The sequence below is a fragment of the Oncorhynchus tshawytscha genome, linkage group LG01, assembly GCF_018296145.1.
Source record: "Oncorhynchus tshawytscha isolate Ot180627B linkage group LG01, Otsh_v2.0, whole genome shotgun sequence".
Taxonomy (NCBI): Eukaryota; Metazoa; Chordata; class Actinopteri; order Salmoniformes; family Salmonidae; genus Oncorhynchus; species Oncorhynchus tshawytscha.
In genome coordinates, this window is record NC_056429.1 from 49387001 (window position 1) to 49531179 (window position 144179).

At 42.8% G+C, this 144179-nt stretch overlaps 3 protein-coding genes across 11 annotated transcripts; 2 read left to right on the top strand and 1 right to left on the bottom strand.

Annotated features, from left to right (window-relative positions):
• Window positions 1-20913: 20913 nt before the first annotated feature.
• ldb1a (LIM domain binding 1a) lies at window positions 20914-54298 on the top strand. 6 transcript variants are annotated; one of them, XM_024423644.2, is made up of 12 exons: window positions 20914-21081; window positions 26262-26344; window positions 42466-42571; window positions 42684-42728; window positions 42856-42931; window positions 43050-43152; window positions 49248-49420; window positions 49722-49844; window positions 50025-50108; window positions 50259-50382; window positions 50537-50679; window positions 51820-54298. In XM_024423644.2, exons 2-12 carry the CDS (start codon window positions 26317-26319, stop codon window positions 52057-52059), a joined length of 1245 nt encoding a protein of 414 aa, XP_024279412.1. In that variant the 5' UTR covers window positions 20914-21081; window positions 26262-26316; the 3' UTR covers window positions 52060-54298. The 6 variants fall into 6 exon arrangements, with proteins under 6 accessions (XP_024279412.1, XP_024279429.1, XP_024279420.1 ...); XM_024423661.2 differs by having other exon boundaries at window positions 20916-21081; window positions 50537-50673; XM_024423652.2 differs by having other exon boundaries at window positions 20916-21081; window positions 50031-50108.
• A 4833-nt stretch (window positions 54299-59131) lies between these two features.
• LOC112252459 (prominin-1-A) lies at window positions 59132-96726 on the top strand. 4 transcript variants are annotated; one of them, XM_024423704.2, is made up of 25 exons: window positions 59144-59390; window positions 59611-59683; window positions 67309-67633; window positions 73296-73360; window positions 78211-78416; window positions 81955-82075; window positions 83863-83926; window positions 84778-84867; window positions 84983-85179; window positions 86690-86764; window positions 87026-87089; window positions 87335-87491; window positions 87580-87732; window positions 87839-87962; window positions 88038-88126; window positions 90027-90111; window positions 90344-90487; window positions 90663-90731; window positions 90888-90980; window positions 92680-92733; window positions 92865-92945; window positions 93293-93361; window positions 93578-93667; window positions 93765-93877; window positions 96235-96726. In XM_024423704.2, the coding sequence occupies exons 3-25, from the start codon at window positions 67390-67392 to the stop codon at window positions 96284-96286; spliced, it is 2499 nt and encodes an 832-aa protein (XP_024279472.1). In that variant the 5' UTR covers window positions 59144-59390; window positions 59611-59683; window positions 67309-67389; the 3' UTR covers window positions 96287-96726. The 4 variants fall into 4 exon arrangements, with proteins under 4 accessions (XP_042178427.1, XP_024279472.1, XP_024279466.1 ...); XM_024423698.2 differs by having other exon boundaries at window positions 59611-59679; XM_024423713.2 differs by lacking the exon at window positions 59611-59683.
• A 1767-nt stretch (window positions 96727-98493) lies between these two features.
• On the bottom strand, window positions 98494-105020 carry LOC112252476 (HPS6 biogenesis of lysosomal organelles complex 2 subunit 3). Its single transcript, XM_024423726.2, has one exon. It carries the CDS (start codon window positions 104696-104698, stop codon window positions 101840-101842), a length of 2859 nt encoding a protein of 952 aa, XP_024279494.1. The 5' UTR covers window positions 104699-105020; the 3' UTR covers window positions 98494-101839.
• Between the last annotated feature and the right edge of the window lie 39159 nt (window positions 105021-144179).

The window sequence follows — 144179 nt, forward strand, 5'->3', positions numbered from 1 at the left end:
AGTATTCTTTTTACCTTTTTTGGTCCAGACCTCCTCACTTTACCCCGTCTTTGACTAACTGAGTTTCTTTTAACCGTTAACCTCCGTTTTTTAGGTGCAAGCCTTCGCCTTATACCAGGAGGCCTCTTTTTCGGTCTTCGAGACAACATCATCAACCCCGAGCCTTCTTGACTCTCGACATCTGGTGACGCCCTTCTGGTGATCGCATTGGCTACAACCTCACTTACGATATTTTTTGCTGCTGATTTTAAATGAGGTTTGGCTATGCTGAAGCCTCTCTTCATAAACGGTAAAACCATCCTAAAGAGGTTACGAAATATACCTCCTATCCCCGAACCATACATGATGGGGGTCCCATAATAGCCGGGTAACCCATTACCCACTTGATCCACATAGTATGTGACATACCGGTTAGGGTCGAGATGTCGGTGTTCCATAATTTTAATTTAGATGTATTATGTATATAAAGTATATAAAATATATAATACTAATATTATATATGTAGAGAGGTTTTGGTGGGTCTAAAGTGGAGTTTTACAATCGTTTTACCATAAGTAAATTCAATGTTTTCGTTCTGATCCGTTTTAAGCTCAACAAGAATGTTTTCAATATATTTCTTGCTTACAGGTACGTAGTGTGGCTTGTCGTAGGTGACAGTGACTATGTCGCCATCCTTTCCGTCTATATGAACCGTTCTCAGCAGTGGCACACAGCTGTCTCCGACCCTTTGATAGGATATGATGTCGGTATACACAAATATGTTGTAAAATCCTGCATGTATATCCGCGGGGAATGGGAATAATTTATCTCTCACATACGTCCATTTATTGAGACTCATCCCCAACATGTATGCTAAATTACCGCCGGTCTTTATCCCCCCGGAAGCATCTCCAGAGATTTGTACCCTTTTATGTATAGGGTTGTACATCAGGAATATTTCCATACTGTTCTGCGATAGACGTTCATTCAGCTCGGAGACGAGCCTGTCGACGGTTCTATAGAACCCTTTTTTAACCTTAATAAATTTCGAAGGTTCCGATAACTTTTTGAAATAAAGTTTGCGGTCCTTATCTTTGATATTATACCAGCTATGGGGGTATGTAATCTCGCTGAGACCTACTTCCCAGGCCTCTGATAACTCTATAGGCTTTGGAAAATTGGTTGTGTAATTAGAACTCTGATTATTATGATATATATGTGCGGACGCATTACTGGGGAGAGTCAGGTAGAAGCCACTGTGTTCCATTATGCACTCCGTTGTACACACGAATGAGGATGTATTTTATCATGCATGGGGGTTTAAATTAACCCCAGATGCCTCCACCACATCCTTCTCTAATACCCAGCTGTTGAATTTTAGCGGCCAGTTTTTCCAGCGGACCAGCACCCATTTTTGACCCTTCTCTCTCTTTTGATCTAGAATCGCCTCTACGTGAAACACTTTGTCTTTACAAACCTTTACCTTCTGTAATTCCTGCTCATAAAAAGATCCCTCTATAAGGACCCCGTCATAATCTTTTAATATGTAGACCGGGGTATGCGCGGCAGACATTCTGTAACCGTGAAAAGCTCGTCACTGTATCCTTGTTCGTATTTTTTATCGAAAACACCCCTCAACATGGATATACGTACCAAGTCCCCCACAACGAATTTAAAAGGTATTTTTTTCTTACGGCGAAGGGGGAGCAAACCATACAGATTTTTAAAGACTTGAAAAGAGTTTGCCGAAGACCTCGGAGGGTTTCATCCTTATACTTTTATGATAACTATTGTTATACCCTATTACTAAATCTTGAACTATATCGATATATCTATGCGTGTTGTGAGCTGTAAAATAGCGCCACATCCGCTCCTTCAGAGTTCTGTTAAAGCGTTCAACAACTGAAGCTTTCAAATCCGAGCTTGTAGCAAAATGTACTATATTGTGTTTTTTCATGAGTTTCTGAAAAGGCTTATTAAAAAATTCTTTTCCGCCATCAGTCTGCACTTTCTTGGGGGCGCCTCCTTCCTTCAAGATAGAGGCAAATGCCCTGGTCACCTCAACACCCCGCTTATTTTTTAAGACCCGGACAAAAGCTATTTTAGAGAAAATATCTATAACCGTTAGCATGTAGCGATTTCCTTCATTTTTATCTGCAAGGGCCTGCATGTCACATAGATCAGCCTGAAATTGGGACATTGGGTGGGTAGAAAAAACTCTATTTCTCTGAAAATGTTTTCTTACGGGTTTATGTAGAGTGTGCGCATCCTGCTCTGATAGCCACTCATTCACTTTAGCACCGCTTAACCTGTGACCTGTTTCTTCGGCTATAGCTCTCTGTAAACGCTCCTTGCCCCCATAAGACCCCGGGTTAGAGGGATTATAATAAATGTTTTTCAAAATCTGCTCTGCCATCCTTCTTGCCTCTCTGAGGTACAATAACGTTAATGAGCCACTTTCAAATAACAACAACATTTCATTTTTTGGAATTTTTATTTTCAAGAAAACATTGTGTATTACGTATACAGACAATTCAGAATTCGTTGCAGGATACATGTCCACCCTTTCTCAATGATCGAATCATGCAAAACCTTGTATATTTGGTTTAGATTAACAGGTTTGTTTCGCTGAATTTTTACAACACACACATCCGCTATAAAAGTATATAAACAACAAATATTATACATGTTACAATTAAATGGTGTTTCAAACAAATAAAGTAAAATCTTAGACAAGGTTGTTTCTAGTTCTTCAGAATCACCACCAAGCCGGGTTACCATTTGTCTCCATTGTAGACACTCGCCAGCATGTCGTACATGATTCATGATTTGGTCCATTTTCAGCACACGCTCTACATTAGTCCCGGAATTGTGGGTTGTGTCGAACGATACATTGTTCACTTTATTTTCAATAATTTGATGCATAACACTTGTAAGTTCTCTCAAAAGAAAAAAGGTATTTATTCTCTCTAACATCGTATACACATAGTTACCCATTGCTCTACATCTAAATAACAAAAATATCACTCGTTCTCTTGGGGTTTATTGAGCCAGAAAGTCATCACATCAGCCACCACCGCCTCCCGGTATTTGTTGTCGTCCACCAGGGTGTGTCGGATTTCTTTGAGTTTCTCGTGTATGTGGATCGCTTCCTTTAGCTCCTGTAGGAATGCCTCGGTTACCCCGTAAACTCTGGGGATAGACGGCACAAGGCCCATAGCCTCCAGGGCTCTGACCAGCGATGGTATAAACCTGCAGGACCAAAGTCTTTTCACCAGAGCCTCAAAATTGTTGAAGAAGTAGTATCTTGGGGGCTCGTAAAGGTACGGATGCCTTCGCTGGCTGGGGTGGTTAATCTCACAACCGATGCATTTTTCTCGTATATATTCTCCAATCACCACGTCTAAAAGCGTGGCTACTGAGGCCTTGATTGTCTCCACAAAAATAGTACTGACCACCCCATCAAACACGTCCTCAGGCTGTGTACATGTAGGGGTGTCGAGGGTCTTGCCAGGGGTGAGTAGAATGTAGGGCTGCGAGGCATACAGTCCTTAGTTTCAGGCCCCCATGACGTTTCGGAGTTCTGGTATGCGTTAGGATTATCCATGGTTAATGCTTAGGTTAAGAACTGTAGGTTTTAATGACCCTCCTTTTATTGTTGAACCAGCCCTCGGGGTATCTGGGCGGGGTTAACAACGCCGCTTACCTCGTTTTCTTTGGGGGCTGTCTCTCCTGACGTTGTACCTTCTTGGGGGTGCTCTGCGTCGTAATCCGCAGGATTCGTATATATTATGCACTTCTTTAGCCGAACAATGCTCTGACGCTGTTGGCTCTGTACAAACAGAGCGTCCAACAACTGTAACATTTTCAATTCCATTAAATCCCAACTTTTAAAAGGAATAAGCATTCGAAGCCTAAAATCACCGACCAAAATGCCATCCCTGATGTTTTGGCTGCGGATTTCCTCTGTGCTGATGTAGAACTCCACGCGGCCACAGGGAAGTCCATTCTTTCTCTGTATTTTCACCCGGTGAAATACTCTTCCGGAGGTGTCCGGGGTACCTTCCCAACGGGTCTCGTAGCCTGTGAACAAGCTGTAACCCTTGGTGATACGGCTCAGTTCTGGACACAAAACCTGACGAAAAACTGTCCAGTCTTCAACCCCATAGGCCACTCCTAATGTCTGGTCGGTATATTCTTCTCCTTCGGCTAACGTATAGAGTTTCACTCTACAGGCCAAGTAATCAAACAGATACCCCCATTGCTGACCGTTAGACATCAGCACTTCATCTTTCAACGCAGTTGCGGGCGGTATCTGGGTTCTATACACATTTAGAAACCGCTTTTTTGGAGCATTGTATATTGCGGATGTATACTTTGCCCTTTCTCTATGTTTCAGACGCGGCCCTTCTTCAGTTGCTACAGTCATCACAGCTTTACCACTGATCGCAAAATCCATGTTTAAAAATAGTGTTTACTGTTCTGGTTTCACAAGCCTTGTTCTGGACATTTATAATGCAGATGCCCCCAGCCCTATAACCCCCAGGACATTCCTGCTTCATCAGATAACAAACTGTGGGGGTGGGGGACATACAGGTCCCCCAAAAGTTCAAACACTCAAACCATCCAGTTCCACCAGACCCCTACTCATCAATCACCTGGACTACTTCAAAGCCGGACATATAGAGATAAAATAACACACACCCTCTAACACATGACCACACGAACAGGGGGGACGGGGCGGGGGCCCATATTTAAACATGCACGCGTCATCATGACGTAGGGTCATCAATCAATCATTTTGACCCGTGCCGTCTACTGTATTCTCTCTTCCCTGTGTTTACGGATTTGGGTTTGTACCTAGTGGGTTCATTGATAATTTGTGTGTGATTGAGGGCATCTAGCTTAGATTGTAGGATGGCTGGGGTGTTAAGCACGTCATAGTTTAGGTCACCTCAGAAGATAGATGGGGGGCAATCAATTCACATATGGTGTCCAGGGCATAGCTGGGGGCAGAGGGTGGTCTATAGCAAGCGGAAACAGTGAGAGACTTGTTTCTGGAAAGATGGATTTTTAAAAGTAGAAGTTTGAATTGTTTGGGTACAGACCTGGATAATAAGACAGAACTCTGTAGGTTATATCTGCAATAGATTGCAACACCGCCCCGTTTGGCAGTTCTATCTTGTCAGAAAATGTTATAGTATGGGATGGAAATTTCAGGGGTTTTGGTGGATTTCCTAAGCCAGGATTCAGACACGGCTAGGACATCCGGCTAGGCAGAGCGTGCTAAAGCAGTGAATAAAACTAACTTAGGGAGGAGGCTTCTAATGTTAACATGCATGAAACCAAGGCTTTTACGATTACAGAAGTCAACAAATGAGAGCACCTGGGGAGTAGGAGTGGAGCTAAGCACTGCAGGGCCTGGATTAAAATACATCACCAGAGGAACAGAGGAGAAGTAGGATGAGGGTACGGCTAAAGTTTTCTGGGCGTGAGAGAATAGATTCAAGGCATAATGTACAGACAGAGGTATGGTAGGATGTGGGTACATTGGAGGTAAACCTAGGCATTGAGTAATGATGAGAGTGATATTGTCTCTAGAGACGTTTAAGCCAGGTGATGTCACCGCATATGTGGGAGGTGGAACTAAATGGTAGGTTAAGGCATATTGAGCAGGGCTAGAGGCTCTACAGTGAAATAAGACAATAATCACTAACCAGGACAGTAATGGACAAGGCATATTGATATTAGGGAGAGGCATGCGTAGCCGGGTGATCAATAGGGGTCCAGTGAGTGGTTGGGCTGGCTGGAGCCACGACGATTCAGACAGCTAGCAGGCCGGGGCTACAAGCTAGCAGACCGGGGCTACAAGCTAGCAGACCGGCAGACCGGCTGCAAGCTAGCAGAAGGGCCTTAGAGGGATGTCTCGACGGAGTAAAGTCTGTTTTGGCCTCCGCGTTGGTGACGTTGATAGACCAGTTATGATGGATTAGTATGGTTCTGAGTAGCAGAGGGGTCCAAGTCCAATTGGCAAAATAGGTATAGTTGCCCAAGAAATTGGCCGATGGAGCTCTACAGCTAACAGTCCAATATGCTCTAGACAGCTAGCGGGCGGCGGCTTGCAGATGGGCATTCATGGGTGGTTGCGATGTAGAGGCCAGTTGAGTACCCCTTCGAGCAGATTAAGTCGTAGTCCAGTCGTGAAGGATTGGCGGGGTTCCGTGCCCCCTACCGGCAGTAGAACGGGTCCGGGTATTGTATCCCAGGAGTGGCTGATGGGCCTCTTTAGCAAGCCGGGAGAAAGGGCCTAGCCGCTCCAGGCTAATTGGTGCTTGCTCCGGGACCGATGTTAGCCAGTACTCGGATAGCAGCTAGCTAGCTACGAAGATCCAGGTGAAAATGTCCAGAGCTTGCGGTAGGAATCCGGGGATATGGAGAGAAAATAGGTCCGGTATGCTCTGGTTTGACACGCGTTGTACAAACTGGCGAGAGCTTTCTGAGCTCAAGGTTAGCTGATGACCACTAGCAGTAATTAGCTGACTGCTAGCTAGTAGCTAGTGAGCTGGCTAGCTTCTGTTGGGGGATTCCGGATTCGAGGTGAATAATACTTTAGAAAAACCCCCAGATCCGCACCATATTGGGTGAGTCGGGTTGCAGGAGGGTGTTTTGAAGTTGAGTTTTAGAAAAAAAAATATTTTTCAAGATAGGCAAAGAAAAAATATATTAAAATATATAAAATATCTAAAAAGATGTACACGGGACACGACAAGGACAAAGGACGTCTGACTGCTACGCCATCTTGGAAACTTATATAGCGTTACTCCCAAGCACAACTGACCTTAGACGACATTTGACTGTCGATCGGGACACATGTAGAATATCTGCCATCTGAGGTACTGTAACGGTCATCGTTGGTGGAAGAAGGTGAGGACCAAGGTGCAGCGTGGTATGTGTCCATATTTATTAAATGAACACGGAAATAACAACACTAACAAAGAGAATGACCGAAAACAGTTCTGGCAGGTGCAGACACACAACAGAAAACAGAAAATAATCACCCACGAAACACAATAGAAAACAGGCTCCCTAAATATTGTTCTCAATCAGGGACAACATTACCTGGTTTGATTGCTCAACAGTAAGCCCAACCACACCCACTACAACACTGCTTACCTTGTTGTGCACGCCAACCAGAGGTACGAATCTCCTGAATGAAGATGAGATACTTGATGAAGCAACATTTATCAGCCTCCCACTAGCCCACTCAAGGCTCCTCTGCATGGTTTCCATTCTGCAAGACGACGGTTTTGTGACAATAGAGACCATTGGACTGAGATTCCTGTTCAAACAGTGACATAGTACTAACGTTAACATTCCTGGTTTATGTCTGAAGTTGTTAATTTCTACATCATAGGCTTAGATGTAATAGTAATATTTCAAAAGGTATTCAAAATAATATCTGTGCTGTTGGGAAGATATGTTGTAGATATTAGCAAAGTTTTTACAGGGTTGTTCTGGGTGAAATGAGCTTTGTAAGTGTTTTCATGCTAATTGCGAGCTAGTAGCAGTAGGTAGCACTGAAATTATAGCTAGCCAGTCAGCCTGCCTGAAGTTTTAGACCTTCAACTGTTGTTTTGCCTAAAAATACAAAAACATGTTTGATGTCAGTACTTCTCGATAATAAGTCACCTTTAAATAGCTAGTCTTAAAGCATAGCCATGCCATGTTTCAGTGGTTGTAAAAGTTAATTTACATGTTTTTTCATGCAGGCTATAAAAAAGTCACAAGACGGCGCCGTTTACTGCGGCTATATATACTAGCTACATATATAAAATACTCCCTTGGCCTAATCAGGCTTACAATATTAGCAACACATAGGCCTAAGTTACTTGCTGTCAAGGTGTGTAAGAATCCCTGGCACTGTGCTGCCGTACCATCATACTCCCTGGGAAGGGAGAGACGCACCCCCCGCACCCCCCCCCAGAATTCCCTCCGGATGGAAAGAGTGGAGACAACCCTGGTTGTGCTGGTCGAGGCACTGGAGAGACCTCCTGTCTCTCCCAGCGGTCCGTGGTCTGGACAACGCAACCATCATGGCACCAAGATGATGTAGCATGGCCGAATGTTCCTGGACGAGTTCTTCGACTCCTCTAACCGGGGTACCTGTTCCTGCTGACTCCATATTCTCTGTGTTTAATTCTGTCAAGGTGTGTCTTTAGGCGAAGTCAGGTGCAGGAGAGCAGAGTATGATAAATAAAGCACACTTTATTAAAGTTCCAAAACGGGAGCACAACAAACCAAACGCGCTCAAAAACATGGAACAATAAAGTAAAGCGCTAAAGAGCATCGTATGACATGGAAACAATTACACACAAAACATGATGGGAAACAGAGGGTTAAATACAATTAGATTGATTGGGGAAATGAAAACTAGGTGGGAATGAAAACCAGACAAGACAAATGGATATATGAAAAATGCCCGAACAAGGAGAGGAGCCGACTTCGGTGGAAGTCGTGACACTTGTACTGCTGTCTCAGTGTCTGAGCCTCCAACATAGCTGCAGAGCCATAAACAGATCCGTCCTCTGTGTTAGCTAGCTGATCAACTTTATAATTAAGTAATAATAGAATTTAAAAAGAATCAACCTTGTTAACGTGGACTGAAGGGCATCAACTCCAGGATTATCGGAGAGCAGAAGGAGAGTGCAGTCATTTAGGGTCTCTTTGCTGTGGATAAGGAAGTCTTTCTCGCCATTTTCAATTATGGTGTTGTTGCTTCAAACTGACTGTACACCGATTAATGAAATCTGGTTGAAAGGAGGAGCTAGGGAAATTGGCTTGTAAACTTAGCATATTAAAGAATGCATTAATTTAGCGTGTGTAGGTGTATATTTAGCAGCTGTAGGTGTTAATTTGATGCTTGCAGGACCGCTTGCAGCTGTTTATTTAGCAGTTGGACCACGTTGGACCGCCTGCAAGCACATTTGCGCACTCTTATTTGACTCAGCCTTCTGGCAACAATATGCTTCTGACTCCGGTAGGGCTAAAGAAATCAACGTAGCGATAGCAAAATTCATAGTGGCAGATATGAGACCCTTCTCTGTGGCAGAGAATGCGGGGTTCAGAAACCTGTGGTCGAGCCGTGCTTCACCATTCCTTCCCGTACACATTTTCCCCCAGACATTAATACCTGCCTTATACAAAAGAACACCTTGAGAGCGAGTTGTCAGAAACGCAGTCTGTTGCTCTAACAACAGACAGTTGGACGTCTAGAGCTACAAAGAGCTACCTTACTGTAACGGATAATTTCATTACGGCAGAGTGGGAGATAAAAAGCCATGTCCTTCAAACACGTCCCCTTGAGAGGAGTAAACTTGGGGGAAGAACTAAGGGAAGTAGTTGCAGTGTGGAAGTAGGAGAGGGATAATGTAACGATTCCTGTGACCACTGACAACACTAGAAATATTGTAAATGCAGTTGCACTAGCTGGATTGGGGCCACAGACAGGATGCTTTGCTCACGTTATTAATCTAGCATCTCAAAAAGCAATGTCAATTAATCCAATCTCTTGCCTCCCAGCGAAGATCAGGAAGGTGGTATTCTTCTTTCATAAAAGCACAACTGCTGCACATGTTTTCAAGACAAAACAGGAGATGCTGGAGCTGCCAAACCACAAACTAATCCAATATGTCCCTACAAGATGGAATTCAAGCCATGACATGTTTGAGAGATAGCTTGAGTAGAAAGTTGTGGTGTATTCTACACTGACTGATCAAGCTGTGAGGAAGAATATCAAAGATATTGTAACTTTGTCTGAAAATGACTTAAGACTAGCAGAGGACGTTATCAAAGTGTGCAAACCTCTCAAAACAGTCACAACACTAATATGCACTGAGAGCATCCCATCAGTTTCCATGATCCTGCCTATGAAATCAATGGTGGCATCTGATGAAGATGAACCCACAGTTGTCAAGGGATGTCAAGACTGCTATCAGAGTTAACCTGGAGCCTAGATATGCTGACCCTGGTGTCCAAGACTTCTTACACAAGAGCCCCGCTTTGAACCTCCGGTTCAAGTCCCTGCTGCACCTGGATGCTGCTGCTCGTCTGAGAGTCTACATTGAACTCACAGCAGAGATTGTGAACAATATACAACAGGTATTGTATTTATTTTGATAATGTGACATTTTTTATTTGATTATTTAGTGATTTAAGCCACAGATACCACAGGAGCCAACCCCTCTTCAGAGACGGCAGACAACAGGGGTTCTCCTCCAGAAAATAAGTCTGCCATGGCTGAGCTTTTTGGGGAGTTGTTCACGACCCAGGAGCAGGAAACCAAGTCAAAGGTCAAGGTCATAGAGGAGGAGGTGACCTCATACTGTTTTAAATGACTATTTTATTTCATGTTATATGGCAGGCACTGCTGTTTTTTTGTTGTCCCTTTGTTTCCATATGCTCCTGGGAATTCAAGCTAGTTTACTATTATAAGTTAAATGGAAAATCTAAATACAAATTACATATTTCTCAGGCTGTCACGTTCTGACCTTTATTTCCTTTGTTTTGTCATTATTTAGTATGGTCAGGGCGTGAGTTGGGGTGGGCAGTCTATGTTTGTTTTTCTATGATTTGGGTATTTCTATGTTTCGGCCTAGTATGGTTCTCAATCAGAGGCAGGTGTCATTAGTTGTCTCTGATTGAGAATCATACTTAGTTAGCCTGGGTTTCACTGTGTGTTTGTGGGTGATTGTTCCTGTCTCTGTGTTTGCACCAGATAGGACTGGTTTGGGTTTTCACGTTTTTTGTATTCAGTTGTTCATGTGTACCTTTACATATTAAAAGAACCATGGACACTTACCACGCCGCATATTGGTCCTCTGATCCTTTTCGCCTCTCCTCTTCGGAAGAGGAGGAGGAAATCCCTTACACAGGCATTTATTTTGTCGACGTATCGAAACCGTACTGAACCATGACATCACTGTACCGTATCGTACCGTGAGTTTTGTGAACTGTTTCACCCCTAGTGAATATGTATGTTATTGCCTCTGCAGTATATTATTCTTAGGGTTTTGTTAGTGTACTTTGTTTTCAAGACGAGATGAGTCCGTATCAAAAAATGTATCTATATGTATAAAGTATATTCTAACTTTATTTTACCCAGCACTTAATCTATTATTTTACACTATTTATGAATGTAACGTTTGTTTTTGTGCCATATACAGTACCAGTAAAAGGTTTATACACTCATGAAAGTTTAAAAAAAAAATATATTTATTTTTTTACTATTTTCTACATTGTAGTATAATAGTGAAGACATCAAAACTATGTAATAACACATGGAATCACGTAGTAATCAAAAAAGTGTTAAACAAATCAAAATATATTTTATTTGAGAAGGCCTAACAAACAGCAAAAGCACTAGCCTATGTCAATCTACTATCCCCCATAGTCCTAATATTAAAGAGAATCAATGTGCTTTATATTAGGAAGGTTGAGAAATATAATAGGTCTAGCTTATAGAAAGCTGATGGGATCTTTCTCTTTTTAATAGAGGCCATCACACTGTTTTCAAAACGCGATTGCATAGCCTAAAGAGATGTTGTGCAACATGAGCTCATGGACTCTCGAAGTGTTTGATTAGATTTTGGAATACATTTGCATTGATGTTAGAGTGATTAGAGGGGCAATAGAGTGCTGAGTACCAGACCAGCAGCTGCATCAGAGCTTGGAGAAGCCTAATTACCATGACTAAACGGTCACATGGAATTTGACTGCCATCATGACATACCACTGGTGTGGCGGTAACAGCCCTAGTTCACAACAGTGTAGCCTACTGTTGAGAGTGAATCAGAGCTACACTACGCAAACACCGCAGAGACGTTGCCTTGGTGGTTGAGTCAGAGAAAGTCATACATGGTGTGAAGGGCCCGCCTCCTTTACAGTTTCTCAATCGCTTTGGATTTTTTTTGAAACAGTCTTAACTTCTTAAACATTCTCTAAACTGTAAGTGCAATTGTCACAACTGTTGCATGTCTGCAAAATGTAGTAACTCAGACAAAACATTTAATTAATGCTTCAAAACCTAGTTATTGTGTCAGTAAATTGGCCAATGACATAAAAATGGAGAGAAAAAAATCATTTTGTGAGCCATACTGGTCAAAATGTTTTGATGTTTTTTTCACCATGGCAGTCAAACTGGAAATGTTTGTTTTATACAAATTTCTGTTTTGTTCTACTTTATTGACACTGACTGCTTACTGTACTATACAACAATGTCAGTTTGGTCTAGCTGAATGCTATTGTGTATCACACTGAGATTTTTAGATACCGATTTCAACAGTAGGTAAAAGTTTCCTAGGAAAAGTCATTACTGTAGTACACAGAAAAATGATATGCACATTTGTATGTACAGTTGAAGTCGGAAGTTTACATACACTTAGGTTGGAGTCATTAAAAGTTGTTTTTCAACCACTCCACAAATTTCTTGTTAACAACCTATAGTTTTGGCAAGTCAGTTAGGACATCTACTTTGTGCATGACACAATTCATTTATCCAACAATTGTTTACAGCCAGATTATTTCACTTATAATTCACCGTTTCACAATTCCAGTGGGTCAGAAGTTTACATACACTAAGTTGACTGTGCCTTCAAACAGCTTGAAAATTCCAGAAAATGATGTCATGGCTTTAGAAGCTTCTGATAGGCTAATTGACATCATTTGAGTCAATTGGAGGTGTACCTGTGGATGTATTTCAAGGCCTACCTTCAAACTCAGTGCCTCTTTACTTGACATCATGGGAAAATCAAATGAAATCAGCCAAGACCTCAGAAAAAAGTTGTAGACATCCACAAGTCTGATTCATCCTTGGAAGCAATTTCCAAACACCTGAAGGTACCACGTTCATTTGTACAACAATAGTACGCAAGTATAAACACCATGGAACCACGCAGCCGTCATACCTCTCAGGAAGGAGACGCGTTCTGTCTCCTAGAGATGAACATACTTTGCGAAAAGTTGCAGTCAATCCCAGAACAACAGCAAAGGACCTTGTGAAGATGCTGGAGGAAACAGGTACAAAAGTATCTATATCCACTGTAAAACGAGTCCTATATCGACATAACCTGAAAGGCCGCACAGCAAGGAAGAAGCCACTGCTCCAAACAGCAATAAAAAAAGCCAGACTACAGTTTGCAACTGCACATGGGGACAAAGATCATACTTTTTGTAGAAATGTCCTCTGGTCTGATGAAACAAAAATAGAACTTTTTGCCCATAATGACCATCGTTATGTTTGGAGGAAAAAGGGGGAGGCTTTGCAAGCCAAAGAACACCATCCCAACCATGAAGCATGGGGGTGGCAGCATCATGTTGTGGGGGTGCTTTGGAGGAGGAGGGAATGGTGCACCTCACAAAATAGATGGCATCATGAGGGAGGAAAATGATGAGGATATATTGAAGCAACATATCAAGACATCAGTCAGGAAGTTAAAGCTTGGTCGCAAATGGGTCTTCCAAATGGACAATGACCCCAAGCATACTTCCAAAGTTGTGGCAAAATGGCTTAAGAACAACAAAGTCAAGGTATTGATGTGGCCATCAAATCCCTGACCTCAATCCTATAGAACATTTGTGGGCAGAACTGAAAAAGCATGTGCGAGCAAGGAGGCCTACAAACCTGACTCAGTTATACCAGCTCTGTCAGGAGGAATGGGCCCAAATTCACCCAACTTATTATGGGAAGCTTGTGGAAGGCTACCCAAAACGTTTGACCCAAGTTAAACAAGCAATTTAAAAGCAACGCTACCAAATACTAATTGAGTGTATGTGAACTTTTGACCTACTGGGAATGTGATGAAAGAAATAAAAGCTGAAATAAATCATTCTCTGCAATTATTCTGACATTTCACATTCTTAAAATAAAGTGGTGATCCTACCTGACCTAAGACAGGGAATTCTTACTACGATTAAATGTCAGGAATTGTGAAAATGTAGTTTAAATGTATTTGGCTAAGTTGTATGTAACTTTCGACTTCAACTGTATACAGTACATTTATTTTTGTAACAACGTGTTACATGTAAACAGAATTCACATTTGCATGTCCATTTTTACATATAAAGTCATATAGTGAACAGAATTTGCCACAAAATAATATCCATGCAATTTAAAAAAATAAATAAACCTGCAACAATGAAAAAACCTGCGGTAGTTCTGTAAAAACAATCAATTGTACCTCCTCACAGTACGTAACACTACAAATTCCCATCTTCTTGGTGGACATCCTGTCGCTCTTGTTGGTCTGGCCAGAGATTTTCGACAACATCACATCTGATGTTTTCCCTTGTGATGCACCGGGGGGGAAATCTCCTTGCGTGGCACATCCATCCCCTGCAATAATTGCCTGTGATGTCCTCACAAGCAGCATTCATGGCATCTAACAGAGACTTCTGATCTTGTGCCTGATAGTCATATACTTTCCACCTCCATGCTGAAAAAAACTCTTCTTTCAGATTCAGGAATGGTGAGTGTGGTGGATGAACTCCATTGCTATCTTTTCATGTGGAGCAAACCATTCCCTAACAATGTTGATTCGGTGGAAGCTGACATTATCCCACACAATTACATTATTTGGCAAATCTGGTCTAACTTAATTTAACCTCTTTCATATTTTGGTATTAGTTCTCTGTAAAGTGCATTTAGGAAGGTCAGGAGAAGTTGGGTGTTATAGGGCCCAATGTGTGGAAAATGTGTGCTCACACCATTCTCAGAAATGGCAGCACACATTGTAGTACTGCCCACACGTTGGCCTGGTGTGCCCATTTTGATTCGGTGTCCAATGAGATTGCAGCCACGTCTCCTGCCTTTGGCCAGATTGAACCCAGCCTCGTCCACAAAAACAAGAATGTGGGTCATTTCATGTCCTTCCAGCTCCATTATTCTCTATATAGTAACACAGAAACAAAATATAGAGTTAGTTTTACATAGTCTATTCTAGAATCAGACAGTTAGTAAAGTAGAAATGCAAATTTCTTGTTGATGGCTGAATACTGCTGCTCTGCCACCAGCATGAGGTCGTTGTGCAGTCCTATATATATGACATGTAGAATTCACAATTAGATACTGTTGCAGATAGTATATTGTATTCAAATTGTGCAGTATTACTGTATATTCCTCATATGTGATTTTCAGACTTGTGTGTACCTTTACAATAGTTGCTGTATTGTTGTGAATTAAATGCTGTAACAAAAGTAAAGAACGAGTACATATTTATCTGTTTTCACTACGGAATGTTTGCACAATTGATGACACCGTGGACCTGTTTACATTAGGCTGTACTCTCCGACCAGCCTCTTCCATTGTAAGACCATGGTTTATGATATGGTCAACAATTGTGACTCTGATTTCTTCAGGGACTCTTATTCTTTGCCGCTACCTCTTCCTCTATTATGTCTTCCTCTGACACCACCACCACGCATTCTTACACATCTTTTTATTTCTCTTCCCTGAGCATGTAGCTGCTGTTCAGGGTTGTGATGTTCCGCCATGTTCAAAAATGGTAGTGATTGTGCTGTGGGCAAGCTCCATATATATGCTTCCAAACTTGATTGGTTGATTGGTAAGATTGTGATTCCTATTTCATTACTATGTCACCTGGCAGGTGCCAATTTAGCAGACATCACAAACATTCAATGTCATAGATATTTATGGAATATACATGTATGTCTGACAGATTTTGATAATTGAATGGATAATTTTGTGATGGCTCACACGATGAAAGAATGTTTAGAAATTGTGAAGAGAATGACAATTTCACTGAGAATCAACTCATCAGTTTTGATCAGCAAGCCATGTGCATGTAGTTATTGTGCAAATTGTAGACAATTGTACTTACTGTTTTGCCCACGTGCCGAAACATATGCAATTTACTTAAATCAATAAGAAATTCAAATCTGGTGTAAACAAGAAACAAATTGTTCAGAAATGTGAAATTTGAGAATTGAGCCAAAGCGATTTGAGAAAAACTGTAATACTTCTAACATTTTTCAACATGATTGCAGGGTTTGCATTTGATTACATGCCCTGTACCTTACTCTGCATATGTTGGCAAATGACCACACTATGGTTTGACTGAAAGTATTACCTGGTACACTGAGTCCTGGTACATGGGATGAGACATAGAACAAATCGACAAGAGGTTGCTTGCCATAAAACCACCAGTAAATGTCACAAGACCTCCACGCTCAATACGTTCGCGTAAATTCTGGAAAGCCTCAGACACTTCTTCTTGTTTTACAGTCTTCCTTGCTTAAAATGAATTATACCGTGGCAGTATCTAGAGCACTTACTGCTCCTTGTACAAGGAAGCTGCTGTTTCCTGATAGAGTTCCCCTCCTGCCATTGATGAAGCTGAAATGCTCCTCAAGATATTTATTTGTTGGTTGTTTTGAAAAATTGTATGGGAAGTGTCATGTTTCTTTCAACATCTACATACTTCTACACACTGCATCATCAGTAAGAAATTGGGATCCTTTATGGTGTCAGTGCCTTCATATTTGATAGCCACAATGGGAACTTTCTGAAACTCTTCCATGGCACAGATTGTTGAGATGTCCTGTCTTTACCAACATGCACCAAGGCTTGTCACAGTTGTTTATGCCAGTAGTTCCAACCAGCAAAGTAAAAGCTTTGTAGAAAGAATGCTGAGAGACTATAAGCTAACAACAAAGTGTGCAATGAAAAATTATGTGAGAATGCCAACACCAAGGGAGGCTTCTCTCCTTGGAGAATCAGGCTTAGTGAATGACCAGCCTTGCCGATTTCATCTAAGAGCAATAGTGCATGGCAATCACATTCATGCAAAATCTAGCACCACACTATCAAAACAGGTCAAACATGCAGTTGTCACAAACGAATGGTCAGTGGTTCTGATAAGGATGCTCAGACATCCGCACAACCTGTGTCTACATAAAAGACATCCCGGGTCTTGAGAGCAACTTGTTATGTATTCAGCCCAACAGATGGGAGGTAGATAAGGGTTGGGAATTTGAGGGTTATGCTACATTAAAGCCAGGTTAATAGAGGGGGGGGGGGATAGTGGCAGTTTTAGATGGCAGTTGTGTAAGCACAGCACAGCAAAGGGCCTCACGCTGCTGTCCACTCATTCTTTTTATAAACAGCTTTGTTACTGAGGGCTTGGCCTGACACTTCAAGACTTTCAAATACAAAATGGTTGAGACTCTTCACAAAAGTTGGTATAATAATGACATAGTATTTGCCTCTAGGGTCGATGGCCTCACCATGATGGATCATATGGCATTTTGGCCTGCTGAACCAATTTCCGTGAAACTTCAGCATCTATAGACCAGGATCTTATTAATACGTTCCAAAAACTAAGATGATATTAAATGTCATGGTCGCTGTGAGCCAATGAATTTGAGAGAATGCGTGGCCTGACACCTCAAGTCTTTCAAATACAAAATGGTTGAGAATGTTCACAAAACATGGTAAAACAATTATATAGGAGCCCAAATGTAAAAGTTCCTATGATGGTAATATTGGAGGCATATATTCTGCCGTTCATACATACATGTGTCATCGTCCATGGTTTTCAAACACGATATGTTCTATGAGGCATGCGTTGTGAATAAGGTTAGTGTCCTTTTCTGGTAATATATACTGAGTTCAAATCTGTTTTTTTTTCCTTCAGATTTTCACAAAACTTTTAATAACAATTACATAAAGGTCACAAATGAGCCCAAATGCTAAATATTAATAAGATGTCAATATAGGAAGTATATTCTGCAATTCATACATGCATGCTCTTCCATGGTTTTCGAGCCTCAGACTTGCCTGAGGCGCTCATCTAGCAATACATACAGACCCATGGTGGGCCAGGTTTGAATCATGTCACTGCTGCTTTCAGAAAGGGATCCCTTGACAGTGAGGGATTGTTGATGTTGTGCCTAAACCAAGTTTGATGACAAAATAATAAATGGCTTAAAATAAGGGTGTTATAAGAAAGCAAAAAGGGTAAAAGAACCCTGGGTCATCACTGCTTGTAGCTTTATTTATAGTTTTTTTTGTTGGATAATTTATTTGTTCACAAACACTTAATTGCCTACACATAAATACGGTCACTCACTTCACGGTGGTGGGCTTGGGACAGGGAGTTGAACTACGCAGTGACCCAGACCCTCCACTGTCGGAGACAACACACTCCTATTCATATGTTTTGTATATGTAATTTATTTAGAGTATTTGGAAAATATATACCATATATAATAATGTTGTTCTATAAATTGTAACGTTGTTAAAATAAAAAAATGAATGAACTGAAATTGCTATTCGTCTCCCGAGTGGCGCAGCGGTTGAAGGCACTACATCCCAGTGCTAGAGGCGTCACTACAGACCCTGGTTCAATCCCAGCTGTATCACAACTGGTTGTGATCAGGAGTCCCATGGGTGGTGCACAGCGTTGTCCGGGTTAGGGGAGGGTTTGGCCGGGGTAGGACGCCATTGTAAAATAAGAATGTGTTCTTAACTTACTTGCCTAGTTAAATAAAGGAAACATTTTTGAATGTTTTCATTTAAATAAAAAAAATCTGGTGTACAAGGTGTACAGTCCCTCACAAATGTCCAGTTTATGTGTGTGGACACAATACATGAGTCAAACATGCTTTTGAAAATAAAAAAGGATACACTGTACACCTGGCGACCGTGTCAGCATGCATTCACATTATACAGGATTATCAAAAATACTGCATGAATTTGCATCGTCTAGGTTTGGGGAGGGTTTGGCCAGCAGGGATGTTCTTGTCCCATCGTGCTCTAATGACTCCTGTGCCGGGCTGGGTGCAATGCATGCTGACACGGTCACCAGGTGTACGGTGTTTTCTCCAGCACATTGGTGTGGCTGGCTTCCGGGTTAAGTGGACATTGTGCCAAGAAGCAGTGTGGCTCAGATGGGTTGTGTTTCGGAGGATGCACGACTCTCGACCACCGCCTCTCCTGAGTCCGTACGGGAGTTGTAGCGATGGAACAGGACTGTAACTACCAATTGGATTTTTTTTAAATGCAAAATTACATTTGTACATTGGTTTCCTTACCCCGCAAGCAGTCGATGGACAAGGTTAAGACAGCAATCCATGCTTTAGTTCTGTGTAGCATTTACATTTTAGTCATTTAGCAGATGCTCTTATCGAGGACAATTAGGGTTAAGAAACACAAAACCAATGCAAGTGGATTTCCCTGATATATTATCACCTTCCATGTCCAAATCATCCCAAAGTGTCAAAATGTATTGTGTAGCTCAATAAAGTTTTGCTTACATTGTTTTTTTTGCTATACTGTAAATGCTAAAAAGCTGGAGACAGCTACCAGGTAAACAAAACCCAAGCATGGATTGCTGTCTTATCTTGTTCATAGACTGCTTACAGAGTAAGGAAACCAATATGTAATTCGTGTGAACTGTCCCTTTAAGTCCACATCCCAGGCCATTTATTGTGGAAATACACTGACATGCAAAACCCACAAATGAATGAAAAAGATAAGCACCAAATAAGATCTGGAAATGATGTGGTGTTCATCTTTTCCTGTTGGTGTTGAGGCATAGAGCTGTCTCTACACATGTAAATAGCATAGGGTGTGTATTCATCTTCCGAAAAAGCATCAGCTGGCGCACACCCCAATAAGTTAGTAGAGCTGCTTACTAAAACTGTAGGCTATAAAAATAATGAGAGTCGCAAACTCTATATATAATAATCTCCCAGTAATTTATTGGGTAAACCACCAATGTTTTGGCATCATCTTGTATTCATCTTGACAATTTATCTTAGATTATTCTGTGTAACGTCCTTTAACACAGTTTATATCAACCTTTGTCAGATGTTTTCAGACATCAAAAGTCGTGTAATGTCAAGAAGAGGCCACTTCACATGCCAACAATTATAACATTATGCTATATGCCTCAATCTGGAAATTATTTGATGCTCACTTTTGAATTCTGAAAACATCAGACAAGCTTTAGATTTTTAAATGTCATTTTTTTAGTGTTTTAGTCTTTTTTTTGTTGCAGTGGTGGGACGCAAAAGGGTCGTGGAGGTGGGGGGGTGTTACACCGCTGACCAAACAACAGTGCTATATCTGTTGTGTACATAGTGTGATGGAGTTACATTATTCATTACTGTAACTGACAACAATGTCATGGTAATGAGAAATGGGCATTATGTTAATGAGAAGCCCTTAGCAAATGTTGCTAACAATGGCAGAATGACTCAGCAAAGCAATTGACATGATCAATTCATGCTCTTTCTAATCTATTATACTGTAAAAGTTGAATTAATAATTTTGCTCAAACCTGAAGTATTACACAGTTACGTAATGAACATCTAAAATGGGTAATGTGACAAATAAAATTTGATTTGATTTGATTTAATGTGTACGAGGACAATTATCAAATTTAAACTTGTCATATATTTTGTCTAAGATATGACTCGTTTATGTGAATACCCAGAAATGTTAACTCTTTGCATATGTACCACTTTATACAATATTTCATTGGTTTTAATTAAATGTGTTAGTTATTTCTATAAATGAAATGCATCTAAAGTACATTTTATAAATAAGATTTAAGGCCAAAAAAAGTTAAAGAACCAGAAACCAAGCATAGTGAGCTTTAATGTAATAGTAAATTATTAAAACATTTTAGAGGCTATATAGCTGAATTTATCACAGACATGGTTTCATTTGGTTTCACGAGAATCACCCTGCTGTGCCCCAACATCTCAGTAACCACCACCTACTGCTGCTCGTTGTTGCCATGGATACAGTGCCCTCTCTCTGTGGGTATGGAGGGATGGGGTGGAGGAGAGGAGAGGAAATAAGTGACTCTGGCTGCTGCCTCTGCGTCATATTTATACCAGCAGAGAGCTAGCCGGCTCTCTTCCTCATCATCTGCGCGCTCCACTACATCTCTCTCTTTTTGTCTCTTTTTCTGACGATCTATTTTTCTCTGCAGTTGACTTGGTGGATGTTTTAGTGAACAGGCTCTGGTGTTTCCACAGCCACAGACAGAGGACAGGAGGAGATAAAAGGGGGGAAAGGTAAGCATGGATGGCGTGTGTGTGTGTCGTGAGGTGCCGAGTAGACAGACAGACAAAGAGGAGAGGTAAGCATTATTTTGTGACCTCACCTAAAATGGACTGGGACTGGGGGATTAGGCTAGCTATGCCAATGTCATTATTGTGTGTTTGTGTGTGTGTAAAATGTCATGTTAATAATGAGTGTTTGTTTACCTCCAGAGAACATGTTCTTCACAAGAGGTGAAGTGTGACGGTTCTCATTCAGGTGTGTGTGTGTGTGTTTGTGCAAGTACCTGACTCCTCCTGTGACATTGCTGTTGCTGCGTGCCTTCTGACAGGGAAAGATAGACCTACACCATCTTTGTTTTCGGGAAAAACTGCTTTAGAGAGTGAGCCCCAGTGCGAGAGACACTGGCTGTTTGTGCAGTCAGCGAAGTGTATATCTCTAGCCTCAATGCCTTTCTGGCATAGAAACAAAAGCCATTTCCCCAAAGCTGGAGTGGAGACAGACACACAGACATACACAAACAGAAACAAACACACACACTCCTCTCTCTCTCTCTGTGAAATGACTCATATCTGCCTTTGTTCTCAGTGCACCCTTTTAAAAGCAGAGTTCTACTGTCAGCTGAGATAATTCAGTTTTGTCCTGACTGGAGAGAGAGAGAGCGAGAGAGACTACAAATAGGAAAGGCCTTAGGGAGGGTGTTAATAGTTCCTCAGAAATGTGTCTAACAGTATGTATGACATTCAGCTCTGATGGCTCTGAAACAGCACGTAATAGCATTTAGGGAATGTCGTGTCCCACTTGTTATTTTTGTAAATTGGTTGTTTTGTTTCCTCAACGTATTGATCCTGACAGACGGATAAACAAAGAGGTTGTTAAGAGAAGGAGGTTGTTAAGAGAAGCCCCGCTCCTACTGTGTGTGGTCTGTCTGTCTGTCTGTCTGTCTGTCTGTCTGTCTGTCTGTCTGTCTGTCTGTCTGTCTGTCTGTCTGTCTGTCTGTCTGTCTGTCTGTCTGTCTGTCTGTCTGTCTGTCTGTCTGTCTGTCTGTCTGTCTGTCTGTCTGTCTGTCTGTCTGTCTGTCTGTCTGTCTGTCTTGGTTTTGATGTATTAGGATCCTCATTAGCCGATGCCAATGGTGACAACTAGTCTTACTGGGGTCTAACATAACGAAAAATAAATTACAGGCAAAAGATTTTACAGTTTACATACATGTAAAAACATGAACATGTAATGTGTGTCAGTTACACATACATGTCAGTACATACACACAACAAGTAGGTCACATAGGGGAGAGGCGTTGTACCGTGAGGTGTTGCTTTATTTGTCTTTTGAAACCAGGTTTGCTGTTCAGTTGCGCTATATAAGATGGAAGGGAGTTCCATGCACTCATGGCTCTGTATAATACTATACATTTCCTTGAATTTATTCTGGTGGCATGTCTGGTGGGGTAAGTGTGTGTCAGTGCTGTGTGTAAGTTCATTATGCAAACATGGTGTACAAACATAGTGATGAGGTGGACTGTAAGATTATTGAGTTTGAGAGAAGACGCTTGACGGAGAGAGGTGGAGAGGGGAAAAGAGGGGAGGAGAAAGAGAGAAGTGAGCTAGGGTGAGGGACAGCTAAGAAGGCTCATACTGGAGGGTGATGTGTGTGTGTGTGTGTGTGTGTGTGTGTGTGTGTGTGTGTGTGTGTGTGTGTGTGTGTGTGTTTCATGGGTCTCCAGTGTCCCAGCGCCCCAGGTGGGCTTTGCATTTTTAATCGATGCTGTCTGTAGTGATTAACACTGCTGTTATACACACAGATACAAAACAGAGGGAGGACAAGGGTGAGAGAGGGGGGGGGGTTGGGGTTTTGAGGTTATTTCTATTTTCACCATTTACAAAGTTGAACAAATGAGCTTTACAAAAGGATGCTCAAATCAATGAGCTGCACATTTAGCAGTGGAGGCTGCCCAGAGGAGGAAGGGGAGGTCCATCCTCCTCAGTGAAATTAATAAAGTTAAAAATAGTGAAACATTGAAAAGTTTTCCTTTTTAGATAAAACTAATACTAAATATATTCACATCACCAAATAATTGATTAAAACACACTGTTTTGCAATGAAGGTCAACAGTAGCCTCAGCAGCACTATGTAGGGTAGCACCATGGTGTATCCGGAGGACAGCTAGGTAAGCTTTTGGTTTTATGAATTTATTGCCACCAGGGCCCGCTGGTGTAACTGCTATCAAATCAAATCAAATTGTATTGGTCCCACTCACATGGTTAGCAGATGTTATTGCGAGTGTAGCGAAATGCTTGTGCTTCTAGTTCCGACAGTGCAGCAATATCTAATAAGTAATCTAACAATTCCACAACAACTACCTAATAGAGACAAATCTAATAAAGGAATGGAATAATATATAAATATTTGGATGAGCAATGACAGAGCGGCATAGGCAAGATGCAATAGATGGTAAAAAAAATACAGTTTACATTTGAAGTCTGAAGTTTCCATACACCTTAGCCAAATACATTTAAACTCTGTTTTTCACAATTCCTGACATTTAATCCTGGTTTAAAAAAATCCCTGTCTTAGGTCAGTTAGGATCACAACTTTATTTTAAGAATGTGAAATGTCAGAATAATAGTAGAGAGTGATTTATTTCAGCTTTTGTTTCTTCCATCACATTCCCAGTGGGTCAGAAGTTTACATACACTCAATTAGTATTTGGTAGCATTGCCATTAAATTGTTTAACTTGGGTCAAAAGTTTCGGGTACCCTTCCACAAGCTTCCCACAATAAGTTGGGTGAATTTGAGCTCATTCCTCCTGACAGAGCTGGTGTAACTGAGTCAGGATTGTAAGGCCTCCTTGCTCGCACACGCTTTTTCAGTTCTGCCCACACATTATCTATACTTTGACTTTGTTGTCCTTAAACCATTTTATCACAACTTTGGAAGTATGCTTGGGGTCATTGTCCATTTGGAAGACCCATTTGCGACCAAGCTTTAACTGATGTCTTGAGATGTTGCTTCAATATATCCACATAATTTTCCTGTCTCATGATGCCATCTATTTTGTGAAGTGCACCAGCCCCTCCTGCAGCAAAGCACCCCAGAACATGATGCTGCCACCCACGTGATTCACGGTTGGAATGGTGTTCTTCGGCTTGCAAGCATCCCCCTTTTCCCTCCAAACATAACGATGGTCGATATGGGCAAACAGTTCTATTTTGTTTCATCAGACCAGAGAACATTTCTTCAAAAAGTACGATTTTTGTCCCCATGTGCAGTTGCACACCGTAGTCTGGCTTTTTTAATGGTGGTTTTGGAGCAGTGGCTTCTTCCTTGCTGAGCGGCCTTTCAGGTTATGTCGATATAGGACTTGTTTTACTGTGGATATAGATACTTTTGTACCTGTTTCCTCCAGCATCTTCATAAGGTCATTTTGCTGTTGTTCTGGGATTGATTGCAACTTTTTGCAAAGTATGTTCATCTCTAGGAGACAGAACGCATCTCCTTCCTGAGCGGTATGATGTCTGCATGGTCCCATGGTGTTTATACTTGCGTGCTATTGTTTGTACAGATGAACGTGGTACCTTCATGCATTTGGAAATTGCTCCCAAGGACGAACCAGACTCGTCGAGGTCTACAATTCTACAGTGAAATAAGGTCTACAATTTTACAGTAAAGTGAAATAATCTGTCTGTAAATTATTGTTGGAAAAATGACTTGTGTCATGCACAAAGTAGATGTCTTAACCGACTTGCCAAAACTAATAGTTTGTTAACAAGAAATTTGTGGAGTGGTTGAAAAACAAGTTTTAATGACTCCAACCTAAGTGTATGTAAACGTCCGAATTCAACTGTATATATATGATATGAGTCATACAAGATACGTAAACATGAGTAAAGTTGCATTATTAAAGTGACTAGTGATCCATTTATTAAAGTGGCCAATGATTTCAAGTTTGTAGGTAGGCAGAAGCCTCTCTGTGTTAGTGATGGCTGTTTAACAATCTAAACTCACAAAACGCATGATTGTAGCAGGTTTACTAATGCGTTAGTTCTAGTAGCTATGTTGACTATGACATTGGCTAATATGGTGACAATGATGTAGGCTGTGTGTTGCGGTTAGCGGTCATAATTTGAAGGTTTGCCTTGGAAAGGTTTTTTACCTGGTCACAGACAGCTAATGGGTTGTGCACTGAAGTCCACATGCGAAGGGAAAAGGTGAGAGGAGGAGAGTGAGTAGATAGTTGCGAGAAGGAATTATATATACAACGAGTGAAGTGAGCATGATGTTTTATGTGGCTACTATAAAAGTGAACTGTGTTTGCATGTGATCTGGGGTGTATTCATTCTGCCAATTCTGTTGAAAAAACGTTTCTTAAACGGAACGAAATGGGGATAAACATACCTGAATTTGTCCAATAGAACCTCTTATTTTCAGCTGTTGGACTAATGATTACAGCTAGATCAGCTAGATGCAGGCAAGCGTGTGCAAGGCTGTATTGAATGTGTCACTGTCTGTCACCTTGATTGCAAAACATTATCTCGACCTGTGCACCTATGTTGTAAACTTTAATTCATAGGCTAGGTTGTAGCAATCTCATGATGGGTACAGGGAGAATTAGAGTATCATGTAGTAGCCTAAACCTATCAATGTTACGTTGAGCTGAGTGAATGGAATATGAATGACAGTCATCCAATATACTTTATTAGAAATAATGCCATGCTCAAAAAATTATCATCCACCTTCCTCTTAAACGGCACCAATCGGCACTGACATTTAGATCACCAATTACATACCAGAGCAGGCAATGGCCGTTCAATGTTTGCAAAGCATAGCCTCTGCACATCATACGTTTTGAAAAACAGAAGATTTCCCTCTCTGTTGCCCCGTGCAAGTATATCTGTTGCCCTGTATACGCATAATTACTGATATCTTTGCCACAATAAGCGATTTCAAGAGAGCTATGGTTCGTGTGTGTCTCCCCCCTCTCATATTTATCTCTGCCCATGAGGATTGCAATTTGCATATTAATAAACCAACCAGAGTACTATATTTCCTACTTCCTGATTGTTAAATAGAGCTAGAAAGAGAGAGCTCCGATCCTGTTGTACTTCTCATTATATGTCCTGTTCTTCTATCCCCTTTTTCTCACTTTCCTCTGTTTCTTGCTCTCTCTCTGCATGTGTATCCTTGCATACGGAGGGAGGACTGGAGGCGGCTGTTTCCAGCAGAGCAGAGACCTACAACATGTGAGAAGATGTCTGTTGGAGGCTGCGCTTGCCCTGGTAAGTCTCACCATTTCTCACTCTCTGTCTCTCTGCTCTCTCACTCTCTATTGCTCTCTCTGTCTTCTGTCTCTCTCTCGTGTGCCTTTTCTGCTGTAAAGGTCAAGTCCAGCAACTGGTTTACAGTGTGTTCCTCACTCAATATTCAGTGTACTTTATTTCTCAGCAAGACTGCACAACGGCTACTAGCGCTCACTAGCTATTACTAGCGCTCACTAGCTATTACTAGCGCACATCTCCTACATACACTGATACGTCTTTCCCCCATGTTGATTGACACAAGGTTTTCTTGCTCGGACAAGTTTGGGTCAGTGGAATGCTCCTGTGCCCTCAGAACAACATTGTTCCTTATGGAGGTGTGTCTGGTTTGTGTGAGTGTGTGTTTGTGCGCATGCACGCACATTTGATTGTCACTCTCTCTCTGGCAGCTTCGTCTATTTGTTGCTTACTAAGTGGTTACTAGCGAAAGTGTGTACATATGGGCTTTATTTGTTGAGTGAAACGGTCAGTCTGACATTTTGTACAGTTCGCCTCAATCTCTTATCTGTATCAGTATCTTATCCTGGTCAGTTTCCTGTGCAAATTCAAGTATGTCCAAGTCTGAATCACTCTATTCAGAACAAGCATGAGGCCTATCAGGGTTGGAGAGTCAATGTCAGTCCCATCAGGAACAAAATCTTCTTAATTAAATGTTCATTAATTGCCTAATGGAATATGCCCTAACACTCCTGCCTGTCAAGTCAACACATCCATTGGCGGGACAATTTGCTATCTTACAGCAGGGTCATGATCAATAGTCACCAAATGGAAGAAAGTCGACTGTAACAGAGACTACCTGAATGTAACATTAACAAATAGTCATCCTAAAAACAAATGCTAATTTCCGATTGCCATTACAAAACATTTTCCATTGTGTGCCCTATTAATGAGCATGACCCAGATCTGTGTAGATGAAAGCCTGTTGGCCAGTGAAGCACACAGCAGAGTCCATCATCAGCTCTGCCTAACCTTTTACAGGAAACACTGAGAGTGCAGGGTTTGAGTGGTATGGCTTGTTAATGAGACTATAGTGAGCCCTCTTTTGAATGAGGTCTGTCTGTGTTAGAACCGGGACCATCTGAGTTTCAATATGAATTCCCCATGGGGCATTACATTTTACATTACAGTCATTCAGATGCTCTTATCCAGAGCGACTTCCAGCATCAATTAGGGTTAAGTGCCTTGCTCAAGGGCACATTAATAGATTTTCCCCTTTTTGTCTCGGGCATTTGAACCAGCAACCTTTCAGTTACTGGTTACAACACTGTTAACCGCTAGGCTACCTGCCACGTTCAAGGAAGTAAATTCGATCAGTATTCCAGTCTAATAAAACTAAATTATGTAAAGCATTCTGATTTGACAAAGATGGTTTGATGGAGCAGAGTGAAGTTAGGAGGTATTCAGGAGGATCACAAGAGGGCACCAAATCCTGTTTCCTACTTGTCATGATTTCTAAAATGTTTGTGTATAGTGCCCCCTATAGATAATGTGTCTATTGTACAGGAAACACAATGGCACCGTGGAGTGCATAGGGATTACTGGCTTTAACAGGCTGTTCTGGCATACAAGCACATTGTACCGCTGTTTCCAAGAACTCTCACGGACACACAGCACACATGCAGGCACACGCACACACCCACACAGGAACAAACACACATTGTTGTCTAAATTGAGCCTGATAGCAGCATCCCCACCGTAGTGCAGGTGTGTATGCGTGTGAGTGCATATGTCTACAGTATTCTGCTTTCCAGCATTGTGCTGCTGAGACTAGATCTGTTTTCCTGTGGGCTTTTATCCACCAATAACATATCGCACTGTCAGCTATTTTGGGCTCCCGAGTGGTGCAGCAGTCTAAGGCACTGCATCTCAGTACAAGAGGCATCATTACAGTCCCTGGTTCAAATCCAGGCTGTGTCATATCCGGCTGTGATTGGGTGCACAATTGGCTCAGCGTCGCCCGGGGTAGGCCGTCATGGTAAATAAGAATTTGTTCTTAACTGACTTGCCTAGTTAAATAAAGGTTCAATTAAAAAATAAAATCTTATTCGGCTCCACGGTCAAAAGAAAGGACAAGCTGGTTTATTAGAGGGGGGATGCTGTTTCACAAATCTCCTCTCTTGCCCTCTTTTGTTCCCTCACACTCTCCTTCTCCATCTCTCGTTCTTTCTTTCTTTCTTTCTCTCAATCTCACTCTATCTCTCCCTCTACAGAAGGCAACAGTTAGTTAGGTGTGACTGAGCACATGCCTCTCACAGGGGACAAAAATCAGGCCTGGAATTAGACTAGTAGTTGAATTCTCATTCCTGTTTCCATGATACAAAATGCTACTTTCTTATGCCCTTTACATTCCCCTACCTTTATTCCCACCTTCCATCCCTCCAAACTTTCTTTTTTTCCTAGGGAATGTTTGCCACATAGTGTCTCCCATGGCTTTGTTCTGTGTATGAGTCCACTGCCAGTAAATCCATATATCACCTCTGTCTCTGACAACATAATGGTGATGGGGTGCACTCCAGGTCAGGAGCTCGTAGTGTAGTGATGAAGTGAGCCATGCTCATTCATAAGCAGTGGTATAAAGTACTTAAGTAGTACTTTAAAATATGATTACTTCAGTAGTTTTTGGGGTATCTGTACTTTACTTCAGTATTTATATTTTTGACTACTTTTACTTTTACTTCACAACATTCCTAAAGAAAATTATATACTTTTTACTCCATACATTTTGCCTGACACCCAAAAGTACTAGTTACAATTTTAATACTTTGCAGTACAGGAAGAATTTTCAATTCACACACTCATCAAGAGAGCCTCACATCTGGTGGACTCACGATACATAAATTCTTCCTTTGTAAATTATTAAGTGTTGGGAGTGTGCCCCTGGCTGTCAAAAAAAGTTAGAAAAAAGGAAATTGTGCCATCTGGTTTACTAAATATAAGGAATTTGATGTATAGCAATTACTTTTACTTTGTACTTTTACCCAAGTATGAAAATGTTCCACCACTGTACTTAAAGTACATTTAAAATCAGATACTTTCAGACTTTTACTCAAGTAGTATTTTACTGGGTCACTTTTACTTGAGTCATTTTATATTAAGGTATCTTTACTTTTACTCAAGTATGACATTTCCAACTCTGTTCATAAGTAACTCAAAGATGGCGCCGGAGGGGATGGTTGCCGTCTTATCGGCTCTTAACCAACCATGCTATTTTTTAATTTTTTTTCCCGTTGTTTGTAACTTGTTTTGTACATAATGTTGCTGCTACCATCTCTTATGACCGAAAAGAGCTTCTGGACATCAGAACTAGGATTACTCACCTCAGATTAGACAAAGAGTTTTTCTTCAATTAGTCGGACGGGAGGGATATACTACAGACACCTGACCAGTCCCAGATCTCCATCATTCGCTGGAGAAGGAAACTGAGATTTCGCAGGGATCAGGGTGCCTTGTAAAGACAGGTGACAAGTGGCTAATCTGCCTTTGCCTTCCGTCCTGCTAGCTAATGTTCAATCGCTGGGAAAAAATGGGACGAACTGAAAGCATGTATGTCCTACCAATGGGACATTAAAAACTGTAATATCTTATGTTTCACCGAGTTGTGGCTGAATGTCGACATTAAGAACATACAGCTGGCAGGTTATACACTCTAGCGGAAGGATAGAACAGCAGCCTTTGATAAGACACGGGGTGGGGGCCTAAGCACAGTGGGGAGAACAAGTATTTGATACACTGCCGATTTTGCAGGTTTTCCTACTTACAAAGCATGTAGAGGTCTGTAATTATTTCATAGGTACACTTCAACTGTGAGAGACAGAATCTAAAACAAAAATCCAGAAAATCACATTGTATGATTTTTAAGTAATTAATTTGCATTTTATGTGTCACCAACAAACTAACCTGGTCCAAGCACACCAAGACAGTTGTGAAGAGGGTACGACAAAACCTATTCCCCCTCAGGAGACTCAAAAGATTTGGCATGGGTCCTCAGATCCTCAAATTATTTTACAGCTGCACCATCGAGATCATCCTGAAGGGTTGCATCACTGACTGGTATGGCAACCGTTCAGCCTCTGACCGCAAGGCACTACAGAGGGTAGTGCGTACGGCCCAGTAGATCACCAGGTTCAAGCTTTCTGCCATCCTGGACCTCTATACCAGGCGGTGTCAGAGAAAAGCCCTAAAAATGGTCAAAGACTCCAGCCACCCTAGTCAGAGACTGTTCTCTCTGCTACCGCACGGCAAGCGGTACCGGAGCACCAAGTCTAGGTCCAAGAGGCTTCTAAACAGCTTCCACCCCCATGCCATAAGACTCCTGAACAGCAAATCAAATAGCTACCCATACTATTTACATTTCCCCACCTCCCAGACCCTCTTTTTACGCTGCTGCTACTCTCTGTTTATCATATATGCATAGTCACTTTAACTATACATTCATGTACATACTACCTCAATTGGGCCGACCACCCCCCCACACACACACATTGACTCTGTTTCGGTACCCCCTGTATATAGCCCCGCTTTTGTTATTCACTGCTGCTCTTTAATTATTTGTTATTCTTACCTCACTTTTTGGGGGGGGTACTTTCTTAAAACTGCATTGTTTGTTAAGGGCTGGTAAGTTGGAATTTCACTGTAACGTCCACACGGCGCATGTGACAAATAAAATTGGATTATATTTGGTTTGACCTCCAGCACTATCTGAGGTGTTATCAGCTCATCACTCAGAGCTGTCGTGTCAGGCCTCTAGTGTAGGAGTACTACTTTGTGTGCTTTGAGCTGTTGCCAGGTTTTGTCCTAAAGGTATCACCAATGTTGACCAATTATCCAATTTATTAGATGCATATTTATGAGCTGAACTTCTTTGATCAGTCAGTGTGATAAGGTGCTACACTCAAACTTTTTCTCTGCATTAATTTTGTAAGCTAGTACTGACTGAATTGAGAGGCAGTGAATGTGATTGTTTTAAAAAGGCTAGCTAGATACTGACTGTATTATTTATTTTAATACACCTACAATTCATAGCAAATGTTTAGAGCTTTACTACATAGCTATTAGTTTGTGAATAGGAGGGAGGGTGTTGTAAAGGCAGATTACATTTCGATTAAACACGATTGGGGGAGCCCAATCTGCAGAGGGAATGTTTACGCAAGCAGGGAGTAGAGACGTAAGAGCAGAGACGGGGGCCATTGTTCGCGTCTGGTTAGGAACAAAGGGTTTGGCTCCGTCTCTAGCTGGCTAGATCCCCACTTTTCAACATCTGGGTTGCTTAAAAAAAACGCGACTTTGTAAGTGCAAAAATAACGAGACCGAGGACGTACTCATTCGCTTTTACTTTTGTTTTGCTTTTCGTTTTGTTTCGGAGAGGAAAACGGAAATAGCGACTACGCTGAAGGTGCTCCAAATTGGGACGGCTAGCATCCAAGCTAGCCTGCTAACACCGAGCAGTGCTTTTACTGTTGGATAGAACACCGCGTTTCGGTGAATCATTCTGTGCAGGTATGGTGGATTAAAGTTAGCAATTTACTATACTAGTTACTAACTTAGTTTAAGTAGAAATTATATTAAAAGGCACATTTCAAGAGTGGTCCGTGCAGCTAACTAACGTTATAGCTAGCTTGTTTAGCATTGGCTAACGCCAGTTAGCTAATCACTGCCACACTGGTCAAGACAATCTTGCTGCTGTTTTAGCTAGCTTGTCATCAGCATCAGTCAAACCTTTTGTTCAGCTCATCTCATTCTTAATATTAATCAAGACAATGAATGAGGAATTCACCATGTAGTTGGCTGCTATAGGTTCTCAGCTCTGTGACTTCCATCGTCTTTAATGCTAACGATATAATTTTGCTGCCTTTCTGTTTATTTTTTAAACCTCAAACCAATGGACGATTTTAGGGGATTAAATTATTGTTCTAACCATGGTGGTTTTATATTCTGTAGTGTGACCCCGTATTCCATAGCAAAACATGGATGGTGTATTTCCAATGAGGTTCTACCCAAAAGGCTCAGACTTCTCTGTTTCGATCTCTACGCGGGCCGTCACCTGTGTCTCACTGGGCCATGCATGGCTCCGGCGGACCTTCCTGGACTTGAGGCCAAGCCCAGGTTCTGGGTCACGTTGCTTTTTTAGCGTGCGTTTACATAACAATTGCTACATGTTAACTTTAACACCTTACAGAACAAAAAGTATGTAGTGTCACACTCCTGATGGAAACATAATTACACTTGAGCTTTCATTTAAAAAAAAACACTGGCGACTAGTGTGGGGTTAAATCTCAGTGGAAAAGCACCAGGGGAGTGTTAATCCACCATCTCCAATCATATCTGTAGGGCTAGGGAAATTGTCATGTAGGCCCAATGTAACAGATATAGGATCAGCTTATCCTCCCCAAATCCCATTGAAGAGAACATTCAAAGCAGACCTTAGATCAGTTTCTGTAGTAGGGGCAACACACACACACAGGCTATCATCTGGAGAAGAGGGGAGAGGTCTGTTGTCAGATGGAGAGCGTTTTACACACCTAATACGTATATACTCAAATCAAATTTGACTTGTCACATGTGCCGAATACAACCTTTACAATGAATTGCATACTTACTGTTTTCTAGTCGAGGCTCATCCCATATAACCACTGCTGTACACCTTTTCTATTCATGTACTGTCCATAATGTGTATATACACCATCGTATACATATATTTTCTGGACTCTGACATTGCTCTTTCTAATATTTTGATATTTCTTAGTTCCTTTCTTACTTTTTGGGGGATTTGTATGTATTGTTAGGAGTGATGCACCCATGTGACATTTTTGGCCGATATCTGATATTTTCCTTGCCAAAAAAACCAATACCGATAATCTTAAGAATTCAAGTACAGTTAAATAGTTTACACACACATGGATGCAGCAGTCTAAGGCACTGCATCTCAGCGCAAGAGGCACTACTACAGTCCCTGGTTCGAATCCAGGCTGTATTGTTTACTAGGGATTATTTACTAGGATTAAATGTCAGGAATTGTGAACAACTGAGTTTAAATGTATTTGGCTAAAGTGTATGTAAACTTCCAAATTCAACTGTATGTAGCTTGGTGTCATCTAAAATAACCCTAATTTATAAGATAAGCTACAATAGTGGACTTTGCGGTTAGCCTTCAAAATAAAAGTATGGCATAATTCTACTTGTATTAATTTGCATTGCTATCAATGACATACTTTTAATTTGAAGGCAAACCGCAAATTCCACTATTGTGCCTAATCCTTATTGTGACTAGCGTCCCAACACATAATCTGGTCCGGTCGAGCCTCACTAGCCAGGTGAAGCTGGCTGGCTGCTTATAACATTAGCTTTGTGCAACAGGGTTGAGTAGCTGGCTAGCTATTTATTTTCATGACCTGAAGTTCAATTTTAATAGGCGAACAAAAAGTGGCAACCTAGCTAATACATCTGCCACGCTGATCCTCAACACTGGAGCTCCCCAGGGGTGCGTGCTCATTACCCTCCTGTACTCCTTGTTCACCCATGACCTCATGGCCAGGCACAACTCCAACACCATCATTAAGTTTGCAGACGACCCCAACAGTGGTAGGCCTGCTCAATGACGAGACCGCCTATAGGGAGGAGGTCAGAGACCTGGCCGTGTGGTGCCAGAATAACAACCTATCCCTCAACGTAACCAAGACTAAGGAGATGATTGTGGGCTACAGGAAAAGGAGGACCGAGCACGCCCCCATTCTCATCCACAGGGCTGTAGTGGAGCAGGTTGAGAGCTTAAAGTTCCTAGGTGTTACTGTAATTTAAATATACCAATGTTTTCATTAATTGAATTCCCTTAATCTATTTCATGAGAATTTGTATGATTCTTGTTTGCATAAAATAGACGGAGACCAGTCTTATCAATAATAGGTAACAGAATTTATTCTCTGAGTGCGCTCCCACTTTACCACGAGCAACAGTTTTATATACAATAACATGACATTTCATTGCTCCTAAAATGAATCTCCTCCTCCAGACCGGGTCATAGGGAACTTTAAATGTTCATTCTGAGTTCATTCTGACCCCCCTAGCACATACACAGGACACACAACACAACTGAATTAACTTTTGACCCCTCAACACTATCGATCACCACTTAGCTGACAGTTCTAATTAACAGAAAAGACAGTGAGTGCATTCCTAGGTTATCTAAAACACCCCAGAGCTAAGTTTCGTCGGTTCGACCATAGGTTAACTACCTTATCTGCTTACTTAATTCACAACCCATTTGTTTCTGCCTAGTTGGAATGGTGTTCATTAACTTTAATTACCCCTTGTCCGTGTCACACAATCCCTTCTTATGAACTCATATTGTTAATCAGATATAATAAAACAGAGTATACGTTTACTTAGTTACAGTTCCATTTAAAATGATTTGTTCAGTCATTTAATCATAATTTTCCTAACACTTGGTGTCCACATCAACAACAAACTAGAATGGTCCACAAACACACCAAGACGGTCGTGAAGAGGGCACGACAAAGCCTATTTCCCCCTCAGGAAACTTAAAAAGATTTGGCATGGGTCCTGAGATTCTCAAAAGGTTCTACAGCTGCAACATTGAGAGCATCCACTGCCTAGTACGGCAATTGCTCGGCCTCTGTCCGCAAGGCACTACAGAGGGTAGTGCGTACGTCCCAGTACACCAGTACATGGGGCAAAGCTGCCTGCCATCCAGCACCTCTACACCAGGCGGTGTCAGAGGAAGGCCCTAAAAATTGTCAAAGACCCCAGCCACCCCAGTCAGACTGTTCTCTCAACTACCGCATGGCAAGCTGTACTGAGATGCCAAGTCTAGGACAAAAAGGCGTCTCAACAGTTTTTACCCCCAAGCCATAAAACTCCTGAACAGGTAATCAAATTGCTACCCGGACTATCCATTGTGAGCCCCCCACCCGCAACCCCTCTTTTTAAGCTGCTGCTACTCTTTGTTTATCATATGCAAAGTCACTATAACTATACACTCCTCCTGTACATACTACGTCAATTGGGACGACCAACCAGTGCTCCCGCACATTGGCTAACCTGGCTATCTGCATTGTGTCCCACCTCCCAATAACCCCTCTTTTACGCTACTGCTACTCTCTGTTCATCATATATTCATAGTAACTTTATCCATATCTACATGTACATACTACCCCAATCAGCCTGACTAACCGGTGTCTGTATGTAGCCTCGCTACTTTAATAGCCTCGTTACTGTATATAGCCAGTCTTTTTTTACTGTTGTTTTTATTTCTTTACCTACCTATTGTTCACTTAATACCTTTTTTGCACTATTGGTTAGAGCCTGTAAGTAAGCATTTCACTGTAAGGTCTACTACACCTGTTGTATTTGGCGCCCGTGACAAACTTTGATTTGGTATGAAGTCATTGCTAAGAATAATGAAACTGACCAGTTTCTACTGGTCATTGTTTTCAGGCTGTAATGTAAAGTAGAGTCTAAGCTACAATATACACTGAACAAAAATATAAACACAACATGTGACAATTTCAATGATTTTACTGAGTTTCAGTTCATATAAGGAAATTGGTCAATTGAAATGAATTCAGTAGGCTCTAATCTATGGATTTCACGTGGGCAGGGGCACATCCATGGGTGGGCCTGAGAGGGTGTAGTGGGGGGGGGGGTCAAGTTCAGTGGCTATTGATGATTTGTTCAGCGGTCTTATGGCTTGGGGGAAAAGCTGTTAAGGATCCTTTTGGTCCTAGACTTGGTGTTCCGGTACCGCTTGCTGTGTGGTATTAGAGGAAAGTCGATGACTTGGGTGACTGGTCTCTGACGATTGTTTGTGCTTTCCTCTGACACCGCCTATTATATAGGTCCTGGATGGCAGGAAGCTTGTCTTGCCTCCAAACAAACTAAACTTGTTCTTTGCCTGCTTTGAGGATAATACAGTGCTAGTGACGCGGCCCGCTACTAAGGTCTCTGTGTCCGACGTGAGTAAGACATGTAAAGGTTGCCGGCCTAGATGGCATCTCAAGCTGCGTCCTCAGAGCATGCGCAGACCAGCTGGCTGGTGTGTTTATGGACATATTCAATCTTTTCCTATCCCAGTCTGCTGTCCCCACGTGCTTCAAGATGGCCACCATTGTTCCTGTTCCCAAGATGGCTAAGGTAACTGAACTAAATGTCATCATGAAGTGCCTTGAGAGGCAAGTCAAGGATCATATCACCTCCACCTTACTTGTCCCCCAAGACCCACTTCAATTTGCGTACCACCCCAATAGGTCCACAAAAGATGCAATTTCAGCACACTGCACACTGCCCTATCCCATCGGGACAAGAGGAATGCTGTTCATTGACTAAAGCTCAGCATTCAACACCATAGTACGCTCCAAGCTCATCAAGCTAGAGGCCCCAGGTCTCAACCCCACCCTGTGCAATTGGGACAGCAGTGGAGAAGGTGGAAAGGTTTCCCCCCCATTCCTCGGCTTACCCATCACGGACAAACTGAAATGGTCCACCCACACAGACAGAGTGGTGAAGGGGCAACAGCAGCTCTTCAACCTCAGGAGGCTGAATAAATGTACCTTGTTACCTAAAACCCTCAAACTTTTACAGATACACAATTGAGAGCATCGTGTCGGGCTGCATCGCCTGGTACAGCAACTGCACTGCCCACAACTGCAAGGCTCCCTAGAGGGTGGTGCTGTCTGCACAATGCATCATCGGGGGCAATCTACCTGCCCAGCATGACACCTACATCACCCAATGTCACAGGAAGGCCAAAAAGATCAAGGACAACAACCACCTGAGCCACTGCCAGTTCACCCTGCTACCATCCAGAATGGCGAAGTCAGTACAGGTGCATCAAAGCTGGGACTGAGAGACTGAAAAACAGCTTTTAGCTCATGGCGATCAGACTGTTAACCTGTAGTGACACCCCATCCCGTGAACGGGACCGTTGTCATCATCTGACACTAATTAGCATAACGCAACAGACAATCTTCCTATTCATGAAAATCACAAGTGAAATATATTGAAACACAGCTTAGCCTTTTGTTAAATAGCCATCACTAGTATAGAGACGCTGCTGCCTACATACACACTTGAATTCATTGGCCACTTTAATAAATGGATCACCAGTCACTTTAATAATGCCACTTGAGTAATGCAAGATCAGTAAACATCATTAATCTCATGTATTTACTGTATATTATACCATGTATTGCATCCTGCCTATGCCACTCTGTCATTGCTCATTCATATATTTATATGTACACTACCGTTCAAAAGTTTGGGGCCACTTAGAAATGTCCTTGTTTTGAAAGAAAAGCAAATGTTTGTCAATTTAAAAAAAAAATACAATAAATTGATCAGAAATACAATAGTCTAAAGAAGGCCAGTTTTATTGCTTCTTTAACTTCTCTGGGATATGTGGGACGGTAGCGTCCCACCTCGCCAACAGCCAGTGAAATTGCAGGGCGCCAAATTCAAAACAACAGAAATCTCATAATAAAAATTCCTCATACAACATACAAGTATTATATACCATTTTCTTTCTTTCTTGTTAATCCAGCCACAGTGTCAGATTTCAAAAAGGCTTTACAGCGAAAGCAAACCTTGTGATTATGTTAGGTCAGCTCCTAGCCACAGAGAACCATACAGCCATTTTCCAAAGAAGGAGAGGCGTCACAAAAGACAGAAATAGCGTTAAAATTAATCACTAACCTTTGATCTTCAACGGATGGCACTCCCAGGACTCCATGTTAGACAATAAATGTGTGTTTTGTTCGATAAAGTTGTTCTTTATGTCCAAAAACGCACCAATTTCAAACGAGGTTATGTTCAGAAATGCTTTGTTTCAAACAAACATCTGGTGAAAGTGCAGAGAGCCACATCAAATGACAAAAATACTCATCATAAACATTGATGAAAGATACAAGTGTTAAACATACAATTAAAGAAACTTCTCCTTAATGCAACCGCTGTCAGATTTGAAAAAATCTTTACAGTGAAAGCACACCATACGTTTGTTAGGTCAGCGCCTAGCCACAGAGAACTATTTTCCAACCAAGGAGAGGTGTCACAAAAGTCAGAAATAGCGTTATAAATATTTACTTACCTTTGATCTTCATCGGAATGCACTCACAGGAATCCCAGTTCCACAATAAATGTTTGTTTTGTTCGATAAAGTCCATTTTATGTCCAAATACCCCCTTTTTGTTCTCGCTTTTACTTCACAAATCCAAATGCACAAAGCGCGGGCACTAAGTCCAGACAAAAAGTCAAAGTTCCATTACAGTTCGTAGAAACATGTCAAACGATGTATATAATATGTATAATAGTCTTTAGGATGTTTTTATCATATCTTCAATAATATTCTAACCGGACAATTCCTTTGTCATTAGAAACGAAAGGGAACGGAGCTCGCACGAGACTTAGCAAAAAGGCTTTCAGCCAGACCCCTGGTTCAAACAGCTCTTATTCGCTCCCCTTTCATAGTAGAAGCCTGAAACAACGTTCTAAAGACTGACATCTAGAAGCCCTAGGAAGTGCAATAAGACCCCATAGACAGTATATTGGATAGGCAATCACTTTTTTTTAAACTACAAACCTCAGATTTCCCACTTCCTGGTTGGATTTTTCTCAGGTTTTTGCCTGCCATATGAGTTCTGTTATGCTCACAGACATTTATTTTAACAGTTTTGGAAACGTCAGTGTTTTCTATCCAATACTAATAATCTGCGTATATTAGCAACTGGGTCTGAGTAGCAGGCAGTTTACTCTGGGCACCTTATTCATCGAAGTTAATCAGGACAACAGTTTTTGTGCATAATTGCAAAAGGGTTTTCTAATGATCAAGCCGCCTTTTAAAATGATAAACTTGGATTAGCTCACACAATTTGCCATTGGAACACAGGAGTGATGATGGTTGATAATGAGCCTCTGTACGCCCATGTAGATATTCCATTTTAAAAAATCAGCCGTTTACAACATGAACAATGTTTACGCTGTATTTCTGATCAATTTTAATGTTATTTTAATGGGCAAAAATGTGCTTTTATTTAAAAAAAACAAGGACATTTCTAAGTGACCCCAAACTTTTGAACAGTAGTATATATATATTTATTCCTTTACTTAGATTTGTGTGTATGCACTGTCGGAACTAGAAGTGCAAGCATTTCGCTACACTCGCAATAACATCTGTTCACCGTGTGTGTGACCGATTTTTAAGGTTTGATTTGAAGAATGAAGCTATATTCAGGGAGTAGCAGTACCATTTCAATGTGCAGGGGTGCGAGGTGTTTGAGGTAGATATGTACATAAAGGCGGGGTAAAGTGACTAGGCATCAGAATTAGGGTTGGATATTTTCCTCCCTCCTGGGTGAGGATCAAAGAGAGCCCCCCCCCTCTCCCACCAGAGAGGAAGGGGAGAGTGGGCTGGTCCTGTGACTTTAACGACCGGTCATAAAGTCTATCTGAACTGCAATATGAAGAATTCAAACATCTTTTGTGTGTAGAAACTCTGCCCCAAAGCTTTAACATCAAAAGGTTGGACATTGAAACAATATTTCTAATGTAAATAATGTGGGGATCTAAACAATAATCATGTCAAATCAGTTTTGTGATATCATTTAGGTCAAAAATGACCCGCCACTGTTTAACAGCGGAGAGAACCCCCTAAATTATATTTTTTCAACTTGAAATTTGATGACTTTCCCTAGAGTGACCCCCAACATTAGAAAAAGTGAAACATCGCCTTTGTTCATATTTCCATGAAAGCTGTATACCACCAGGGTACAAAGATAGTCTTAGGGTCATCTTTGACCCGGCAGTTAAAATCATTTACACACACACACACTGAGAAATTGAGATTGTGTGCTACTGATTTGAACTCAGGCAAAACTAAAACGTAATTGTGCATGTGCAGCATCTCCCCTCCACAACCCCACACATGACTCAAGTTCACATCCAAAATAAAAACAATTTCAGACAAAATAAACATTTATTGAAAGCATTGTTTACTCATGGGGATTACAGTCAGGCTGCAGATGAGTCCCCCAGTTCCCTCTTTGCTGAAGCTGTGAGTGCACGTTTCAGTGCCCCGCAAGTTGTAGTATTGATTTTATTTTATATATGTCCAGGAGGAACAAGAGAACAATGATTTAGAAAAGGAGGTATCTGAAGAAGATGGGGGAAGAATTACAACCCAGAGCATGATGCATCTTCAGATGAAGAAGAAATCTCCCACGCTGAAAGAGCCATTTTTGTCAAAGAACAGTAAAATAACATGGTCCTTGTCACCATATAACAACCAGGGCCGGATGGCAGCACAAAATGTCATATAAGGATGACCCCAGGACACAGGACATGCAGTTGCCCAAGCCCAGGACTTCGCCTCAACATTCTACATGTGCATCACATCAGCCATGGAAAAAATCATTCTGGAGATGACCAATTTGGAGGGTTTCTGTAAATATGGAGTCACCTGTAACAGGATGGATGAGATTGACCTGCGTACCTACATATGGCTGCTTATCTTAGTGGGTGTGTATGGGTCCCGAGGTCGAGGCCACATGTAGTCTCTGGGATGCAGAGAGTGGAAGGGCGATTTTTCTGTGCCACGATGCCACTGGAAGTCTTTCTCACTTTCTCAAGAATGCTACAATTTGATAACCGTGAGTCAAGACCTGCAAGATGTGTGAGACAAACTTGTGGCCATAAGAGAGGTCTGGGAGAAGTGGGTGGAGCCTCTGTCATACCTCTACAACCCTGGGCCTGAAGTAAGTGGATGAGCAACTGGTTCCATTCAAAGGTTAAAAAAAAAAAAATAATAATAATAATCATCTGTAATTTAAGATTTTTCACTTTTATTTTGTATTGCTGTAATATCATTGAGTAATCTCTTTTGTCAAAAGGTCGCTGTCCTTTCCGGCAGTATATGGCCAGCAAAGTATGGCATCAAGATATGGGTGGCCTGTGACGCACAATCCAGCTACGCTTGGAAGATGGAAGTCTACACAGAAATGCCACCCCACACCATGACTGACCCACCGCCAAACCGGTCATGCTGGAGGATGTTGCAGGCAGCAGAACGCTCTCCACGGCGTCTCCAGACTCTGTCACGTGCTCAGTGTGAACCTGCTTTCATCTGTGAAGAGCACAGGGCGCCAGTGGCGAGTTTGCCAATCTTGGTGATCTCTGGCAAATGCCAAACGTCCTGCACGGAGTTGAGCTGTAAGCACAACCCCCACCTGTGGACGTCGGGCCTTCATACCACCCTCATGGAGTCTGTTTCTGACCGTTTGAGCAGACACATGCACATTTGTGGCCTGCTGGAGGTCATTTTGCAGGGCTCTGGCAGTGCTCCTCCTTGCACAAAGGCGGAGATAGCGGTCCTGCTGCTGGGTTGTTGCCCTCCTACGGCCTCCTCCACGTCTCCTGATGTACTGGCCTGTCTCCTGGTAGCGCCTCCATGCACTACGCTGACAGACACAGCAAACCTTCGTGCCACAGCTTGCATTGATATGCCATCCTGGATGAGCTGCACTACCTGAGCCACTTGTGTGGGTTGTAGACTCCGTCTCATGCTACCACTAGAGTGAAAGCACCGCCAGCATTCAAAAGTGACCAAAGCATCAGACAGGAAGCATAGGAACTGAGAAGTGGTCTGTGGTCACCACCTGCAGAACCACCCCTTTATTGGGGGTGTCTTGCTAATTGCCTATAATTTCCAACCTGTTGCCTATTCCATTTGCACAACAGCATGTGAAATTTATTGTCAATCAGTGTTGCTTCCTAAGAGGACAGTTTGATTTCACAGAAGTGTGATTGACTTGGAGTTACATTGTGTTTAAGTGTTCCCTTTATTTTTTTGAGCAATGTATGTATGTATGTGTATATATATATATATATTGTGTGTGTGTTTATGCTTGTGAGTGTGCATATTCAGTGCAAGATGGGGTCAATGCAATGTAACTATTTGGCAGTCTTATGGCTCAATCGTGGGGCGTGTTGGTGCGAGGTGACAATTCATTGGTCGATTTTGTTGTTGCTGTGTACAGAGCACCAAATCGCTCAATCTCCTTTTTCCTTTCTCTCTCCAGGCTGTTCATCTAAGTCGTTCAAGCTGTACTCCCCCAAGGAGCCCGGCCCTAACGGCAGTGCCTTCCCCCCCTTCCACCCCGGCACCATGCTGGACAGAGACGTGGGGTAGGACACACACAACTTCCACTTAGCTCATACTGTTAGTACTGTAGTTTGGTACTATTAGTACCTATATAATTATTAGAATACATTTTCACTCTCGCCTGTCTTTCTGCAGGCCAACACCAATGTACCCCCCGTCATACCTAGAGCCTGGCATGGGGTGAGTACACCAACTGAGCATACATCACAGATTCAACCCTTACCCCTCAGGCCTCCAAAAAGTGTTGGAGAAAAACTTTCAAACGGAAAATAAAGTTGTGTACTGACCCTGCTCTGTCCTGTTGCAGGAGACCTACACCATACGGCAACCAGACAGACTACAGGATATTTGAGCTCAACAAGCGGCTACAGAACTGGACAGAGGTGAAAGCCCAACACACACGCACACAAACTCAATTATTCCGGTTGTCAGTCTTACTGTGCTCTTGTAAGACTCTGACAACTTGTGATGGCAGATTTATTCATTTATTGTGTGTTGTAGGACTGTGACAATCTCTGGTGGGATGCCTTCACCACAGAGTTCTTTGAAGATGATGCCATGCTGACCATAACCTTTTGTCTGGAGGACGGGCCCAAACGATACAGTAAGACACTTAGACTTTCAGGGAGGATTTTAAAATGGGATCGTATAGATTTCACCCTGTTACACAATATGGTTACAATCTTTATTTTACACAAGAATATTTAGGCCAAGTGAAGAGAAAAAAAATATGAATGGTGATTGGTGAGGGTATTGTGTGTGGGGAATCTAAACAAAATCATATTTGGAATAAAGTCAAAATACAAATTCATGAATGAAGTTGCAATATTTGGAGAATAAAGCCACTCTCCAGAATAAAGTATTTCTTTAATAGGCTACAGCAGGATATTCTTCTCAGCCATAATCGCACTGACATGCGACTGCTGGGATTGCCTGGTACACAAGTGTATGGAATCCATATTAGGAACTCCCATTCTTCACCCCTCGCCATGTCAAGTATCAACCCAGTCAAGTGTCACTCCTTCTCCTCAATTTTCCTCGCCCCTGCATTAGTCAAGCCTCACTTCTCCTTCTCACCCTTGCACTCATTTGTTCACAATGAGCTTTTACATTGGCCAAAAAAATATGCTAAGAGCTGACAACACATGGAGGTATAATATTTGGAAAATGTAGCTGGCAATTAAGAAATACCATAATTTACTATGATTAAATTGGTTTCCATTACAAAGTTACTAGCTATGGATGTTGTAGGCACTCCACTGGCTGCATTGGTCCACATGGGAAAATTGAAGCAATCTTTCACCATTCAGTCAAGCCTGAATTCAAGCAATAAGACAGTTTACATTATTTTGTATTATAACTCCCGTCCAAATGTTGTGAATTTTATATATATATATATATTCATGTCATAGTCACCAATCAACTCCCATTACTCTTAAGTTACTTCAACCAGTGAATGCTAGTGATGTTTAGCTATGCATGCTATTCTACCAGTCTGTCTTAAAGTAAAACAAAATCACTGATGTATGTTGTATTGGACATTTCAAACATTTCCAGCTAATGAGAAAACAGTCATGGTATTTAATTGAAGAGAATGAAGAAGATTTAACAAGGCAACCTTGAGGCTAATTTGTATGTGTGCCAACGGCAGATTGAGGGATCTTGTGTGCGAGTTCATTAGAACGTGCGTTGAAGATGTCGTTCCCATAGCAACGATTAAAACATTCCCTAACCAGAAACCGTGGATTGATGGCAGCATTCGTGTGAAACTGAAGGCACGAACCACTGCTTTTAATCAGGGCAAGATGTCTGGTAACATGGCTGAATACAAACAGTGCAGCTATTCCCTCCGCAAGGCTATCAAACAAGCTAAGCGCCAGTACAGAGACAAAGTAGAATCTCAATTCAACGGCTCAGACACAAGAGGTATGTGGCAGGGTCTACAGTCAATCACGGACTACAGGAAGAAACCCAGCCCAGTCACGGACCAGGATGTCTTGCTCCCAGGCAGACTAAATAACTTTTTGCCCGCTTTGAGGACAATACAGTGCCACTGACACGGCCTGCAACGGAAACATGCGGTCTCTCCTTCACTGCAGCCGAAGTGAGTAAGACATTTAAACGTGTTAACCCTCGCAAGGCTGCAGGCCCAGACGGCATCCCCAGCCGCGCCCTCAGAGCATGCGCAGACCAGCTGGCCGGTGTGTTTACGGACATATTCAATCAATCCCTATACCAGTCTGCTGTTCCCACATGCTTCAAGAGGGCCACCATTGTTCCTGTTCCCAAGAAAGCTAAGGTAACTGAGCTAAACGACTACCGCCCCGTAGCACTCACATCCGTCATCATGAAGTGCTTTGAGAGACTAGTCAAGGACCATATCACCTCCACCCTACCTGACACCCTTGACCCACTCCAATTTGCTTACCGCCCAAATAGGTCCACAGACGATGCAATCTCAACCACACTGCACACTGCCCTAACCCATCTGGACAAGAGGAATACCTATGTGAGAATGCTGTTCATCGACTACAGCTCGGCATTCAACACCATAGTACCCTCCAAGCTCGTCATCAAGCTCGAGACCCTGGGTCTCGACCCCGCCCTGTGCAACTGGGTACTGGACTTCCTGACGGGCCGCCCCCAGGTGGTGAGGGTAGGCAACAACATCTCCTCCCCGCTGATCCTCAACACTGGGGCCCCACAAGGGTGCGTTCTGAGCCCTCTCCTGTACTCCCTGTTCACCCACGACTGCGTGGCCATGCACGCCTCCAACTCAATCATCAAGTTTGCGGACGACACAACAGTGGTAGGCTTGATTACCAACAACGACGAGACGGCCTACAGGGAGGAGGTGAGGGCCCTCGGAGCGTGGTGTCAGGAAAATAACCTCACACTCAACGTCAACAAAACTAAGGAGATGATTGTGGACTTCAGGAAACAGCAGAGGGAACACCCCCATCCACATCGATGGAACAGTAGTGGAGAGGGTAGCAAGTTTTAAGTTCCTCGGCATACACATCACAGACAAACTGAATTGGTCCACTCACACAGACAGCATCGTGAGGAAGGCGCAGCAGCGCCTCTTCAACCTCAGGAGGCTGAAGAAATTCGGCTTGTCACCAAAAGCACTCACAAACTTCTACAGATGCACAATCGAGAGCATCCTGGCGGGCTGTATCACCGCCTGGTATGGCAACTGCACCGCCCTCAACCGTAAGGCTCTCCAGAGGGTAGTGAGGTCTGCACAACGCATCACCGGGGGCAAACTACCTGCCCTCCAGGACACCTACACCACCCGATGCTACAGGAAGGCCATAAAGATCATCAAGGACATCAACCACCCGAGCCACTGCCTGTTCACCCCGCTGCCATCCAGAAGGCGAGGTCAGTACAGGTGCATCAAAGCTGGGACCGAGAGTCTGAAAAACAGCTTCTATCTCAAGGCCATCAGACTGTTAAACAGCCACCACTAACATTGAGTGGCTACTGCCAACACACTGTCAATGACACTGACTCTACTCCAGCCACTTTAATCATGGGAATTGATGGGAAATGATGTAAATATATCACTAGCCACTTTAAACAATGCTACCTTATATAATGTTACTTACCCTACATTGTTCATCTCATATGCATACGTTGATACTGTACTCTATATCATCGACTGCATCCTTATGTAATACATGTATCACTAGCCACTTTAACTATGCCACTTGGTTTACATACTTATCTCATATGTATATACTGTACTCGATATCATCTACTGTATCTTGCCTATGCTGCTCTGTACCATCACTCATTCATATATCCTTATGTACATATTCTTTATCCCCTTACACTGTGTATGACAGTAGTTTTTTTTGGAATTGTTAGTTAGATTACTTGCTCGTTATTACTGCATTGTCGGAACTAGAAGCACAAGCATTTCGCTACACTCGCATTAACTGCTAACCATGTGTATGTGACAAATAAAATTTGATTTGATTTGATTTCTTTACACCCCTACCCCAGTAGAGGGGCGTGGCCACTGAAACGTAATTCCGTGAGGGACTATGTAAACACAACCTAATACAATCTTAGAATTCTGGTACACCACCATAGATTAATACAGCTAAATAACATGGGTTGGTTTAATCAATTAAAGAATTATGCCCATTTCAAACACATTTCCTAAATGTAAGCAAATTAATTGGGTATTACTAATTGATCCTGCTATGTAACTAGACCTACCCAATCTAGTTTTTGTGGCTAGCTATTCTGTAAATAAATTCATAGCTAGCTAGCAAGTGAAGGACTCTAGTTTGTGTATGTAAACATAATTTCCCTAAACTATTCTTGCTAGTACCTTTTTGAAATTAATATATCACCATGATGCTAAATTATCATTCCTAGCTGGCTGTTTAAATGTACATGTATTTCGGCCAATAGTCATGGTCATTGTAGTTTTAAAAGAAACGTGTGGTGTGTGTAACGTGTGGTGTGGTGTAATGCAAGGGTGAGAACTGACTGATGCACAGATGAGAGCGATGAGGCAGGATTATACCTGACCAATGCAGGGGTGAGGATTGAGAATGTGGTGTGGTGCTTAACTAGTGCAGGGCTGATACTTGAGTAGGGGAGGGGTTGAGGTCTGAGGAGGAGGAATGATGAAATTCCTAATACCCTGTTATATATACAGTGTATGTGGACACCCCTTCAAATTAGTGGATTCGTCTATTTCAGCCACACTTGTTGCCAACAGGTGTATAAAATTGAGCACACAGCCATGTAATCTCCATAGACAAACATTGGCAGTAGAATGGCCTAACTGAAGAGCTCAGTGACTTTCAACGTGGCACCGTCATAGGATGCCACCGTGCCAACAAGTCAGTCAGTCAAATTTTTGCCCTGCTAGAGCTTCCCCGGTCAACTGTAAGTGCTGTTATTGTGAAGTGGAAACGTGTAGGCGCAACAACGGCTCAGCCGCGAAGTGGTAAGCCACACAAGCTCACCTAACTGGATTGCTGAAGCACATAGTGCATAAAAATCGCATGTCCTCGGTTGCAACACACTACAAACTGCCTCTGGAAGCAACGTCTGCACAAGAACTGTTCGTTGGGAGCTTAATGAAATGGGATTCCATGGCCGAGCAGCGACATACAAGCCTAAGATCACCATGCCAAGTGTCGGCTGGAGTGGTGTAAAGCTCGCCGCCATTGGACTCTGGAGCAGTGGAAACATGTTCTCTGGAGTGATGAATCACGCTTCACCATCTCGCAGTCCGACGGACAAATCTGGGTTTTGCGGATGCCAGGAGAAAGCTACCTGTACGAGTGCATAATGTCAACTGTAAAGTTTGGTGGAAGAGGAATAATGTTGTGGGGCTGTATTTCATGGTATGAGCTAGGCCCCCTAGTTCCAGTGAAGGGAAGTCTTAACGCAACAGCAAACAATGATATTCTAGAAGATTCTGTGCAACTTTGTTGTAACAGTTTGGGGAAGGCCCTTTCCTGTTTCAGCATGACAATGCCCCCGTGCACAAAACGAGGTCTGTAAAAAAAATGTTTGTCGAGATTGGTGTGGAAGAACTTGACTGGCCTGCACAGAGCCCTGACCTCCACCCCATTGAATACCTTTGGGATGAATTGGAACACCAACTGTGAGCGAGGCCTAACCACCCAACATCAGTGCCCAAACCTCAATGTTTGTGGCTGAATGGAAGCAAGTCCCCACAGAAATGTTCCTACATCTAGTGGAAAGCCTTCCCAGCAAAGTGGGGACTAACTCCATATTAATGCCCATGATTTTGAAATGAGATGTTTGACGAGCAGGTGTCCACATACTTTTTGTCATGTATTCTGTATAATATTGTTGATTTCACTTTTGCAATAGGCTCTCTCATCCAAGTTGGTTTGGTTCCTCCTTCTGAAAGACCCAATCTGCGCCACAAGGTCCTAATACTTATAATAACATTATGTGCTAAAAGAGTAAGGATTTCCTCGTTTCTAAAGCCAATTCCAAATGATAGTTTCACCGATTTATATATATAAACCCTGGATTGCTGATGCTATGTATTGGCTATTGAGAGGCTTTGAAGCCACCTGTCGGCCATACTGGCCCTCCCCAGTAGGATCAGTCTTCCATAGGAATGAATGGGATTCTACAGTGTTTCAATTAAATGTTTCAAGGACAAAATTACATGTATTTAAAAAATATAAAAAATTTGTAGTGAGGACATTAGTAATAAAAAAAGACACCGTAAGGAATATTGTAATGCTTTTATGTTTAGCTTACATAATATAACTAACATGTATTAAATATATTTCTATAGGTTCCAAATTATAATTTTTTTCCCCAATGGTGGGTGAGTTCCAAGATGGAGGCACGGTTGCTTCAACACTGTCAGTCATGTTGTGTGTATATAAATCATTGGTTTCACCAGGTCATCTAACTCAGGCATTTCAACAGTGCACAGCAACAGGGAGGCATGCAATTAACCAAATCCCCTCTTTAATCTTGAAATATAACTGCCACTTTATTCTCAAATTGAAATTCCCGAGTTCTAAATATTTGACTTTATTATCAACTTTGATATTTTATCTATGCAAAAATACTTATAGTAGTACAAAACATTTTTTTTCCACTCTTCACTTATCCCTAATACTCGTCCGTAGTATTTTATACAAAGGAATGTCATTAAATTATTCTTCTCCTTAGCTATCGGCCGGACATTGATCCCACGGTACTTCCGAAGTATCTTTGAAGGGGGCGCCACTGAGCTGTTCTACACATTGAAACACCCTAAAGAGTCATTCCACAGTAACTTTGTGTCTCTAGACTGTGACCAGTGCACCATGGTTACACAGAACGGCAAGCCCATGTTCACACAGGTACGTAAAATACACTTTCTCGTCCATTTGAACATACAGACCTTTGTACACATTCCATTCTCCATTTGCAAATACACATTCCATTCTCCATTTGCAAATACACATTCCATTCTCCATTTGCAAGCACACATTTAACTCTCAATTTCAAATATACATTGTTCTGCATTTCCAAATCCTCAAATGTTCCACAACTCAACAAATCCAAACACTAATTTCAGTCCCCCCCCCCTACACACACAAACAATGCTTTATTTTTTCCTCTCATCCTTTGTGTTTGACCTTTAACTTCTCTCCCCTCTAGGTGTGTGTGGAGGGTCGTTTATACCTGGAGTTCATGTTTGACGACATGATGAGGATCAAGACATGGCACTTTAGCATCAGACAACACAGAGAGGTCCTGCCTCGTAGCATACTAGCTATGCACGTGAGTCACACTTTAAATACTTTATTTGAATCAACAAATCACATTACAATCCAAAACGATTAATTTACATTTCAATGATAATTCACAATTAAAAGGTCACAGAAACAGTTATTGATTGATGCCAGTGTTACTGACCACCATTCAGTCATTGCTTCCCTGCTCTCCTCCCCCTCTTCCAAGGTGCAGGACCCTCAGATGCTGGACCAGCTGGCCAAAAACATCACAAGATGTGGTCTGTCCAACTCCACACTCAACTACCTTAGGGTAAGTCACCCCCAGTTAGTGCTTGAAGTAGAATGAAAAGGTTGTACTCACTTTAATTTGACCATACCGGGGTTCCTACCGAGCTGGCATTCTATTAGAGGTGCTGAAGTATTGGTAGTCTGACTGTCAATGTCTTTCTCTTTCCTCTAGCTGTGTGTGATCTTGGAGCCGATGCAGGAGTTGATGTCCAGACACAAGACCTACAGTCTGAGTCCCAGAGACTGTCTCAAGACCTGTCTCTTCCAAAAGTGGCAACGCATGGTGGCCCCACCAGGTAAACACAGTCATCACACACTCTGTATACAGACAACACACTTTTATATGGTGAAACAAACTTGGGTGATGAGTAACCTGATCAAGACACACACACACACACACACACACACTGCAGATCTCAGTAACACCTCTCCCCCTCTCTTTATATCCAGCTGAGCCGGCCAGACAAGCGCCCAACAAGCGGAGGAAAAGGAAGATGTCTGGTGGAAGCAACATGAGCGCTGGAGGAGGAAACAACAACAACAGCAAGAAGAAGAGTCCTGCTAACAACTTCCCCCTCTCCACACAGGTACCTGTAAGCATCCCATCTACATGACCTTGTGGGGAGTGGGGAACGATAGGGGTTTGGAGGTGGGGAACGATAGGTGTTTGGAGGTGGGGTGGGGATAGAGTGACGGGGTGGGGTTGGGACAGGTAACATGGGGGAGTGTGGGGCCAGGAAAGATGGGGATGGGGGCTGGTATGATAAGGACATGAGTTCAAGGCAGGGTTGTTTGGGATAGGGGAATGCAGGATAGGGGTTGAGAGGAGAAAGGGTGGAGGTGGAGCTTTTGGTCTTAAAATCAGTGGGGAAAGTCGGCTACAGGTATTGGGGGATAGTGCAAGTGTATATTATGCTTATACCAAAGACTGACGTGAGCCAGTGCTGGGCAGTACCTGGTCCTCTGGGGCCGCACTCTCATTCAGTAGGTACACATTACCCCTTACTGCTGGCCCAGGATCAGATACAATATCATCCCTCTAACTATTAAAGTTAGGAGAGGAGATATGCCAATCTTATCCTATATTGTGGTTAGGGATAGCGTCTACCTGGAGCGGGTGAGACATGCCGCTCAATCTGCTTTATCGTCCTACAACCTTAAAAGCCGCATCTACCTGAGCCTATCAAAACATAGAATTCACAGGCAGCTGAGCAGCTATTGATTGAGTGAGCCAATGAGACCCGAGGTGGAATGAAAACCCCCATGATGCAGCACTCAAGGATTAGGGCTGCCCACCGCTGACCAACAGGGAAGGGCGATATTACCCAAATCCCTGGAATAGAGGCCGGCATTGGGCCTGTTGTAGATGTTGTTGAGTATTTGGGCTGGGTGCCTGAAACCCAGAGTTATGTCTGATTGTAAGTGGGGTGAGCATGGATGGACAGTCACTGAAACATGAATTATCCTTATTTTCAGAGGTCCCAAAAAGCTTTACTTTAAAATGTCCATATAATTTTAGGCCTTCAAGGACCTAAAGGATATGTAAAATATTAATCATAAAAACACTTTATATCCCATAAGTCTCATCTAGCCCAAAACTCACCATTACGAGTAACAACGGTAGTCCCAGCCCCATCCATCCCACCATTTTCTAAGTCCTTTGGGATCGTCCATGCTCGGTTCTCCCCCATGGTTGTGGGGATAATGTTCCGGCCCTTGCTGTCCCTCTCTAGGACGTGATGATGGTGGGCGAGCCCACTCTGATGGGAGGGGAGTTTGGAGACGAGGATGAGCGTCTGATCACGCGGCTGGAGAATGGCCAGTTCGACACGGCCAATGGAGGGGGGGGCCTGGAGGACGAGGACAGTTTCGGCAGCTCCCCTGCCCTGGGGGGTGCGAACTCACCCTGGAACAACAACAAGACCCCCAACAGCCAGGACAGCAAGAACAACGACTCTCAGTCCTCACAGTAGAGCCACAACCATAAACCCTAACTCAGCACCCAGATACGCAACTCATTTACCTGCTGAATGAATCGCTACTCACGCTCTCTCTCGCACATGCTCAGTGGTATTCAACCCCGGCCCTCTTCTCCTGGCTCCCCTCGCTTATCAGCGCTAGGCCTGACTCTGCTCTTTTAGTGTCTGTGCTTACCGGTCAGAGTGTTTGAGTCAGAGCTGGATTCTGCCTTTTATGATCACAGTGCTAGCCGTCACAGCCATATTGGCGGGTTCTTGTTCCAACCTCGGGTCTCTGGGTGTGTTGCCTTGACAACGTACCTCTGTTTCTGTTGTGCTCACCTCACAGGGAAGGAATACCTAGCTTTATTTATTAGCTCTTAGATTTAGCAGAATAAAAAGTATTGTGTGCACTACAGCATAAATCCAACGTTCAGTTTTTAAAAACGAAATTATTTGTTTTGTAGGACCTGGTTGGAACAAAAACCTGTACACTGCCGGAGCTTGAGGACCGGAGTTGAGAACCACTACGCTAAACCTTAAACACACACACAAGCAACACATACACACACATGCAAATCTCATACACACACAAGGGTACTGGAGAGCGGTCCTACTTCCCCACCTGGACCAGAGCGCCTGGCCATACAGAAGTGGGTTTCAATGTTCTATGTTTTTAATTTGATTTCAATTTTTTATTTTTATATCAATTTCTAAAAATGAAACAGACAAGCAAAAACAAAGTAAAAAAAACACCCCTGAATATTCTTTGCACTTTTTTCCCACTAACTTCAATCTATTTTTCTTATGAATTGATGGTGTTTTGTTCTTTTTTATTATGGCTTATATGAAGAAATTGTAAAGATTCAGAAACCTGTGACTGGAGAGGAGAATCAACGGTATATACCTGTATAATTATTACTGTTAGATCATTTGTATTATTGTGATTGATTACTACTTCTATGTAATATTGTGTTTGTCTGAATCAGTATGTAGCCTGTCAGTGTCCGATATGGTTATAACGAAGCCCAGTGTTTCTGATCTGAAGGGAAAGGCCACCTCTTTAGTGTTCAAGGCTGTGCCTTTAATGGCACCTATTCCCCATGTAGTGAACTATTTTTGACAAGGACCTATAGGGCTATGGGCAAAAGTAGTGCACTTAGAGGATAGGGTTGAATCCCAAGTGGCACCCTATCCTCTGTCTACTTATCCGCTCAGTACCTTGCGTCCACACCTCAGACAATGTTTGTTTCTCTCCGATTTGCTACTTGAAACATTTGAAGACAATTTTGACAAGGCATTGTAAGATTTAAGATAAACATTGTGTTGTTTTCCCAAACATTTTATCACAATTTTTGAAAGCTACAGACCAAGAATTTACTTTGCAAGACCTTTTTGAACATCGATCCCCGACATACTATTGGTTTGTATTAAGAATCATTTTTTGGGCTTCCCCCCCTCATGTTTTATGTGTCTTTGTGCTTGTATATTTAAAGGTAGTTTCTGTATAATTGTAATTCTATGTATTCTGCCTTAGGGTGTTGATCTAATGCATCTCTCTAAAGTAAAGATACAAAAATACAATAATTTTTGAACCGTTTGGAAAATACATTCAATGAGCTTGGCTATGAATTTGGGTTCAACATACAATTTATTGATTTTTTAAAATGTCAATGGAGCCTGTCTGGCTTAAATTCACAAGCTCATGTACAATATCCATGTCTTTGCCTCCAATGTCAGATGGTGGGCTGCTCTGGCTTTGTCGTCTAAATTATACTTTACCTTGTCAATAACCCACACCAATGTCACTTTATCAACATTCGGATGTATGAGAAGAGTAAAAGGGCAATAATTTCAAATGGTGTAGCATATGTTTCTCATAGTTATCTTCACATGATTTTCAGTCAAGTCAATACAGTGATGAATGAATCCTCTGTTTTCTCTGTGCATAGTTGGTGTAGATACTAAGTTTCACCACAAGGGGTCTCTCCTGAGCTCCATGACAAGTTGAGCAGCCCCCCAAGTCCACAGGACCAACCCTCCCAAGCTCTCTAAATCCACCCAGACTTAACTGTACAATGTTTGACTATCCAATCATGTTTTCTAACATCCATATCTTCTGGTCCAGCACTTCTGCAGTGACTGAATAGAAAACTGAGGGCACGCCTCAAATCACACCTGTTTCTCTAAATAGGGCATCACCGCCTGTGGTGTACTTAACTCAGTAAAAAAATAAATGTCCTCTCACTGTCAACTGTGTTTATTTTCAGCAAACTTAACATATGTTCAATACAAATATTTACACAAGATTCAACAACTGAGACATAAATGGAACAAGTTCCACAGACATGTGACTAACAGAAATTGAACAAAGGGGGGGGTAAAATCAAATGTAAGTCAGTATCTGGTGTGGCCAGCAGCTGCATTAAGTACTGCAGTGCATCTCCTCCTCATGGACTGCACCAGATTTGCCAGTTCTTGCTGTGAGATGTTACCCTACTCTTCCGCCAAGGCACCTGCAAGTTCCTGGACATTTCTGGGGAGAATGACCCTTGCCCTCACCCTCCGATCCAATAGGTCCCAGACGTGCTCAATGGGATTCAGATGTGGGTTCTTCGCTGGCCATGGCAGAACACTGACATTCTGGTCTTGCAGGAAATCACGCACAGAAAGAGCAGTATGGCTGGTGGCATTGTTATGCTGGAGGGTCATGTCAGGATGAGCCTGCAGGAAGGGGTACCACATGAGGGAGGAGGATGTCTTCTCTTTAACGCACAGCAATGACAACAAGCTCAGTCCGATGATGCTGTGACACACCACACACCGACCATGACGGACCCTCCACCTCCAAATCGATCCCGCTTCAGAGTACAGGCCTCGGTGTAACGCTCATTCCTTCGACTATAAACGCAAATCCGACCATCACCCCTGGTGAGACAAAACCGTGACTCGTCAGTGAAGAGCACTTTTTGCCAGTCCTGTCTGGTCCAGCGACGGTGGGTTTGTGCCCATAGGTGACGTTGTTGCCTGTGATGTCTGGTGAGGACCTGCCTTACAACAGGCCTACAAGCCCTCAGTTCCGCCTCTCTCAGCCTATTGTGGACAGTCTGAGCACTGATGGAGGGATTGTGCGTTTCTGGTGTAACTCGGGCAGTTGTTGTTGCCATCCTGTACCTGTCCCGCAGGTGTGATGTTCAGATGTACCGATCCTGTGCAGGTGTTACTGTGAAGACGATCAGCTGTCCGTCCTGTCTCCCTGTAGCGCTGTCTTAGGCGTCTCACAGTACGGACATTGCAATTTATTGCCCTGTCCACATCTGCAGTCCTCATGCCTCCTTGAAGCATGCCCTAAGACATGTTCACACAGATGAGCAGGGACCCTGGGCATCTTTCTTTTGGTGTTTTTCAGAGTCAGTAGAAAGGCCTCTTTTGTGTCCTTAGTTTTCATAACTGTAACCTTAATTGCCTACCGTCTGTAAGCTGTTAGTGTCTTAACGACTGTTCCACAGGTGCACATGTTCATTAATTGTTTATGGTTCATTGATCAAGCATAGGACACAGTGTTTAAACCCTTTACAATGAAGATCTGTCTAGTTATTTTGGTTTTTATGAATTATCTTTGAAAGACAGGGCCCTGAAATTGACGTTTCTTTATTTGCTGAGTTTATATAAGGAGTAGGGTGTGATTTGAGTCAGTGGTGTGAAGTACCCATACCTGTTCCCGTTAGCGGCTCATGTGATAGGGCTGTGTTGATATACAGTATATTATATTTTGCCTAGTTTCTGCCATTGATTTGTGTTAGGGTATCAATAAAGAATCATTTTCACTTAAGTGCAGTTGACTCAGGCTCTTCACTTGTTCTGTCTGTTATTAGGGGCAAATACTAACTTCCGCTTAAGTCACACATTGATGTCAATAGGAAGTTTTGCCCCAGACTTACCTGCTGGCTTTGGGTGGCAGAATAGGTGTTTTTGATAGTAGGCTGAAGCCTCTGAAGCTAGACGGACAGACTTTGGGTAAATTGTTCTCCATGTTAGCACGGAAATCTCCAAGACTAGAATGCAATTTCCGTTCTAAAATATCACCTCTGTTCCAGAAGACCGTTGATCCATTTTGGTGTTGTAGCAGATGTGATGTGAGAGATGACTAGGCTTGATAATGACTGACATTTCCATGGATGGGTGTAAGAATACTGGCTCATTCTCTCCTAGGCCAAGTGTATGATTCCCATTATGCTGAAACTGACTGCATAGCATTAGCAAGCCTTTGGGCTGTACATTTAGTGCAGATGAAAAAAGATTAGGAATATAAAGCAGATGTTATCGTTTACATTTCACCTAAAGGCAGTCTTGGGAGGCTCTAGCAGAAATGTCAAAACCTCTCATTCATCTCTTGTACTCTTATCTTTATCCATTTTATACTGAATGTCCAAAACATTAGAAACACCTTCCTAATATTGAGTTGCACCCCATTTTGCCCCCAGAACAGCCTCAGTTCGTCAGGGCATGGACTCGACAAGGTGTCGAATGTTTTCCACAGAGATGTAGACTCCAATGCTTCCCACAGTTGTGCCAAGTTGGCTGGAAGTCCTTTGGGTGGTGGACCATTCTTGATACACATGGGAAACCCAGCAGCGTTGCTGTTCTTGAAACACTCAAAACCCAACAGCATTGCAGTTCTTGACAAAACCGGTGAACCTGGCACCTACTACCATACCCCGTTCAAAGGCACTTTTTCTTGCCCATTCACCCTCTGAATGGCACATATACAATCTTTCGCAAGGCTTAAAAATCCTTATTTAACCTGTCTCCTCCCCTTCATCTACACTGATTAGTTTTCACAGGTGACATCAATAAAGGATCATAGCTTTCACTTGGTCAGTCTGTCATGGAAAGTGCAGGTGTTCCTAATGTTTTGTACACACTGTACACCACCTGTGTTTATGCTTTTCCTCTGGTATGATGCAGACCAGACAGTGACAGTGCTGCCATCTTTCTTAGGAACAAGCCAACCCAGAGATCAGCCACGTCATACCACATTGCATGCAATGAAACTCCTACACATTGATCTGTCAGTTTTGCTTTTAAACCCCTAATGGTTCATGTTTGGATTGGGGGAAAATGCACAGATCCTGGATCTGTTCCTATGGGCAACTTTCACTTGTTCTGAATCCCAAACTCTTAAGATCCACATGAGTGCTTAAGGGGGAGGGTGGGGGAATTTAGCACAGGAGAAAGTTGCCATTGGGCAAGGGGGATTGTTTCTGGACAGGGCCTGTTTTTTTTAGGCGGTAGGGTCAGTTCAGCAGCAGCGATGGATGGGAGATTCTGTAAATGGGCTATCAGGGTCGGCTCAGGTAGAGCGATAGACTGATTAACAGACGACATGGGTGGTGAACTTCAAGACGCAGGATACTGTTGGAGCTAGAAACGCAAGCATTTCGCTACACCTGCAATAACATTGCTAAACACGCATGTGACCAATAAGATTTGGTTTAGAGATGGAGGAGAGTTGGAGGTCGTGGCTCACATCAAGAGGATAGGTCAGTGTTTATCTTTGCCAGGAAGTGTTAAGCTACTCTGCTATTAAGACTTATTTAAAATACAGCTTAAATTAAAACTAGACTTTGAGAACCAAAAATAGATCAGTACCAGCTAACCATCTATCTGAGGGAACATCCCAGGGATGTGTAGGAGAAACAGTAAACATAAACATTTCATCTCTGGTAAGCTCCATTCTGTTTCCTACAGTAAAATGCCTTTTATACACCTGAGTTTAAACAGGGACATTTTTATTATGGAAAGTATTTTTCTCTTGTGCTAGGCAAATGTACAGTACCACATATCTGGCCCGATGACAAAAGATAACATGTTCACTTTGGATTGCAGTCAATCTTACAACATGCAAAATAGGCCTGTGTGATAGAATATGTCACATGTAATGTAGACTGGACTGAATATACATTTGTTTTGTCTGCCTTTGAATGAAGGGAAATGTAATGTTAAATGGCAAGAAATGATCTAGCTTTTCTACTTGGTATGACAGAAGTGTCCAACCGAATGTCTGTATTTGATGCAGCCTCCATCTTGATGGTAAGCGTGTCCTGTCATCTGGGTCACATGACACAAATGACACTAAACACTCATAACTCCTGTTCAAACAAAACTATCATGTTCTGTTTTAAAACATTATTTTGTTGCCCTGACCTATTGGTTATATGGTGATTATAAGCTCTTTTATTCCAGTAGGGGCCTGTTATTTTGACGCTGATGGCTTTTATGTGATCAAGACTTTTTTTTTTTGACATTCCAAGCCAACCTAAAATGGGACACGCACATCAATATTACCACCAAAGGGAACCGAAGGCTCTTAATGATGAACCACCGTTGAATGAATGGGTAAAAATAACTAATGAAAAAGCATTAATTAATTAGATAACTATTTTAAAGTAGGCATTCAAGCATAAGTCATAAGCATGTATAACATTTATAATGGCATTTTTTTTCTCATTCACCAGCTCAACCCAATTGAACATTTATGGGAGTTTCTGGATTGGCGCCTGAGACAGCATTTCCACCACCATCAACAAAACCCCAGATTATGGAATTTATTGTGGAAGAATGGTGTCACATCCCCTCGAGTTCTAGGCACTTGTAGAATTTATGCCAAGGCGCATAGAAGCTGCTCTGAGGGCTTGTGGTGGCCAACGCCCTAATAACACACTTTGTTGGTGTTTCCTTTGTTTTAGCAGTTACCTGTTTGTTCTAATTAATGTGGCCAGCCTTCTTAAAATATTAGAAAATACTTTATCTATTTATATGTCCGGTAAATGACAGTGATGGCTAAGTAATGTTCACATTTTCCAACTTAGTCTATTTGAACTTTGTTGGGCTATAGTTGACATTTCCTGGCGATGTTCCATTGTCCACTTGGGTTTGTGGTCAATGTAGTAGCCTTTCACTGCTAAAAAGCAAACACCCGCCAGCTCTCTCCCTCACAACTGTCTCTCTCATCCAGTTAAGACCCTCCCGTTCTCCCTCCCCAATCCCTTCTTCCATCCCTCTATTGTCAGTATTTCGCAGAGAGGCAGTCAAATTAATAGCAGCAATAGTAGACCCTATCAGGTTTCTCAAGGAAGGGACTAACACACTCCCTCACACATCTGTGCTGTGTAGAGCGGAGACACACCTGCAAACACATACACTAGTGGAACCAGGGTAGAGACCGGACACACACACACACCTGTGCTTTGCAGATTGGTGACACACCTGTCCAGGAGGAGGACACACTCAAACTCACCTGGAATATATACTTCACTCTCCTGCTTCGACTTAAGGAACAACAGGTAAAGTACTGTTTAATGCCCCCCACTCGTAGTAGTTCAAAGTGTTGAGTTAGCTGTACAAGATACACACGTCTGCTGTTGTAATTGATTAAGCCACTATAGAGCCTATTTCCTGTAGAGGAGCTTTTAGGGTGGTTGTATACAGTTGAAGCAGCAGTAGTGCGAGAGTGTTGGAGTTGTACTCCAGGACTTGTTGACTGTGTTCTGTCTGTTCCAATAGGACTGTGTACAAAGAAGCCTGCTCACGCTCTGCTCTACTCGCAACAGAACTCTGTTTACACTGTGGGAAGTGAGTGAGTGCTTTTTAGTCTGTACTTAATTATATTTTTCTTTCTTTCTCCGTTGTCCTAGTATTTGCCTTTCAGAGGCACATGAGTAAATAAATATAACATACTGAAACTTATTGGACAATCAAATTGCATGTGACATTGCAATACTTTGTTTGAGTTTATGCAATCCTAGTAAAAGCTTTTCTTTACTTTATATAGAGAATACCGGTATTTTTATTTCATTTTTATTGAACCTTTAACTATTCTGTCACAGTCTTAGTAAGCAGATCAGTGCCTGGTTTCCCCCTCCCATATTTCACCTCTGTCTGTCTGGTTAAAACTAAACAAACCGTAGTGATGCAGGTAGCTGTTTATGATAAACTGTTATGCAGTAGTGAGTGTTGATGGTCTGTTTATAGAAAAACAGACTATCAACACTCACTGTGTGGTGTTGCGTTATGGAAAGTTTTTCTTGTTTTTGGTGATCAGTCTCGTGTATTTTTTATTGATATCGGAACAGCAAATGTGAAAGGACTAGATTCAAGTAATTGATAATGATAACTGTGTTGGTGGTTGATTGATCAAAGCTCAAGTGTGTAAAGAGGTTGATAACCTTCAGTGGTATAGCCTAAGACAGAACTATGCTCTCTAGAAGGATGCTGTGCCAATGTTTATAGATAAACAGGGAAGTATGATGCCAATGTGTGTCGCACAACATGGAAATACTTTACACATGAACAAAGGTAGGACACATTTATCAGAAGTTGATCACCAGCACCCCTTACCCGTGGGCACAAAAGCAAAGAAAGTAAAATATATGAAAATAGCACTGAGTGTACAAAACATTCTTCCCTTTTGCCCTCAGAACAGCCTCAATTTGTCTTGGCATGGACTCTACAAGGTGACGAAAGCATTCCACAGGGACCCATATTGACTTCCCACAGTTGTGCTAAGTTTGCTGGATGTCCTTTGGGTGGTGGACCATTGTTGATACACATGGGAAACTGTTGAGAATTTTTTTTAAACAGCTTTGCAGTTCTTGACAAAACTGGTGCACCTGGAACCTACTACCCTACCCTGTTCAAAGGCACTTCAATCCTTTGTCTTGCCCATTCACCCTCTGAATGGCACACATACACAATCCATGTCTCAATTGTCTCGAGGCTTAAAAATCCTTTAACCAGTCTCCTCCCCTTCATCTACACTGACTGAAGTGGCTCAATAAGGGACCATAGCTTTCACCTGGTCAGTCTGTCATGGAAAGAGCAGTATTTTATACATTCAGTATATATATATATAAAATCCGTGGAGGCTGGGAGACTCACGGTATAGGTGCGGAATGCACGGAGACCACAAAGTGTGCTTCAAAAATCATCAAAGACTAATTATTTTAACCTAATGCATTTAATAAAAACATTTATAGTACAATATTATGGGGAATGAGAGGGCTACTTACAATGTTGGAAAGGGTGAAGGTGTGAAGGTGTGAGGCATGAGTTGAGGTGTTCAGAGGCTTGACCAGTGCAGGACAGGATTTTACTGCAAAGACAACACAAGACACTACACAGTTAGACAAAAGAGCTAAGAATGAGTTAGTCAAAGCAAGGAGTAAAATTGATGATGTGTAATAATGTGATTGATTCTACATATAGTAATGAGAGAAAATTGATAGGGGTACTCACAGTGCTTTGAAGGGAAACATTCAATGTCCCAGTGGATGAGCGGGCACATCAGACGTCGTGCTTCAGTTCATGTCAGAAGAAAGTTGACAATGGTATTGGAGTGGAGTAGTCACCCCTTTATCAGGGAACATGAGGGGACTTATCTGCTATTTGTATTTACAGCTACATTCCTTTACAGCTGCGCCATCGTAGGTTTGAACAACGAGTTTCTCTATGAAGTTAAACTCAGACATCTCAAAATTCATAAAGTCAAACAGACTGCGCATCTTGCCCACTTGGCACAAAGTAGCCCAAGAAACGTTCCTGAATAAAGCCTTGATCATCCACATACCTGACAATAACTGACAACTGCAAGCAGACTGGTGGCACCATAGGTCGCAGAACGGTGGGGCAATTTTTACCCCCTGGGGCCTGGGATTTCTCCTTATTTGTTTACCAAACTAGGAAAAGTATGGACCCTATAAGGTATGACAGTGATTAATCAGTTGGAAAAAAGTTTTTCTATGGGCTATGATGGAACCAGTTTTTGATAATCATGGTTTAAAAAAAACTCCTGGCCCTGGGGGGGATGAAAACTCTCTCAAACTACAGCTACCTGATATTTGTTCATATAAATTATATTTAGACTAGATTAGGAGGGGTATTTCCTCTACCCAGATACATAGACATTGCTTGTGTCTGTCCGGAGTGAGTATGTGTTATGATCTTTGCTAAATAAATACCGGAGGAAAGTACAAAACCTACTTGAGAGCATGCAAAAAAATGTGCTGCGTCAACCTCTCTAATCTAACTTTTAATGGATAATGCAATGGAAGCTATCAAATCATTTGGAATTGTTTGACATCCCATTAAAGATTTAAAGCATCGTAATGTGCAATTACAGGTGGCTTGATGATAGGCTCCCTGTTAACCAGCTATACATTTGATACCAGTCTGGTATTGATTGCCCTCACCATTTTAATCCTTCTTCATGAAACTGATCTCAGGTAGAGGTCGACCCTCGCTTTTAATTTGCACCTTTTCCGTGTACCCCAGAGAATGAAAGGGGTTCTTCAACAATGGAACCCCCATAATGCTCTGTGGCACAATCCCAATACAACACACTACGTTCATTCTCTGATCCTACATCTATGATTGGATGGACATGTCAGTTCATATTGCAAAAGCTTTGATTGGTTGGAGGACGTCCTCCGTAAGTGGTCATAATTACCATGTATGTCTATGGAAGGGTGTGAGGCCTAACAGCCTCCTAGATTTTGTATTGAAGTCAATGTAGTCAGAGGAGGACCGAAGCTAGCTGTCCTCCGGCTACACCATGGTGCTAGCCCAGACAGTGCTGTTGAAGTTACTGTAGACCTTCATTGCAAACAGTATATTTTAACCAATTATTTGGTGACATATGAATATATTTAGCATAGTTTTATCTAAAAATAACTTTTTATGTTTCACTATTTTTAAGAAATTTCACTGAGGAGGATGGTCCTCTCCTTCCTACTCCGAGGAGCCTCCGCTGATATACACTACCGTTCAAAAGTTTGGGGTCACTTGGAAATGTCCTTGTTTTTGAAAGAAAAGCAAATTTTTTTGTCCACTAAAATAACAGCAAATTGATCAGAACTACAGTGTAGACATTGTTAATGTTGTAAAAGACTTGTAGCTGGAAACAGCAGATTTTAAAAAAAAAATGGAATATCTACATAGGCGTACAGAGGCCCATTATCAGCAACCATCACTCCTGTGTTCCAATGGCACTTCATGTTATCTAATCCAAGTTTATCAGGCTAATTGATCATGAGAAAACCCTTTTGCAATTATGTTAGCACAGCTGAAAACTGTTGTGCTGATTTAAAGAAGCAATACAACTGGCCCTCTTTAGACTAGTTGAGTATCTGGAGCATCAGCATTTGTGGGTTCGATTACAGGCTCAAAATGGCCAGAAACAAAGGACTTTCTTCTGAAACTCGTCAGTCTATTCTTGTTCTGAGAAATGAAGGCCATTCCATGTGAGAAATTGCCAAGAACCTGAAGATCTGGTACAACACTGTGTACTACTCCCTTCACAGAACAGCGCAAACTGGCTCTAACCAGAATAGAGGAGTGGGAGGCCCCGGTGCACAACTGAGCAAGATGACAAGTACATTAGAGTGTCTAGTTCGAGAAACAGACGCCTCACAAGTCCTCAACTGGCAGCTTCATTAAATAGTACCCGCAAAACACCAGTCTCAACGTCAACAGTGAAGGCGACTCTGGGATGCTGGCCTTCTAGGCAGAGTTGCAAAGAAAAAGCCACATCTCAGAATGGCCAATAAAAAGAAAATATTAAGATGGGCAAAAGAACACAGACAATGGACAGAGTAACTCTGCCTAGAAGGCCAGCATCCCGGAGTCGCCTCTTCACTGTTAACGTTGCACCATGAATTGTCACTGTCGATAATTCTAATGTTATAACTTCTAATAGTAGCTGTATCCACTGGCAAATTGGGAGAGAGAGTGAGGTGATTGCCATCTAAGAGCCAACATATTTTTCTTGCTGCAGTGCTGCCTGGCAGCAGTAATAGTCTCTGATTAATTGAGAGATTCAAGGAACTATCATTGTTAACATAGTAGATGCAAAGCATTGAATATTTACATTTATGCACTTTGAAATTAATTTTGTAACTTTGTCCCAGAAGCATTTAACTGCAGGGCACTCCCACACCATATGACGGAATGTGCCTACATGATTTATTGGACACAGTAAACATTTGGGAGTTGGGGACAATTTCATCATAAAACGTTTCCTTTGTGTTATACAGTTTGAACAAACTTAATGTATAAATTGATAGTTTGGATTACGGGATAACAAGGTCATATTTTTCCATATTTTGTTCCAATTAAAGGGTTATTCAGATTCACTTAGAACTGTGGATCATACTTTTTTAATGGCTAGCTCAGAATATAAGCTTTCCATAAGTTGTTTAGATATTACAGAGATCAGTCCTGTTGGGAGCCCAGATCATTTATTTATAAATCCCATCATTGGATGGTTTGGTAGTTGGGCTTCCCAAGGGACTCCATAGGCCAACATTGCTGACCTAAGTTGTAAATATAGAAAAAAGGAGTTAACTGGTAATGTGTACCTTTCAAATCTTGGAATGTTCTCAAACCATTACTTCCATGATATTGGCAAGGGTACGGATTCCACATTTGGACCATTGGGGGAATGCAAAAAGACACCCTCCAGATTGCAAGACATTATTGTGAAATATTGGAGTGTGGGTATGCCATTTCGATTCCCAGAGATTGTGTGAGCAATAATAGGACCAAAGTGTAGTTTACATTTTTTAAGGGACATATCAGTGAAGACCACCACTTCCAGGGCTATAGGAAACACCATATTTATCTCTATGGGAAATGGTGCCGGAGGGGATGGCTGCCATTTTATGGGCTCTTAACCATGCTTTTTTTTTTACATTCTTTGTAACTTATTTTGTACATAATGTTGCTGCTACCGTCTCTTATTACCGAAAAGAGCTTCTGGATATCAGAACAGCGATTACTCACCTTGAACTGGACGAAGAATTTTTCTTTAACAAGCTGGATGAGAGGCCCTCATCCCCGTCATTAGCAGGAGAAAGAGACGGGGGTATCGCGGAAGGAGATTGGCATGCTTTGCGAGGATCCCGCGACGAGAGGCTAATCTGCCTTTGCCATCGGTGCTACTGGCCAACGCACAATCGCTGGATAATAAAGTGGACAAACTACAAGAACGTATATCCTAACAATGGGACATTAAAAATGGTAATATCTTATGTTTCACCGAGTCATGGCAGAACGACGACATGAATAACGTACAGCTAGCGGGTTATACACTGTATCGGCAGGATAGAACAGCAGCCTCTGGTAAGGCAAGGGGTGGAGGTCTATGTATATTTGTAAACAACAGCTGGTGCACGAAATCTAAGGAAGTCTCGAAGTTTTGCTCACCTGAGATAGTTTCATCTACAGCTTATCATGAAATACTCTATCTTCCAAGAGAGTTTTCATCTAAATTCTTCGTAGCTGTCTATTTACCACCACAAACTGATGCAGTAGTAAGACCGCACTCAATGAGCTGTATACGGACAAAAGTAAACAGAAAAACGCTCATCTAGAGGCTGCGCTCTTAGTGGCCGGGGACTTTAATGCAGGGAAACTTTAATCCCTTTTACCTCATTTCTACCATTATGTGAAAATAGTGGGAAATTAACTCTAGACCACCTTTACTCCATACACAGAGACACGTACAAAGCTCTCCCTTGCCCTCCATTTGGCAAATCTGACAATAATTATATCCTCCTGATTCCTGCTTACAAGCAAAAATTGAATCAGGAAGCACCAGTGACTCGGTCAATAAAAAAGTGGTCAGATAAAGCAGATGCTAAGCTACAGGACCGATTTGCTAGCACAGACTGGAATATGTTCTGGGATTCCTCCGATGGCACTGAGGAGTACATCACATCAGTCACTGGCTTCATCAATAAGTGCATCGATGACGTTGTTCCTACAGTGACTGTACGTACATACCCCAACCAGAAGACATGGATTACAGGCAACATTTGCACTGAGCTAAAGGGTAGAGCTGCCACTTTCAAGGTGCGGGACTCTAACCCGGAAGCTTATAAGAAATCCTGCTATGCCCTCCGATGAATCATCACACTGTCAAAGCGTCAATACAGGACTAAGTTCGAATAGTACGACACCGGCTCCGACGCTCGGCAGATGTGGCAGGGCTTGCAAACTATTACAGACTACAAAGGGAAGCACAGCTGAGAGCAGCCCAGTGACACGAGCCTACCAGACAAGCTATATTACTTCTATGCTCGCTTCGAGGCAAGTTAACACTGAAATATGCATGAGAGCAGCTGTTCCGGATGATTCTGTGATCACGCTCTCCACAGTCGATGTGAGTAAGACCTTTAAACAGGTCAACATTCACAAGGCTGCAGGGCCAAACGGATTACCAGGACGTTCCCCCGAGAATGCGCTGACCAACTGGCAAGTGCCTTCACTGACATTTTCAACCTCTCCCTGTCTGAGTCTGTAATACCAACATGTTTCAAGCAGACCCCCATAGTCCCTGTGCCCAACAACACTTAGGTAACCTGCCTAAATGATTACCGGCCCGTAGCACTCACATCTGTAGCCATGAAGTGCTTTGAAAGGCTGGTCATGACTCACCTCAACACCATTATCCAAGAAACTCTAGACGACTCCAATTTGCATCCTGCCCCAACAGATCCACAGATGATGCAATCTTTATTGCACTCAACACTGCCCTTTCTCACCTGGACAAAAGGAACACCTACGTGAGAATGCTGTTAATTGATTACAGCTCAGCGTTCAACTTGATCTCTGCAATGGTAAGGGTAGGCAGCAACACATCTGTCACGATGACTTTTTTTTTCTTTTTTTCCACACCTTTAGTTAAATAGGCATCCACTTTAGAAGAGAGCAATGCGAGTGATTCATTTACCCGTTTTAATTGCAAATCGAGGGCAGAGATAATGTCCTTACGAACAATCTATCGGATAGTAGCGGCCAGCTCTTTCTGTTGTCTGGTGGAAGCCGCCATGTTCCCACAGGTGAATTGTGGATGGACAGATTATGCTATCTGATGGAGTGAAACCTGCAAAAAAAAATATTATTAAACAATGAACGTCCTACACCTTTAATATGGGGTTAACAATTTACATTTTTATAAAACAATAGTTTTGCAACAGAAAGACACGATAAGGCATATCAATGCATGTCACCAGAACTGGAAACCTGCTTCACTTGTGGTCACATTTATGGTTTCCCTCAATGCTAGTTTTCTTACAATTACAATATGTATGCATTTACTTTCCAGGACCTGCACCCTTTCACAACATTCTCTTTACTTCTGTGTTTATCTCCGTATTTGTGTGTTTCCACTCTCACCTCAGTGTCTCTGCTTTGTGTTTGCAGGCCCATCAATAGAGATATTGCCACTCTACATTCTCCAGCCTTACCCTAGCCCACCTTCCAGCCCTATCTCTAGTTGCAGTGATGGGAGCATGTAGGAGTGTTTGGAGGTTGGGGGGCTGCGCCGGGGTGGTGTTGGCCTGGATCGGGGCTCTGTTGCTGGGGTCCAGCTTGGCCCTGCCTCTTCCTGCCACCTGTCCTAAGGGAGTCTCTCCCTTGAACCTGATCCAAACACAGTACCAGTCAATCCCAGGAGCAGACGCAGGCTTCATGTCCGGGGTTGTCCAGTCCTTCCTCCACACCGTCCAGCCCAACCCCTTCCCCAAAGGTCAGTCTCGGTGCATCCATGTGGTCAAAAGTAGTGTACTATATAAAGGGAATAGTAAAAAAAAAACTGTAGCATAATTGGACAACGCTGCTTTTCTACAGCAGTGTTTCGATCATATTGAGCTCATTCTGACCTAGCCAGGTGTGTGTAGCCACTATGTAAATCCCATATAAATACCTAGGCTTTCACCCATTTGCAGAGGGATTTCTGCAGAGAGCATCTTTAAGTAGTGAGTGGACAATATTCCACTGTAGTCCAGAATCTTTTTCACCTTTGTTATCGATCCTAAATGACTATTACTTCAGAGCTGGCTCAGTTTATTTGTGACTGCTTCCTTGTTAGAGCTAGTAGTGATTCTGATGGACAAACAACAGTGAAGGCCCCTTAGGTACACAGACACACACACACACACACACACACACACACACACACACACACACACACACACACACACACACACACACACACACACACACACACACACACACACACACGTGGTGTGTGTTAATTAGCCATTGACCTTTGCTCAGGTGAATCTCATCCTAGATCAGAGAGCTCACGATTTTCTGAGCAGATTGCAATGCACAGATTGGATAGTGATAGTCTCTTTTCATCATGGCTTCTAACCCTTGTTTGCTCATGTTTTGGTTTAATGTTTGGATAATGACACTAGTATTTGTGTTATGACAAGAAAGGGGTGGTTTATAGAAGATAGCCCTATTTGGTAAAAGGCCAAGTCCATATTATGGCAAGAACAGCTCAAATAAGCAAAGAGAAACGACAGTCCATCATTATTTTAAGACATGAAGGTCAGTCAATCCGGAACATTTCAAGAACTTTGAAAGTTTCTACAAGTGCAGTCGCAAAAACCACCAAGCGCTATGATGAAACTGGCTCTCATGAGGACCGCCACAGGAAAGGAAGACCCAGAGTTACCTCTGCGGCAGAGGATATATTCATTAAAGTCAGCCTCAGAATTGCAGCCCAAAAAATGCTTCATAGAGTTCAAGTAACAGACACATCTCAACATCAACTGTTCAGAGGACACTGCATGAATCAGGCTTCATGGTTGAACTGCTGCGAAGAAACCACTACTAAAGGACGCCAATAAAAAGTGGGCCAAGAAACACAAGCAATGGACATTAGACTGGTAGAAATCTGCCCTTTGGTCTGATGAGTCCAAATTTGAGATTTTTGATTCCAACCGCCATGTCTTTGTGAGATGCAGAGTAGGTGAACGGATGATCTCCGCATGTGTAGTTCCCACCGTGAAGCATGGAGGAGGAGGTGTGATGGTGTGGGGGAGCTTTGCTGGTGACACTGTCTGTGATTTATTTAGAATTCAAAGCACACTTAAACAGCATGGTAACCACAACATTCTGCAGCGATACGCCATCCCATCTGGTTTGTGCTTAGTGGGACGATAATTTGTTTTTCAACAGGACAATGACCCTCCAGGCTGTGTAAGGGCTATTTGACCAAGAAAGAGAGTGATGAAGTGCTGCTTCAGATGGCCTGGCCTCCACAATCAGCCGACCTCAACCCAATTGAGATGGTTTGGGATGAGTTGGAACGCAGAGTGAAGGAAAAGCAGCCAACAAGTGCTCAGCATAGGTGGGAACTCCTTCAAGACTGTTGGAAAAGCATTCCAGGTGAAGCTGGTTGAGAGAATGCCAAGAGTGTGCAAAGCTGTCATCAAGGCAAAGGGTGGCTACTTTTAAGAATCTAAAATCTAAAATATATTTAGGTTTGTTTAACACTTTTTTTGGTTACTACATGATTCCATATGTGTTATTTCATAGTTTTGTGATGTCTTCACTATTATTCTACAATGTAGAAAAATAGTAAAACTAAAGAGGTGTGTCCAAACTTTTGACTGGTACTGTATATCTGGGTCCAGGATAAAGTGACTAATGGGGCAATTGAAATCGGCGTGGGGGCAACATTTTGGGGGTTCTTGCATTGGAATTATATTGAATCCTGCTTATATCACGTTATACTACAATAAACCTAAAGTTCAAAAGCACAGACTCCAAGATAATGGAATGCTTTTGAAGTGACAGTCAGGTTGTCACGAAATCTCCGCTGCGCTATATCAGAACAATGGACAGTGACTTGTGCCGTACACACTAAAGTAAGGCTGTTTTGGTCAAGAAGACAGGCTAGAAGATAGATAGGCTGTTTGTAATAGCTGTCTTACCAAAATAATCCAAACGAAACGCTGAAAGTAGTAGCCTCATGCATGCAAACAAAAATAATGAATAGCAGTTTGACTTAGAATACCGACACAACTGCGAATGTGAACGAACGAATGAATGCGAACTGAACAAAACAGCCGTACCAAGTAGTAGTAGGCCTAGTAAAACAAAATGTCAGATCGATAAAGGCATGACACAATCTATATTTAGGCTAGTTACATTAACAGTAAACAAATGCAGTAAAAAAAATGCGAATGGAGATCCAAATAACCAAAACAGCCTACAACCTACTACAGTGGAATGCAGCCATGCACAGTTGTCTTCCCAAATAAATAGGGCTATAATGGCCCGCTTCAAACATGGAATATAATGCCGCTCGCTCATGAGTTCAGTAACACGTTGTGATACGGCAAAACACACTTCTGTAAATCAAATTCGACACACGTAAACAATTAAGCAATGGCCAGACTACCATAAACAGGTTTCCAATATGTACAGTTCCATGTACCACGAAAACCAATTGGCTACCAAGAAAACCCCAATAGAATGTCTAGTTATTTGATTAAACATACGATCTGTATAGCTATACCCTGGGGCATCATTTGGGATATTGCGTTGGAATTATATTGAATGCTGCTTATATCACGCTACAATGAACATTAAAGTTAAAATGCTTTTGACCAATAAGTAACAGGTTGGCGCAAAATCTCCGCTGCGCTCTATCAGCACCATGGACAGTACCCTACACACCAAAGAACGATTTGTATTAAAACTAACCAGCTGGATTTGGTCTTACCTTTTCAGAACAGTTGCTGCCTCCTTGATGCTCTGTGGATCTTCCTGAGTAATCGGTCATTCCATTCTCCCCGAAATCTTCTTGAAAGATCCGCCTCAAATACCAGTTGGCGTAGTTGAGCTTTTCTCGGGTGTATCATGCTTCTTCTGTGCTGACGGAACACATTTGTCAAAATGGAAAATGAGTTCTCGCATGTAGCTTCATCAGTGACAATCTCACTCATGAGCCCTATGATTTCATTTTGAAAATCGCGTGATGTTTATGTGACATTGTGGGGTATGGTGCTAAACACCATGACAAGTTCCTTGTCTATTCAGAGAGTATATTCCATCATGGACAGAAAATGTATACTGCCCCCCTCTCCTCTTGACTCTATCGCGTCCAATAGTGGTCGCTGGTCGCTCAGTGGTCGCTGGTTTGAAACAAGACACTCAATAATGTCCACAGTCGCCGAAACACATACATGTGATTTCTTAACACGTGTTGACATCACAGTACTCACAATGCAGTGCATTTCAAAAGCTCTTTGTTTGATGCGTGCCCAGCGAATCCTTTGGTACTATCAATAGCATGCTTCCAGTTAGAATACCCGAACTGGGTGAAGGCCTTGTTTGCGTTAGCATTGGACACAGAACTTTCGACGTGGGAAACCAAATGTTGCATCTGCAATAACCGAGTATTCCAGCCACTCTCCTCGTGTGAACCAGTTGCTATTAAATGAACGTTTTAAAATAGAAAACCTTAGGCTATGGTAGGATTATAGGCTAACCTGGGCTTGCTCCTCTGTTCCAAGGAACAGTCGGCGGTGGAGCCATTATCCTGGCGGCATTTGTGGAAGAGAGGGAAGTCTCTGCACTCGGAGCTAGCTGGAGCTCGCTAACATCATCGCTGCTGGGCTTGGCAGCGGCCTCGGTGGTTCGATACTGCTGCTCATCGCTCTCCATTGGCTTTATTTGGGTACTTTGGCGCACCCAATTTATGATATCCATCGTGGCACTGGCAGATTAGCTGGTTCGAGCTAGCTAAATAGGCGAAGGCTAAGAACACTAACGCTTTTAACAGCTGGATAAGAAGCGAAATAAATTCTGTAGTGGTGTGGTGTGTGAGACATAGTTGACTGAAGCTGCTTCAATGGTAAACTTGACCCCGCCCTTATAAATCAAATATTACAGGCGGAGACGTATCACTTTATTCCCTTAGCCTACCACAGATGAAGCGTTTTTTACAGTTTTTATTGAAACCCAAAGGGATCATACATAACCTGCCCCAGTGGCTTTCAATAGACCCCCTACACACCGCAGCGCACTCTGTCCATTGTGCTGATACTGTCCATTGTGCTGACACAGTGCAGGGAGATACAGATTTTTCACCAACCTGTCAGTCAATCATTTGGAACTTTTTTGCTATTTTTTTTTTTTATATAGGGACATAAAACAAAAACTGATGGGGCTAAGCTCCCTAGTGGAGCCGGGTACACCCTCCTCCCTCTCTCTGTCATTCTCTCTCTGTCACCCTCCCTTTCTCTCTATGGCTGAATGCCTGGGTATCAGGATTCAGAAGTGGATTACTATTCTGTTCACTAAGTAACGTACATGACAGTGTACCAGTTGGAGCTTTAACACATCTTATGGCACGCCAGCTGGATATCTGCTTTCAGGAGATGAATAAAGAAATGGAGAGAGACTATGAGAAAGTGGAGTTTCCTCTTTCCCACCTAGACGATAGAGCTCCTCTGAAGTTTCTCTTCACAATGCCAGCTGGTGTTGTGTGAATAATAACCGGCTATAAGTGCAGGGTTAGACAAGACAGTGGAGTAGGAACAGTGTGGTAGTCTCAGTTCTCACATCCCTGGTATGGTTACTAATGGTTTCCTGATCTTGAACCTAGGTTACATCTAAAGAACATACAGTAGGTTTGATTTCTGCAAGTAAATGAAATAATGATCGAGAGTAATTGTATTGTGAAGGTGTGAGATCTCACTGTTCTCAGAGAGAATGAGGGAGAGAGGGTGATGAAGAAACTGAGGGCGAGAGAAAGTGAGAGGGAATGAGAGAGATATCTAGGCAGTTGTACAACTGAATGCATTCAACTGAAATGTGTCTCCGCATTTAACCCAACCCCTCTGAATCAGTGAGGTGCGGGGGACTACCTTCCTCGACATCCTCGTCTTCGGCGTGCTGCCTTGCTCAGGGGCAGAACGGCAGATTTTTACCTTGTCAGCTCTGGGATTCGATCCAGCAACCTTTCGGTTACTGGCCCAATGCTGGCCCAATGCTCTAACTACTAGGCTACCTGCGAGAGAAAGAGAGATCGAGAGGGTTGATGTAAAATGTGACTCCTGATCTCCATACAGCCTTTGACAGTGTGAGGTCAGATCCTCTCACATGAACAAGCCAGATGATGTTTCTATGTTGAATATATTTTTGTGGTGATATCTAATCATTATTGGTTGAATGTTGGCTGATGTTTAAAAATATATATTAATTGAACCTTTTATTTTATCAGGGAGTCATACTGGGACCAAGGTCTATTTTACAGATGAGCCCTGAATTACATAAATTAAAGAAAAAATACAGAATGCAAGCAGAAAGAAAAACATGGTCATAAAAAACAAACGCATCCAGATCCTCCTCCTTTCTTTCTCTCCCTCTCCATTCTTCTCTCTTAGATCTGCTGGTTAAATTAGTGGAGAAAAGTGGCAATATATACAATGACAAGAACACCATCAAAGAGGTAAGAAAAAATGGATGCGTGTGTGTGTGTGTGTGTGTGTGTGTGTCAACTTGGTCGCTAAATCCAGAGAAACTACGGACCATGTAAAAAAACTGTTAGTCTCTAAATCCGTCTTGAAGGACCACTTAAAAACGGTTGGCTGTGAATGCCCTCACCCGCTATATACTTATATCTGATTAGTTTGGTTCTGCCCTCTAAATCAAATCAAATCAAATTTCATGTGTCACATACACATGGTTAGCAGATGTGAATGCGAGTGTAGCGAAATGCTTGTGCTTCTAGTTCCGACAATGCAGTAATAACCAACGAGTAATCTAACATAACAATTTCACAACAACTACCTTATACACGCAAGTGTAAAGGGATGAAGAATATGTACATAAAGATATATGAATGAGTGATGGGACAGAACGGCATAGGCAAGATGCAGTAGATTGTATCGAGTACAGTATATACATATGAGATGAGTAATGTAGGGTATGTAAACATTATATTTAGTGGCATTGTTTAAAGTGGCTAGTGATACATGTATTACATAAAGATGGCAAGATGCAGTAGATGGTATAGAGTACAGTATATACATATGAGATGATTAATGTAGGGTATGTAAACATTATATTAAGTGGCATTGTTTAAAGTGGCTAATGATACATTTTTTACATCAATTTCTCCAATATTAAAGTGGCTGGAGTTGAGTCAGTATGTTGGTAGCAGCCCCTCAATGTTAGTGGTGGCTGTTTAACAGTCTGATAGCCTTGAGATAGAAGCTGTTTAGCAGTCTCTCGGTTCCTGCTTTGATGCACCTGTACTGACCTCGCCTTCTGGATGATAGCGGGGTGAACAGGCAGTGGCTCGGGTGGTTGTTGTCCTTGATGATCTTTATGGCCTTCCTGTAACATCGGGTGGTGTAGGTGTCCTGGAGGGCAGGTAGTTTGCCCCCGGTGATGCGTTGTGCAGACCTCACTACCCTCTGGAGAGCCTTACGGTTGTGGGCAGAGCAGTTGCCATACCAGGCCGACAGGATGCTCTCGATTGTGCATCTGTAAAGTTTGTGAGTGCTTTTGGTGACAAGCCGAATTTCTTCAGCCTCCTGAGGTTGAAGAGGCGCTGCTGTGCCTTCTTCACCACGCTGTCTGTGTGGGTGGACCAATTCAGTTTGTCTGTGATGTGTACGCCGAGGAACTTAAAACTTAGTACCCTCTCCCCTACTGTCCCGTTGATGTGGATAGGGGGGTGCTCCCTCTGCTGTTTCCTGAAGTCCACGAACATCTCCTTTGTTTTGTTGACGTTGAGTGTGAGGTTCTTTTCCTGACACCACACTCCGAGGGCCCTCACCTCCTCCCTGTAGGCCGTCTCGTCATTCTTGGTAATCAAGCCTACCACTGTAGTGTCGTCTGCAAACTTGATGATTGAGTTGGAGGCGTGCATGGCCACACAGTCGTGGGTGAACAGGGAGTACAGGAGAGGGCTCAGAATGCACCCTTGTGGGGTCCCAGTGATAAGGATCGGCGGGGTGGAGATTGTTACCTACCCTCACCACCTGGGGACGGCCCGTCAGGAAGTCCAGTACCCAGTTGCACAGGGCGGGGTCGAGACCCAGGGTATTGAGCTTGATGACGAGTTTGGAGGGTACTATGGTGTTAAATGCTGAGCTGTAGTCGATGAACAGCATTCTCACATAGGTATTCCTCTTGTCCAGATGGGTTAGGGCAGTGTGGTTGCGATTGTGTCGTCTGTGGACCTATTGGGGCGGTAAGCAAATTGGAGTGGGTCTAGGGTGTCAGGTAGGGTGGAGGTGATATGGTCCTTGACTAGTCTCTCAAAGCACTTCATGATGACGGAAGTGAGTGCTACGGGGCAGTAGTCGTTTAGCTCAGTTACCATAGCTTTCTTGAGAACAGGAACAATGTTGGCCCTCTTGAAGCATGTGGGAACAGCAGACTGGGATAAGGATTGATTGAATATGTCCGTAAACACACCAGTCAGCTGGTCTGCACATGCTCTGAGGACGCGGCTGGGGATGCCGTCTGGGCCTGCAGCCCTGCTAGGGTTAACACGTTTAAATGTTTTACTCACGTCGGCTGCAAGTGAAGGAGAGTACGCAGGTTTTGGTAGCGGTCTGTGTCAGTGGCACTGTATTGTCCTCAAAGCGAGCAAAGAAGTTGTTTAGTCTGTCTGGGAGCAAGACATCCTGGTCCGCGAAGGGGCTGGTTTTCTTTTTGTAATATGTAATTGACTGTAGACCCTGCCTCATACCTCTTGTGTCTGAGCCGTTGAATTGCGACTCTACTTTGTCTCTATACTGACGCTTAGCTTGTTTGATTGCCTTGTGGAGGGAATAGCACTGTTTGTATTCGGTCATGTTTCAGGTCACCTTGCCCTGGTTAAAAGCAGTGGTTCACGCTTTCAGTTTCGCGCGAATGCTGCCATCAATCCACGGTTTCTGGTTTGGGAATGTTTTAATAGCTGCTGTGGGTACGACATCGCCGATACACTTGCTAATAAACTCGCTCACCGAATCCGCTTATTCATCAATGTTGTTGTTTGACGCAATGCGGAACATATCCCAATCCATGTGATCGAAGCAATCTTGAAGCGTGGAATCAGATTGGTCGGACCAGCGTTGAACAGACCTGAGTGTGGGAGATTCCTGTATTAGTCTCTGTCAATAGGCAGGGAGCAACAAAATGGAGTTGTGGTCAGCTTTTCTGAAAGGAGGGCGGGGGAGGGCCTTATATGCGTCGCGGAAGATAGAATAACAATGATCCAGGGTTTTACCAGCCCTGGTAGCACAATCGATATGCTGATAAAATTTAGGGAGTCTTGTTTTCAGATTAGCCTTGTTAAAATCCCCAGCTACAATGAATGCAGCCTCAGGATATGTGGTTTCCAGTTTACATAGTTTAATGTTAGTTTCAGGATATGATGGTTGCTTGGGGGGATATATGCGGCTCTGATTATAATAATTTTCTTGGTAGATAATGCGGTCTACATTTGATTGTGAGGAATTATAAGTCAGGTGAACAGAAGGACTTGAGTTCCTGTATGTTGTTATGATCACACCACGTCTCGTTAATCATAAGGCATACCCCCCGCCCCTCTTCTTTGCCAGAAAGATGCTTGTTTCTGTCAGCGCGATGCGTGAAGAAACCAGCTGGCTGTACCGACTCCGATAGTGTGTCTCGAGTGAGCCATGTTTCCGTGAAGCAAAGAACGTTACAGTCGCTTATGTCTCTCTGGAATGCTACCCTTGCTCGGATTTCATCAACCTTGTTGTCAAGAGACTGGAGATTGGCGAGTAGTATGCTCGGGAGCAGTGCGCGATGTGCCCGTCTCCGGAGCCTGACCAGAATACCGCTTCGTCTGCCCCTTTTACGGCGTCGTTGTTTTGGTTCGCCGTCTGGGATCCGATCCATTGTCCTGGGTGGTGGGAAAAACACAGGATCCGCTTCGGGAAAGTCGTATTCCTGGTCGTAATGATGGTGAGCTGACGTTGCTCTTATATCCAGTAGTTCCTCCCGACTGTATGCAATAAAACCTAAGATTACCTGGGGCACCAATGTATAGCGCTGTCCGGTTAGAACATGATGTTGAGGTCCATCACTGTACTCTTGATAGTCACCACCACACACACACACAGACACAGCTGTTTCCATTTGAGGATGTTTCTTTGATTTTAGTAACCCGAAGGACTTGGAATGTTATTGTTGTGGTTCTATAAGACAAAGATATGTAAACAGTATTAGGTCATGTTTATAACTATGCAATATACACACATGTACATGAATAAATAGGCAAATGGCATTACCCTTACATGTCTATAAAGGGCTATAAACACAGCATCAATATACATTTAAACATTCACCTCTTGGAGAGAGAGAGAGAAACAAATCACTTGGATTTACAGAGTCCAGATTTATGGCACTCTCTCTCTTCAGACTTGTATGAGAATCTGCCAGGCTGACACCTGATCTGGCCTGGCACCACAGGGTTGACAAATTACTCTGTGCATGAGGAAACTCCAAGAACTGTCTGGAATGACTCGAGAAGCTTGCCAATGGCAGCTCAATAAAACACCTTAATAAAGGCCACTATGGAAAATGCTGTGTTAGCATGTGCATGCAAAAGACTATGCTTACCAATACAACAATTAAACCACTTCTGCAAAAGTACTTGTGCAACCAATGCAATAATAACACGTATGGCAGTAGAAAATAATACTACATATGACAAACAATACGTAAAGCAGCATTGGCAACTCTAACATTAAATAATACTAACAGCCATACAGTAGATCATATGTCTGAAACTTATCAAAGTAACAAAGTAATTAGTGGTAATGACCTATTATTATACAGCATGTAAAAACCACAATTAGAACACCCCTGCAACTTACATTTCGATGCACCCACAACATTCCTGTTACTGTCGACAATAAAAAGTCCTCAGAAACATGCGTCTTCTCCCTTCCGGACAATGATAACACTCTGACCTGGGCGGTTGCAGTGTCCAGATGCGCATTTCCAAGTGCTCTGATTGGTTGGGAATGGCAGGGCTACAATGGGTGAGGGATATCTTAGGTAGCCTGAGCAGCCAAACTAACGGGATTTAAGAGAAACTGATTGGACCTTGAGGGGAAGTTAGGTAGAGAAGAGAGGAGCAGGACAATTTTTTTTTACAGTGTGTGTGTGTGTCAAGTTAAGCTCTGTGTACTAGCCACAGACACTCCCCCCTAAGTTACCCTTTAGGCAGTAACCTGGGAGAGCTTTATGTAAGGCACCCTACTAATTGTGTGTATGTGTGTATCTCTGTGTGTTAACCTGTGTGTGTGTTTGTATGAATCTCCTCAGGTCCTTCTCTATGAAGTTGGTTTCCTAGTGTGTGCTGCTATAGGGATTGTGTACATTATCCTTATGCCCCTGGTGGGGTTCTGCCTGGCCTGCTGTCGCTGCTGTGGACACTGTGGAGGACGCATGTACCAGGAACAGACTAAAGCTGTCCACTGTCACAGGAGAGGATTATACTGGGCTACACTACTCACAACACTAGTCATACTGTAAGTGTGTGCCACCCTGAAAAAAACAGCATAGACCAGCATAAGTGGTGGTTTTGCTGGTGACCAGCCTTCGCTGTGTTTTCGAAGTGCCTTCGTTGTGCTTTCATGGTTCATTCGCTGTGTTTTCATGTTGACCAGCCTTCGCAGTGTTTTGCTGGTGACCAAAATATCACCTAGGGCCCCCAAAATGCTAGGGCCGGCTCTGACTGCATGTGTGGGTATACAGTGGGGCAAAAAAGTATTTAGTCAGCCACCAATTGTGCAAGTTCTCCCACTTAAAAAGATGAGAGAGGCCTGTAATTTTCATCATAGGTACACTTCAACTATGACAGACAAAATGAGAAAAGAAAATCCAGAAAATCACATTGTAGGATTTTTTATGAATTTATTTGCAAATTATGGTGGAAAATAAGTATTTGGTCACTTACAAACAAGCAAGATTTTTGGCTCTCACAGACCCGTAACTTCTTCTTTAAGAGGCTCCTCTGTCCTCCACCCGTTACCTGTATTAATGGCACCTGTTTGAACTTATCAGTATAAAAGACACCTGTCCACAACCTCAAACAGTCACACTCCAAACTCCACTATGGCCAAGACCAAAGAGCTGTCAAAGGACACCAGAAACAAAATTGTAGACCTGCACCAGGCTGGGAAGACTGAATCTGCAATAGGTAAGCAGCTTGGTTTGAAGAAATCAACTGTGGGAGCAATTATTAGGAAATGGAAGACATACAAGACCAGTGATAATCTCCCTCGATCTGGGGCTCCACGCAAGATCTCACCCCGTGGGGTCAAAATGATCACAAGAACGGTGAGCAAAAATCCCAGAACCACAAGGGGGGACCTAGTGAATGACCTGCAGAGAGCTGGGACCAAAGTAACAAAGCCTACCATCAGTAACACACTACGCCGCCAGGGACTAAAATCCTGCAGTGCCAGACGTGTCCCCCTGCTTAAGCCAGTACATGTCCAGGCCCGTCTGAAGTTTGCTAGAGAGCATTTGGATGATCCAGAAGAAGATTGGGAGAATGTCATATGGTCAGATGAAACCAAAACATAACTTTTTGGTAAAAACTCAACTCGACGTGTTTGGAGGACAAAGAATGCTGAGTTGCATCCAAAGAACACCATACCTACTGTTAAGCATGGGTGTGGAAACATCATGCTTTTGGGGCTGTTTTTCTGCAAAGGGACCAGGACGACTGATCGGTGTAAAGGAAAGAATGAACGGGGCCATGTATTGTGAGATTTTGAGTGAAAACCTCTTTCCATCAGCAAGAGCATTGAAGATGAAACGTGGCTGGGTCTTTCAGCATGACAATGATCCGAAACACACCGCCCGGGAAACGAAGGAGTGGCTTCGTAAGAAGCATTTCAAGGTCCTGGAGTGGCCTAGCCAGTCTCCAGATCTCAACCCCATAGAAAATCTTTGGAGGGAGTTGAAAGTCCGTGTTGCCCAGCAACAGCCCCAAAACATCACTGCTCTAGAGGAGATCTGCATGGAGGAATGGGACAAAATACCAGCAACAGTGTGTGAAAACCTTGTGAAGACTTACAGAAAACGTTTGACCTCTGTCATTGCCAACAAAGGGTATATAACAAATTATTGAGAGAAACTTTTGTTATTGACCAAATACTTATTTTCCACCATAATTTGCAAATAAATTCATAAAAAAATCCTACAATGTGATTTTCTGGATTTTTTCCCCTCATTTTGTCTGTCATAGTTGAAGTGTACCTATGATGAAAATTGCACGCCTCATCTTTTTAAGTGGGAGAACTTGCACAATTGGTGGCTGAATAAATACTTTTTTGCCCCACTGTACATGTGGGTAAGCAGATCCGCAAGCCACTGCAGCCCCTCATGATGAGTTAAAATTTTCTGTGGCCCCTACCCACATCAAAGTTGCCCATCCCTGAGCTAGACCATGCTGGACCACCATACACCAGCTTGATCACCAGTATACCAGCATCACCATCATAAACTAATATCACCATCATAGCTACATTATTGAGGAACATTTGACTTACTATGACTGTAATATGTGGTTGTTCCACCTAGCTTTCTTAAGATGAATAGCCCTTACACCTCCAGACTGTGTAAGGGCTATTTGACCAAGAAGAAGAGTGATGGAGTGCTGCATTAGATGACCTGGCCTCCACAATCACCCGACCTCAACCCAATTGAGATGGTTTGGGATGAGTTGGACCGCAGAGTGAAGGAAAAGCAGCCAACAAGTGCACAGCAAATGTGGGAACTCCTTCAAGACTGTTGGAAAAGCATTCCAGGTGAAGCTGGTTGAGAGAATGCAAAGAGTGTGCAAAGCTGTCATCAAGGCAAAGGGTGGCTACTTTGAAGAATCAAAAATAATTTTTGATTTGTTTAACACTTTTTTTGGTTAATGGCATGATTCCATATGTGTTATTTCATAGTTTTGATGTCTTCACTATTATTCTACAATGTAGAAAATAGTCAAAATAAAGATTATTATTTTTTGACTGGTACTGTATAAGGCAGGGTATTTTTAGGGTATTTTCATATGTATCTGTTTTACCATTTCAAAATGAACGCACTTTATGTATCTAGACCCCCCCCATTTGAAGAAATCCTAAGTATTTTGACAAATTCAATTATTGTGTAACGTAGGGAACAGTTTAGTATTTGGTCCTACATTCTTTGCACACAATGACTAAACCAAGCTTATGACTCTACACAGTTATTGGATTCCTTTGTGGTTTGTTTTGGTTGAGTTTTCGATGTCTTGTGTGCCATTTTAGAGTCACTTTTATTGTAAGTAAGAATAGAAGGTTCATGTGTTCTACATTCTTGTGAATGCTACCCTGATTATGGATAGTCATGGATGGATCGTGAATATTGATGAGTGATAAGGTTACAGAGGAACAAAGCTCATAGCCTCCAAAAATCCAAACCTCCCATGTTATTGGTAATGGGGTGAGGTTAGCATGTTTTGTTGTAGCCTCTGTAGCTCTCTCACTCATTCATGTTTTTTCTTAATTATGGCATTATCATGATTCATTTACAAACATCTTATTCACTCAATTAGAAAGAAAATGACTCCAGTCGTCATTCACCATTCAGATACTATTGGGCAAAACATAACCCAAAACAAAGTACAAATGCATTCAATGAGTTTGTAGAGTCAGAAGTTTGATGTAGTTGTTGCGTGCAAGGAATATGGGACCAAATACTAAACTTTTGACTACTTTAATATCCTATAAGTAAATTTGTCCAAACTTCTTCACATGGGAGAACTAGATACATGAAGTGCTTTCATTTCTAAACGGCAAAACAGTTATGTATGAAAATACTCACAAATAAAAGGTACATTCTGTATTGTTGCTTAATGTTAAACATTTGATCTGAAATCCAAAATGCTGGAGTATAGAGCCAAATAATAATTTTTAGCTTCACTGTCCAAATATATGTAGAGGGGAGTGTATTTGGATATGAAGTGAAACAAACTAACTTTTCTGTGTGTTTGTGTGCATGCATGTGTTTGTGTGCGTGTGTGTGTAGTGCAGGGAACATCTGCATGTTCTTCACTAACCAGTTACTGAAAGTGAGTGTTGAGGACAGCTCTGTAGAAATCAACAATAACCTGGAAAACCTTCAAACCTACCTCACCTCTGTCCCTAAGGTAAGTGTGTGTTGTCGTGGAAATTTCCTTAATTACCAAATGATGAGAGAGCAAATCACACACCAGTCAGAGTTATGCTTAATCTTCACCTTTAATAATAATTAAGCTTTTGCAATAGCATTTTGACTTTCAACATTTCAGTATCTCTAATGAAAAGTTGAGAGTGGTCAACATAATGGCAACTGAGATCTTTTATAGCAAAGATCCACCCCCCTAGTCGACATGACAAACCACAGATCTTAGGAACTTACACAAAGAAAGACTTAGGAACTTACACAAAGAAAGACTTTACTTCAGAGAGGAGTATCCCATAGCCAGACAGCATTGACTATAAATGATCGTTCAGTTTGGTCTCCTAAACGAAGCTCTTATCTCGTTCTTGGTACAAAATGGTACCAAGACATTACCTCACCCAATGGTATATATCAATTGTCATTTTAGACACTCCCATCCCAAATACAACCCATCCTGGACAAGCTCACGGAGAGGAGAGTGAGCCTCTAGGTCAAGATAAGGGCAACCAGAGAGGGAACATAGAATGGTTCCAGACACTGCCATCCTCCTCTCCCCAATGGGAAAAGTATGGGGAAAGTAGGGAGTGACTGGCACACAGACATTGTGGAGCCAAGAGATAATTGGTTCCCCCTCAATCATCCCTTCACATGGTTTAAAATATACGTTTACACATGACGACAAGCTTGACCTCTCCCCTCTCTGTGGCCCAAGTAACTGAACCCTGACAGAGAACAGATAACTGTAAACGGCCACCACTATACATTCTAAATGACAAGTATCTCACAAGCATATTATGAAAATAAAACATCTTATCTATGTTACCCAACTAATTCTGATTCATCCCCAACAGTGTGTGTGAGAGAGAACGTTCCTATTATTTTCAGAAGGGAAAACCAAAATAATAAATGAAGTAGAAGTAAGACCAGTTAATTTTTTTGGTTTATAAAACAATAGATATAGCTAAAAGTAGCAACTGGATATTTTTGAATGGGTACACACATTTATTAAAAACATTCCATATTCTCTTCTGTTAAGTATCCTGTAATAAATTACTTGGATGTCATGTCACTTATCTTCTGTTGACACACAACCACCTATAGATCAGTTACTGACCTAAAGCTTCTATTCAGAGTTAGTACATAAACCACTCCACCTACCATAAATCTCCCCCTAGAGAATAGCTACACACACACACATTGCGCGGCAGGTAGCCTAGTGGTTAGGGCATTGGGCCAGTAACTGAAAGGTTGCTAGAACGAATCCCTGAGCTGACAAGGTAAAAATCTGTCATTCTGCCCCTGAACAAGGTAGTTAACCCACTGTTCCTAGGCCGTCATTGTAAATAAGAATTTGTTCTTAACTGACTTGCCTAGTTAAATAAAGGTAAAAAAACATTTGTCTCTCCTGTTCAGCCGGCACTGTGATCACATGTATCTGATACAACAGAGGGAGAGAGGAGTTGGGTGAGAAAGGCAGGGAGGATAGAGAGGGAAAGGGAAAGGGGGATACTTAGTCAGTTGTACAACTGAATACATTCAACTGAAATGTGTCTTCCGCATTTAACCCAACCCCTCTGAATCGGAGAGAGTCAGAGAAAGGGGAAGAGAGGAAAAAGGGGGAGGAGAGAGGGATAAGGTAATGGTCGGGCAGGGTTGTGTGGTAAATCGGTAGTGGCTTTGATGTTTCAGTGTGTTTTAAATGTGTTTGAGGGAGTCTTGCAAGTTTGTCATCTCTCCTGTGTCTAAGTGTGTTTGTCTCCTGTGTCTCATCAGCAAATTGACAGTGTGCTGATAGAGGGCAATAAGACAGTGGATGAGGTTACCAGAAGCCTCAATGGTAAGTACTGTACCTGAGCTTTGAGAACAGGGTTCACGAACAGGCAAAAACCCCAGCTCCAAGTGATTTTAAATGTGGAAATCTGTTCTGAAGTATTCCCAAGCATCATAGAGAGACATGATTGTATATAGTCGTGGCCAAAAGTTTTGAGAATGACACAAATATTAATTTTCACAAAGTTTGCTGCTTCAGTGTCTTTAGGTATTTTTGTCAGATGTTACTATGGAATACTGAAGTATAATTACAAGCATTTCATAAGTTTCAAAGGCTTTTATTGACACTTACATGAAGTTGATGCAAAGAGTCAATATTTGCAGTGTTGACCCTTCTTTTTCAAGACCTCTGCAAGCCGCCCTGGCATGGTGTCAATTAACTTCTGGGCCATATCCTGACTGATGGCAGCCCATTCTTGCACAATCAATGCTTGGAGTTTGTCAGAATTTGTGGGGTTTTGTTTGTCCACCCTCCTCTTGAGGATTGACCACAAGCTCTCAATGGGATTAAGGTCGTCTTGGGGAGTTTCCTGGCCATGGACCCAAAATATCAATGTTTTGTTCCCCGAGCCACTTAGTTATCACTTTTGCCTTATTTGTGGTCAATTTTCAGTCTACAAATGATTTCTAATTATGTTCCGGCCCCCCGATCATCGGCTCAAGAAAAAAATTCTCCCACAGCTGAATCTAGTTCCAAGTTCTATATATTCACATAATGTGTGCAAAAGTTCTGCAAAGTAGAAACGCACTGAAACAATTATGTTGACCATTGTCTTGACCCAGAAGAGAATGCCATCCACCATTTGAGAAACACTGGTCAACAATTACATGCATCTCTATCTTCTCTCTCTCCCCTAGACATAGGTCCTCTGCTGGGCAGAGAGATCCAGAGAAGTCTAGAGGGCCCCCTGAACCCTGCCCTGAAGTCTGTCAGAGAAATAGCCAAAGGTACAACTCCATCCTGTGTGTGTGTGTATATTCCTCTTCTGAAATAGTTTCATTTTAATTCTCTACATGAATGATTTATTAATAAATCTGTGTGTATGTTGCATCTGTATCCTAGTGGTAAACCGTACCAGTGTCCTGCTGGTGGGGTTGAACTCTACTCTAACCCAGCTCCAGTCTGATGTGACTGTGGTCCAGGCGAATGTTTCCTCTGTCAGAGACCGCATCAACAGCACACTGAGAGACCCTGACTGTCATGGGTGTTCTGCCTATCAGTCAGAGCTAGAGAAACTAACATTTGACACCACTATCACTGTGAGTGCAATCGTGTTGCGTCACCTCTCTTTTCTTCCCTCATCGAATGAATATTCCACAGTAGCTCTGATATCCCCCTGTACACACTGGTGTGTATTTTCATCTTACTGGTTTGTTCTTGATGAGGAACGATTCAGGCCTTTTGGACGATGTGTGCTGGTCTTGCAGTAGAAGTTAATGGGGTGGATATGACACAGGCAAATTAGTTATGTGGAAATGGTTCACGCTGTTGTCTTATGACATCAGGTCTCAGGGTGTTCCTCCTCCTCCCACTCTACTGTTGCACGCTGAGTCTGTTTGTGGGTTAACCCTCTTTCTCAAACAAGCTACCACAAATAGAGGCTTGGGTTTCAGGAAAATTAGTTCATAATATATATATATTATGAACTGTAGTTACGCACGCCTCTATGAAGAGGGAACGCAACACCCTGCTACAACTAAACTCTCCGTGAAGTGAAAAAGGTATGGACTGTAGGTGCGAGTAAGAATGACAACAGGCAGAATGTGGTACCGTTTACAAGGACTTTATTCCTTTACACGGTAATATGGGGAAAAGGGGCTGGACGGAACCAAAGCAAAGAAAGTAAATCTCAAAGCCCCCCCCTCTCCTATCTTACCTGCCTACCCACTACTTACCTAATTTATCACCACCTGGTGCCCTAACCAAAATACAGGGGGTGGTCCGCCCAGGTCTTACCTAGTGTGCCTAGACAGTGAATATACTACAGGTATATGTATGCCCGCGGGCCTCTTGCCTAAGCACTCCCAAGGTGCCTTCCCCTTCTCCCCTGGGAACAAATGAAACAGAATATTAAACAATTTCACAAACAAAGAAACAAAGGACATCAAATGAGCTCTATCTGAGCAACAAACTCACAGAACATACCACTTCCCAGCAATGAACTCCCAGTAAACTCAACCTCTAGCAAAATCTCTCTCAGCAATCCCTACCTCCAAAAATCTCTCTCTCCTGAACAGAACACTGGCTTTTATATAGCTTCAGAATGAATGTGTAATTGGAGACAGCTGTGTCTTGACGAGGGGGCGGGGTCAGCTCTCCAATTAGCCCTGGAGTCGACCAATCAGCTGCTTGAGGGATTTCAGGAAGCCATTTCCTGAAATAAACACATGCACAAACACAAACTACAACACATAAACTGGGGAACGTAACAATATACACACACAGGCCCACACACAGTATGAGGAACACAAGATTAAGTTCCTTATCGAGAACAAACCAGTAGGACGGAGAACAAACATGGTGTATGTTACACTGATATAATTGTGGAAAACAAAGCAGTATTTCATTCACCCCCTATCACTGTTCTACTTTTATAACAAGCATAAGGAAGGCAATACATGCCAAAGTAAAAACGTGAATTTGTCATCTGAGTGGATAGTTCTGGTTTTGCTGCACCCTGCTGCCAAAGAATAAGAATGACACACTGCAGAGAAGTCATGAGCTGTTTGTAACCTCAAGTTTATGTGTGTGTTTGTGTATGTTCCATAGATCCCCAGTCTGAATGAGCTGCAGTGGGTTGTTGATGACGTCACCAAGGCTAATCTCAACTCAAAAGTGAAAGAGGTAATTCTGTCTGGACTAAATAGGCACACTAAATAACCCCCCCCATGTGTGTGTGTGTGTGTGTAATATATATGAGAGAGAGAGGAGAGAGAGAGAGCAGTCAAAATGGATTAGTGAAGTGTAACTGACATTCCACAGCATGTTCCTGTTTGTGTGGGAGGAATTGAGATCCACTCTTATTCCAACATTTTTCATCCATTGACTTCTATGCGTCATTTCTGCAGTAGTTACAGAGGACGTTTCTGACCATGTGTGTTTCAGGGAGAATACTTATTTGCCAGTATTCCCCAGAGAGTGACCAACGACACCAGGGACATGGTACAGAGTGAGTATTTACCTTCACGGTCACTACTAACTGTTATAGGATTAGGACTAGTTCAGTTAAACCACTTACTGTTATCGGACATTATTAATCACAGTGACACTAACAAGAGTCTGATGTCTACTAGCCTTATAAGCCATAAGCCACATCTTATGATCATCATAAGCCACATCTTATGCTTTAACCTAAATACCTTTAAAACTGACCTTGGATCAGTGTCTAGAGATATATTCATCCTTCTACTTCAGATGTGAAGCAGCAGCTTGAAGTCATCAAGAGACAGATCTCTTCGGTGAAGGGATACATCCCTGTCTCTGCCCTCAGCAACATCTCACACACACTGGGAGAGGCTCAGAGATACATCGACATGTACTCACCACAGGCAGAGTGGGTAGAGATGATCAGGTAATGAGTACACACACATAGGCATGCGCACACACTGACAGGGCTGAACAGATAAGGTAATTATCCCTCTGTTTTTGTCTCTCTATAGGTGGGGTGTGGGTATTATCCTGAGCTGTGTCATTCTCTTGGTCATAGTGTGTAACCTTCTGGGTCTGTTTTTGGGTCTGGTGGGACTGAGCCCTCAAGACGACCCGACAGAACGATCCAGCACCGCCGACTGCGCAGGAACCTTCCTAATGGCGTAAGTACTGTCACTATGTCTGTTTGCGTGTGTGGGTGGGTATGAGGATGGGCATAAGGGACATTTGGTAAAATAATTATCTCAACGTATTTGTCTGTGTGTGTAGGGGTGCAGGGCTAAGTTTCCTGTTCTCCTGGCTCTTCATGCTGGTGGTGTTTATACTGTTTATACTGGGAGGGAATGTCTACACACTGGTCTGCCAGCCCTGGCGCAGTGGACAGCTACTACAGGTAAGAACACACACTCTCATACATGCACAATGAATTAATTGACTCACTGATTGATTGTGTCTTCCCTCTCCACAGTTTGTTGACACTCCGGGCCTGATACCTAGATTCCATTTTAGAGAGATACTGGGCCTGAAGAGCAACCTGTCTTTCATTGAAGTATACAAGTATGTAGCAACTTTATAAAGGGTTATGTAAATTAAATATATTATTTCTGGTTTTCTAAAGTATTATTATAAGTCACTCTGGATAAGAGTGCTTGCTAAATGTAACTTTGTTTTTCTTCTGCTCTTATGCAATGTAAGGATTAATGGTACGCAGGTCAGCTGTTTGTTCACCGGCACCCACCCGCAATAATTTTAATTTTTCACCTTTATTTAACTAGGCAAGTCAGTTAAGAACAAATTCTTATTTACAATGACGGCCTACACTGGCCAAACCTAGACGACGCTGGGTCAATTGTGCGCCGCCCTATGGGACTCCCAATCACGGCCGGTTGTGATACAGCCTGGATTCGAACCAGGGTGTCTGTAGTGACGCCTCAAGCACTGAGGTGCAGTGTTTTAGACCGCTGCGCCACTCGGGCTAATAACCCACTCGCAACCGCCTGACAATATGTGATGAAGTGAAAATCTGAGGCCCGCACCCTAATCCGATAACATAGAAAATGCGCTATAGGCTACAGTCAGAGACGGCAGACATTTTTTTTTTATACAGGGTTCAGGATTTTTTTGGCCTGATTTAAATATGTTTCTGCTTATAATTTCTGCCATTTTGGTAGGCTATTTGTTAGTCAACTTGTCAGTGGAGGCTGCTGAGGGGAGGACGGCTCATAATAATGGAATCATTGAAATGGTATCAAACACATTCTCTCCATTCTGGCCATTATTATTAGCTGTCCTCCCCTCAGCAGCCTCCACTGTTGTGTAAAATTAGATAAATGCAGCTTTACTTCTGTCATTATATGTTGCCCTCGAAAACTAAATAAACACTTGCTCACCAGAATAATGTAATAAATCGATAGAATGAATGCTTCAATATAGTTGACATCGGTAAAGTGTTTTCTATCATCTCTGATTCTTTCGCAGTGCAAAGATGTTTAGGGACCGGGTAGAAAATGCAATAACTCAACAACAAAAAACTAGAAAGTTTTTCTGTGCAAAATTTCCAAAAGACATAAGTTTGACCGGCTGTGAAAATGACCCAATATGTTTCTGATAAGATTTCATTTTGGGCTTGGATGCATATTTTATATGGTTGATAAAGATAGCACCTACAAATGGTACGTATCTAACTGCGCATTCGCATTCTCTCAGGCTGCTGAAATAAATAAATCATATTTCCCCACTCCTGTACCTGAGTCAAAATTCTGCCTACATTTGGTGTACAATTGCAATCTGCAGGAGTTCATATTAAGGCTATATGAGAGGTTATAAACCTACAGTTGGTGTCCAGAATTCAGTTTCCATTTAACCCATCTGAACAGTAGGCTACAGTTCCTTTGATGTGCCATCGGCCTATTTGAAGTCCCTGTCTTGTGACTGTCGAATTTGTATCGCGCCTCACAATCATCACACATCTATCTATCTGCTATCATTCTCTTTTTCCACTTCCCAAACATTAGTTATCTGGCACTCCCTTCTCTTTATTTTCAACTCTCCATTTTGCGTTTCGCAGCTTTGCTCTGATTGAATTCAACTCCAGCATTTTCCTTTTTTGCCTCCATGATCGACTTGAACATGAACTTTTTCTGCCCGTTTCCAAAACCATTTGGCGGTTGGCTTGTTGGCTAGGTCCTAAAGCTTAGGCATTATGCACTAATGCCAGATGGCCTAAAATATTGAAAGAAAAACGTTAATGTAGCCTATAGATATAAATTGCACAAGGTGAATGATACATTTATGGATATTTAAGGTATTATTTTCTCTTCATTTAACCCACCCTTCATCCACACAATATTTCATGATCCTAAACCCGCCACACCACGGATATAACCGCTGGGACTGCGGGTTATTAGTCAACCTCCACATCACTAGTACGGATGTATTGTTGTGCGTGTGTTTGTAGTGAATGTGAACAGAACAGGCCTCTATGGACAACCCTCCACCTGTATGAGCTCATAGACCTCAATGATCTACTCAACGTGTCCAAAGTAAGACTGTCACGCTACAGTTTCTACTCTTATCACATGTGGTTTTTACTTTTTCTATCACCATACACTGTCTACTGATGATTACTGGGAATCACTTAATATGGGTGATTAATTCCCAAATCATGTTTCCACTTCCAAAGTGGTGTAAACGTCAATATTTCAAACCATCTGCTATACTAGCCCAATGTTTCCGCTACTCCTTTTAATTATGTGTCCACCTCTCGCCTCCCAGTACAAAGAAGAGATTCAGCAACACTTTGACAGTAATGAGATCAAACTGCCTACCATCACCCTCCTCACACCTGAGACACGCAAACAGCTACACAGCTTCTCTGACATGGTTCATTATGTTGACATAAGCTCTGTCACACAGCAGGTACAAAGTGTGTGTGTATGTACAGTACATGTAGATGTGCGTGTGCATTTATGAGTGACCTTTGGCCTCTAATAGTTTGGAACGTGTTCAATTGGAGTGTATATTAGGACAACATGCAGCGTCACCTCAGTATGGTTACAAAGGCTTATCATGACTATTTCTATATCTGTTTCAGATCAACGTTATTTCCAGCATTAATCTGACAGAAATAGCAGGCATGTTAGACCAACTTGCTACTGTTCAAGTGAGTAATAAAACATGTAACATTGTTACAAACATATTCCCTCCCTGTGAGCACTCTCAGGCTCTTCTATCAATGATACGATGTGAACATCAGTGTGTGTACTGGTCATTTAGATGTTTGTATAAAGACAGTAATGTGATGCACGTCTCTCAACAGATTAATACACGTGTTCAATATCAGCTGACACAGGAGGCTGAAGGCCTGAGAGGGATTCAGTCAGGCATTGTCACTACCATCATCCCACAACTGGTACGTCTGACTGGCCTGGTGCTACAGTGCCTTGCGAAAGTATTCGGCCCCCTTGAACTTTGCGACCTTTTGCCACATTCAACAAATCAAAAACTGAAAAATTGGGCGTGCAAAATTATTCAGCCCCTTTACTTTCAGTGCAGCAAACTCTCTCCAGAAGTTCAGTGAGGATCTCTGAATGATCCAATGTTGACCTAAATGACTAATGATGATAAATACAATCCACCTGTGTGTAATCAAGTCTCCGTATAAATGCACCTGCACTGTGATAGTCTCAGAGGTCTGTTAAAAGCACAGAGAGCATCATGAAGAACAAGGAACACACCAGGCAGGTCCGAGATACTGTTGTGAAGAAGTTTAAAGCCGGATTTGGATACAAAAAGATTTCCCAAGCTTTAAACATCCCAAGGAGCACTGTGCAAGCGATAATATTGAAATGGAAGGAGTATCAGACCACTGCAAATCTACCAAGACCTGGCCGTCCCTCTAAACTTTCAGCTCATACAAGGAGAAGACTGATCAGAGATGCAGCCAAGAGGCCCATGATCACTCTGGATGAACTGCAGAGATCTACAGCTGAGGTGGGAGACTCTGTCCATAGGACAACAATCAGTCGTATATTGCACAAATCTGGCCTTTATGGAAGAGTGGCAAGAAGAAAGCCATTTCTTAAAGATATCCATAAAAAGTGTCATTTAAAGTTTGCCACAAGCCACCTGGGAGACACACCAAACATGTGGAAGAAGGTGCTCTGGTCAGATGAAACCAAAATTGAACTTTTTGGCAACAATGCAAAACGTTATGTTTGGCGTAAAAGCAACACAGCTCATCACCCTGAACACACCATCCCCACTGTCAAACATGGTGGTGGCAGCATCATGGTTTGGGCCTGCTTTTCTTCAGCAGGGACAGGGAAGATGGTTAAAATTGATGGGAAGATGGATGGAGCCAAATACAGGACCATTCTGGAAGAAAACCTGATGGAGTCTGCAAAAGACCTGAGACTGGGACGGAGATTTGTCTTCCAACAAGACAATGATCCAAAACATAAAGCAAAATCTACAATGGAATGGTTCAAAAATAAACATATCCAGGTGTTAGAATGGCCAAGTCAAAGTCCAGACTTGAATCCAATCGAGAATCTGTGGAAAGAACTGAAAACTGCTGTTCACAAATGCTCTCCATCCAACCTCACTGAGCTCGAGCTGTTTTGCAAGGAGGAATGGGAAAAAATGTCAGTCTCTCGATGTGCAAAACTGATAGAGACATACCCCAAGCGACTTACAGCTGTAATCGCAGCAAAAGGGGGCTGAATAATTTTGCACGCCCAATTTTTCAGTTTTTGATTTGTTAAAAAAGTTTGAAATATCCAATAAATGTTGTTCCACTTGATGATTGTGTCCCACTTGTTGTTGATTCTTCACAAAAAATACAGTTTTATATCTTTATGTTTGAAGCCTGAAATGTGGCAAAAGGTCGCAAAGTTCAAGGGGGCCGAATACTTTCGCAAGGCACTGTATCTGTTTCTGCTCTGGACAACTTCAGCAAATGTCACGTGTGTGTTTGTACTAAATATACAGCTATCTGAGTGTCTGGATTATCGCCGACTATTTTATAAATCCTTAAAGAGGTCATTATCCAGAGCAGAGTCCTAGATATTGTAAATAGATATATTACCTGTCTGACTTTTGTGTTTCAGACTCAGTTGAACTCCAACATATTTGCCCTCAGTGTCATAGCATCAGAGATCAATGTAAGTAATACTGCAGAATGTTCAGAAAGCATGAGCTGCAAGGGTTCTTTCCTTAAACAATGAAAACATGTAGCTATGCAATGCATGCTCACCCCTCTCTCTTTCTCCCTCCCTACCTCTTTCTTCTTTAGGGCACAGTAGGAGATGTGTTAAATAAAGTGGGAACAGCTCAAGACTTCCTCAACACCAACACTACACAGATAGTCAAGGCCGTGAGTAACCACACACATGCACGTTCAAACGCATGCACATGCATATCTAGGCACAAAAAAAAATCCTTTACAACCAGAAAATGACATTTCTCTCATTTAGGTTTCTTTCCTAGAAAGATGAACCATTTCATCTGGTTCATGACCTCAGGTGTTCTGTACAGTAAAGAAGGAGAGATGGTAGCACCACAGCCATTACTCACATCTTAGCCCACAGTCACACGGCCCACTTCACATAGTTATAGGGAATTCCACCTGATTTTCTGCTGCAAAGCTCCACTGATTCTCATGACTTCTGAGTCAATAGAGAATGTATGGAATTTACACTTGTTTTTCTTTTTTTTTCTCAGGCGAGTAGGGAGTTCCTAGACTGTCAGATGGGGTACTTCACGATGTATGCTGACTGGGCTAACCTCACGGTGAGTTCACTTAGCATTCTACTACTACTGTATCACTGCATTGCTGTATCTTGTGTGTGTGTGGTTTAATTTTAGGTTCGTGTGTGTGTGTGTGTGTGTGTAGTTTAGCCTCAGCCTTATGTGTGGTTGTGGTTGATGTAAAAAGGGCTTTATAAAATACATTTGATGAAATTTGATTGTGTGAGTGTATGTGTGTGCGTGCGTGTGGGTATGTAGATCACTCAACAGATTGGTCTCTGTGGCCCAGTGGCAGAAGCTGTGGACTCAGCGAAGGTTGTAGTCTGCTCAAATATGATGGAGTCTCTGGTGAGAAAATGATTTCATACATGCACCCACGCACAGAAAATGATACACTGCGTTAATCTAATATTGTTTATTAACCTACATCTGTGTTTGTGTCCAGAATGCGTTCTGGTTCAGTCTGGGCTGGTGTATGATCTTCCTGGTCCCCAGCATCATCTTCTCCATCAAACTGGCCAAGTTCTACAGGAGGATGAAGCACAGCGATGTCTACGAGTGAGTAGCAAACACATTTACACCCATACATCAGATGATTGTACTTAGGTACTGGGTGGGAAATACTCATTCAGAAATAAGACCAGGGCCTGTATATACAGTACCAGTCAAAAGGTTGGACACACCTATTCAAGAATTTCTCTTTAGTTTGATTATTTTCTGCATTGTAGAATAATAGTGAAGGCATCAAGACTATGAAATAACTCATACGGAATCATGTAGTAAGCAAAAAAGTGTTAAATAAATCAAAATATATTTTATATTTGATATTCTTCAAAGTAGCCACCCTTTACCTTGATAACAACTTTGCACACTCTTGGCATTCTCTCAATCAGCTTCACCTGAAATGCTTTTCCAACCGGCTTGAAGGAGTTCCCACATATGCTGTGCACTTGTTGGCTGCTTTTCCTTCATTCTGCAGTCAAACTCTTCCCAAACCATCTCAATTGGGTTGAGGTCGGGTGATTATGGAGGCCAGGTCATCTGATGCATTACTCATCATTATCCTTCTTGGTCAAATAGCCCTTACACAGCCTAGAGTTGTATTGAGTCATTGTCCTGTTGAAAAACAAATGACCGTCCCACTAAGTGCAAACCAGATGGGATGGCGTATCGCTGCAGAATGCTGTGGTAGCCATGCTGGTTAAGTGTGCTTTGAATTCGAAATAAATCACTGACAGTGTCACCAGCAAAGCACCATCACACCTCCTCCTCCGTGCTTCATGGTGGGAACCACACATGTGGAGATCATCCGTTCAGCTACTCTGCATCTCACAAAGACACTGGGTTGGAACAAAAAATCTCAAATTTGGACTCATCAGACCAAAGGACAGATTTCCACTGGTCTTAATGTCCATTGCTCGTGTTTCCTGGCCCAAGCAAGTCTTCTTCTTATTGGTGACCTTTAGTAGTGGTTTCTTTGCAGCAATTTGTCCACGATGGCCTGATTCACGCAGTCTTCTCTGAACAGTTGATGTTGAGATGTGTCTGTTACTTGAACTCTGTGAAGCATTTATTTGAACTGCAATTTCTGAGGCTGGTAAATCTAATGTTTTTAAAAATGTATTTTACCTTTGTTTAACCAGGTAGGCAAGTTGAGAACAAGTTCTCATTTACAACTGCGACCTGGCCAAGATGAAGCAAAGCAGTTCGACACATACAACAACACAGAGTTATACATGGAGTAAAACAAACATACAGTCAATAATACAGTACAAAAACAAGTCTATATACAATGTGAGCAAAAGAGGTGAGATAAGGAAGGTAAAGGCAATAAAAAGGCCGCAGGTGGGGAAGTAAATACAATATAGCAATTAAACACTGTAATGGTAGCTTTACAGTAGGTGAATGTGCAAAGCAGAAATACTTGTGTGCAAGGGAGCAAAATAAATAAATACAGTAGGGGATGAGGTAATTGTTTGGGCTATTTATAGATGGGCTATGGAGAGGTGCAGTGATCTGTGAGCTGCTCTGACAGCTGGTGCTTAAAGCTGGTGAGGGAGATAAGTGAACTGGTGAGATAATGAACTTATCCTCTGCAGCAGAGGCAGTCCTCATGTGAGCCAGTTTCATCATAGTGCATGATGGTTTTTGTGACTGCACTGAAGAAACTTTCAAAGTTCTTGAAATATTCCGGATTGACTGACCTTCATGTCTTAAAGTAATGATGGACTGTCATTTCTCTTTTTTTATTTTAGCTGTTATTGCCATAATATGGACTTGGTATTTTACCAAATAGGGCTATCATTTGTATACCACCCCTACCTTGTCACAACACAACTGATTGGCTCAAACGCATTAAGAAGGAAAGAAAATCCACAAATTAACTTTTACAAGGCACATCTGTTAATTGAAATGCATTCCAGGTGACTACCTAATGAAGCTGGTTGAGTGAATGCCAAGAGTCTGCAAAGCTGCCATAAAGGCAAAAGGTGGCTACTTTGAAGGATCTCAAATAGAAAATATATTTTGATTTAACACTTTTTTTTTGCTTACTGCATGATTCCATACGTGTTATTTCATAGTTTTGATGTCTTCACTATTATTCTACAATGTAAAAAACATTAAAAATAAAGTAAAACCCTTGAATGAGTAGGTGTGCCCAAACTTTTGACTGGTACTGTATATACCAGAGTTCAAGTGCTGATCTAGCGTCAGGTCCCCTGCCCGCCCATAATAAGATGATTATCTTATTATTCGTTATGATCTAAAAGGCTAAACAGATCCTATGTCAGCACTCCTACTCTATTACTTTTTGTGAACACGTGCCTAGGACACTATGACTCTGATTGAAACGCTGTTGTAATGAAGCAACATACAATCTCTCTTTCTGTCTTGTCTCATCTCTCTCCTCACAGAAACCACACAGCCAAGAACATCCTCCCCCGAGCCCAAGTCAAACCCTACTGAGCTGGGGGAAAGAGAGGACTGGCAAGGGTTGTTACTGCTCTCAGGGAATAGAACCAGGGCTCTGCCACCCCACCCTGACAGAGGGACATGAATGGGTCGAACACTACATGTACCACCTGAATAATGATATGATATATTATATCATAATACATATGATATATCAAATAGGGTAGGTACAAGTTGCCGGCTTCAACATAACGTCTATAATCATGTCATTGTGTTGTTTGTCTACCTTGTCATTGACTTTTTAATTTTTTTTATATATATATTTTCTTCTAAGGAATGATATTGATTGAAATATTTGATTCTGCAATGATACAATTTTGAACCAGACAATGAGTAGGATATGTGTTACGAAGCACTTTAGTAGGTCTGTTTATATAGGAAAATGATTTCTGACATGCAAACTACTGTGATTAAAGATTTACTATTGATAGAGACTACTGTTTGTGTTAGCTAATTCTTTCTCAAATATATTACTGATATAGTACCTTGTAGTATAATATGTTTCTGATAGGATAGCACCAGCAGCAGTGGCCAATAGAAACGTGTTCTGCATGTGATTGATTGCTGTTTACAGGATGCAGTCTAAAAATGGTGCAAATCAATCAATGCGTTTAGGTTTACAGCACAGATCCACCTGATTCAGTGAACACAACCTCTCAGCATCACGATGGGGGAAGTAGGGGAGCAAAGGGAAGTGCGGGTATCAGGTTGAATTTGACCTCAATGACCGATATGAAGTGTTCTGCAGTTTTATAGCCTCTGGGATCAGCCTCCTTTACCACTCTCTCCCTCCGCAGCAGGATTATCTGAGACAGAGATAGTGAGTCCCCATTGTCTTCAGCCAGGTGGTGTCCCTCCAGAGGATCCTCGATCAACAGTGCAGATGAAAATCTAGCGTAAGACAATAAGGTCTCCAAGGTTAATGATAATTCAACCGACATGATGATATCCTCACACACCCCTGGGGAACCTGCCTGTCTGCTGTGAAACAAAAGAGACGCACGCATGCACACACACAGTTCCATAGCCATGACAATAAGGAGTGGCATTGTTTAGTAGACAGGGTAAGGAAGGACATTTACACACACACACACACACACACACACACACACACACACACACACACACACACACACACACACACACACACACACACACACACACACACACACACACACACACACACACACACACACACACACACACACACACACACACACACACACACACTAATCCTTCGACTGGTCCACACACTAAGCTGTGTGCAGCTCTCAAGAGATTTAGGCCTAGATTCAATCAGATAAAGCATTAACCGGCGATTGCAGACATGCGCATAGCGGATGTTTTGCCAGTGTGAACACATTCCAGTGTTCAAACTTTTAAACAAGGCTGCATGGGATTTATCTTAATGCTACAGCATGCAGCTAATGGCAATGTCCGTTTCTTAGGTATAATGCTGGGAGCCACTTGTGGATTTGACAGCTCCACCTCAGACACTATCCACTAAGTTGGCTAAAGCAGATCTGATTGAATTGAGCCCTTGGTCATAGCTGGGCTATGGCCATATTGAGCTTAAAACCCAAAACTATGGGAGCAGTGGGTCATCATGTGTCCTCAATGTAACTAGTAAATGTAGTGTTTTCTCTGTTTCTTTGACTATAATGGGTTTAAACATAGCAAGATAGGAGATAGCCAGATCTGTTTGTGCTATGACAAACATATGGGACCAGGCTAGTTTAAACAAAAGGTAACAATCACAATGTTTTTGTATCTAAGAGTGAGTTGGCAATGTCAAGGGCCTAACAACCCAGAACAACGTGTGGGAGCCAAGCCTTATGGTGAGGATGAGAAACTATTCACAGAACAGAAACACAGGTAAAAACAAGGGCATTTCTCAGTGACATACATATTGGGCACATTTGGCTCAGGCCTGCATAGAATATCAGCTCTTTACCACATCACTATGATGTAATGATCTCGTAAACTGTACAGTCTTGCGCATAATATGGCTATCTGGAACGCACCCAATTACACTCAATAAGTTAGCCTGGGTACCTGACTGTTTCTGATGTTAGCAATACTACATTGTTGCCTTAGCAGGACAACGACCAGTTAGCTAAATTAGAAATAGACTGAGAAAATACAACACAATACTATCAAACAGTATATTCCAAAATGGCAAACACCAAACAGAGACCATGTAGAAGTTTTAACTTGGGTTTAATAACACACGCATTTTGCATTCAAACATTTGATATCTGTGTGGCTGAAAGTGAAACACTGCAGAAGGCTAAAGTACTGTACATGGAACAGTCATCACAGCTGACCGGAACATTTGATAACAGGCAATAAAAAAGGGGAACTCCACCTGTCAAAGTGGAGCAAAGGCAAATAAACAAAGACTTCTGATTCTGAGCACATTCACCTGTCTGGATTGAATAGTAGGATGCTAGGCAATGGTGTTTTATGTGATTTTCTTGTTATGCTAAGGCTTTATACATCCATCCATTCTCACATACTGCAGGGGTATCAAATTCAAGTCGATGGCTGCAATCCTACTGGTTTTAGTTTCACTTATTGATCACTGATTGGCCAAAGAGAATATACAGTCTGATTAAAAGTAATAAAAAAACTGCCATTTGCGGCCCTCCAGGACTGTAGATGTGCACCCGACATACTAGGATAGTCTCGTCAGTTATCATATGCACAGTGAAACATCAAACTAACAGAATGTCATCACAAGTCACAGAATCTCATGAGCCATACCCAGCAACCCTTTTCACTGGAGTGCACTCCTCCGCAGATTTGAAAGCATAGGGCTGGTGTTAGTATGGGTTATTACATCGATCCCATGCTCTTGTTTGAGGACATTCTGTTTGATCTACGTGGGGGATTTTCCTTGAATCACTTCAAGGAAATGGGTGGAGAATTCCAGCACAGAGTAAGTCATCTTTGTCTCTCGGAGCAGGCAACCAGTTTTAACTGGCCGAGTCACATGATCAGGCAAAACAAATTACCCCATGTCACTCACTCACACAACATCCATGCTTCTTATGGCTGTATCTATAACAGTGGTGGTGACTGCATTAGAGCAGATATGTGACACTAGGTTGTGAATGAGGAGCAGCAGCTGCCTGAAGGAACTCAGTCATTCCAGTAGCATTCTGGAGTGTCACTGACTGTGTGCCTTAGCAGGCCGTATTTTTGTGAGCGCAGTGTTCAGTCAGTTTTAACCAGGTTAGGCTTCACCAACTTCACAGAATATATCTGGATAGAACTACAGAAACAAATAATTTCATAAACAAATTATATTCTTTAGAGTTGGTTCCACAGCTCTGTTAGCCTGAGTCCAAGATTTGTCTGTACTGTCATTCCAACTCACATGTCATTGGCAAGACAGCACAAACATATCTGGGACTCAGACTACTGCACTGTGCAAAACATTTAAAGAATCAGTTTGATTCTAAATCTAAATGCTAAAGAACACTTTCTATAAAATAAAAAATGTAGGCACTTTAAAACAAGCTTTGTTTACAAGGTTTGATCTCCAGACTTTAACATTTTACTCAGACATGACAAGTAAACAATAGTAGGATGTTCTGTAATACTGACAATGGGGAAGAAACACATACAGCATGTAGAGCATGAACTCCTCTGTGTGTGTCAATCATGGAGCAGAAAACAGAGAGAGAAGGAGAACGAGAGCAGAGGTGAAATGGAGACGGGGAATGTTAACAGGAGAAAGAGCGAATGCCAACAGTGGATAGACAGAGAGAGAGAAAATGTTAGGAGAAACAGACAGAGGGTCTAACATCCATAACGACATTACAGTCACTTGGCCCATGCAGGGAGACGTGACCTGGTGCAGAGTGCCGTGTGTGAGATGTGCTTTGGTTTGGGCCTACCCCACCCCTACTAAGGACATAACAGCGTTACCCCAAATTAAATTACAGGAGCTCGAAGACAGTGAATCACCTCTGCTCTACAGGGCAGTTTGGTAGGAATGTGCTGGGTGGAACTGGAGAAAGAGAGACTGGAGTGGACAGGGGAGAGACTGAAGAGAGGGTTGAGAAGATAATGAAAAGAGAAAGAGAGAATGCAACAAGGGTTTAAAGAAGTAGAAAGATATAAATATTAATCTACCCCTGAAAGAAAATGTACACTTTTTAACTGAACATTTTCCTCCAAAAGCAGCATCTCTTAAATAACATGTTTCACTATAGAACTTTTCCACTGCTGCTGGAAAAAGTGTCATTATATCAATGTTATTTTCAAACAGACACGTTCAGTAAAATAGTTCCATGTTTGAGCGTGACGATTGACTGACTTTATGAGGAACATACACTAAACCCAGAAGTCACGTCCCAGAGATGAAACATTTACTCCCTAGAGCCAAGGGTTCAAAATATTCTAAACAAATAAACATTCAACACAGAGGTTTGTGGGTCAGGGTCCGATAACTGTATCACTATGGGCTGACAAAGGGCTTTCGATTCTTAGTAGGTTTAAAGTACAGTAAACCACCTGGGATATTATGACACAGAGTTGGCGAAAGCAAAAAAGATCCAGGTTGTGTACAGTAGGCACGAATTAGAAAATAACATTTTGAAGCACAAGAGGCACTACCTGAACATGACCAATGAGAATGTTCATTGTAGCTTTTTAAACATTTTCTGTTGGAAAACATGTTCCGTTTTGTGCCTGCTGAACAAGACCCACAACAATGAATGAATATTGAGCAAGTTGATAAAAAAAAAGAGGACAGTTAATGGAGTTCTACCATATTACATACAAGAATGGTAGCTCTGCGACATGCACACTTAATAATCTGTTCATAATATCAATACATACTGTATATTAGTCTATTAATGTTCTTTCCATTAAGGCTGAGTTTATCGAATGCAAGGCAACTCTTAGCTAGCATTCTACTCTGTGTGCATTCCTGATCACACAATAACACTTAAATAACACCACATATATACACATTTTAAAATACAAAATGAAAATCAAAGAGAGGTATGTACAATGGTAAGATTTAGTAGTCATTTAAATAACTTGGAATAACTTTAAGGCAATATTTTGTTCGGAAAGTAAACTGTCAGCTATGGTTACTCATCTGCTTATGATTGACAACAGAAAAGAAACCTCAAATGAAGCTTGCCTAAAAGAGGACATTTTGTTTTGTTGACTGATTTTGTTGTTCAGGCACAGTCCTGCTTCAGTGTAGAAGAAACACTTAAAGTATGCTGTTCAATAGCAGATTAGACAAATCTCAATCTAACAACCCACTACTACCTATACCAATCAACTGAAATCTCAATAATGGTATCAATAGTTTTTTTGTTATTTTTATTCTGTTAAAATGTTTTCGTAGCCAACACTGCACATCAAGTAGAGTAACATGAAGATATCGCCGCAGCCAAAGAGCACTTTTCCCTACAGAGCAGAAATAGACTGTGTGTGTGTTTTGAGTATGGCAGGATTGACAGGTTGTGGGAGTGTCAGACAAGGGTTATGGGGTGAGAGACCAGTGTGCGTGTGTGCGTCTCAGTCGGGGTTCGGAGTGGAGGTCACCCTGCCCCCGTGGACAGTCCTGTGTTTAGATGGGTCGTGTTGATCCAAGATGGCCGCCATGTTGCTGATGATATCATTGTGCTGCTGATCTAAGCCTATGCTAGGCTCGGTGGTGGACCTAGGCAGTCCTTTAGCCTGACGAGGGGGCGTGGGAGGGGGGAACGAGGGCGACTGGAGGATGTCAGCATATCGCTGGTTGGGCCTGGTCTCTCTCTGTAGAACCTTACTGAGCAACGGCTTCAACAACCCAAAGGTCAACTGGCTGGACTGGGGGTCAGCAAAGGGAGAGGAGGGAGGGATATTTGAGGAGGGGGAGAAGGATGTAGATAAGGAAGATGATGAGGGTATATTTTTCAGCACAATGTTAAGTATGGCCGTGACCGTAAGATCTTCAGGACACAGAGCCCAGAGGAGGTCTAGGTATGGATCCAGGTCTCGATGCTGGGCCACCTCACACAGTAAGGTAGTAAAGATCTCTTTGTTCAGTAAGGGACTCTGCCTGCAGAACCGCTGTGCCACTTGGGTTACCCTCTCCCACTGTCGTCTCCCCATCAAGATCCTCAGAGCCTGGAGGACAGCATTTGGCCTACCACTCACCAAAAGGAGATCCACCTCCAAGTCCTGGTTTTGTTCATAATCTGGGTATTGTTTCAGGTCTGATCCGGGGCCAGGTAGAGGCAGAGCTGAAAGGGCGCGTTTATACAGGGGGAGGCTCTCTCCATTCTCTGCAAATCCCCTACCTCCAGAGTAGCTCCAGGTGGAGCCACCAAGGCCTAGACCCATCCCCAAGCCTGCAGAGGTCTGCTGCTGCTGGGCCAGCTCCAGGAACCTGGGCAGCCAGCTGGGCTGGAAGCAGAAGACGGAGTGGCACAGGAGCTCGAAGACAGGCAGGGCCGAGTTAGCGGCAGGTGGGCAGGAGTTGGAGCTAAGGCTGGGGCTAAGTTTAAAACTAGAGCCAGTGCTGGGGCAAGGTTTGGGTGGCTTGTGTTTAGACTGGCTGTTGCCATTGGTGTAGGGCAGGTTTGCGGTGACAGTGGGGGCCTGTACAGGGCTGAGGACAGTCTTCCAGACCTCCGGGGGCACTTTAGAGGAGAGAGAGCCCTCTCCGTTGCAGCGTAGCTGCAGAGCGCTCTGTGTGGCCCTCCAAGCCTGACCGGGGAACAGGCTGAAGATGGAGTTGAGGTAGAGTAGAGAGTCTCGGTCGAGCTCTGACGACAAGAGGAGTCTCCCCACTTCCTGCTGCACTAGACTCTCACACACATCCTCCACCTCCCTCTCCTTCACCAATCCCCCCTTCACCTCCTCTAGGGAGACCAGCCCCTTCAGTTCAGCCTCCAGGGACCCGAGCAGCTTCTCCTGTCCTCTCCTGCCTCCTCCCTGGGGTAACTCCACTCCCCTCTCCCCCCTGCTCTGGAGGTAGTCTCCGACGATGTTTGCCAGAGTGATAGGAGCCTGGAACATCCCTCCTCTCTTTAACTTCTCCACAGTGAGCCGAGTGCTGCTGAGACTTCTCTGTTGGTAATACTTACAGGCTTCCTCGAACACAGCCTCTACCAGTAGAGCCGCAGGGCTGATGCTCTCTCCTGTACCCAGGGACGGGGTCTTCTGCTTTGGGTCAGAGTCGTGGCCCCAGGGGTCGCCGTCCCGGAGCATCACTACATATAGGCCGGTTTCTAACAGCAGGTGTGGTGCCTGCCTCTCGGTCCTGTTCACGTAGAGTAGCCCCTCTCTCTTCAGGGCTATTTTCTCCAGCTCCACACCACACGTAGTGTCAATCAGGTAGAGGGTCCGTCCGATGGTCAGAGCCAGGGTGTCCTGGTACACGTTCAGGCTGTTATGGGCACTGCTGCTGGCTAGGCAGTTGTCAGCTAGTTTGTAGATCTGTCGTAACACCCCATCCTTCTGTAGTAGACTGACCCAACCTGTGCTGAGCAGCAGTAACAGGCCTCCACTGCCAGTGGGGGAGTAGCCATATATATCAGGGGGGCTAAGGGCTGATAGGTATCCCGTGCAGTCTGTTATCAACCTTCTAAAGTCAGATTCTTTTGTATAAGGTGAGTCTTTTCGGAGGAGATTACCTTTACAGGTGCTGCTCACTCTGAATGTGTCATACCGGGGGGACCACATGAGAAAGAATTTGGAGAGGGACATGGTGGATTTGTCTTTCAAATCGGGTAGTAGGTAAACATTCTCACCTGAGCTGATGACGTTGTAGCGGGGGTTGTTGTGCAGAGCAATTTTCATGCCCCCTAAACTGACAGCCATTTCCTCCACCTCATAGGTTCGTTTGCAGATGCAGTACCTGAAATTGTGGGTCTCGTTGACAAGTAATGAACTCTCTGACGGTGGCCGCTCCTCACACCAGACGATGTAGTTCTGACTGGCCGAGACAGAGATTACTTTAGCCCGGGGGCTGTTGCAAAGGTCCGCGGTGTGCAGGGGATGCCATCCCCCTTTGAGTTCCAGAAATTTCCAAAACTCTGCTTTTCCATTCTCGAATATGACAGCTAACAGCGCAACACCGCCGTCTCTGTTTTTGTCGTCAAAATATACAATATCCACAATGGGCACAGCCCGAGTCATCCCCAAATCTAGGTGCTTTTGGCTCTGGATCTGCTGCGGTCTCTGATATTTGTCAAAAGTCATGAGACCAACCTTGGGTTTGCGGAGAATGACGTGAATGTGGCGTCCATCTGGGCTCACGCGCACATCTGATAGATTGTTTTTGCAACTTCTGTTATTCGAATACGTCTGTCTTAGGTACTCGTTTAAATCTGTACCTCTAGTAAAGTCCACGAAATCTGTCACTTGTTCCAACATTCGTTGCATCATGTCTACAGAGCAGAGAAGGTATTCGATGCGGCGCTAACGCTAGCACAAATCTCAACTCAGACTGCCGATGTTGCTAGCTGTGGAACCCGTCAGCGGTTAAATCAACCGTTTGTCGTAAGCTTTAGTAATCCCACTTCCGTCGATGAAAACCTCTCTTACTATGTAGCTAACTGTCGACATTTCAAAACATTTGAAATCTTATGCGTAAAAGTAGTTAGCTAGCTAACAAGCTAGTCATCTGGATGCTTAGCTACCTCCTAACATCACGAGTTTATTAATTTCCGGATACAAAGATTTTTTTCCTGAAAGGGGAGGAGTGGAGAGGGAAATACGTAACATCAAAGACTGCATCACAGAACGTTGAACTGTGTAGGTTGTTCCATTTTCAGCATGTGAAAATAGTTTAACAGCAGTACAACTAAATAAACGTAAATTGGTGGTATACAACACTTCTAAAAATGACTCCTAAAATATGCATTCGAAAAACGTTCATAAAATTGTGATTATTAAGTGACTGAATGACGAAATCGTTGAAGTTGACTATCTGTTGTTCTTAAAAAGTATTTTATAAAGCATTGAACTGTCAATCAAGGCACAACCGCAAGCTGTCTGTCAAATGGCGCGTTCGTCTGCCCAGGCGTTGGTAACACATGCCAGATGTTACAGTGCATTTCCACATAACATGTTGGGGTGATTAAACAACGGAGCGCCATTCATTTTGAATTGAGGGAAGTCAGTGGCAGTGAAGTGGGCGGAGGGACAGTTGGGCGATGTGAGCATCTGCGAGGGAGCCTGAACATGGTAGGATCAACGTTTGGGACAGCTGAATGTTTTGGTAATACTCCAAGACAGTGTGGCACTGTTGACCAATCGAAGGTCACTATAGCTTCCAGCCCCTATTGTAATGGCTGTTGAGACCTAGCCTGCTTGCTAGCACCCACTTGAGGACGAAGTTACTGCGGCTATTGTTGGTGTTTACATACTGGAGAGGGAATGCAAAACAACGACGCTGGACAGAGTGGAATCAGGTGTATCAAAAGGCAATTTATTGAGTCAAAGATATTTTGTCCTGCCGTTATCGTGCACGGACCTAAGGAATGTGACTGTGAGGAGTCAGAATAATTAGGCTGCTCAGCCAGAGTTTACAGCAGAATGTATACACAGAATAATGTAGGTGGAGTCTCTCGTGTTGATCTTCTGACTGGTCCTGAAGAGTTGGAGGCGGGCCTTGCTCTAGCCAGAGCGGCCCAGAGCGGGCCCCATTGGTGCACAGCAAAGTCCTTTGCTCTTGGCACCCGACCAGTAGGGGGGGGGGTAGAGTGTGAGTGTACAGTGCTTTATGAGATGTTTGTGTGTCTAGGAACGAAAGATAGGGAAACTAGCAGTGTCTGCTTTAGGCGCAGGTGTTTCCTGTTTATGCAGGAGTGCATGAAAGGGTCAATGTCAGTGAGATAGCTTGGCACTTCTAAGCTCGTTATTGTTGCAGGCTGCTCTTTGTAGTTTTACAGGGAGTATATTTGCGTGATGGCAGCTGTGTGTCCTTCGGATAATCATGTTATTGCAGGTAGGCTCTAAACTTGACTGAGGACACTGGGCCCAGAGTTATCTGAGGGCATCCGGTTTAACCAGAGTGTTGGTCTGCTAGTGATGCTTGATATTATTACTTATATAACACTATCCAAATGATCATGTTATGTGGAAACTGGGCATCACCGCTCATTTACACTATTACAAGCGGCACTCGCATAACCGCGCTAGCCTCACCTTCATGTGGGTGCTAACAAGGTAGCAAGCAAGCTAGGTAGTGCTATGCATCGTCAGCCAATCCAGTAGGGGTGAGCTTCGATTGATCACTTGCATTCAGACTATGTGAGCGGAACAGAGCGGGAGCAGAGCGAAGAGGAGCACACAGGTGTAAAATCAAGGTGATTTACAAAGATGAGGTGGACCAAGCGCAAAAGAGGGAGTGCGGTGATATAGTGTCCACAATTAAAGAATCGTTGTGGAATCTGAAAATACACATATCCCAAAAGCATGAGTTGTAAGTGCCCATACAGAATGTTAGGAGGTGGGTTGCTAGCTAAGTATGTCATTGTAGAAAAGTATTTTTAATCCAAAAATCTGATCTCTTAAAAGTTTAATTAATTTTCGTTCTATTATCTATGCAATAGGCTATCATTTTTTGGGGGCCCAATAGGGCTGACATATGTCTCCTGACCCCTCCTGTCTCAGCCTCCAGTATTTATGCTGCAGTAGTTTATGTGTCAGGGGGCTAGGGTCAGTCTGTGTGAATTTAAGTATGCTCTCTCTAATTCTCTCTTTCTCTCTCTCTGAGGACCTGAGCTCTAGGACCATGCCTCAGGACTACCTGGCGTGATGACTCCTTGCTGTCCCCAGTCCACCTGGCCGTGCTGCTGCTCCAGTTTCAACTGTTCTGCCTGCGGCTGTTCACCGGAGGTGCTACCTATCCCAGACCTGCTGTTTTCAACTCTCTAGAGAAGGCAGGAGCGGTAGAGATCCTCTTAATGATCGGCTATGAAAAGCCAACTGACATTTACTCCTGAGGTGCTGACTTGTTGCACCCTCGACAACTACTGTGATTATTATTATTTGACCATGCTAGTCATTTATGAACATTTGAACATCTTGGCCATGTTCTGTTATAATCTCCACCCGGCACAGCCAGAAGAGGACTGGCCACCCCTCATAGCCTGTTTCCTCTCTAGGTTTCTTTCTAGGTTTTGGCCTTTCATAGGGAGTTTTTCCTAGCCACTGTGCTTCTACACCTGCATTGCTTGCCAGGCATCCCATCCAGCCTGGCAAGAGTGTCCTGAAGGGTGTATAGCATCCTCAGTTGCTCTGCAAGCATGGAGAGGGTCTATTCTCCGCTGCTGGCATTCTTTCCAGGCACCATCGCGTGAGCCTGAAGCCACAGACTCTGGCCAAACTCGTGTTTCTAAAAGTGAATTCAAAGACACTGTAGACTGAGCCTAATAAGGCATTTTTAGTTACATTTGTATTTAATTCTAAGTAAGTCACAGCCTATATGCACAATGTATAGGCTATAATGATTTAATACAACAAAATATTGTAAGGATCTCTACAGGATCAGTGTCCCACCCTCGGGACTGTTGAGCTAACGTGCTAATGGGATTCACATGACGCTGTAAGTAACAAGAACATTTCCCAAGACAGACATGTCTTATATGGACAGAAAGTGTAAATTATTGTTAATCTAACTGCACTCTCCAATTTACAGTAGTGATTAGTGAAAGCATAAAATGCTATTGTTTGCGGAGAGTGCACTTGTACTTGAAAATGTATATATTGACAAATTAGGCACATTTGGGCAGACTTGATACAACATTTTGAACAGAAATTCAATGGTTCATTGGATCAGTCTAAAACTTTGCACATACACTGCTGCCATCTAGTGGCCAAAATCTAAATTGTGCCTAGAGTTTTGCTAGCACAGACTGGTATATGTTCCGGGATTCTTCAGATGGCATTGAGGAGTACACCACATCAGTCGCTGGTTTCATCAATAAGTGCATCGAGGACGACATTGTCCCCACAGGGACTGTATGTACATACCCCAATCAGAAGACATGGATTACAGGCAACATCCTCACTGAGCTAAAGGCTGGAGCTGCCACTTTCAAGGGGTGGGACTCTAACCCGGAAGCTTATAAGAAATTTCGCTATGCCTTCCGACGAAACATCAAACAGGAAAAGCGCCAATACAGGACTAAGATCGAATCGCACTACACCGGCTCCGATGTTCGTCCGATGTGGCAGGGCTTGCAAACTATTACAGATTTACAAAGGGAAGCACAGCCGAGAGCAGCCCAGTGACACAAGCCTACCATATGAGCTAAATTACTTCTATTCTCGCTTCGAGGCAAGTAACACTTCAACATGCATGAGAGCACCAGCTGATCCCAAACGACTGTGTGATCACGCTCTCCACAGCCAATGTGAGTAAGACTTTTAAACAGGTCAACATTCCCAAGGCTGCAGGGCCAGACGGATTATATGGATGTGTGCTCCGAGCATGCACTGACCAACTGGCAAGTGTCTTCACTGACATTTTCAACCTCTCCCTGTCTGAGTCTGTAGTTCCAACATGTTTCAAGCAGACCAACAGTGTCCCTGTGCCCAAGAACACTAAGGTAACCTGCCTCAATGACTACCGACCTGTAGCACTCACGTCTGTAGCCATGACGTGCTTTGAAAGGCTGGTCATGGCTCACATCTAAGCCGTTATCCCAGAAACCCTAAACAATTTGCATACAGCACCAACAGATCCACAGATGATGCAATCTCTATTGCATTCCACACTGCCCTTTCACACCTGGACAAAAGGAACACCTATGTTAGAATGCCATTCATTGACTACAGCTCAGCGTTCAACACCATAGTGCCCTCAAAGCTCATCACTAAGCTAAGGACCGTGGGACACCTCCCTCTGCAACTGGATCCTGGACTTCCTGATGGGCAGCCTCCAGGTGGTAAGTGTAGGTAACAACACATCCGCCATGCTGATCCTCAACACAGGGGCCCCTCAGGGGTGCGTGCTCAGTCCCCTCCAGTACTCCCTGTTCACTCATGACTGCACGGCCAGGCATGACTCCAACACCATCATTAAGTTTGCCGATGACAGTGGTAGGCCTGATCACCAACAACGACAAGACAGCATATAGGGAGGAGGTCAGAGACCTGGCTGTGTGGTTCCAGGACAACAACCCCTCCCTCAATGTGATCAAGACTGAGGAGGTGATTGTGGACTACAGGAAAAGGAGGACCGAGCACGCCCCCATTCTCATCGACAGGGCTGTAGTGGATCAGGTTGAGTTCTTCAAGTTCCTTGGTGTCCACATCACCAACAAACTAACATGGTCTAAGCACACCAAGACAGTCGTGAAGAGGGCATGACAAAACCTATTCCCCCTCAGGAGACTCAAAAGATTTGGCATGGGTCCTCAGATCTTCAAAAGGTTCTACAGCTGCATTCTGATGGGTTGCATCACTGCCTGGTATGGCAACTGCTCTGCTTCTGACCGCAAGGCACCACAGAGGGTGGTGCGTACGGCCCAGTACATCACTGGGGCCAAGCTTCCTGTCATCCAGGACCTCTTTACCAGGCGGTGTCAGAGTAAGACCCTAAAAATGGTCAAAGACTCCAGCCACCCTAGTCATAGACTGTTCTCTCTGCTACCGCACGTCAAGCGGTACCGGAGTGCCAAGTCTAGGTCCAAGAGGCTTCTTAACAGCTTCTACCCCCAAGCCATAAGACTCCTGAACATCTAATCAAATGGCTACCCAGACTACTTGCACCCCCCCACCCCTCTTCTACGCTGCTGCTACTCTCTGTTATTATCTATGCATATGTCACTTTAAAATCTCTACCCATAAGTATATACTACCTCAATTACCTCAACTAACCGGTGCCCCCGCACATTGACTCTGTACCGGTACCCCCTGTATATAGCCTCGCTATTGTTATTTTACAGCTGCTCTTTAATTATTTGTTACTTTTATTTCTTATATTTTTATGTATTATCTTTTTAAACTGCATTGTTGGTTAAGGGCTTGTAAGTAAGCATTTCACTGTAAGGTTTTGTATTCGGAGCATATATGACAAATAAAATTTGATTTGAATATTTTGCATGTCCCCCAAAAAACCTTCCACTGGCAAACCAAGGATCATGTACTGTGAATATTGTTATATTTAACCTTTATTTAACTAGGCAAGTCATATAATGTAGGCCTACCTGTTATACACCTGACCCTTTTTACATTTAGCCCTGGTCTTCCCAATGCCTTCAACACCATTGGCTCTCCCTGACACACATAAACTATGCTGCTGCTAAAAACATTGGTTCAAAAATGTTGCATTTTACTAATTCCTAAGGTTTGAGAAATAGGCTAAGTGTAACCTAGTAATACTAGAAAGCTAAGTGATCCTCCTCTTTTAACAATGGCCATCAAAACTACTTTCTAAGGTATTTTTTTCCTGCAACTGCAATAAGAATTTTGGAGTCTACAATGACTGGGCATGCATATTTCTCTCCCTTTGCGGCATGAGCAATTTGAATGTTCCTCCAGAGGAATATTATTTTCTTGCATAGAATGCGACAGGCTGAACAATTGAACAGGTAAACTATTCTACTATGGGGTTGTCTGATGTAGCTTTTGCTTACTTGTGTTGTTGGCTGTGGGAAATTACATGTGGGCAACAATTTTTCATTAGATAATTCGAACAGGCTCACGAAAGGGACCAGGTCTCAGCCTGGCTTTCATTTGGATCATAGGTGCCAGGTCACGGAGCCGGCGGGACCCGGACCAATTTAACCCACTAGTAATTACCAGTTGGAGGGGCGTTTAAGTGGATTTTTCCCAGTCGTATGTGGTAAATATCACCTTCCCACTAGGATAAGAATGCAGCATCATTCAATACAGTTTACTTTGTGAGTAAAACATTTTTGGGGAGGATTGCTGATTCTACTGTTGCTGCCTGATGCAGTTCTTTCCAATCAAGTTGTTACACACATGGTTAGATACTTTATTATATATATATTTTTTAAATGTTCAAGATTTTACTTTTGTAGTCAGCTATATCAATAAGATGTAAACTAAATTGTTTATATTACATAGCATGCCTACAGAAATGACCAGGTAGCTTACTAAAACATTAAATTGTATAATTCAGCAGTAACAACATATTCATTGTTTGTTTGCTTTGCATTTGAGTAACTGAAACAAGGAGCACCACCAGGCAAAGGCAGTGGCGATTTTAGCATGTAAATCTTGGTGGGTCAAAATTACCACCGCTACACCTGGCTATTAGTGGAGCCTTGTCTGGCAGAGAAACAGTTCATTCAGCCTCATTTACTGCCTTTTTAAAAACATAGCTGTCACGGCTGACTTGCTTAAAAATCCCTTAAGGATCGTGCCCTTTTTTGCAATTTTCGCCTAAAATGACATACCCAAATCTAACTGCCTGTAGATCAGGACCTGAAGCAAGGATATGCATATTCTTGATACCATTTGAAAGGAAACACTTTGAAGGTTGTGGAAATATGAAATTAATGTAGGAGAATATAACATATTAGATCTGGTAAAAGAGAATAGAAACCAAAAAACATGCGTTTGTTTTATTTATTTTGTTCCATCAACATCATCTGAAATGCAAGAGAAAGGCCATAATGTAATATTGCAGATTAGGCGCAATTTAGATTTTGGCCACTAGATGGCAGCAGTGTGTTTGCAAGACTGCCAAGAACATTGCCCTCATCCAGGCCAAGGTGGCGAGACACGGTAGTGATGACACCATAGGCCTGGTTGATCTCTGCACCAGACATGATGCTCTTTCTAGCATACTTGGGGTCCAACATGTACGCTGCGGCGTGTATGGGCTTCAGGCAGAAGTCTTCACACTTTTTGATGTATTTCAGAATTGCAGTTTCCTCTGCTTGGAGCAACAGTGAAGTGGGCAGGGCAGTATGTATTTATTCTCTGCAAGCAGAGTCTGAACATCAGACAGGATGGCATTGTCTCCCTCAATCTGTGAAATGGCTACTACTCCATGTTTCAGGAGGTCCCGGCTGATTACCACTCTCTCCCAAAATACATCATCCAGGTGGATCCTCTTGATGGGGATGTCCATATCGGCAGACTGTGATATGGCCATTTCTTGGAGAGACTCCTTCCCTACAGGAGACTGTCAAACATGATGACAACACCACCCAAATGGGTGTTTCTGGGCAGCTTCAATGTGGTGCTCTTATTCTTCTCACTTTGCTTGGTGAGGTAGATTGCTGATGTAACTTAATGACCCTTCACATACCTAACCATTTCCTTGGCTCTCTTGTAGAGTGTATCCATTGTTTTCAGTCCCATGATGTCCTTGAGGAGCAGATTGAATGCACAGCCAATAGGTCTGATGCGAGGGTAGGACCCCTCCACTTTAGACCAAGCAGCCTACATGTTCGCAGCATTGTCTGTCACCAGTGCAAATACCTTCTGTGGTGAAAGGTCATTTATGACTGCCTTCAGCTCATCTGCAATGTAGAGACTGGTGTGTCTGTTGTCCTTTGTATCTGTGCTCTTGTAGAATACTGGTTGAGGGGTGGAGATGATGTAGTTAATTATTCCTACTCACGAACATTCGACTTTGTTGCATTCTTCACATATGATTTGGCACAGTATTTGCAAAGTACACAGATTTTCCTTCTACAATAGCTGCCAGGAAATGTCTCCACACATCAGAATAGTGCTGTGGAATTTTCCTGTAAAGATGAGTAAAAAAAAAAAAAAATGCAATTCCATGTACAGATAATAGTTAAGCGGTTAGATTAAACAACTCCTTTGTAAGATACCTGTTTTGAAATGAAACATGTTTGGAAACAGGTGAATTAACACTCCTCAGTTAGCAGGCTCAAGCAAGCTAAAACCCACATGGTAGCAAAAACTAACAAGCAGAAATTGTTAACGAGTTAGAAATTATTTAAACACACTTTGCTGTAGGCTACTATTTACTAGTTAACAAAAAATCATGTAAGTCATATAAAATATATTCACCCCACCCAGTATTGTAATCAAAACTTAATGTTAGATCCCTCACTTCTAAGGCAGTTATAGTCAATTAAGTTATCCCTGATCACTGATCATAATCTTGACGTGATTGGCCTGACTGAAACATGGCTTAAACCTGATGAATTTACTGTGTTAAATGAGGCCTCCCCTCCTGGTTACACTGGTGACCATATAATCAGGAAGATGATGGAGTCCAGGTGAGTCTGATGATGCGCTAGTGCGCGTAACAATGGTGACAGGTGTGCGCCATCATGAGCAGCCTGGTGACCTAGAGCACAGGAGAGGGAGTATACGTGACAGTACCCCCTCCCTGTTGCCCGGCCCCAGCCACAGGACACCGACCAATGGGACAATCCCGGGGATCACAACAAAAAAACATTCCCTGATGCTTCCCTTAGGTGAGGCGTTATTCTGTAATGATGTGCGCTGAGAGACGGGAAGAAAGTACAGGGAGTGAATATTTAATAAATAAACAGAACATAATAAAAAACAAGAAACACTAACAACACACAGACATGAAACTGAAACAAAAACGCCTGGGGAAGGAACCAAAGGGAGGGACATATATATGGAAGGTAATCAGGGAGGTGATGGAGTCCAAGTGAGTCTGACGATGCGCTAGTGCGTGTTACAATGGTGACAGGTGTGCGCCATCATGAGCAGCCTGGTGACCTAGAGCACTGGAGAGGGAGTATACGTGAAAATCATCAAAAGCTGTGCTATAAATACTCAGACAACCCAAAGACTCCTAGATGCCCTTCCAGACTCCCTTCACCTACCCAAGGACGTCAGAGTACAGAAAACGGTTAACCACCTAACTGAGGAACTAAATGTAATCATGCGTAATACAGTATATGCAGTCGCACCCCTAAAAACCAAAAACATTTGTCATAAGAAACTAGCTCCCTGGTATACAAAAAATACCTGAGTCCTGAAGCAAGCTTCCAGAAAATTGGAACGGAAATGGTGCTCCACCAAACTGGAAGTCTTCTGACTAACTTGGAAGTACAGTACCATGCAATATCGAAGAGCCCTCACTGCTGCTTGATCATCCTATTTTTCCAACTTAATTGAGGAGAATAGGAACAATCCTACATTTATGTTTGATACTGTCGCAAAGCTAACTAAAAACGAGCATTCCCCAAGAGAGGATGGCTTTCACTTCAGCAGTGACAAATTCACAAGCTTCTTGGATGAAAAGATCATGATCATTAGAAAGCAAATGACGGACTCCTTTTTAAATCTGCGTATTTCTCACTCAAATATTTTAATCCTATATCTCTTGCCACATTCATGAAAATAGTCATGGCCTCTAAACCCTCAAGCTGTATACTGAACCCTATTCTAACTAAACTACTGAAAGAGCTGCTGCCTGTGCTTGGCCCTCCTATGTTGAACATAATAAACGGCTCCCTATCCACTGGATGTGTACCAAACTCACTAAAAGTGGCAGTAATAAAGCCTCTCTTGAAAAAGCCAAACCTTGACCCAGAAAAAAAAACGATCAGCCTATATCGAGTCTCCCATTCTTCTCAAAAAACGTGTTGCGCAGCAACTCACTGCCTTTCTGAAGACAAACAATGTATGCAAAATGCTTCAGTCTGGTTTTAGACCCCATCATAGCACTGAGACTGCACTCGTGAAGGTGGTAAATTACCTTTTAATGGCGTCAGACCAAGGCCCTGCATCTGTCCTCGTGCTCCTAGACCTTAGTGCTGGTTTTGACACCATCGATCACCACATTCTTTTGGAGAGATTGAAAACCCAAATTGGTCTATATGGACAAGTTCTGGCCTGGTTTAGATCTTATCTTTCGGAAAGATATCAGTTTGTCTCTGTGGATGGTTTGTCCTCTGACAAATCAACTGTAAGTTTTGGTGTTCCTCAAGGTTCCGTTTTAGGACCACTATTGTTTTCACTATATATTTGACCTCTCGGTGATGTCATTCTGAAACATAATGTTAACTTTCACTGCTTTGCAGACAATACACAGCTGTACATTTTAATGAAACATGGTGAAGCCACAAAATTGCCCTCCTTGAAAGCCTGTGTTTCAGACATAAGAAAGTGGATGGCGGCAATTTTTTAAACTTTTAAACTCGGACAAAACAGAGATGCTAGTTCTGGGTCCCAAGAAACAAAGATATCTTCTGTTAGATCTGACAATTAATATTGATGGTTGTACAGTCGTCTCAAATAAAACTGTGAAGGACCTTGGCGTTACTCTGGACCCTAATCTCTCTTTTGACGAACATATCAAGACTATTTCAAGGACAGCTTTTTTCCATCTACATAACATTGCAAAAATCAGAAACTTTCTGTCCAAAAATGATGCAGAAAACTTAATCCATACTTTTGTCACTTCTAGTTTAGACTACTGCAATGCCCGGATAAAACACTAAATTAACTTCAGTTACTGCTAAACACGGCTGCTAGAATCTTTACTAGAACCCAAAAATGTGATCATATTACTCCAGTGCTAGCCTCTCTACACTGGCTTACTTTTAAGGCAAGGGCTGATTTCAAGGTTTTACTGCTAACCTACAAAGCATTACATGGGCTTGCTCCTACCTATCTCTTTGATTTGGTCCTGCCGTACATACCTACACATACGCTACGGTAACAAGACGCAGGCCTCCTTATTGTCCCTAGAATTTCTAAGCAAACAGCTGGAGGCAGGGCTTTTTCCTACGGAGCTCCATTTTTATGGATTGGTTTGCCTATCCATGTGAGAGATGTAGACTCGGTCTCGCCCTTTAAGTCGTTATTGAAGACTTATCTCTTCATCAGGTCCTATGATTGATTGTAGTCTGGCAGAGAAGTGTGAAAGTGAATGGAAAGGCACTGGAGTGACGAACCGCCCTTGCTGTCTCTGCCTGGCCGGTTCCCCTGTCTCCAAAAGGATTCTCTGTCTCTAACCCTATTACGGGGTCTAAGTCACTGGCTTATTGGTGCTATTCCATGCCGTCTGTTGGAGGGGTGCGTCACTTGAGTGGGTTGAGTCACTGACGTGATCTTCTTGTCTGGGTTGGCGCCCCCTCGGGTTTGTGCCGTGGGGGAGATCTTGATGGGCTATACTCAGCCTTGTCGCAGGGTAGCAGGTTGATGGTTTGAAGATATCGCTCTAGTGGTGTGGGGGCTGTGCTTTGGTAAAGTGGGTGAGGTTATATCCGGCCTAGTTGGCCCTGTCCGGGGGTATCGTCTCCCGACCCAGTGTCTCCCGACCCCTCCTGTCTCAGCCTCCAGCCTCCAGTATTTATGCTGCAATAGTTTATGTGTCGGGGGGCTAGAGTTATATCTGGAGTATTTCTCCTGTCTTATCTGGTGTCCTGTGTGAATTTAAGTATGCTCCCTCTAATTCTCTCTCTCTCCCCCTCTCCTCCAGGAGAACCTGAGCCCTGGGTCCTTGCCTCAGGTCTACCTGGCCTGATGACTCCTTGCTGTCCCCAGTCCACTTGGTCGTGCTGCTGCTCCAATTTTGTCTGTTCTGCCTGCGGTTATGGAACCCTGACCTGTTCATCAGACGTGCTACCTTGCTGTTTTCGACCTGCTGTTTTCTACTCGCTCTCTCTACCGCACCTGCTGTTTCTAACTCTGAATGCTCGGCTATGAAAAGCCATTTACTCCTGAGGTGCTGACCTGTTGCACCCTCCACAACCACTGTGATTATTATTATTATTTGACCCTGCAGGTCATCTATGAACATTTGAACATCTTGGCCATGTACTGTTATAGTCTCAATCTGGCACAGCCAGAAGAGGACTGGCCACCCCTCAGAGCCTGGTTCCTCTCTAGGTTTCTTCCTAGGTTCCTGCATTTCTTGGGAGTTTTTCCTAGCCAGCGTGCTTCTACATCTGCATTGCTTGCTGTTTGGGGTTTTAGGCTGAGTTTCACTTTGTGACATCGGCTGATGTTAAAAGGGCTTTATAAATACATTTGAATGATTGATTGAACCCTTAATTTTTAGAGTGCATGAGTGACCGAACACTAAGCTAATCACAGCGCAACTAGAGAAGATTACCAACCCCTACGCTCTTTATTTTCCGCTGGCTGCCCCTCCACCACAGAAAGCACTGAGCTAGGCTGAAACCCCTACATTTTGGAGCTGCCTTACTCAATATGCAAACTGACATATGACACGTATTAATGTCAAAATAACATGAAAAACTGGCAAACAAAATGACGGGTCTGAATGACGGGTCACCACTGGGCATAGGCTATTGTGAACTATTCCCTAAGTTTAAGATCAATGTAATAACCCACAGCACCACAACAATAGGCAGTAAGAAAGAGGGGGGAGAGAGAGGGGGAGGGAGAAAGAATCTAGAGAGACAGAGAGAGAGAGTGAGATAGGTGGTAGAGGTCGAGATGATTTTTGACTTTGTCCCTGAAACCCAGGTTAAAATCCAGAGCAACAATACACAAATGTAATGTTAGCTGAGATAATGCTTTTTAATTATTTGCTCATAGCCTGACAGAGGCTGGTAGTATTCAGAAAAACACAGTACATCTTAGGGCCAGCTATAGTAGATTTCACCACCATTCTTTATCTTATCACCAGACTCTTGTGAAATGCCTATATGATTGCCACAGAGTGACATACGGAAAAGGGCTTCCGTAAACTTTGTATATCTATGGTCAACAGTTGACATTGTCCAACTCTCCTATCCCCTCCATGATCTGTAACCATTGTGATGGTTCTTAAAGCGATAACTTAAAGTTTGATTGAGGCTTGCCGATTTCTGACATAGATAGGCTTAGATCATGTTACGGATCTACAGATCGAACATGTCTGTTTACTCTAGTTTTTGACTGCATATTCATGCACACAATGCAGTTATCAATAGCCCTAACAGACGTCTTCAGGACAGGGCAGGTCGATACAGTGCTATTCTAGTCCCAGCTCGGGATCTTTTCATAGAGAGATAAAGGCCTGATAAGAGTATGGATTTTTCTCTGTGGTTAATATATGAGGGAATGATGGAAGAAATTATTGATGCTCAGTAGTACTACTGATACCTTTAAGATAAAGTTATCTCAGTAGTCCTCATTTCCCTCCCTTCATCTGATTCTACACTGATGTAAGAGAGCTGGAAAGGTAACCCTATTGCTTTCACATCTACTGGGATTTCAAATCAGTGAAGACAAAAGGAAAGTTGACGGAAGAGGAGGTTACTGTAGAGAATCCCCAGGAGTATTGGGAGGTTTGTGAGTTGGTAGACCTTATATCTAGGAGGTGGCAGTATTGAGTAATATCCTTCCTCCCCTGTCTCCTCTTTGCAATAGTGATCCATATTGGCAAGGGAAGGAATGGCAGGCAATGGGGATGTTTTACTTCTCTTTAATGAGATAAGAAAGGTGATAGGTCTATACGAGGCTAAAGTTCTCAGGTAGGAAAAAAGTTCAGAACTATGACCAATTTCTTCTTTCTACACTACATGACCAGAAGTATGTGGAAAACTGCTTGTTGAACATCTCATTCCAAAATCATGGGCATTAATATGGAGTTGGTCCCCCCCTTTGCTGCTATAACAACCTCTACTATTCTGGGAAGGCTTTCCACTAGACGTTGGAACAATGCTGCAGGGACTTGTTTTCCATTCAGCTACAAGAGCATTAGTGAGGTCGGGCACTGCCGTTGGACAATTAGGTCTGGCTTCCAATTCATCCCAAAGGTGTTCGATGGAGTTGAGGTTAGGGCTCTGTGCAGGGAGTCAAGTTCTTCCCCCTCGATATCAACAAACCATTTCTGTATGAACCTGGCTTTGTACACAGGGGTACTGTCATGCTGAAACAGAAAAGGGCCTTCCCCAAACTGTTGCCACAAAGTTGCAAGCATAGAATCGTCTAGAATGTAATTGTATGCTATAGCGTTAAGATTTCCCTTCACTGGAAATAAAAGGGCCTAGCCCGAACCATGAAAACCTGCCCCAGACCATTATTCCTCCTCCGCCAAACTTTACAGTTGGCACTATGTATTCAGGCAAGTAGCGTTGTCCTGGCATCCGCCAAACCCAGATTTGTCCATCGGACTGCCAGATGATGAAGCGTGATTCATCACTACAAAGAACGCATTTCCACTGCTCCAGAGTCCAATGTCGTTAAGCTTTACACCACTCCAGCCTACGCTCAACATTGTGCATGGTTATCTTAGTCTTGTGTGCGGCTGTTTGGCCATGGAAACCCATTTCATAAAGCTCCCGACTAACAGTTCTTGTGCTGATGTTGCTTCCAAAGGAAGTTTGTAACTTGGTGGTGAGTGTTGCAACCGAGGACAGAATATTTTTACACACTTCAGCACACGGTGGTCCCATTCTGTGAGCTTGTGTGGCCTACAACTTCATGGCTGAGCTGTTGTTGCTCCTAGACTTTTCCACTTCACAATAACAGCACTTACAGTTGACCGGGGATGCTCTAGCAGGGCAGAAATTTGATGAACTGACTTATTGGATAGATGGCATTTTATGACGGTGCCATGTTGAAAGTCACTGAGCTCTTTAGTAAGGCCATTCTACTGCCAATGTTTGTCTATGGAGATTGCATGACTGCATGCTCAGTTTTATACACCTGTCAGCAATGGGTGTGACTGAAATAGCCAAATCCACTAATTTAAAGGGGTGTCCACATACTTTGGTTTATATAGTGTTTATTTAGAAATGTTGAAGCGTTACAGATTCCACTCTAGAAATGTAAAGGTTTCCGATTGAACCGACATACTTAACGTTTACCATGAATGCAGTCTCTGCTAAAGCGGGAACATTGCCTTTAAATCTCAATCATACTGTAAATAAATGTAAATGCCCCAGTGGTGGCAGTTGAGAGGGTATGCTTTTTAGAGACATTATCAAATAGAGAGGTGAAGGTCTCAAAAGGCCAGTTTTGTATCAGTGGTGGGATACAGGGAAAATCCAGATTCAACAATTCTGTAATCAGTACACGATGAATGTCACCAGAGATATCACCAGATCAATGAACGCCCTAGAGTCTGAAATAGTGGAACTCCTGGCGTTGGCTGAGACCACAGGCGATCGAGGCCATACTCAGGCCCCCAAGAGAAAAAAAATCAGCATTGGCAGACCTGCTGGGTATCAGAGCACAGGGGGCATTGGTGAGAATACATTTTCAGGGAATCTCTGAAATGGATGCCTCATCCAAATTTTTCTTTGGTTTAGAGAAAAAGAATGGACAAAGAAGAATTATTCATTGCCTTAAATCAGCTGTTGGACAAGAGATCACTAGCCTAGTGAAATTAGAAAGAGGTCAGTAGAGTTATATGCTGAGCTCTACAAGAGTGAGTACAAAGAGGATAAAACAGTGACACAGCATTCCTTGATGGGCTCCCACAGGTGGCTGCAGAAACTCAGGTTGAGCTACAGCAACCATTGTCTTTGCAGGAGCTATACACTGCATGGAAAATGGAAAGGCACCAGACATTAATGGGCTTCCCGTTTCCTTTTTAAAGTATTTTTGAGCCATGTTGGTAGAGGATTGGGTAGCAGTAGTTAACGATAGTTTGACCGGAGGGTTACTACCGATAAGATGCAGAAGGGCTGTCCTCACCCTACTGCCATAAAAGGGTGACCCTAGGGAAGTGAAGAACTGGAGGCCGGTGGCTTTATTGTGCACTGATTATAAGACCATGTCCAAGGCCTTGTCCAACAGGCTGAGGGAGGTGATGGGGCAAATCATACATACGGACAGGTCCTATTGTGTTCCCGCCAGGCTGATAGGGGATAACATTTCCCTGATTCTGGATTTTTTTGGACTTCTCTAGGGCTATTGGGTTGGATGCTGGTCTAATTTCAATTGATCAGGAAAATACATTTGATTTAATTTAATTTAACTTGGCAAGCCAGTTATGAACCAATTCTTATTTACAATGACCGCCTACTCCGAACAAACGTTAAGAGCAAATTCTTATTTACAATGATGGCCTACTCCAGCCAAACCTAGACAACTCTGGGACAATTGTGTGCCACCCTATGGGACCCCCAATCACAGCCGGATGTGATACAGCCTGGATTCAAATCAGGTACTATAGTGATGCATCTTGCAGTGAGATGTAGTGCCTTAGACCACCGTGCCACTCGGGAGACACTCAGGAGCCACTAAGCATTTTGAACATCAATACTTATGGCACACTTTTGAGGCGTTTTGTTTCAGCTCTGGTTTTATTTTCATGATCAGTGTGATATATGGTGACATTGAAAGTGTACAGAAAGTTAACAGTGCTCCCTTTAAAGTGTGTAGAGGTATTAGGCAGGGGTCTTCTTTGTCAGGAATGTTATATGCCATCGCTATAGAGCCACTACTAAATAGCATTAGAAGTCACATTGAAGGGGGGCACCTTTCAGAGGATATTCCTCCTATTCGTCTCCCCCTCGATATATGATGATGATATATGATATATATGATGATGATATAGTTATTTTTTGTGAAAAATCAAACAGAGGTCGATAGTTTGAGTCTCATGGTTGATCGGTTTAGGAGAATATCCTCTGCAAAGGTAAATTGGGAAAAAAGTTGTGCTTTACAGATTGGAAAATGGTCTGGAGGGATTATGGCTTTGTCAGGGTGGCTAGAATGGTGTAAGGGAGGGTTTAAGTATCTTGGAGTGTACCTAGGGGATAAGGGGACAATGGAAAAAAATTGTAATGAGGTGCTTGAAATGGTGGAAGGGAGGATGAGGAGATGGCGTTGGTTGTTATCTCATATGTCATACAGGGGGCATACTATTATTGTTAACAATGTGGTTACCTCTGCACTGTGGCATTGGTTGTCATGTTTAGAGCAACCTTCTGGCCTTGATACAGGGGATTATTATAGATTTATTTTGGGATAAATATCATTGGGTTCCACAAAGTGTTTTGTATTTGTCAAAAGAGGAGGAGGAGGGGGGGGGGACAAGGTATTGTACATCTTAGGGAGTACATCCGTTTTACAGAGGCCTTCTTAGTGTTTGGAGCATAATGAAAGTGTCCAGACGCACTCCAGTGGAGTCAGTGCATTGAATGCTGGAGGAACCTCTGGTGTATTATGGGGCAAGATTGTATTGTACAACTAGAGCTGTTCCACATTTCTCCAAGATTCTGGTGAAGGGCAAAATCATCACCCTAAAGCAGTTAATGGCCATTGCTGGGCCCACCTTAATGGATGGAGGATGGGTGGCTGAACATTTGTGGATGAGGTCAGAAAAGATTGTTGGACAACTGCTGGGAAGCTGCAGGAAGGCTCTGTCAGTAGAAGAGTGGATTATGCTTATTAATCACAAGAAGAAGGTACAAGATGAAAATGTCCCATTTCCAAGACTTGGGATTACACCCAAATATCCCAGAGTCAGAAAGAAAGGTGTTATTACTTGATTTGAAAGGGTTGGAAGAGTTGGGTTTGGATGAGTGGAATGGGACTTATATAGGGGGTGTGTCAAGGTTTTGAATAAAGATAAATTGAAGACTAGAAAAGACACTCCTTGGAGGGTAAAACTGGGTATTGGTGACATGGAGAGCATAGCCACTGTTACAAAATGGCACTGGTGACATGCAATGGAGGGTTTGCATGGCATTATTGCAGTTATGCTTTTGTATCTGTTATTAACTCAGATGATGGAGATGAATGTCCTTTTTGCAACATAAAATAAACAGTTTTCACTGTTTTATGGAGTGTGAGAGGATAAATGTAAGGGATTTCTTCCATTGACGGAGAGGCAGACCAAAGCACAGCGTGGTTATTTTGATTCATGTTTTAATAAATCACTTCACATGAACAAACTAACCAAAAACATGAAAACCCCAAACAGCCCTATCTGGTGCAAAACACAGAGACAGGAACAATCACCCACAAACACACAGTGAAACCCAGGCTACCTAAATATGGTTCCCAATCAGAGACAATGACTAACACCTGCCTCTGATTGAGAACCATATCAGGCCAGACATAGAAATAGACAAACAAGACATCCAACATAGAATGCCCACTCAGATCACACCCTGACCAACCAAAACATAGAAACATACAAAGCAAACTATGGTCAGGGACTAAAGCCTCTCTTTGAAATGCTGGAGTTTATGTTTACAGCTGTAGTGGAGATTTTCAAAAACACTGTTTTTATTTTGGGGTTTCAATATAGTAAGCAACAGAAAAGAAAATGTCAACTGTTCAATTTTATTTTGAGGCAAGCTAAGATGTCAATTCTTCTGAGTAGGAAACAAAAAAATATATAAAAAAATATAATTTTATTGAATGTATTTTTATTTAAGAATGACAAATTTGTTGTTTAATTTCTTAAAAGGCACAGTGTGCCATTATTTGTGTTAATAAGTAAGTACTAAATAAAGGTCTTATAAAAACTCAAAACTCTCTCTTTCTCCTCTGACCTGTGGTATATTGAACAACCACAGGTGGGCAGTATATTCATTACAGATGAGGATGAGGTGATGTTAGTTCAGGTCATTGTGTGTGTGTGCTGCACCTGAGGTTGTTAGCTAATAGCAGACTGCCTTGTGAGGCCTTAGCAGAGATCAAAGGACCAGGATTTTGCCATTTCTGAGTGTGTCTTCCCCATCTCCTGTTAAAACAACCTCTCTGCATTACTCAACCCTAGAATGTACCTACAATCTGCTCTCTTCTCTCACCTTTTCAAATCTCTTCTCTCTCTCTCTCTCTCTCGCTTTCTGAACCTAAACCCTCCGAAGCGATGTATCATTTTCTCTTCTGAAATCACATCTGTTCTCCCCTCCTACCAGTGAACAGTCATAGCTGTAACCAGGGCCTCCTTTGATCATAGAGAATATTCACCAATAGAGACAGATCTCCTTCTTGTCTCCTCTTCCTTCCCTTTTCGTAATTTTGTGTTCCATTACCCAATACCCCTTGATATTGTCTATGTCGATGTGGAATTCTGAATCAGGTTTGATAGAAACTCAGAGGAGATGTGTGTGCATGCATGCGTGTATGTTTGTTCATGGTAGTCATGGTTACTTGTCATGTCTGACCCAGATTCCACCTGTGAGGCACCTGGAAGGTAACTGCTCACATGCATGAATACACACACACACACACACACACACACACACACACACACACACACACACACACACACACACACACACACACACACACACACACACACACACACACACACACACACACACACACACACACACACACACACACACACACACACAGTCCATGCCTATATTTAAACAGAAACCTGATCATTATCCTTTCCTTCTGTTTAGAAGATAAACTAACTTTTTTAAATTGACTAGATCTGCTGATATATAGACAGTGAGTGTGTAGATGATAAACAAACTCACCACCCTGTCTGATTCCTCTACAGTATTTAATTAATTATTACCTTGAAGAGCATCATCTGCCTTTATCGTAATACATCTACTTAGATAGAGCGTGTATGTGTGTGTTCATGCGTGTGCGTGTTTGCCTAAACGCAGAAGTAGTGACAGCTTATTAGAACCCACCAGCCGTTGTGACTCATCAGAAAGAACAGCCACGGTGAAGAATATATACACTAACGAAGCTAGTGTATTTTTCCTTCTTAGCTGAAGTAAATTTATGCAGCCCATCTCCTGTCTTTAGATACCCCTCTCATTAGTCTCACAAGAGAAGACCTTGAGAAGGATAAGTGTCTAGCTGTGTCCTAGTCTGGGGGAAGATCTCAATTGTATACACCTCGCATACTCTCTCCTCTTTCCTTGTCTCCTTCTCAAAACTCATTGCAGGAGAAGGTCAGAGGGGCGGGACCTTCAATTGAGATCTTCCCTGGGAGTGAAGTCTCCTTAGCAAGAGTGTTTAACTACTAGTCAGTAGTCTGAAGTGCCTTCCTTTCTTTGTCTTCTTTCCTCCATCTGCACTAAAAAGGAACTGGACAGGAGAACATTAGGGTCATGTTCGTTTAGGCCGAAATGGAAAGCGCTTTAAAACATTTTGGAATGGGAAGGGAACGTTTCTTATTGGACAAGTCTAGATAGTCTCTCCCTGTTTCAGTCCACTCTTCCGTTTGTTGCCTATCAGTGGAGGTTCCTCAGAGGAGGAAGGGGAGGATGATCCTCCTCAGTGAATTTCATAAAAATAAAAATTGTAAAACATTTAAAAAGCTATCCTTTTTAGATAAAACTATACTAAATATATTCACGTCACCAAATAATTGATTAAAACACACTGTATTGCAATAAAGGACTACAGTAGCCCCAACAGCACTCTGTAGGGTAGCACCATGGTGGAGCCAGAGGACAGTCAGCGTCCATCCTTCTCTGGCTACATTGACTTCAATACTAAACCTAGGAGGCTCATGGTTCTCACCCCCTTCCATAGACTTACACTGTAATTATGACAACTTCTGGAATACGTCCTCCAACCTATCAGAGTTCTTGCAGCATGAACTGACATGTTGTGCACCCAATCAAATGATCAGATAATGAAACTAGTAGTGAAAGCATAAGCTACAGCTAGCTAGCACTTCAGTGCTTAAAATGTGGTGAGTAGTTGACTCAAAGAGAGAGAAAGACAATAGTTGAATAGTTTTGAACAAATTAAATATTCCAAAATGAAGGAGAAGCAAGAGAGAGAGAAAGAGAGAGATAGATTGTCATTTTTTTCAGTTTCACTTACTTATCTAGCAAATGCAGCTAGCTAGTTTAGCTTACTCAAACACCCTGCTCAAACAGAGGGATGCTATGTTAACTAGCTGCCTATGACTTTCCAACATAACGCTGGAACTCTTCGAAGTCAAGGTAAGCTTTTGGTTTTACTAATTTATTGCCACCGGGGCCCACTGGTGTAAGTGCTAAACTGCTTACTGGCTGTACACTGTAACGTTACTGCCTGATTGTAGCAGGTTAACTAACTTGTTAGTTCTATTAGCTATGTTGACTATGACACTACTTTAGCTAATACGGTGACAATGATGTAGGCTGTGTGTATCGCTTATGTTTTTTTTAACCTGGTCACATACAGCTGATGTGTTGTGCCTTGAAGTACACAAGTGAAGGGAAAAGGTGAGAGGAGGAGAGCGCATAGATACGAGAAGGAATACAACGTGCTGCTATGAAAGTTAACTGATAGGATCAAAGTCCGGCGCCGACAGAGATGGCCGCCTCGCTTCGCGTTCCTAGGAAACTATGCAGTGTTATTTCTTACATTAGTACCCCAGGTCATCTTAGGTTTCATTACATACAGTCGAGAAGAACTACTGAATATAAGATCAGCGTCAACTCACCATCAGTACGACCAAGAATATGATTTTCACGAAGTGGATCCTGTGTTCTGCCTTTCAACCAGGACAACGGAATGGATCCCAGCCGGCGACCCAAAAAAACGACTCCGTAAAAGAGGGAAACGAGGCGGTCTTCTGGTCAGACTCCGGAGACGGGCACATCGTGCACCACTCCCTAGCATTCTTCTCGCCAATGTCCAGTCTCTTGACAACAAGGTTGATGAAATCCGAGCAAGGGTAGCATTCCAGAGGGACATCAGAGACTGTAACGTTCTTTGATTCACGGAAACATGGCTCACTGGAGAGACGCTATCGGAGGCGGTGCAGCCAGCGGGTTTCTCCACGCATCGCGCCGCCAGAAACAAACATCTTTCTGGTAAGAAGAGGGGCGGGGGCGTATGCCTTATGGCTAACGAGACGTGGTGTGATCACAGAAATATACAGGAAGTCAAATCCTTCTGTTCACCTGATTTAGAATTCCTCACAATCAAATGTCGACCGCATTATCTACCAAGAGAATTCTCTTCGATTATAATCACAGCCGTATATATTCCCCCCCAAGCAGACACATCGATGGCTCTGAACAAACTTTATTTGACTCTTTGCAAACTGGAATCTATACATCCTGAGGCTGCATTCATTGTAGCTGGGGATTTTAACAAGGCTAATCTGAAAACAAGACTCCCTAAATTGTATCAGCATATCGATTGCGCAACTAGGGCTGAAAAAACCTTGGATCATTGTTACTCTAACTTCCGCGACGCATATAAGGCCCTGCCCCGCCCTCCTTTCGGAAAAGCTGACCACGACTCCATTTTGCTGATCCCTGCCTACAGACAGAAACTAAAACAAGAAGCTCCCACGCTGAGGTCTGTCCAACGCTGGTCCGACCAAGCTGATTCCACACTCCAAGACTGCTTCCATCACGTGGACTGGGATATGTTTCGTATTGCGTCAGATAACAACATTGACGAATACGCTGATTCGGTGTGCGAGTTCATTAGAACGTGCGCTGAAGATGTCGTTCCCATAGCAATGATTAAAACATTCCCTAACCAGAAACCGTGGATTGATGGCAGCATTCGCATGAAACTGAAAGCGCAAACCACTGCTTTTAATCAGGGCAGGGTGACTGGTAACATGACCGAATACAAACAGTGCAGCTATTCCCTCCGCAAGGCTATCAAACAAGCTAAGCGTCAGCATAGAGACAAAGTAGAATCTCAATTCAACGGCTCAGACGCAAGAGGTATGTGGCAGGGTCTACAGTCAATCACGGACTACAAGAAGAAAACCAGCCCAGTCACGGACCAGGATGTCTTGCTCCCAGGCAGACTAAATAACTTTTTTGCCCGCTTTGAGGACAATACAGTGCCACTGACACGGCCTGCAACGAAAACATGCGGACTCTCCTTCACTGCAGCCGAGGTGAGTAAAACATTTAAACGTGTTAACCCTCGCAAGGCTGCAGGACCAGACGGCATCCCCAGCTGCGCCCTCAGAGCATGCGCAGACCAGCTTGCCGGTGTGTTCACGGACATATTCAATCAATCCCTATACCAGTCTGCTGTTCCCACATGCTTCAAGAGGGCCACCATTGTTCCTGTTCCCAAGAAAGCTAAGGTAACTGAGCTAAACGACTACCGCCCCGTAGCACTCACTTCCGTCATCATGAAGTGTTTTGAGAGACTAGTCAAGGACCATATCACCTCCACCCTACCTGACACCCTAGACCCACTCCAATTTGCTTACCGCCCAAATAGGTCCACAGACGATGCAATCTCAACCACACTGCACACTGCCCTAACCCATCTGGACAAGAGGAATACCTATGTGAGAATGCTGTTCATCGACTACAGCTCGGCATTCAACACCATAGTACCCTCCAAGCTCGTCATCAAGCTCGAGACCCTGGGTCTCGACCCCGCCCTGTGCAACTGGGTACTGGACTTCCTGACGGGCCGCCCCCAGGTGGTGAGGGTAGGCAACAACATCTCCACCCCGCTGATCCTCAACACTGGGGCCCCACAAGGGTGCGTTCTGAGCCCTCTCCTGTACTCCCTGTTCACCCACGACTGCGTGGCCACGCACGCCTCCAACTCAATCATCAAGTTTGCGGACGACACAACAGTGGTAGGCTTGATTACCAACAACGACGAGACGGCCTACAGGGAGGAGGTGAGGGCCCTTGGAGTGTGGTGTCAGGAAAATAACCTCACACTCAAGGTCAACAAAACTAAGGAGATGATTGTGGACTTCAGGAAACAGCAGAGGGAACACCCCCCTATCCACATCGATGGAACAGTAGTGGAGAGGGTAGTAAGTTTTAAGTTCCTCGGCATACACATCACAGACAAACTGAATTGGTCCACTCACACAGACAGCATTGTGAAGAAGGCGCAGCAGCGCCTCTTCAACCTCAGGAGGCTGAAGAAATTCGGCTTGTCACCAAAAGCACTCACAAACTTCTACAGATGCACAATCGAGAGCATCCTGGCGGGCCTGGTACGCCTGGTACGGCAACTGCTCCGCCCACAACCGTAAGGCTCTCCAGAGGGTAGTGAGGTCTGCACAACGCATCACCGGGGGCAAACTACCTGCCCTCCAGGACACTTACACCACCCGATGTTACAGGAAGGCCATAAAGATCATCAAGGACAACAACCACCCGAGCCACTGCCTGTTCACCCCGCTATCATCCAGAAGGCGAGGTCAGTACAGGTGCATCAAAGCTGGGACCGAGAGACTGAAAAACAGCTTCTATCTCAAGGCCATCAGACTGTTAAACAGCCACCACTAACATTGAGTGGCTGCTGCCAACACACTGACTCAACTCCAGCCACTTTAATAATGGGAATTGATGGGAAATGATGTAAAATATATCACTAGCCACTTTAAACAATGCTACCTAATATAATGTTTACATACCCTACATTATTCATCTCATATGTATACGTATATACTGTACTCTATATCATCTACTGCATCCTTATGTAATACATGTATCACTAGCCACTTTAACTATGCCACTTTGTTTACATACTCATCTCATATGTATATACTGTACTCGATACCATCTACTGTATCTTGCCTAAGCTGCTCTGTACCATCACTCATTCATATATCTTTATGTACATATTCTTTATCCCCTTACACTGTGTATAAGACAGTAGTTTTGGAATTGTTAGTTAGATTACTTGTTGGATTATTACTGCATTGTCGGAACTAGAAGCACAAGCATTTCGCTACAGTCGCATTAACATCTGCTAACCATGTGTATGTGACAAATAAAATTTGATTTGATTTGTTGATGTGTGATCAGGGGTGTATTCATTCTGCGGATTCTGTTGAAAAACATTTTTTAAATGGAACAGGGATAAACACACCTGAATTTATCTAGTAGAAACTCTGTTTGCAACTGTTGGACTAATGATTTTAACTTTTTAAGAGTGTGCAAGAGTGTGCAAGGTGATATTGAATGTGTCACTCTCTGTCCATGTGTCCCTGTCTGTCACCTCAAATTTCTTCTCTCAACTTTCAGTCTCATAGGCTAGGTTGTAGCAACCTCATGATAAATATAGGGAACATTTGATTATCATGTAGTAGCCTAAACCTATTAATGTTGCTATCACGACTTCCGCCGCAGTTGGTCCCGCTCCTTGTTCGGGCGGCGTTCGACGTCCCCGACCTTCTAGCCATCGCCGATCCACTTTTCATTTTCCATTGGTTTTGTCTTGTCTTACATCACATCTGGTTCTTATTCCATCAATTACATGTTGTGTATTTAACCCTCTGTTCCCCCCCATGTCGTTGTCCGTAATTGTTTCTTGTAGTGCTTGTGAACGGTATGCTGGTGATTACCGGGTTTTGTTTGACCCATTTCATGTATTATTCTGTTGACGATGGTTTATGTTGATTAAACGACACCGTTGTAAATCTGTTTTTGCTCTCCTGCGCCTGACTTCTCTGCCGCCAGTACGCACCTCGTTACAGTTGCATTGAACTGGGTGAATGGAATATGAATGACAGTCATCTAATATGCTGTAATGAAACCAAAAATCGTCCTCCCTCATCTTAAACGGCATCGACCACCACTGGTACCTATAATGAACACGACCTGGCATCCACATCTCCACAGTTGTGAAGTTTGAATATTCATTTTGGGTCAGAGACTGTACCATCCAACCCCTGATCATTGACCTCTGTTGACCTCTAAGTCAAGGCCTGTTGAGGACATTTAGAATGGTGCCAGTCCAATTTTCACCTCCACAGATTGTTGTTGTTACCCACGCTCCTTGTCATCTGTCCATCTGTCCTGTATTTGCTGTCTGCTGCTGTTTTTAAATTGGCTCAAAGACTGACACTGCCTCCCCTCACATTCTCCTCTCCTCTCCTCACACTCTCCTCTCATCATACTCTCCTCTCCTCACTCTCCTCTTCTCTCCTCACACTCTACGCTCCTCACATTCTCCTCTTCTCTTCTCTCCTCTCCTCACACGCTCCTCTCCTCACACTCTCCGCTCCTCACATTCTCCTCTTCTCTCCTCACACTCTCCCCTTCTCTCCTCTCCTCACACGCTCCTCTCCTCACACTCTCCGCTCCTCACATTCTCCTCTTCTCTCCTCACACTCTCCCCTTCTCTTCTCTCCTCTCCTCACACTCACACTCTCCTCTCCTCACATTCTCTTCTCCTTCTCTGCCGGGACTATATATAGACTGATATAGCTCGCACTGCCAAGCCCCAGTTCAGCTGGAGACTGCCTGATAGAGAGTGAGAGAGCGTGAGAAGGAGAGATGGATAGAGGGAGGGAGGCAAGAGGAAGAGAGAGGCCAATCGTGAAGGAAGAGAGGGAGAGGGTGAAGAGGGGGAAAGGTAGAAGGGAAGGAGAGATGATGAAATAACACGGGTGAGGGAGAGAGAGACTTCTTAGCATTCAGTAGGGAAGTAGATGACTAGTTCATTTTCAACCACAAGCTCTGCAATTTGAAGCAATTTAAACCAATACGTACTGTATGTAACAAGCAAAAATGCAATGTTTTTCTGACTTAAAATATAGGAAAGCACCATTGCATAGGACCCTTTAAAGTTTAATTTCTCAGAAAATGTTCAATTAACTGCAATAACAATCAAGGACTGATAGCAAATATTCTGTTTTCTGGCAGAGACTGCCCCAGTAGTTCTCTGGTCAAGCACTAATGACTAATGGAACTGATCCCACCACACACGCACACAGACCCCCCTCTCACTCACACACACACACACACACACACACACACACACACACACACACACACACACACACACACACACACACACACACACACACACACACACACACACACACACACACACACACACACAATCTCAGATCAAGATTACTCCTTTACAGATATAAAATATTCACATCCTATTAAAGAAAGATAAATCAGATAGAAGAGAGCTGCCATGTTACATTACCCTCCCTCCAGGTCTGCCATGTCTGTTCCCTTCATACTGTATGACCTCACAGAGTGGAACATAAGGTTTCCGGAAGCAGGTTTAAACATTTCTGCAGAAGCCGTGAGTGTTTGGCTGTGTAACCTGTGTCTGCATCTCCTGAGGAAACGACTTTGGCTCTTTTGACCTTTTGCGAGTGTGTGACCTTTGCATGATACATTTGATACATTTGTTGTTAGACATTATACATTACATTGCACATTTATTATTAGCTAACCACAAGTTCCCTGCTTAAAAATCTGTTTGTCACCGTATATGGCTTTATATATGGATATACAGTTGAAGTCGGAAGTTTACATACATTTAGGTTGGAGTCATTAAAACTAGTTTTTCAACCACTCCACAAATCCACAAGGGTCCCAGCTACATAACAAATGGTCCTTTTGTTCGATAAAGTCCTTCTTTATATCCCCATTGGCGCGCTAGACTAAGTAATCCACCGGTTTCCCTCGTTCAAAATGCATACAAATGAATCCCGTTACCAAATTCTAGCTAATTTTTCAAAAAACAAGCCTGAAACTCTTTCTAAAGGCTGTTGACATCTAGTGGAAGCCTTAGGAACTGCAATCTGGGAGGACTATATTCCTATTCCCAGCCATTGTAATCAGAGGTGAGCTAAAAATAAAAAAATCTGGATGGATTGTCCTCGGGTTTACGCCTGCCATATCAGTTCTGTTATACTCACAGAGATTATTTTAACAGTTTTGGAAACTTTAGAGTATTTATCTATCTATCCAATACTGCCAATTATATGAATATCCTAGCTTCTGGGCCTGAGTAACAGGCAATTTATTTTGGGTACATCATTCATCCAAACTTCCGAATACTGCCCCCTAGCCCGAAGAAGTTAATCCAGTCGCTTTGTCAGATTTCAAAAAGGTTTTACGGTGAAAGCATACCATGTGATTATCAGAGGACAGCGCCCCACATACAAAAGCATACAAACATTTTCCAACCAAAGCAGAGGCATCACGAAAGTCAGAAATAGCAATAAAATAAATTACTTACCTTTGAAGATCTTCCTCTTTTGGCCATCCAAAGGGTCCCAGCTACACAATAAATGGTTGTTTTGTTCGATAAAGTCCCTCTTTATATCCCAAAAACGTTGTTTTGTTGGAGTGTTTTGTTCAGTAATCCACTGGCTCAAAGGTGGTCAAAACATGCAGACGAATACATCCTAATAGTACCGGTAAAGTTTGTCAAAACATGTCAAACGATGTTTATAATTAATCCTCAGGTTGTCAATTATCTAAATAATCAAAACTATTTCAACCGGACAATAGCGTATTCAATAGAAAGGAAAAAGAACAAAGAGCGCGCACACAGTCACACGCGCAAACCAGTACTGCATGATTCCATAGACCACTTACCAAAAGGTCTTATTCTTCGTCATTTTCAGAAAACAAGCCTGAAACCATGTCTAAAGACTGTTGACATCTAGTGGAATCCATAGGAACTGCAATCTGGGCCCAAAACCCTTATATAGTCAATAGGCTTTTAATGGAAAACCACTCACATAAAACAAGTTCCGTTATACTCACAGAAAAAGCTGAAATAAACCATTCTCTTTACTATTATTCTGACATCTCACATTCTTAAAATAAAGTGGTGATCCTAACTGACCTAAAACAGGGAATTTCTTCAGAATTTCTGAAAAACTAAGTTGAAATGTATTTGGCTAAGGTGTATGTAAACTTCCGAATTCAACTGTATATACAGTCATGGCCAAAAGTTTTGAGAATGACACAAATATTAATTTTCACAAAGTCTGCTGCCTCAGTATCTTCAGATATTTTTGTCAGATGTTACTATGGAATACTGAAGTATAAGCATTTCATATGTGTCAAAGGCTTTTAATGACATTTACATGAAGTTGATGCAAAGAGTCAATATTTGCAGTGTTGACCCTTCTTTTTCAAGACCTCTGCAATCCTCCCTGACATATTGTCAATTAACTTCTGGGCCACATCCTGACTGATGGCAGCCCATTCTTGCATAATCAATGCTTGGAGTTTGTCAGAATTTGTGGGTTTTTGTTTGTCCACCGTCCTCTTGAGGATTTACCACAAATTCTCCAGACAAGCTTTTTTTCCAGATGCCCCAAACAATCGGAAAGGGGATTCATCAGAGAAAATGACTTTACCCCAGTCCTCAGCAGTCCAATCCCTGTACATTTTGCAGAATATCAGTCTGTCCCTGATGTTTTTCCTGAAGAGAAGTGGCTTCTTTGCTGCCCTTCGCCTTACTGTGCTTGCAGATGCACTCACACCTGCCTGCTGCCATTCCTGAGCAAGTTCTGTACAGGTGGTGCCCCAATCCTGTAGCCGAATCAACTCTAGGAGACGGTCCTGGCACTTGCTGGACTTTCTTGGGCGCCCTGAAGCCTTCTTCACAATAATTGAACCGCTCTCCTTGAAGGTCTTGATGGTCCGATAAATGGTTGATTTAGGTGCAATCTTACTTGCAGCAATATCGGTGCCTGTGAAGCCCTTTTTGTGCCAAGCAATGATGACGGCACGCGTTTCCTTGCAGGTAACCATTGTTGACAGAGGAGGAAGAATGACAACACCACCCTCCTTTTGAAGCTTCCAGTCCGTTATTCGAACTCAATCAGCATGACAGAGTGATCTCCAGCCTTGTCCTCATCAACACTCACACCTGTGTTAACGAGAGAATCACTGACAAGATGTCAGCTGGTCCTTTTGTGGCAGGGTTGAAATGCAGTGGAAATGTTTCTTTTGGATTCAGTTCATTTGCATGGCAAAGAGGGACTTTGAAATGAATTGCAATTCATCTGATCACTCTTCATAACATTCTGGAGTATATGCAAATTTCCATCATACAAACTGAGGCAGCAGACTTTGTGAAAATGTATATTTGTGTCATTCTCAAAACTTTTGGCCACGACTGTACTGTATATTGTTGGGTCTGTACATTCCTGTATAAGCAATTATACACTGCTCAAAAAATAAAGGGAACACTTAAACAACACAATGTAACTCCAAGTCAATCACACTTCTGTGAAATCAAACTGTCCACTTAGGAAGCAACACTGATTGACAATAAATTTCACATGCTGTTGTGCAAATGGAATAGACAACAGGTGGAAATTTTAGGCAATTAGCAAGACACCCCCAATAAAGGAGTGGTTCTGCAGGTGGCGACCACAGACCACTTCTCAGTTCCTATGCTTCCTGGCTGATGTTTTGGTCACTTTTGAATGCTGGCGTTGCTTTCATTCTAGTGGTAGCATGAGACGGAGTCTACAACCCACAAGTGGCTCAGGTAGTGCAGCTCATCCAGGATGGAACATCAATGCGAGCTGTGGCAAGAAGGTTTGCTGTGTCTGTCAGTGTAGTGTCCAGAGCATGGAGGCGCTACCAGGGGACAGGCCAGTACATCAGGAGACGTGGAGGAGGCCATAGGAGGGCAACAACCCAGCAGCAGGACCGCTACCTCCGCCTTTGTACAAGGAGGAGCAGGAGGAGCACTGCCAGAGCCCTGCAAAATGACCTCCAGCAGGCCACAAATGTGCATGTGTCTCCTCAAACGGTCAGAAACAGACTCCATGAGGGTGGTATGAGGGCCCGACGTCCATATGTGGGGGTTGTGCTTACAGCCCAACACCGTGCAGGACGTTTGGCATTTGCCAGAGAACACCAAGATTGGCAAATTCGCCACTGGCGCCCTGTGCTCTTCACAGATGAAAGCAAGTTCACACTGAGCACATGTGACAGATGTGACAGTCTAGAGACGCCGTGGAGAACGTTCTGCTGCCTGCAATATCCTCCAGCATGACCGGTTTGGAGGTGGGTCAGTCATGGTGTGTTGTAGCATTTCTTTGAGAGGCCGGACAGCCCTCCATGTGCTCGCCAGAGGTAGCCTGACTGCCATTAGGTACCGAGATGAGATCCTCAGACCCCTTGTGAGACCATATGCTGGTGCGGTTGGCCCTGGGTTCCTTCCTGCAAGAGGAAGGCATTGATGCTATGGACTGGCCCGCCCATTCCCCAGACCTGAATCCAATTGGGCACATCTGGGACATCATGTCTCGCTCCATCCACCAACGCCACGTTGCACCACAGACTGTCCAGGAGTTGGCAGATGCTTTAGTCCAGGTCTGGGAGGAGAACCCTCAGGAGACCATCCGCCACCTCATCAGGAGCATGCCCAGGCGTTGTAGGGAGGTCATACAGGCACGTGGAGGCCACACACACTACGGAGCCTCATTTTGACTTGTTGTTAAGGACATTACATCAAAGTTGGATCAGCCTGTAGTGTGGTTTTCCACTTTAATTTTGAGTGTGACTCCAAATCCAGACCTCCATGGGTTGATACATTTGATTTCCATTGATAATTTTTGTGTGATTTTGTTGTCAGCACATTCAACTGTGTAAAGAAAAAAGTATCTAATAAGAATATTTCATTCATTCAGATCTAGGATGTGTTATTTTAGTGTTACCTTTATTTTTTTGAGCAGTGTATATTATCAGAGGCAAAACAAGCTGGCAACCTTCCTCCCGTGTTTGGAAGCAGCTTCCACTTTGATATCTAATTCCACTCTCATATCTAATATTGTAGGCCTGCCTGCTGAGCCAAGCCTTTGGGCGTTATTCACTTAGACAACAGGCCTATACCATCCAGTGTCTACCATCATCTGTATATGTGAAAGTTAGGGAAAGCTGGCCTGGAATATAATTGATTAACTATATGAGATAACGGCTTGATTTCCCCTCATATGGATTGTAGAATGCCCTGGACTCAAGAATTCATTTACATCACAAAATCTCTGAGGGGGTTAATGTGTGTCCGTGCATCGTGTGTGTGTGAATGTGTGTTTGTGTGTGTGCATGTGTGTGTGTCTTTGTCTGTGTGTGTGTGTTTGTGAGACTGTTTGTGTCTGTGTGTGAGTCAGTGAATCCAATAAGACAGAGAAGTGGGTTGAATCCAGTAAGCTCAGAAATGTGGGAGAACTAAACACCAAATTGGTTGGAGGTGGAGGTGGAGCTCAGGGATTGGTTAAGAGTTTGGCTGGAGGCGTGATGATTCCCCTTGGGCTGAACCAGATCTAAACTCTTTCTCTTTCTCAATTCAATTAAAATGGCTTTATTGGCAGGGTATTAATGGGGTGTTTGTCCCATTTGGTGAAATCCTTTTTGCAAGTGGACCCCACACCTCGCTGCCATGAAGTGCAATTGGTTCAATGACACATTCAATTAGTTATGCACACATTTTAATAGGTATTTTAACTTTAAATAGTTTTTTACTGGTTTAAAATGCCCTGCTTGCTTTCTCTCCCAGTTCATTCACTGATTTATTTAGGTGTCCAGTTTAGCTTATTTTTTAAACCTAAGTAATTGTAATGTGTGCAGTACTCTATATACAGTTGAAGTCGGAAGTTTACACACACCTTAGCCGAATACATTTAAACTCAGTTTATCACAATTCCTGACATTTAATCCAAGTAAAAAATTCCCTGTTTTAGGTCAGTTAGGATCACCACTTTATTTTAAGAATGTGAAATGTCTGAATAATAGTAGAGAGAATGATTTATTTCAGCTTTTATTTCTTTCATCACATTCCCAGTGGGTCAGAAGTTTACATACACTAAATTAGTATTTGGTAGCATTGCCTTTAAATTGTTTAACTTGGGTCAAACGTGTCGAGTAGCCTTCCACAAGCTTCCCACAATAAGTTGGGTGAATTTTGGCCCATTCCTCCTGACAGAGATGGTGTAACGGAGTCAGGTTTATAGGCCTCCTTGCTCGCACACGCTTTTTTCAGTTCTATACTTTGACTTTGTTGTCCTTAAGCCATTTTGCCACAACTTTGGAAGTATGCTTGGGGTCTTTGTCCATTTAGAAGACCCATTTGCGACCAAGCTTTAAAAAGCTTGGAAAATTCCAGAAAATGATGTCATGGCTTTAGAAGCTTCTGATAGGCTAATTGACGTAATTTGAGTCAATTGGAGGTGTACCTGTGGATGTATTTCAAGGCATACCTTCAAACTCAGTGCCTCTTTGCAAAATAAATCAGCCAAGACCTCAGAAAAAAAACTGTAGACCTCCACAAGTCTGGTTCATCCTTGGGAGCAATTTACAAATGCCTGAAGGTACCACTTTCATCTGTACAAACAATAGAACGCAAGTATAAACACCATGGGACCACGCAGCCGTCATACCGCTCAGGAAGGAGACAGGTTCTGTTTCCTAGAGATGAACGTACTTTGGTGCGAGAAGTGCAAATCAATCCCAGAACAACAGCAAAGGACCTTGTGAAGATGTTGGAGGAAACAGGTACAACAGTATCTATATCCACAGTAAAAATTTGTCCTATATCAACATAACATGAAAGGCCTCTCAGCAAGGAAGAAGCCACTGCTCCAAACTGCCATTAAAAAGCCAGACTATGGTCTGCAAACTGCACATGGGCCCAAAGATAGTACTTTTTGGAGAAATGTCCTCTGGTCTGATGAAACAAAAATAGAACTGTTTGACCATAATGACCATCGTTATGTTTGGAGGAAAAAGGGGGAGGCTTGCAAGCCGAAGAACAACATCCCAACCATGAAGCACAGGGGTGGCAGCATCATATTGTGGGGGTGCTTTGCTGCAGGAGGGAATGGTGCACTGCACAAAATAGATGGCATCATGCGAAAAGAAAAGTATGTGGATATATTGAAGCAACATCTCAAGACATCAGTCAGGAAGTTAACTTCTTGACACAACCCATCCTGTGAGCGGGATAATTGTCATCAACAACCGCTGAATTGCAGAGCGCCACATTCAAATAATATTACTAAAAATATTTATATTCATGAAATCACAAGTGCAATATAACAAAACACAGTTTAGCTTTTTGTTAATCCACCTTTCGTGTCAGATTTTGTAAATATGCTTTACAGCAAAAGCAATCCAAGCGTTTGTGTAAGAACACTAGACAAAACATTATGAACACCTAGCATCAAAGTAGCTTGGTCACGAAAATCAGAAAAACAATCAAATTAATCGCTTACCTTTGATGATCTTCAGATGTTTTCACTCACGAGACTCCCAGTTACACAATAAATGTTCCTTTTGCTCCGCTTGTTTGGCGCGTTATGTTCAGAAATCCACAGGCTCGAGTGGTCACGACAACGCAGACGAAAATTCCAAATAGTATCCGTAATGTCCACAGAAACATGTCAAACGTTTTTTTATAATCAATCCTCAGGTTGTTTTTAAAACATATAATCGATAATATATCAACCGGCACTGTCTCTTTTTCAGTAGTAGAGGGAGAGTCAATGGCTGCCACACTGTGTTGCTCAAGCAAAACTCATGCGAACACCCACTACGCGGTGTTATCTTTCTCGCTCATTTTTCAAAATAAAAGCCTGAAACTATGTCTAAAGACTGTTGACACCTCGAGGAAGCGATAGGAAAGGGAATCTGGTTGATATACCTTTAAATGGAGCGAAGGCAGGCTATGGAACATGGAGCTTTCAAAATAGAAGCCACTTCGTGGTTTGATTTTCCTCTGGTTTTCGCCTGCAATATCAGTTCTGTTATACTCACAGACAATATTTTGCCAGTTTTGGAAACTTTAGAGCATTTTCTATCCTTATCTGTCAATTCTATGCATATTCTAGCATATGGGCCTGAGAAATAGGATGTTTACTTTGGGAACGTTATTTTTCCAAACATAAAAATAGTGCCCCCTAGCTGAAAGAGGCTAAAGGCACAGTCATCTGAGTGTATGTAAACTTCTGACCCACTGGAATTGTGATACAGTGAATTATAAATAATATGTCCGTAAACTATTGTTGGAAAAATGACTTGTGTCATGTCATGCACAAAGTAGATGTCCTAACCGACTTGCCAAAACTATAGTTTTTTAACAAGATATTTGTGGAGTGGTTGAAAACTAGTTTTAATGACTCCAACCCAAGTGTATGTAAACTTTGACTTCAATTGTATAATTTGTACCAATTGAGAACTTTGGTCTACTTCCCTGAGATCTGTATCTCCTCTGGAAAATCATTATTTTTGTATTTTTGAGGTTTACTGTCAGGGCCCATGTCTGGCAGTCTTGAACTCTTTGACCTGGTAGGGCTCCCGAGTGGCGCAGCGGTCTAAGGCACTGCACTGCATCAGCGGTCTAAGGACACAATAGGCCCAGCATCGTCCGGGTTTGGCTGGGGTAGGCCATCATTGTAAATAAGAATTTGTCCTTAACTGACTTTCCAAGTAAATTAAATAAATAAAAAGTACTAATCTAGCAGGTCCAGGCTCTGCTAGATGCCATTTTCTGTGGGTGACAGCAGGTACAGGTCATCTATGAAGAGCAGGCATTTAACCACTGAATTGTGGAGACAAGCACCAGGATTTTTCTGGAATGGTGGCCAATTCGTTTATGTAAATATTGAAGAGCACGGGCTGAGATTGGACCCTGTTGATGGCCTCGCTCCTGGTTAAAGAAATCTGTTCATTTCTTGCCAATTTTGATCCTGCACTTATTGTGTCATATTTGACCTCTTACACCACTTTCAATATCTTTGTAGAACAGTCCTGTATGCCAAATACAATCAAATGCTTTTTGGAAATAAGTAAAGCAAGCATACGGTTTTATTTTGGTGGATATGTTTATCTATCAGGGTGGGGAGGGTGTACATCGGTTGTGAGATGTGTTGGTAAAAATCCAATTAGGCTTTTACACAAGACATTGTGCTTATTAAAGAAGTTTAGAATTCTTACATTTACAGTGAATTTGGAAAGTATTCAGACCCGTTGACTTTTTCCACATTTTGTTACGTTACAGCCTTATTCTATTTTTTATTTTTTTTCCATTCTCATCGATCTACACACAATACCCCATGATGACAAAGCGAAAACAGGTTTAGACATTTTAGCCAATTTAATAAAAATAAAAACAGTATTTAAAGAAATATTCAGACCCTTTGCTATGACACTTGAAATTGGAGCTAGTGTGCATCCTGTTTCCATTGATCATCCTTGTCACGGATGTCGTCTGGAGATAGAGAGGATGACCAAGATGCGGCGTGGTAAGTGTTCGTCATTTTAATGGAAAAAACTGACGCTAATCAAACACTGTGCTAACAAGCAACATAACATAGACAAGCACCCACAACCCACAATGACAAAACAGGCTACCTAAATATGGTTCCCAATCAGAGACAACGACTAACACCTGCCTCTGATTGAGAACCATATCAGGGCAAACACAGACACAGACAAACTAGACATACAACATAGAATGTCCACTCAGGTCACACCCTGACCAAACAAAACATATAAACATACAAAGCAAACTATGGTCAGGGCGTGACAATCCTTGAGATGTTTCTACTACTTGGAGTCCACCTGGAGTCCATCTGTGGTAAGTTCAATTAAAGTTCAATTGATTGGACATGATTTGGAAAGGCACACACTTGTCTATAAAAGGTCCCACTGTTGACAGTTCATGTCAGAGCAAAAACCAAGCCATGAGGTTGAAGGAATTGTCCTTAGAGCTCCGAGACATGGGCATCCATCATTCTTAAATGGAAGAAGTTGGAGCCACCAAGACTGTCCGCCCGGCCAAACTTAGCAATCGGGGGAGAAGGGCCTTGGTCAGGGAGGTGAGCAAGAACCCGATGGTCACTCACAGAGTTCCTCTGTGGAGATGGGAGAAGCTTCCAGAAGGACAACGATCTCTGTAGCACTCCATCCATCAGGCCTTTATGGTAGAGTGGCCAGACAGAAGGCACTCCTCAGTAAAAGGCACATGACAGCCAGCTTGGAGTTTGCCAAAAGGCACATAAACGTCTCAGACCATGAGAAACAAGATTCTATGGTCTGATGAAACCAAGCACTCTTTGACCTGAATGCCAAGCGTGAAGTCTGGAGGAAACCTGTCACCATCCCTATGGCGAAGCATGGTGGTGGCAGCATCATGCTGTGGGGATGTTTTTCAGGCGCAGGGACTGGGAAACTAGTCAGGATTGAGGGAAAGATGAACAGAGCAAAGAGAGCGAGATCACAGTTGTCTGGAACAGCTGGTGCTCTCATGCATGGTACAGTGTTGCTTGACTTGAAGCGAGCATAGAAGGAACTGGGTTTCCCTTTGTAATCTGTGATAGTTTGCATGCCCTGCCACATCCAATGAGCATCAGAGCTGGCGTAGTTAGATTCAATCTCAGTCCTGTGTTGACGTTTTGACTGTTTAATGGCTCGTCGGAGGTCTTAGTGTGATTTCTTGTAAGTGTCTGGATTAGTGTCCCACTCCTTGAAAGCGACAGTTCTAGCCTTTAGCTCATTGTGGATGTTGCCTCCATGGCTTCTGGTTGGGATGTATACGTACGGTCACTGTGGGGACGACGTCATCAATGCACTTCTTAATGAAGCCGGTGACTGATGTGGTAAACTCCTCAATGTTATTTGATGAATCCTGGAACCCCCCACCAGGTGTCTCCCATTTGTCCTCATTATCTCCTGTGTATTTATACCTGTGTTTTCTGTTTTCTGTTCGTCCAGTCCCATCAAGTACTACCAGCGTGTTTTCGAGTTTCTATAGTTGCTGTCTTCTAATCCTCCCGGTTTTGACCTTTCTGCCTACACTGACCCTGCCTGCCGTTCTGTACCTTACTGACACTGCCCTGGATTACTGACCTCTGCCTGCCCTGCCCCAGCCTGCCGTTCTGTACCTTACTGACACTGCCCTGGATTACTGACCTCTGCCTGCCCTTGCACTGTCGTTTGCCTGCCCCCCTGTTTTGTAAATATTTGAACTGTCTGCATCTGGGTCTTATCCTGAGTCCTGATAGCTCTAAACCCTTGAATAGAAAACTTCAGCTACAAATGTCCTAAGTAATGCTGTACACAACTTTCCAACTCCAGTAAAAGAGCACACATGCCCTCATTTTTAAAATGGCAGTATAAATTAGAAAACAGGTGGGACAACTCACAGATTTGGAAAAGAACATACATTTTAGGTATTGATAGTGTGCGAAGTACCATGTCTACTGTGTGCATTTGAATTGTAATACGTCGTTTTTCAGTTCCACATGGGCCTTGCATTTCTCCGTGACAGGTGCATTCCCACAATCTGCCGCACTGCCATAAAGCACTGTGTCCCTAGGCAGCACCGTGGGGGTGGCATGCATCTCATGGATGAGGGCAACAATCTTTTCCTGGAGAGTCTGAGAGCTGGTCTCTCCTCCTTTCTAGCAAGACGCATGCAGTAGTACACACTGCTACTTGTCTGCCACTTTTGCCCTCAGAACAGCCTCAATGTCGGGGTAGGGACTCTACAAGATGTACAAAGCATTCCACAGGGATGCTGGCCCATATCTATGTATGTTTGTTGGTAAACACGGACATTCAAGCGATTTAAAAACAGAGCCTTTAGATTTGTGTGTGTGTGTGTGTGTGTGTGTGCATGCATGCATGCCTGTGTGTGTGTGTGTGTAATCTAAATCTGAGGGCTGTAGTGCTGCTGGACACAACTTTTCCAGACCACTGAATGCTGAACAGGAGCTACTCACAGAGAATGTCCAACAGGGGAAACAGCTCAAACTCACCGAGACACTCTCAGGGTGCATCCCAAATGGATTCTGATCATAGGACCCTGATCTAATGTGAAGCATTCTTTAGGGAATAGGGTGCCATTTGGGACGCAGGCTGAAACTCAAACCCCCAGTTAGTTTTTTCATTCCAAACCAACAAAAAACCAAATTATTCTGAATGTTAAACTGGCTAAATGCCACTATTGACAAATAATTTGTCTGCTGCTGAATAGAGTGGCAGAGTATTGAGTAGTCTTAATGCGTTTGTCAATACCTGTATCTACATCCTGCTGTTATCCCACAGACAATATCATTTGATAGGGAATAAGGTGGGAAGGAGAGAGAATTGAGTATGGTATTACATTTGATCTCAACCTTGTCCTCACTTTCTCTCGGTTTTTATCTTTTTGTCTGTCTCCCCCCTAAATCTCTCTCTCCCTTTCTAATTTGTTTACCATTCCCTGTTGTCTCTCAGTTTTCTGTCTCACCAGTTTCCTGCCAAAACATCAGAGTGATCCATTAATTACAGGTTGTCACAAAGTGTGTGTATGTGCATGACTGTGTGTGTGTGTTCTCTCAGACTGTGATGTTATTCTCCTGCAAGCACCC

Excerpts from the sequence above, each read along its gene's own strand:
- ldb1a (XM_024423644.2), top strand. The coding sequence starts at position 26,317 with ATGTCTGTTGGAGGCTGCGCTTGCCCTG. Across the intron at positions 42,729-42,855 it reads TACCTAGAGCCTGGCATGGG|GAGACCTACACCATACGGCA; the intron begins GTGAGTACACCA and ends GTCCTGTTGCAG. Across the intron at positions 43,153-49,247 it reads GGACGGGCCCAAACGATACA|CTATCGGCCGGACATTGATC; the intron begins GTAAGACACTTA and ends TCTTCTCCTTAG.
- LOC112252459 (XM_024423704.2), top strand. The coding sequence starts at position 67,390 with ATGGGAGCATGTAGGAGTGTTTGGAGGTTGGGGGGCTGCGCCGGGGTG. Across the intron at positions 67,634-73,295 it reads GCCCAACCCCTTCCCCAAAG|ATCTGCTGGTTAAATTAGTG; the intron begins GTCAGTCTCGGT and ends CTTCTCTCTTAG. Across the intron at positions 83,927-84,777 it reads GGTTACCAGAAGCCTCAATG|ACATAGGTCCTCTGCTGGGC; the intron begins GTAAGTACTGTA and ends TCTCTCCCCTAG.
- LOC112252476 (XM_024423726.2), bottom strand. The coding sequence starts at position 104,698 with ATGATGCAACGAATGTTGGAACAAGTGACAGATTTCGTGGACTTTACT.